The 115,835-nt window shown below is 50.0% G+C and overlaps 3 protein-coding genes across 27 annotated transcripts; 1 reads left to right on the top strand and 2 right to left on the bottom strand.

The window, feature by feature from the left end:
• The first annotated feature begins 4,352 nt into the window (after positions 1-4,352).
• Positions 4,353-44,154, top strand: LOC140504035 (cyclin-dependent kinase 11B). Of its 16 annotated transcripts, none has more exons than XM_072608535.1 (20): positions 4,353-5,018; positions 8,541-8,666; positions 9,709-9,824; positions 11,466-11,593; positions 12,613-12,751; positions 28,112-28,248; positions 30,969-31,091; positions 31,697-31,792; positions 31,889-32,020; positions 34,308-34,373; positions 35,310-35,485; positions 36,320-36,410; positions 38,919-39,040; positions 40,035-40,140; positions 40,307-40,428; positions 41,125-41,232; positions 41,473-41,589; positions 41,990-42,138; positions 42,849-43,038; positions 43,177-44,154. In XM_072608535.1, exons 1-20 carry the CDS (start codon positions 4,926-4,928, stop codon positions 43,267-43,269), a joined length of 2,430 nt encoding a protein of 809 aa, XP_072464636.1. In that variant the 5' UTR covers positions 4,353-4,925; the 3' UTR covers positions 43,270-44,154. The 16 variants fall into 16 exon arrangements, with proteins under 16 accessions (XP_072464636.1, XP_072464637.1, XP_072464634.1 ...); XM_072608536.1 differs by having other exon boundaries at positions 31,886-32,020; positions 35,316-35,485; XM_072608533.1 differs by having other exon boundaries at positions 31,886-32,020.
• A 499-nt stretch (positions 44,155-44,653) lies between these two features.
• MMP23B (matrix metallopeptidase 23B) lies at positions 44,654-54,843 on the bottom strand. Of its 3 annotated transcripts, XM_072608549.1 has the most exons (8): positions 53,866-54,843; positions 53,217-53,356; positions 52,987-53,126; positions 52,088-52,255; positions 49,168-49,332; positions 47,860-47,970; positions 46,456-46,582; positions 44,654-45,748 (listed from the first exon to the last, which is right to left on the bottom strand). In XM_072608549.1, the coding sequence occupies exons 1-8, from the start codon at positions 54,019-54,021 to the stop codon at positions 45,574-45,576; spliced, it is 1,182 nt and encodes a 393-aa protein (XP_072464650.1). In that variant the 5' UTR covers positions 54,022-54,843; the 3' UTR covers positions 44,654-45,573. The 3 variants fall into 3 exon arrangements, with proteins under 3 accessions (XP_072464650.1, XP_072464651.1, XP_072464652.1); XM_072608550.1 differs by lacking the exon at positions 49,168-49,332 and having other exon boundaries at positions 53,866-54,309; XM_072608551.1 differs by lacking the exon at positions 52,088-52,255 and having other exon boundaries at positions 53,866-54,212.
• Positions 54,844-60,796: 5,953 nt separating this feature from the next.
• MIB2 (MIB E3 ubiquitin protein ligase 2) lies at positions 60,797-114,363 on the bottom strand. 8 transcript variants are annotated; one of them, XM_072608522.1, is made up of 22 exons: positions 114,236-114,355; positions 111,723-111,789; positions 108,005-108,099; positions 76,258-76,534; positions 75,646-75,817; positions 68,740-68,846; positions 68,306-68,500; positions 67,707-67,849; positions 67,291-67,398; positions 66,956-67,060; positions 66,564-66,726; positions 66,243-66,376; positions 65,298-65,446; positions 65,050-65,206; positions 64,537-64,691; positions 63,931-64,057; positions 63,347-63,580; positions 63,038-63,082; positions 62,408-62,586; positions 62,104-62,321; positions 61,953-62,018; positions 60,797-61,852 (listed from the first exon to the last, which is right to left on the bottom strand). In XM_072608522.1, exons 4-22 carry the CDS (start codon positions 76,502-76,504, stop codon positions 61,608-61,610), a joined length of 2,949 nt encoding a protein of 982 aa, XP_072464623.1. In that variant the 5' UTR covers positions 76,505-76,534; positions 108,005-108,099; positions 111,723-111,789; positions 114,236-114,355; the 3' UTR covers positions 60,797-61,607. The 8 variants fall into 8 exon arrangements, with proteins under 8 accessions (XP_072464623.1, XP_072464625.1, XP_072464622.1 ...); XM_072608524.1 differs by lacking the exon at positions 114,236-114,355 and adding an exon at positions 112,956-112,985; XM_072608521.1 differs by lacking the exon at positions 111,723-111,789 and having other exon boundaries at positions 114,236-114,363.
• Between the last annotated feature and the right edge of the window lie 1,472 nt (positions 114,364-115,835).

Genomic DNA, 115,835 nt, shown 5'->3' with positions numbered 1-115,835 from the left:
TCATGTATAAAGTGGACATTCCAGATTTGTTTACTCAGACTCCTGAAGAGTTTTTGTCTTCATTGACATCACCTTTCCTTCTTCTCCCTAAAAGAGAGGGTTAAATTGAAGAAAATTCACTTCTCATTGCTGTGTTGTGGGTGTGAGGGCCCTCTGCTGGTCTGTAAAGACCAGCTTCAGATGATGTCTGCAACCCACTGATTCTGCTGCCTTCCACAGACCTCCTCTCTGCATCCTCACTAGCTTTCCTTTCTCTGCCTCTAGGAAATAACACTCAACTGGAGAGGGCTTGGAACTTTGGGGGCTAGTTGTCCAGTTGCAGAGTGTTGACATTTGCAGGATTTGCCATTGGTCAAGAATGACAGATATGGCGGGTCTTGTGCAAGCTTCTTAAGAACTGTGTTTCTTCAGAGAACTAATGAGCGGGCAGCTTCTGAAGCTGCCTGTGATCCAGGTTTAAGAAAAAAGGAAAAGAAAATGCACAACTCTCTTGTAGTATTCAGACCTTCTTGGCTCTAGGAACATGGCCTCTCAAAAAAAGAAACAAACCACAAAAACAAATCAAAACACAGATTAATAATATGAATTCATTGCTGAATCAGTAGAGGAGGCAACAACATTTTATGCAGTTTTTTCTGGAAATCTTTGCCTGTCTTGTGATATAGAATACTTCAGATTTCCTATGTCAAGCCACCAGACCTGGGACCTCACTCTGGATCGACTGACCTTGTTCCACATTGAGCCACCCAGATGCCATTTGTGGCCGTTCTCGGTCCCTTTACATCCAGGGAATGTAAATGTACAGAAATAGTCTATTTTTGTTAACTTTGACTAAGGCATTTTAGTAATAACTCTACTAGAGCCATTGTCAGTGTGTCCATAGGAACAAAGATGTGTTTTGTTGGCATTTCGTGCTGTTAACCTGGTACTGGTTTTCCACCTAGTTTTCATGTTCATTATCTGTGCCATTTGTGAAAGAGAAAATGCTTGAACCAGTTCCTTTGGATTTGGCCCATTTCCTTGGCTGGGATAGAGATGTAATGTGGCTGGAGTGGTGTTTGAATCCTGGCCCTAAGGACACGTAGGTAGGAAGGGCCTTCAAGCCTTGCTTCTGACCCAAGCAAGTCATTAATCTCTCATGATTCCAGGCATCTCTCCAAGGCCTTAAGTTACAGAGGAGCTGCCAACCTACATGGTTGGAAGATGTTTCCCTCCCTTTCTACATGGAGAAAATGTGAGATTTTATTCACAGTTCCAGATTCGTGTGGGGCAGTAGAGGCGCAGAATTAGGCAACGTGGCTGCTGGCCAGTTGTTGAAATATGTTCCCCAATTCAATCCTACAAGCATTTTATTAACCACCTACTAAATATAAGATACTTAGGAATGCAGCTTCAGTACCAGATAAAAAGCAATGTGCCGTAGTAGACAGAGGGCCAATATTGGAATCAGGAAGAGCTGGGTTTAAACCGTGCCTCTGACACTGGCTGTATGACCCTAAACATCTTGGTGCTTCCAGAGGACTCTCTGGGAGTACAGGTTACAAATGAGTAGCCCACCTGCATTGGTGAAAGGAGCTTGCTTACCAAGAGTTGTCTGCCTGATAAAATTTAATCTCTATGCCCCTCCCAACCCTTATCAAGCAAAGAAGCAAGCAGAAAAACTTAACAGGTGTGGAGTTCTATAAAGTTTTTCAGAGTATATGAAGACATTTTCATTCTTATGGCATATAGATTCCAATAGGTGTATCCATGGGCTTCTCAGTGTGGATGTTCACTGCAGTCATTTAGACTACCATCCACACACAGCTTGCCCATATTGTCCAGTGGCCATGACCTCACGTAAAGTTTCAGGAACAGGGGAGTAGCCTGGTGTGCTAGAGACTTTCCTCGAATTTGACTGATGTTGTTGCAGCATCCTTCGCCTCTCACCATAAGACCAGCCCATTTTTTTCCTTTTGCTTTTTCCTCTACCACACTCAGTTGGCATAGAATGTTTTTATTTAAGATCCCAGTGATCATTTTATTCATGATTTCCCATGAACTGTCGTTCCACATGTCTAGAGTTGGAGACCCTCATGTAAATAAATAGCTTTTTGATTTTGAAGACCCCACAACATGGAGGTCAGAACTACGTAAAGAATATATCAAAGAAAGTTGACTTACACTCCTTCTGTCCCCAGCCCACATCAGTTTTGAAAGTTATTTCATGCTGTTGTGTTCTTTCTTCTGCACCCACATTTTGGTATGAGTTGTCCCACAGAAAAATGTTTGGGTCAGCTGTAACGTTAAAAGAAGTACCATGTGGCTTTTGCGTTTGGCAAGTGATGCTGTAGTTCCAGGCCAGCACGTATTTACTTTGTGTCCTCAGGTGGAGAGATGACACAAGGGTATGATTAGGGACCAGAGATCATTTCTTTCTTGCTTTAAGCCAACCCAGAACTAAGGGGTTGATGTTCTCAAGGCTCTCACTGGATACAGTTAGCTGAGCCTCTGAACTCCGGCCTCCCAGGGATGTTTTGGCTTTGCTTATCTTTTTGTTTTTCTCTGTGGCAGTCCAGGGGCAGTGAGTTGAGAGGCTCCAAGCATCTTGGTGCCATGGGTCATGACAGCAGCCTTGCTTCCAGGTGCACCACCCTCTGGCTGCCTGAGAAGTACTGGTTTCTTCCTCACTCGTAGTTAAGAATGGTGAGATGGGTCTTTGGTGCTTTGCCCGGATACCTAAATTTCATCTGGGGAGAAAAAACCCCCAGCAACTCCTGCTCTGTCTTCTAGAACAATTTTTTCTGTTCTCATTTGGGGCACCACAGCCGGCGTTTGATCTGTTACTGTTAAGATGTCCACCCTTTTAGATAGATGTTGGTGAGGTGTGCTGCCACCTAGACATGAGATAAAAAAGTCATTGAGAGAGCCAGTACTCTTCACCAGGGAGGGCACAGAGCCTGCCTCCAGGGTCACAGAGGCCAGGTTAGATGATGAGGGCTATACAGGAAATGAGCCATAGTTTGTGGGTTTGACAATGGGTATTTACATAGCACTTTTAATCACCAGTTTCCATCCCAGACGTGTTGGAGGGCTCTCAAATTCCACAGACAGCCATAAACTAGGGTTTGACCCAGCAAAGCTGCCAACAAACAGCTCACTCAGAATAAGCATCCTTACCTGAATGGGGGCCAGCCAAGAAACAGCTTGGTGGGTTTGTTCATTTGATCCCGGGGCAGCCCACACATATCCCATCCTGGCTGTGTTTGCTAAACCAATACATTTTGGTTTTGTATTCCTGGAGCTGAGTCTTAAGCAAATTAAAACCTTTGCACTTGAGGGATGGTCTGTGGCTTCATCTCAAATCCTAAGTGCTGTATCATGCTTGGCTCCCTTCAGATTGTTACCTGTGAGAGTCAAGCCATGTGCAGTATTCTGCCTGCTTGGTTACTAAGGACTAGAGGGGAAGGCACACTGCAGAGAGGGGAACACTGAAGAATTTGCCTTAAGCAACACTGCTTGCAGAGAGATTCCTAGAAACCAGGGAAGTCACACTGCTCGACATCCACACCACCACTGCGCAGGAGAATCAATGCCAACAATGGAGTTCCAACTTCCAGACTTACCCTCCACCCCCCCCACCCCCCCACGAGTTATCTAAGTATCCCTGTGTACAAATGGAAATTATTTTAAAAATAAAAGTGAGTTTTCCATTTTGAGAAACTTGAAAATAGCAACAGTAACTGCTTCTACACTTGAGCCAAACTGTGTTTGTTAAACCGAACTCAAATGTGTAGGACGAAAACCACACTACATAAGACATTTGGGGGTATTTTGTGCCTCTTTCAGTATTTCTGTAATTTAAGTTTGTTGCTTTCTATAAGATATTTGTCATCTGTGATTTGGTTTATCACTTTAATTCTTTTGTCTGGTAATAGGTTGATAACTGTGTAAAGAATCCTGTGGATGCCTCTTGGCTGTTCCTTTGTTATGAGTAAAACAGACAGTTTCTTTCCATGAGCATTGTTCTGATAAAATCAAATAAAATCAGTATTTGTGCTTCTGGATTTGGTCTTTGGTTTTGTGTTTCACTTGGAGGCCTTCTCTTCTAAAATTATCTAAGTTAATTTCTTGGTGATTTTCCAGTTCCCAAGATGAAAAGGAGCTACCATGCCTGAAAGAATTTAGACTACACTGACAGTCTTTGTAGATAAACATCTTTCCAGATGGGGAAGAAAGACATTACACGCAGACCAAAAAGAAAACTGCTAAATTTTTTCCCTGAGTAAGCACCTATCAACCAATCCCTCAGCCTCTCCCAGTTTGGTACCAAGTTATGTGTGACTTTATTGCGGTCCCCCCCTCCTGGTTTCAATCTTCAGGTAGATGGACCAAGATACTGGGGTGAGAGCTACAGCTGTCCCCGCACCAGCCTTCACCGGAATTAACAAACTTCTGTCCACTTAGGTATCTGTGGATTAGTCTGTCCTCTGCCCTGCTTACTGCACCCTTGGGGTACTATAATTATTCAATTCTGGACACTTTAGTTTCAGGGGGGCATTGACAGTCATCTCTATTTCCAAAGGAGGGTGAGAAAATGGCAAGACGGTACTGGAGGATCCGAAAGAACTGAAGATGTGAAGGAAGAAGGATGGGATCAGTGTTTTAGAATATTTCAAAGGGGGGTGTGTGTGTGTGTGTCCTTCCTGCTGAAGGAAGCCATCCCCAACCCCTCTTCATGCCAGCCTCCTTCCCTGTAATCCTTCCTTCTTTATCCCTTCAATATCTGGGTTGGCCTGTTGTCTCCCCCACTGAACTGCAAGGTGATGCTTCTTGTATCGCCAGCACTCACCACCGTGCCTGGCATACAGAGGGCACTTAAGGAGTGTTTGTTGGGTGATGAACTGCTGTAGCCCAACCCCAGAAAGAACGGAAAACGAGCACTTATGAAGCGCTTTCTGTGCGCGCGAGGCGATCTGCCAAGTGTTTCGCAGCGCTACCGCATTTCTTTCCGGATTACAACCAGCCCCGGCTGGAAGGTAAGTCCTGTCATCGTCTCCGTCTCGCCGCCGAGGGCGCCGGGCAGAGGCTGAGCGACCCCCCGGCCGGAGGCGAGATGCCAGCCGGGCCGTCCGGGGAGCAGGAAGCCCGGCCGCTCCGGGCGCTGCTCCGCCGCACCCGGTCTTGGCGGCCTCCCCGCCCGGTTCTCCCCCGGCTCTCGGGTGGAGCGGCGGGCCTGGGGGGGGTGGAGAGCTGCAGGGGGCCGTCGGGCGCAGCCGCCCCATTTTACGGATGAGGAAACTGAGGCGGGGGGGGTAGATGCCTTCGGGTCGCCAGGGGCAGGGCTGGTTCGGGAAGCCGCGCGGGCTCCCCGCCGCAGGGGGCCGGACGCAGGGCCCTGGGGGCTCGGAGCCCGGGGGCAGCCAGGCTCCAGCCGGATGTTCCCGCAGATTCCGGGCAGCGGCGGCCCCTCCCCTCGGAAAGGGTGATTTTGTTTTTTTCCGGGAGGCTGGGGAAGATAACGCCTCCGACGCGCTGGGGCTTCACGTGCCGTACGCGCGCACCCGCGCCCCGTACGTGGAGGAGACGCTCGTGGCGAAAGTGCGGCTGGCGGCTCGCGGGCTGCCTTCGGGTCCGCTCCCGACCCCGCCCCCTGCCCCGCGCCCTGACGTCAGCCGTCCGCGTCGCCGCCGGAAGTGACGCACTTCTCCCGCGCCCGATGCAGGTTCCCCTTAGTCTCCGGGTCCGGTGGCGGCGGCGGCGGCGGCGGTGGCGGCAGGCGCGGTGGTAAGTGTCTGGGCCCGGGGCTGGTGGGGAGATGCGCGGCCTGGGGTCGAGGTCGCCCAGGGGGCCCTCGGGCCTACCTGCCCACCTCCCTGACCCCGGCTCGGGGAGGGTTCCAGACGTGGGGCCTGTGGCGGGGCCGAGGCCGGGCCCGCCTCCAGACCTCGGTGGCGAAATTCCTCTCTGTCCGCGCCCCGCGTGGGCCCCGAGTCCTCGGGCCAAAAGCGGCCTGGGGGGGCCGCCGAGCTGCCTGTTGTGCAGATGGGGAAACCGAGGCCCGGGCCCGTGGCCGGCCCGCTGGGGAGTCTCGCCGTTTAAGGGCTCAAGAAGGCGAGGGAGGACGGCATGGTCACCGAGGCGCCGGACCTGGGTTCGAATTTTACCTCCTGCGCTTGCTGTGTGACCCTGGGCGAGTGACTCGATCTCTCTGAGGCTGTACAGTGCTTGTTTCCCAGCCTTAGTTTTCCCTCCTGTACAGCGGGCCTCATAACACGCTCGGTCCTGACTTGTGAGGGTGACAGGGAACCAAGTGAGACAATGTATCCCAGGACCCTGCGCCAACCTCTGTCGTTGTCACCGTCGCGCCTCCTCTGGCCTCCCGTCTGAGGGACCATGCCGCTGCCCCTGTCCCACCACCCTCACCCCGAGGTTCCCAGCTATACGATTTCGGAGGGGGTGGGGCACTTAATGACTGCAGAAATCATTTAACCTCCGGGCCTGTTTCCTCCTCTGGCATGTGGGAATGAGAATACAGGTAGCACCTGGTGTGGGAATGAGATAACACTTGGGGAGCACCTTTCATCAGCCTATGAAACTTAGAAAGTTTCTAAGGGCCCTTCCAGATGGGACATTCAATTGAACAATGAAATTTATCCCTCCAGGGCCTCAGTTCAAATATTCAGCAATGAGATACTACTTTGTACAGCCCGGTGCTGGGCTCTGGAAGAAATAGGAAGTTTAGCTATCACACAGCCCCTATCCTTACTGTCAAGTGGGGAAATGAAAGGTAAATACAGATAACTAGACTCTGGAGGTAATAGAGAAGGCCAGGAGGGACTTTAGATGTTATAATGTCCAGTTTCCTAGTTTTACAGATGAGGAAACCAAGGCCCAGTTATGTTGAAGGTCACAAAAGTAATAAGTGGCAGAGCTGGGATTTGAACTTAGCTAGGCCTTCCAACTCTACAGGAATACTTCAAGGGTCTGTGATTTTTGCCTTTCCTTACGGTAATACTGTAATGCTTTTTAAATGCATCTATGGTACTTAGGGTAAATGTTGTTGTGTATTATTAGAGGCAAGGAAACTTCTTTCAATGAGTGAGTACATCTCATTGAAATTTGTGTAAAATTTGGAGTCTAGAAGAGTTGATGAAGCTAAGCTAAACTTACTGAATTGTTGTGGCCCCAAAATTGATCACTCTCCAGCCAACTTTCTCGTTATTGGTGGGTTAGTGTATATTAACATGATAAGATGTGATAAATGTATTAGAGAAACATAAAAGATAATAGCTAGGTTTTTATAGTGGTTCACAGAGCATTTTAGTGTAGATGTATATTCACACACACACACGCACACACACACACACATACACACATATACATACATATATATCCGGTCCTGTAAGGTAGATACTATATTTTTCCCTACAAGTGAGAAACCTGAGGCTCAAAAAAATTAAGTGTCTTGCCTAGGATCACATATCTAGTAAGTGTCTGGGGCAGGATTTCAACTCAGTATTGGAATTTAAGTCCCAGGGAAAATTTGTTACTTTAATAGAAGAAGTAAGATACAGTGGCTTATGTAGCAGGTTTGAAGCCAGAGGTCCAGAGTTTGGATCCCATCTCTGCCACTTAACACAACACTAATGACTGATGTTGACATAGTGCTTACTGTGTGCCCAGCACTGTGCTCTGCGCCGTATGATTATTATCTCATTTAATCCTCACCACAGCCCTGAGAGATGTTGTTATTGTGTGAGGCAGACAGGTTAAGTGACTTGCCCAGGGTCACACAGCTAATAAGTGTTTGAGGCTGAATTTGAACTGAGATCTTACTGCCTAGCATTCTGTCCACTGTAGCAGTTAGCTCCTGTGTGACCTTGGGTAAGTGGCATATCCTCTCTAGGCCTTTGTTTCCTCTGTAAAATGAAGGGAGTTGGACTAGATTGTCTTTAAACTCTTTCAGCTGTACGTCTGTAATCCTGTGATAGGGTTTTCAGGAAAAGCTTCATGGAGAAGGTATTAATGGGACTTGAAGGAAGGATAGGAATTCAGCAAGTAAAGAAGTGGCATGTGGGGGAAACATTCTTGGCATCAAGAATGGTGTCTGCACAGACAGAGAGGCAGGAGAGCCTAGAGCATGTTTAGAGGACAAGTCCAGTTTGTAAAATTTGTAGAGTAAGAGGAAATAAGTGGGTGTCAGAAAGCTCTCTCTTTGGGGGCTGTGAGGAGAGAGACTGAGAAATAGAAATTCTTGCCTAACATTCTTTGGTATTCTCTGCCCTGCATCTAGAAGGGCCATCCCAGCCTGATCCCTCCCCCCTTCCCCCTACTCAGAGAGCTTTGGGCTTTCCCTGAGTGATGGGTCCTCATGGTGCTCGAAGGGGCCTTAGTGAGACCCAGGGCGTGTTCCATGGGTGCAGCCTGTTAAAAGCTCTTCCACCAAAGCCTTCTTGCTGCCCACAAACAGCTGTTTCACCAGGGCAGGAGGTGTCCCCAGCCATGTTGGGCTTGGCTTGGCTCCTCTTTCACATTCTCCAAATTGTTTCTTCTTTCAGTGTGGCTTAACTCCAATGGGTGATGAAAAGGATTCTTGGAAAGTGAAGACTTTAGATGAAATTCTTCAGGAAAAGAAGCGAAGGAAGGAACAAGAAGAGAAGGCAGAGATAAAACGCATAAAAAACGTAAGCTGCTTTTTAAAGTCAGTGCTTTGTAAAAAGGAAGTTTAATGTCTTTGCACTCATTTTCCCATTAGAACCTCGCTTCTTCGCTGAAGTGGTTTTGTACTTCCAAATGTCACAGGTGAGCCAAAGTCTCTTTAAAAAGTTACCAAAACCCCATCTGATTTCTCAGTTTATCTCAGAGATAACAAACTAAAGCTATTTCTAGATCAGGGGTTCTTAACCTGAAGTTCTTGAGCATATTTTTAAGACTTTTATGACTTTCAATATTAATTGTTTTTTTTGTAATCCTGTATATTTTTCACTTTATGCATTTAAAAACGTGATTCTAAGAAAGGATCCATAGTCTTCACAAGAGTGTCAGAGGGGTCCGTGGTGCAGAAAAAGGTTAAGAACCCTTATGCTACATGAAGATTTGTTTGGAGAATAAAGTATTAGGACCTAACATCATTACTGAATATTTCTAAGTGCAGTTGGATAATTGTTTTTCATTCTTTTCATGCTCACACTTACAAATAATACAAATGAAAATAAATATTGATAAAATATTGCTTTGAGAAATTAACATCTGTATTAGTTGGCAAAATAACATGCTCCAAAGAGCTTTTCAGTATGTTGGCGCTATCTGTGGATAGAATACCACCTTCATTTAAGTATCTGTTAAATAGAGCACAGCACTGTGTGCACCAGAGAGCCATCTACATGCTTTAGCTTTCCTCTCTGTTTGCGGGGCGTAGAAATCTCATTGGTAGCTGCAGAAGAAGAGAAACACTGCCCACCAACAATCTGTCTCCCTGACTCTGCCACTAAACATCTGCACCGGCTTCTTAGGACTTACACAGCTTCCTGTGGTACAAGGGTTACAGGCACTAAGCGACATCATATACCCCAATGAAAGAATTTGATTTTTGTATTTTATCGGCCTGTTGAAATTGGTGTAAAATTTTGTGTCTGAGGTCATTGATGAAGCTCACCTGAATGTCACTTTTCAAAAAGTAAAATGGTTGGTTTTTTGTTTTGTTTTGTTTTTCTGGTTTCCTTTTAGTCTGATGATCGGGATTCCAAGCGGGATTCCCTTGAAGAGGGGGAGCTGAGAGATCACCGCATGGAGATAACGATCAGGAATTCACCGTACAGGAGGGAAGATTCTATGGAAGATAGGTAAGTGGGCAGTGCCCTCACAGCCTGTCTGGTGGAGGGACCTTCGTCGCACCAGCTTTTTCAGTCTAGCTGAATTTTCTAAGTATTGTTTTGAAAAGGTCTGTCTGAATTCCATGTTTTGAGCTGAGTCATTGTGTGACTTCTCCCAAATTACCCACCTCTTCTGTGCTTGAAGATCTAAAAATAAAAACAGCAGCCGGCATTTATATGGCGTGTTGAAGCTTATAAAGTTCTCTTCACGTGTGCTTCTTTTCAGCCATAGATTATAGCACAGGTATCTCATCTCCCTTTTACAGGGGAGGTAGGTCACTTAACTGTCTGATACTTAGTGAGGGCAAAGGCAGGCTGTTGACTGATTGTGAAATTATGTGTAGATTAAGCAGTAGCAGTTCTATTTAAAATCTACCATGTTTTGTAATAATGTATTGAATTGCATAGGAAACATGAGAAAGATGCCAACTTGCTATCCTAGCTAGCTTGCTTCGTTGGCAGGCTTTTTTCCCGGTCAGTGCTTCTGGGAATTGAGGAGGTGGATCTGGCCAGCAGAGGAATTTGGGAGCATCGATCCTAGATCCAGAAGACCCTGTTCTTGTTCTTCTACATCTGTTAGCTCATCGCCCATCTCATTCTGGAGAGGTGGGCAATCACGCTCTCTGAACCTCAGTTTCAGTTCTATAAAAGAGACAGAAGCACACTCACATTGCCCCCACACGTGGTTGTTGTTTGAAAAGCATTTTTTAAATCTTAAGCTATGATTTTTCAAGTTTTTCTGGTTCTTGATGTCATAAATATAGTGGGGTGACCAGCAGCCTCAAGGAAAGTAGGATAGCACAGTGCCTGGCACAAAGTAGGCACTCAGTACATGCTCACTGACAAATAATACCTAGCATTTATACACATAGACCTCATTGGAGCCTCACAAGAACCCTGGGACATAAGTGCTGTTATTATTATGCCCATTTTATCTATGAGGAAATTGAGGCAAATTGAGATTAAGTGACTTGCCCAAGGTCTCAGAGCTAGTAAGTGTTTGAGGCTGGACTCCATACTTAGCATTCTGTCCACCATACCACTGAGGTGCCTGTATAGAACTTGACTTTCACAGAGCTGCAGGATTTTTAGAGGCCACATGGGGTCACATAGACTAAACTTTACAACTAAAAAATGAGAAAAGTGAGACCCAGAGAAGTTATGTGCCTCTTTTAAGGTTGTCTGGCTTGTCAGGGCAGCACCAGAACCAGAAGTCTGTTCTCCTGGAGCAGTGTACTTTTCCCTACATTCATCCCCTCCTTAAGCAAGTGGGAAGAAACCTGGATGGCAGGGTAGGAGTCGCTAGGGCTGGAAAGGACTTCCTCAGACCACGCCCCTGCTTGAAAGACTTGGGTTTTGGGAATCCCTCTTGGTGTTGAGGTCCTCATCTGACCTATACCTTACAGAAATGCATTTTTGCTGTGATTTCAGGTTTTACATCCTGACTAATATCTGACCCTCTTCATTCTCACGTGCAGAGGAAGGCCGTGTCTCTTGCTGTCTTTTTATGCAGTTCATGGCCATGCTCATTTTTAAGCTGTTAAGTCTCCAGTGTGTTTTCAGTGCACCTGGTGTGTGTGGAATCATTGCCATTTTGTATTGTGATCCTAGAGGTGAAGAAGATGACTCCTTGGCTATCAAACCACCCCAGCAAATGTCACGTAAAGAGAAAGCTCATCACAGGAAAGATGAGAAGAGGAAAGAGAAACGTCGACATCGCAGTCACTCAGCAGAGGGAGGTACAGAGCTGCTTCCCTTTTCATGCCAAGTCACTTTGAGTTTAGTTTGTTCTTCCCTCGAGCATTCTGGAGAGGTAGCCATTATCCCTTCATGGAGTTTTCCCCTATGATTTTTATATCGCTTTGTTCCTAGGTATGATTTCGTTGGGTAAAATTTATTTGGTTCAGAGTATAGAAGTCCACACCCCGTCTCTGCTACTTAATATTGAGCAGATTTAATGATCATAATTCACATTCCATTTGTTGTCACTTGTTGGTGAGAACAGTGATCTGTCAGATGCATGAACCAGAGACCGGAGTGGACAGCACTGTGCACCCTGTGCCCTCGGAGTCTGCCGGCCAGCCTGGTGGTCAGTCTTATTGCCAGGCAGTGTGTCTTCTATTTATAGAACACTTTACGATTTACAAAGTGTTTCCGTTGTTACATTACATTTCGTTATCTTAATTGATCCTTGAAGCAGGGAGCCAGGATAGGAGTCATTCTGTTTATTCCTGAAAAGGAAACTGAAGGGATTGAAGCAGTTGTGACTTGTCCAGAGTCACACAGGAAGTGACATAGCTAGCACTTGAACCCAGGCCCCATCTCCTGTTCTGTCATTCTCTGTCTTGTGGTGTGCACCAGGTACAGCCGAAAAATTGGGAGAGTGCTGGAGAATCTGGGGAAGGTTGCAAGGCTTTGGTCCCAAACCAAAAGTGATTCTAATAGGGTTGAGTCCAAAAAAAGTGTTGGTCTAAAGAGAAGTTAGGTGTCATTAGTACATGTGTGTGCTCATGTATATGTGTACGCATGTACACACACCCACTGGGATGGGGGGCAGGGCGTTGAAGAACACTTCCTGTGGACTGTAATGAGATGGGATTTATTACCTGGCATTTTGGTTAGAGATGAGTCCAAGTCCCATCAAAGGGAGCTGCTTTCTCATATGCTTTATAGATATTGCTGTAACTTACGTTTTAAGTTAAGTTCCTGGGACTTCACTGTATTTCTCCAAGCGTGACAGGATGTTTCCCCTCATTAGGGAAGCATGCCAGGGTGAAAGAAAAGGAGCGCGAACATGAGCGGCGGAAAAGACATCGGGAGGAGCAGGATAAAGCGCGGCGGGAATGGGAGAGGCAGAAAAGGAGGGAAATGGCACGGGAACATTCCAGGAGGGAGAGGTGAGAGCCTTTAGTTAGTCATCCAGCTTTTAAAGTACTCAACGCAGTGCCTGGCACAGAGGAAGCTCTATAGAAATGTGAGGTGCTGTCATCGTCATCATCATCATCACTCCATTACCTAGAAGATGCAGAACACAGTACTGAACGCTGTCCTAAGAAGTGCAAAAAGAGTAGAAAGATTCCTTCCAGTTAAGGATTGAAAAGACATGATCGTTTAAAAAGCAGTGTATCCATAAGGAGAAAGAGTCCATAAGTGCTAAGTGAAGGGAGAATAAAAGAAGTCAGTGTGGGACAGTGTTAGACAGTGAAAGCTGCCCAGAGAAATAGAACTTTGAACTGAGCTTTATAGACAATGATGGAGATAGTTTGGAGGAGAAAAGGGTGGTCTAGTGTTCTAAATGTAGCCAAAGCCAAGGAGCTGGCTGAGGAATCATGGGAGGTGAGGGAGGGGCCCTGGTGAGTGCTGGCTAATGGGCCTCCCTCAATGCCTGCTTAAAAAGTGGGGATTCCAAGTTCTTGGGTAGAAGAGCCATGGGATTCAAGAACGTCCTTAGCCGAGCCCCGTAGCATCACTCAGGGTAGATTAGAACAGGAAGGAGTTAGAGGCAGAGAGAAGATCTGGCAATGGGGGCTGAGAGAGGGCCTCTAAAACAGCTTGGCTGGCAAAAACTTCATAATGGCACAGACAGCCAGTGTTTCTAGGGCCCTTTACAGGGATCTCATTGGATACCGCCAACAACACTGAGGTAGGGGGCTATCTTTAGTCCCCCTAGATTTCTTAATTAGTGGGCCATGAAGGTAGGAGAGAGAAGTGGAGATCATTGAATTTAGGAAGTTAGCAGAATGATGAGGGAGAACCGCAACCAACCCTGGGCTGTCCCCTCTGGAGCTCATGTTCTAGAAGGGACATGCAATATAAAAACCAACGAGTATGGTACCAGATGGCGGACAGCCAGGTAGTGCAGTGTTTAGAGTGATAGACTTAAGAGTTAGGAAGATCCAAGTTCGAATCCTGCCTCGGACACTTAGTAGCTGGGTGACCCCTGGGCAAGTTGTTTTACCTCTCTCAGCCTCAGTATTATCATGTGTAATATGAGGGCGTTGCATTGGATGGTCTGTAAGGGCTCTTTTAGCTCTAAATCTGTCCACTGCTCTTTAAAGTTATGTTAGGGGAAAAGTGATTACTTTTCTAAGGGAGGGGAGGAACAAACTGGCATCAGGGAAGACTTCATGGGAGAGGTGGTATGAGAGCTGGAAGGGAGAGGGAGTCAGAATTCTAGGCTCGGGGAAGTGTGACCAGAACATGGGGGGAGGGGAGGAAGCAAGGCCGAACCAAATGGTTAGAGCCAAGAAGACATGGAAGGAAGCCTGGAAGGGATGGTGATGCCAAGTTGAGGAGGCCTTGAGTCCCATCCCAAGGTGTCTAAACTATTTGGAAAGTAGTGAGGACATCAAAGGGTTTGAGAGAAGGGGGACATCATTCAATTGTGCATCAGGAAGATGACTTGGCTATTGGTGACAGACGAGAAGGGAGCCCGGAACACCTGTTAGGCTCTTGTGCTCCAAGGGACCAGAGAGGGAGAAGTGGCATAGCATTGTGGAGAGAGGGAAGAGCTGGGACATGAGACAACGCAGGCTGGGCCCATTGCTGGGGGAAGCTCCAAGCAAGATGTCCAACAGGTGCCTGGGCTTCCTAAACAGGCTGTGAAGTCAGGAAGGGGGAATCTTAGTGCAGCCTCAGTGAGTGGTCAGATTGGAAGAGAATGAGAAAGGTGAGGAGGCAGTGGAGACAGGTAGTCCGCCTATAAGGTTTAGGCTTGGAAATGAGAGTCAGAGGCTGGTCATTGGTGTACACCCCACACTATGGGAAGGCTTCCCCCACCCCTAAGAAAAGGAGTTTCATGAACAGGCTTAAACAGAAGGAAATACTCTGGTGGGCTGTGAGAGGTTTGAACTGGCAACAGGAAAAGGATATGGGGGGGACCCTCGGGGATGGAGGGGCACAATGCCAGAATGTCAAAATGGGAACTGGTCCCCCCCCCCGCCATGCATCCCCATGAATTGTTAGCAAACGTTTCCTGACATCAAATCTAAACTTGCCTGTTTGCAGCTTCTACCCACTGCTCTTAGTTGGTCCCCATGGAGACAAGCAAAAATGAGCCCAGCTAGGGCCAGAATTAGTCCAAATAGTGATTCCCCTGATTTGGTTGCATTGTTCAAATTCACACGGCTTATTTCCATTAAATTGGAACCAATGACTGCATTTTACATTCAGATCCATGGGTCTCCTTCAGGGATTCATGATTCACTAATAGGGACCTGAGCATTTGACTAGGGATCGTACGAGGTGGCTGTGTTCAGTCAGGTCTTGTCTTCTACCTGGTAACCTAAAGATATCTGTCTGTTCTCCCCTCCCTGAATCTTCTCAAGACTCACATCTCCATTTCCTCCAACCAGTGTCCATGTGACACAGACTTCAGCTGTTCACCAATACCCTCCCTAAACCATGGTGCCCCACATTGAACTCAGAATTCAGATGGGGTCAAACCAGGGCTGAGGACAGTGAGACTGTCCCTTCCTTGGTCCTGGAAGCTGCTCCTCTCCAGGGAGCCGGAGCTCCTCTCCAGGGAGCCGGAGCTCCCCAGAGCTTTGTCTGTTTCCACATCAGTGCTGACCCATGATACTGGCCGTCCATTAGAACTCCCAGATTTTTTCAAATAACTTACTTCCCCTAGCAAGGAGAAGTTGATTTTTCAAACCCAAGTGTAAGAAATTTCACCTTGATTAGATTCAGCCTAATCCTCTATCCTGCCAAAGCCTTTTGGATCCTGATTCTGTCATCCAGTGCATTATCTCTGCCTCCTAGATTTTTAGCTTCCTCAGATTTCGTAAGACCTTAACTAAACCATTGATAAAAGTGTTACCCATTAGAGAGGCTATGCCTGAATTAATGGGATATGCCACTGAAGACCTCCCCTTAGCCCGCTCTGTAGCATCAAGGACTTGGAATCCATCCATTCAGCCCATGCCCAGTCCATGCAGTTGTACCGTTGTCTAGCTTTCATCAGCTTTTTTTTGTTTTGTCTTTGGAAGTTTTTATGTAGTTTATTTGTGCTCTGATGAAAAATCCATATTGTCTGCACAGATAAACACCCTCCATCATGCTTTTGTTCCTTCTTTTTGCCCTTGCATTTTCCCTGACTTTCTTCATTCTGTTCTTGTGTTCCTTTTGCTGTTTTCCTGATGTCTTTTTTTCTCACGCAGACCATGTCTTGCAAGTCTGTTCTCTGCTTTGGGAATATTTCTTTGCACAGTCAAGCGAGTCGTAAATCAGGCTGGAGCCTCTTGTTTTGCCACCACCAAATTGGCTTCTGAATCCAGAAACAAAAATGACGCTTGGAGTTGTCTTGTGCAACTTGGCCAGTTTTTCTCGAGTTTTAGTCTTGGGCCCTGTGACCTTTGCAGGCTGCCGGCCAACTCCAACTACCTGTTTACTCAGAAGAAGTCTGTCTGTCGTGAGCCTCCTGGTTCTGATGGTGTCAGCCGCCTCCTTGCACAGCGAGGCCTCACCAGCTTTTTGATGCTTAGGCTATATCATCAAATGCCAGGCACGAGGAGGCCCTTCTGGAATCCCTGCTCCTCAGGAGCTCTGAGTCTGTCTGGAGTCCCCAGTAAGTCTGGCAGCCCTGGGAGGAGCTCCCAGGAGCAGGCACCCTAGGCTGGCAAAGGAGGAGGTGCTGGGCCCGCGAGTGCCAGCTGCTCTTCCAGCCTGGGTGACATGGGAAAACTTAGTCCCCTCCCCCTGCCCTGGGACTTTCCTTGACCCCATCTGGAAAAAGAAGCAGCTTGCTGAAGCCATGCTAGTTCTGGCAGCCTCTTCCTTTTCTAGCTGTGCACAAACTTTCTAACAGTGTGTTCTAGAATTTCTGAGGAGTGGAAATAGAGCTCCTTAGCCCATCATTCATTTGCAGAGTCTGTTCTCTTTTTTGAAAACAGGCCGGGATGTTGACCTTCAGTGCTCTAGTACCTGTCCTGTTCTGCCCCATCTTTCCAAGGTCTCTGACAAGGGCTCAGCCTTCAGATCTGCCCATGCTCTGAATTCTTCAAGAGGTGACTCATCAGATCCATGGGGCTTCAATTCATCAGAAGCCGGAAGGTCCTCTTGGACTGTCACCTTTCTTATCTTTGACCGTTAACTCCCTGCTGAGCCATTTTCCGCCCAGAGCTGCTCCTCCTTGGTCAGGAAAGCAGAATTTCAATACAGTAGAGTCCCTCCTTTTCACTGTGGTGAATGATCACTGTCCCAGCCTCCTTGAGCAGTGGTCCCAGCCCTCTTTGAGCAGGCTCTGTTTTTCAGTCTAGCTAAGAAATCTATTTTGTTGTCCTTAGTACTCCTCATCAGTCTCAATCCTTCTGAGTGTTAGCATTTCTGACAGTATTTTTACCAGAAAGCTTTCTAGTGGTAGCTAGCTGCCTTTGCTGTCTTCTTACTTTTTAAAAAAAATGTAATTAATTAATTTAGTTTTAGTTTTTCACCATTCACTTCCATAAGATTTTGAATTTTAAATTTTCTTCCCTTCCCTTTCCTCTGTCCTCCCCAAGATGGTGTGCAATCTGATACAGGCTCTACTTGTACATTCGTATTAAATGTATTTTCACATTAGTCATGAAGAAGAATTAGAACCAATAGGAGAAACCATGAAAAAAAAACACAACAACCAAAGAAAAGGAGAGCAGCTTCCATCTGCATTCAGACTCAGAGTTCTTTTTCTGGATGTGGGCAGCATTTCCCATTATGAGTTTTTTAGAGTTGTCTTAGATCCTTGCATTGCCCTTGGAAGAGCTAAGTCAATTTAAGTCAGTCATCTCACACTGTGGCTGTTTCTGTGTATAATGTTCTCCTGGTTCTGCTCCTTTCACTCAGCATCAGTTCATATAAGTCTTTCCAGGCCTCTCTGAAGGCTTCCTGCTCATCATTTCTTATAGCACAATAGTATTCCATTACATCCTCTACCACAACTTGTGGTACCCCTATTGATGGACATCTCCTCAATTTCCAATTCTTTTCTACCACAAAATGAGCTGCTGTAAGTATTTTTGTACATGTGGGTCCTTTTGGCATTTTTAGGATTTCTTTGGTATACAGACCTACAAGCAATTCTGCTAGGTCAGAGGGCATGCACAGTTTTATAGCCCTTTGGGCATAGTTCCACACTGCTCTCCAGAAGGGTTGGATCAGTTCACAACTCCACCAGCAGTGTCGTAGTGTTCCAATTTTCCCACATCTTCTTCAGTATTTATCATTGGCCTGTTTTGTCATGTTAGCCAATCTGATAGGTGTGATGTGGTACCTTGGAGTTGTTTTGATTTGCATTTTTCTAATCAATAGTGATTTAGAGCATTTTTTCATAGGACTGTATAGATAACTGATTTCTTCCTCTGAAAACTGCCTATTCCTATTCGTTGACCATTTATCAGTTGGGTAGCTGCCTTTGCTTTTGTTCTTCTCTACGTGTGTTCCAAGAATCTTTTTTTTTTTAAAATTTATTTATTTAATTTTTAACATTCATGTTCACAAAATTTTGGGTTCCAAATTTTCTCCCCATTTGTCCCCTCCCCCCACCCCCAAACACCGAGCATTCTAATTGCCCCTATCACCAATCTGCCCTCTCTTCTATCATCCCTCCCTTCCCTTGTCCCCAACCTCTCCCTTGTCCTGTAGGGCCAGATAACTTTCTACACCCCTTTACCCGTACTTCCTATTTCCCAGTAGCAAGAACAGTAATCGACAGTTGTTCCTATAACTTTGAGTTCCAACTTCTCTTCATCCCTCCCTCCCCACCCCTTCCCCTTGGAAGGCAAGCAATTCAGTATAGGCCATATCTGTGTAGTTTTGCAAATGACTTCCATAATAGTCGTGTTGTGTAAGACTAACTATATTTCCCTCCATCCTATCCTGCCCCACATTGCTTCTATTCTCTCTTTTAATCCTGTCCCTCCCCAAGAGTGTTGACTTCAAATTGATCCCTCCTCTCATTGCCCTCCCTTCCATCATCCCCCCCCACCGTGTTTATCCCCTTCTCCCCCACTTTCTTGTATTGTAAGATAGGTTTTCATACCAAAATGAGTGTGCATTTTATTCCTTCCTTTAGTGCAATGTGATGAGAGTAAACTTCATGCTTTTCTCTCACCTCCCCTCTTTATCCCTCCACTAATAAGTCTTTTGCTTGCCTCTTTTATGAGAGATAATTTGCCCCATTCCATTTCTCCCCCCTCCTCCCAATATATTTCTCTCTCATTGCTGAATTTCATTTTTTTTTTTTAAGATATGATCCCATCCTATTCAATTCACTCTCTGTCTCTGTGTGTGTCTGTGTGTCTGTGTGTAATCCCACCAACTACCCAGATACTGAATAGTTTCAAGAGTTACAAATATTGTCTTTCCACATAGGAATGTAAACAGTTCAACTTTAGTAAGTCCCTTATGACTTCTCTTTGCTGTTTACCTTTTCATGCTTCTCTTCATTCTTGTGTTTGAAAGTCAGATTTTCTTTTCAGCTCTGGTCTTTTCATCAAGAATGCTTGAAAGTCCTCTATTTCATTGAAAGACCAATTTTTCCCCTGAAGTAGTATACTCAGTTTTGCTGGGTAGGTGATTCTTGGTTTTAGTCCTAGTTCCTTTGACTTCTGGAATATCCTACTCCATGCCCTTCGATCCCTTAATGTAGAAGCTGCTAGATCTTGTGTTATCCTGATTGTATTTCCACAGTACTTGAATTGTTTCTTTCTAGCTGCTTGCAATATTTTCTCCTTGACCTGGGAATTCTGGAATTTGGCCACAATATTCCTAGGAGTTTCTCTTTTTGGATCTTTTTCAGGTGGTGACCGGTGGATTCTTTCAATATTTATTTTGCCCTCTGGTTCTAGAATCTCAGGGCAGTTTTCCTTGATAATTTCATGAAAGATGATGTCTAGGCTCTTTTTTTGATCATGGCTTTCAGGTAGGCCCATAATTTTTAAATTGTCTCTCCTGGATCTATTTTCCAGGTCAGTTGTTTTTCCAATGAGATATTTCACATTATCTTCCATTTTTCCATTCTTTTGGTTTTGTTTTGTGATTTCTTGGTTTCTCATAAAGTCATTAGCCTCCATCTGCTCCATTCTGATTTTGAAAGAACTATTTTCTTCAGTGAGCTTTTGAATCTCCTTTTCCATTTGGCTAATTCTGCTTTTGAAAGCATTCTTCTCCTCATTGGCTTCTTGAACCTCCTTTGCCAATTGAGTTAGCCTATTTTTCAGGGTGTTATTTTCTTCAGCATTTTTTTGGGTCTCCTTTAGCAGGGTGTTTACTTGTTTTTCATGCTTCGCTTGAATGTCTCTCATTTCTCTTCCCAGTTTTTCCTCCACCTCTCTAACTTGATTTTGAAAATTTTTTGAGCTCTTTATGACCTTTTCCCAGGTCTGATCCCATTGAGTGGGCTGGGATGTAGAAGCACTGACTTCCGTGTCTTCCCCTGATGGTGAGCACCGCTCTTCCTCATCAGAAAGGAGGGGAGGAGAAACCTGCTCACCAAGAAAGTAGCCCTCTATAGTCTTGGTTTTTTCCCTTTTCTGGGCATTTTCCCAGCCAGTGACTTGATCTCTGAATATTCCCCTCACACCCACCTTGCCTCCAGATCCTCCCAGCCAGCACTTGGGGTCTGAGAATCAAATGCTGCTTCCCAGTCTCAGGGCTTTGGGCGGGGGCAGGGCTGCTATTCAGTGTGAGATTAAGTTCAGGTGCTCAGGTCGGGGCAGGGCCGCCTCAAGGGCTCAGTTCCCTCAGGGGGTTTATGCAGAGACCTTCAACAATGGATCCGGGCTCCTGCCTGCTTGGGGAGCCCTGGTCTGCTCCCACCTCCGCTGGTGCCTCCCAAGGGGGCTTGAGTCATGGGGGCTCCCCACTCCCCTCTCGACCTGCTGAAGAGACCCTCGCACTGACCCTTGTCCCCTGGGGGTGGAGGGACCCGCGCGGCTGCTGGAGATTTTGTCCCTGAAGCCTGCTGAGATCTGCCCCTCTCAGTGCCATGCAGCCAAGCCAGGGCTGGGCTCTGCTCCCGGTCTGGTGCACGAGGGACCTTTCGGGTCAGTTTTTCAGGTCTCTCTGGAACAGAAATCTCCTGTGCTCTGTTGTTGTGTGGCTTCTGCTGATCCAAAATTTGTTGGGAGTTCTTCTTTACAGGTATTTTATGGGCTGTGGGTTTGGAGCTAGCATATGTGTATCTTTCTACTCCGCCATCTTGGGGCCCCCACCCCTTCCAAGAATCTTAATGTGATTGGAGAGTTCTCAGTTTTTCTACATGTCCCTTCAGAAGACTCTTTTTCCTCTTCAACAAAAATGTTCCTTTTTGTGACTTTGGAAAAAAATTGTTGTGATTGATGCCTTTTGCCTTGACATCAATCACCTCCCACTTCTACCCTCCTTGAAACATCCTTAGAGACAAATTAGCAAACAGATGGACTCTCAAGACCCTGTCATAGTGGTTTGCCCAGTGTCCTTCCCTGCCTGTGCCCTGGCCTCTGCCGTGATCACAGACAGATCACAGGCCCGATTCCTCCTCTCTTCTCCAAGGCCTGTCACTCAAATGTCCACTTCCTTTCAGTGGTTTGTACATTTACGTTGTTGTAAACGTCATGTATATTGTTATCTTGTTATCTTGCTTTGCATCAGTTTGGATAAATCCTCACACAGTCCTCTACATTCTTCGCCATTTGTCATTTGTGCTGCACAACAATATTCCTTTCTTCACACACCAGTTTTTCAGCCATTCCCCCATCAGTGGTCACCTATGTTGTTTCCAGTTCTTTGGTGTTAAAGAGTGATGCTTTTGATTTAGTGAGCCTGACATCTTTGGGATACACGCCCAGTAGTGTCATTGCCACTGGGTCATTTATCGGGCAGTTATTCATTTTTTCTTGTGGAATTCCAAATTGAAATCCTGACAAGTTGGACTGCTTCCTAGTTCCGTCGTTAGAATACTGGTATGCCTGTCTTCCCGTAGCCTTTTCAGCTTTGATTGTCTCTATCTTTTATCATCTTTCCAATTTATATAGTAGGAGGTAAAACCTCAAGGTTATTTTAATTTACATTTTTCTTACTGTTTTTGTTTTCAAGAGTGCTTTCTTATCACTTATAGTTTGCAACACTTTTGAAAACTATCCATGTCTTTGACAACTTGTCTTTTTGGAGAGTGACTCTTGATGCTGCAGAACTGGGGCCGTTCACACATAGTTTAGATATCCAATCTTTATTGTTGGAATCTGGTGCCAGTATTTTCCCACTCTGGTGTTCTTTATCAGATTGTCTCTTCCTGATTATATTCATGGAAAAGCATTTTAATTTTATGTCGTCAGAATTGTTTCACCTTTTTATTATATCCCCTACATTTGCTTAAGAATTGTACTCGTAGCCGTGATTATGAAAGGTACCAAACTCATTCTCTTCCTGATTTTTGATGGTGTGATTATTTATACTCACGTTATGTTCAAGATAGATATTGGTCTAAACTTGATTTGTGATTAAATACTTTACAGTTTTCCCAGCATTTCTTATCATAAAGAAAGTTCTTCCCCTCTTAATTGATGGCCTAGGATTTATCAGGCGCTGAACTGTTTCCTGCTGTGGATCGCTCATGTTTCTTGCTCACCTCACCTCTTCCAAACGTTGGTCACGCTCTGCTCTCTTCATTTGGGCCTTTTTCATTTTGTCTCTGGAGATTATAGATTTTACCATTCGAATCTCAGTCATTTGATGGGTGTAACACTAACCCTGTGGTTTAATTTAGGCAGCATTGCCAGTTTTATTCTATTGACATTGCCCAACACAGAGTGAATTTCCCTCTGGTTCTTTGTCTCCCTTTATTCTGTAGAATGTTTTGCACTAGGTAGGTGTGTGTTGGTTGGTTAATAACTGTATATCTTATGCATTTTGTAGTAATTTTCAATGCATTTTCTCATGATTTCCTCCTAGTTTTTGTTCATATTACATTTAAAAATTGATTTTGTATCCTATGTTGCTGTAGCTGTTATCTCAGTCAGTTTTTTGGTTGGTTTTGATGACTTTTTCTAAGTAGACTATCATGTCATCTGCAGATAGTGATTGTTTTATCTCATTTTTACTGATGTTTATTGCTTTGATTTTGTTGTCTTTTTTGCTGTGACATTTCTAGAACTTTGTCAGATAAAAGTGGGGGGAGGGGATGTCTTTCTCTGTGTACCTTCAGAATTTCATCCTTGAGAATTTTCCATCCTTCTTGGGCTGACTTCCTTTGGAGAAATTTGGCGCATGATTTTCTTTTCTCTGAATCCTTTGAAATATATTTGTCCTTCCCTTCTCCTCCCAGTCTAGGGTTTATGTTAGACTATGACTGACTTTCCTCTTCTCCCACACAGACTTCTAGGATGGAGGCCATTTCACTCCCCACAGTCAGTTGCTCTCTGTTGGTGAGAATCAGATCCAGAATAGAATTTTGTCTTAGTGATATCCTACGCACCCAAACCCCTGCCTTTGAACAATGCAATTATCCTAGGGATGAGTTAAGAGATCATAAATGCTCTGCTTTTGGTAGAATTCCAGCAGGTGTTTGGGTCATCAGAGCCCACCATCTTTGTTCCGTCATGCCTTTATGCTAGGCTTATGGGTCCCAGACTCATCGTCTAATTCCCCTTTTCTGTTCTAATGGCCTACTGTTGACTCCAGTCACTGACAAAATTGTTTTTGTCTCTCCCTCTGCTCTCTGCCCTGCTTTTCTTGATTCCTTCACATGCAATATTTTATTAGTGTACACTGCTCATCTCCACCTCCCTGTGTCACCTCAGATCTTCACCTGGCAGGGGCACCCCTGCCTGTCCAGACCTGCATATCAGTCATGGGGCTCATCCAACAAAGTCTCAGTGCTTCCTCATAACAGGCACTGGGATCCTACTCTGTCCTGACCTTTATGGGTTTATGTGTGACTGTTTTAGGCATTGAGTTTCTTATTGGCACCTTCCTGGGATTTTTCACCTGTAGCTCATGAGTTCTGCCACCTCTTTTTTCTTAGATTGTAGTTGCTCTAGCCATACTCTAGTACATACCTAGCATCTAGTTTGGTGGGAAAATACCAGCCATTTCCTCCCTCCTCTGTCGTTTTCACTTTAGATTTTTGTTTGAATTTTCAGACCACCAAGCAGTACCATGTTGGCAGATCTTAATAGAGAGCCTGGCATTCTTATACTTTAAATTCACTAAGGTTTAGAAATCCAAACTCCATTCCCAAACACCATCTTCTTGGCCAGCTGTTTACCTCTCTGCTCATTTCTCCAGCATCATCCTTGACTTCAGTGGACACCAGTGAGGAAAATACACTGTGTCCTGTGGTCTTGAGTTACTTACCCAAGACATTTGTAATCTTATAATATTTATAATTATTTATAATATTTAGTCTTTCCTGTAGGGACTTTCCTTTGGGACTGCCTGGAGCAGGAAACAGAAATGGGTGGTCCTTTGGTTGGTAGTTCTCAGGCATGTCTTCATAAGAGACCAGGAGGCCTCATGCCCCTAAATCCCTGGCACTGGGGAGACCTTGCCCTCACTGCTCCCCTGCTCTTCTCCCTTTGGCATCTTGATCGTCCCTCATAGTCCTGGGCTCTGCACTGCCTTTACTCCTTTATAAACTTCTTTCTCGTCACTTGTACACTACAGCCATGGTCCAGGCCTTCCTATGCCCTGCCAAGTTTTGCTCTTCCCCACTCAGGGGACAGCCACTTGATTGCCACTTCTGTGTTGTCATCAGTGAGTAGGACAGTTTAGCCACTTTTTAAATATAATTCCAAATTGCTTTTCAGCTTGGTTGGACTAGGTCATAGCTCTACAAACAAGTTATTTGTGTGGCCATCTTCTCACAGTCCTTCCAATTCTATTTCCATCTTTTCTGAGCTTTGCCAGTTTGCTAGGACTGAGATGAAACTTCAGTCACTTTGATTTGCATTTCTCTCATTAGGGATATGGAGCAGTCATTCCAGGGTTTACTAGTTTACAGTTCTTTTGAGGACATTTTATTCCTGTCTTTTGACCAGCTGGAGAATGGCTCTTCATTTTGAATAGAACCAGTTCTCACTTTACATCGATCCGACTGTAGGTGTGGCTGGGAAGTGGCAGGAGGTCCTGCTCCAGGCACCGAAGCTTCTGACTGGGGGTCTGCGAAACTGCCTGGGAGCCATGGATCTTGGATAGCAGATTTCTTCATGCAAAGATGGTTTTCCCATTCGGCAGTCTCCCTTCTCATGCTGGTTGCATTGTTTTTGTCTGTTCAAAAGCTTTTCTGTTTCATAGAATAGAAACCATCTGTCTCATCTTTTGTGAGCTCTGCTTTCTCCTCTTTGGTTAAGAATTATCCTCCCAGCCAGAGATGGGAAAGGCCCCTGACTTCATGCACTTAACATTTGTATAGTGCTGTGATCTTTTATATTCAGGTCAGGTGTCCATTTTGTGCTTGTTAAGGCGTGTGGGGTAGGATGTTGGTCTGAACGTAATTCTCCAGACTGCTTCCCAGTGTTTTTCTTTGAGTAGGGCATTCTTCCCCAGGAGTTGGGGCCCTCAGGTTTCACAGGGGTCTTTCTTCTCTTCCACCATGTTGGTATGATGCTCCTCCACTTAATCCTGCTGGTCCCTGCTCCCCTCCCACTTGTTCCTGATAAACCTGGGCTTGTGGCAGGCAGCTCCCAGGGACCAGCATTCAACTTGACATTTATCAGAAGTCACGCAGAAGCTGCAGACTGAAAACGTCGACCTGCCTCATGCAGGTCCCTGCAGACCTCTCCATGGCGCTTTCATTTTCAGATTGCTCTCAAATGTCCATCACTAGTTCTTCAGAATGTTTTTAACATGTTTACACCCTTTTGTCACTCCCTTCTGGCCCTTCTGCTACCTCTTACCTTGCTAACCACATCAACTTCTTTTCTTTTTACATTGACTCTAAGTCTGTCCCTTCCCCTTCTGCTCTCTGGGGAGCCAGTCCTCATTATAGAAAAAGAAAAGGAAAGAAGAAAAAAGTCCACAACATGACCCAACACACTGATGTTCTTGCCAACTCTTACTCGGTGTGTGCTCTCCCTGGATGAGAGGCTGGCGTTCTTATACTTTAAACTGACTGTGGATTAGAAATCCAAACGCTGTTTTCTTGGCCAGCTGTCCTCCCAGGTCAGCGGTTCTCTTTGGCCTCATGTCTCACATTCTATGCGTGGTCCACACTCATAGTCTACCCCTCTTGTTTTTAAACTCTTCTCTTGAGCCAAGTATGGACACTATAACATAACTTTGGGTTTTCCCTTTTCTCACTAACGTCTTCTACCTCATATCTTGTCATCTTACCCATTTGTTTCATAATTTGCTTTTTCTTAGTTATATCAGTTTGCCAGCTACCTTCTCCTTGGTTACTCCTCTTCAGTCCTTTCTCTCCTTCATATAAGAAGGGATCCAGAGTATGGATGGAGAAGCTAGCTTTGGATAGAAGGGGGAATCGATTGTCTGAGACAAGAGGGAACCAAGAGGAGAATTCTGCATCCCCCCTGCCCCATCATCCTGCCCTGGGGCTGCAGGGGCAAAGCAGCTGCTTGAGCTAGGTTGTTCACTGTCTGCCCATTGATAGATGGAACTCCCTAAGAGCAGGGGAGGAGGCTAAGTCAATGAAGAGAGAACAGAGCTCCCCTCCTGTCCCACTGGACCCTTCTCCTGACCCTGTTTAAGCAGCTCTTTCCTCCCACTTGTCCCTCATTTCTTTAGTAAATTGGCCCTGTTGTCAGTTGAGCAGATTGAGGGCCTGGGGTCAGCTGTGGGTGGATGTCTGAGGTTCTGTTCAGCTGTGCCCTTGCACTTTTAAAGGCAGAAAGCCCCATGCCCCAGGCCAACTTGGGATGGTGAGGGAGGCACCCATTGGCAGATACTGGCCTCTGGGCAGCCCAGTCCACCCAGAGGTTTCTAGGGAGGGTGAGGGTAGCAGAGGGTGGGCAGATGGCTTCCCTTCACATGGTTGGTCTCAATTTCAACACAATTGGCTCTTTGTGTCACTGGTGTGCAGGAAGGAACCCTGGGGAGACAGATGAACTGATCTTTCCTTGGATTCCCCTCTACCAAGGAGAGTGGTACCCTCTGCATAACATAGTCTCTTCTGGAGGCTCCTGTAGATTGCAGCAAAAGGTGAAGTGACTTGCCCGGAGTTATGTGGCCAGTATGGCTCAGAACTAAGGTCATCTCCCCACCTGCTCTGCCTGCTCCTGCTTCCTACCGGCTTGGGAGCCGCTGGTGCTGGGCTGCTCAGGCATCCTTTGGTGATGGGGTGGATTCTGATGTACTTTTTAGACTTTGTTGTCATGCTAGCAAACACGCTGACTCAGAGTTCCTACAGAAGTGATGCCTTTTAATTCTATTAGGAAGCATCAGAAATCCTCCTCTGTGGCCCCCCAGGTTTTAGCTTTTGACCACCTACAGTTAGATAACAGTAATAACAGAGCAGCTGTTTTGTGGTGTGCAGAATGCCTGGTGTAGGTTTTCTCATCTGGTTCTCCTGACAGTGCTGGGAGGGGAAGTGCTGTTGTTATCCCCATTCTGCAGATGAGTAAACAAGTGAGAGTTTAAATAACTTGCACCAGGTCACAGGGAAAAGTCTGAGGCAGGATCTGAACTCAGGTCTTCTGACTCTATTGGTCACTGTACCACCTATTTTCTAAAGAAGATAACAGTGATGACTCTCATGATATTCAGGAATTTCCTCCTAACTGGTCAATCACTCTATCTGTGGAGTACACTGGTAGATTCTGGGAGGTGTCCTTATGTAGCGGGGTGAGGGTGGAGATGGCCCTGGGGGACGCAGAGTTGGATTGTATTGAATGACGGCTGCTGGAGAAATCAGGCTTAGTTCCTCAGTCCCCTGAGCCATCCCCCTCAGGACTTTCCCAGGAGGGCCCCTGTCTGCGCATAGCTGATGAGATTTTAGTTTTTCAGAGCTGTCTTTAGAACAGGATTGTCATAGATACTTCAGAGGTCTTGGTGATATAGTCTGACAAAACTTGCAGAGAAATAGCGCTAGAACACTCCTGGGCCCTCCCATTTTTCTGTTCTAGCAGAATGATTCAGGGCGTCTTCTGGCAGTCTCGTCACTGAGGACAGTGCTTTGTGCGTGTATTTGTCTGTTTGCTGAAGATCTTTTCTTATATCAGCTGTTTTAATGTAAGTTGTTGAGATTGAACAAGCTGAGAAAAGATCATCTGTAAATGAAAGTGCTGAAAAATACTGGAACCTTCCTATTTGAATTAAAAAAAAAGTAGGCATCTGATTGCTTCTAGGGATCGTCTTGAACAGCTGGAACGAAAGCGAGAACGAGAGCGGAAGATGAGGGAGCAGCAGAAGGAGCAAAGGGAACAGAAGGAGCGGGAGAGACGAGCCGAGGAGCGACGCAAAGAGCGCGAAGCCAGAAGAGAAGGTAACGGGCCTGCCGAGCCAGGTGGCTGGGGCCTCCCAGGACAGAGCCTTCTCTGGAGGAATGCTCGTTTGTGTGCCGAGCTGGGGGAGGGGGGGAGGCATTGTTAAGGGTGAGTTCCACTCCACAAAAGGATTCCCTTAAACAGGCTGAATTGCTTTAAGTATTGATCACAGAAAGGTTGAGCTTGAAGCTACCAGTCATTTCACAGATACGTGATTTATCTGTTGGCCTCCCTATCAAAATAAATGTGCACGTAATGGGAAGGGCCATTGTGAAGAAATCAGTCAGCCTTGACACAAACTTGTAACTTGTAACCCTATTTGTGTGCTGCTCATGTAAGAGAATCCCAGAGTTGGAAAGGACTTTAGGGGCCCTCTAAGCTAAGCACTGCCTGAACAGATAGCTGCTCTACATCATGCCAAGAAGGTGGTCTTCCAGCGTTTGTCTGGAGAGCACTAGGGAGGGGGAACTCCTTCACTTTTGGGACAGTTCTGACCATTAGGTTTCCCCTCTCATCAGACTTAAATGTGCCTCTTTAAATGTTGTCGTCAGGGTAGCCTGGCAAGACCCATTCTCAAGGAATCTGTGCTCACTTTTTATGATCACTGGGTCCTTATTGAGAGGTTTACTAATTATTCTTTGAAAGAGAAGTTCTTTAATTTTGCCAGGAATCAGATCACCTCATTGGCCTTCAGGAGGAGACCCCTTTCTCTTTCCTATTTTGAGCATCAAAACACCCCCTGCCTCTCTCTAGACATGCCCGCAGTCGCTTCAGCCAGTTTGTTCAGTAGTCAGAGATGCAATAACTTCAACTCAGTTAGATAGCCTGCTATCTTCCTAACTATCCTGGGCATCACCTCCGTTGGCCATTTTTGTTCTGTCCTTTACTATTCCAAAGATCTTTATCCTTTATACGCAAAAAAGAAGTAAAATGAAAGTTTAGTCTCTGCCTTTTCTGTTGTCACTGTCCCCTACATCCTGAGCCCTCAGTGTTCTCCCATCTCTGGGCCTCCTCCTGACCCCACTGTAACTCTTAAAAATTCCCTTTTGTGGTCCCTGTAATCCCTTGCCAACTCCTGAGCCTCACTGCGCTTCCAAGGTCATGCTGGGCTTTTGTGCTCACTTGCAGTAATCTGCTCTTGCTTCCATCTAGAAGTGACTTTGTAAAACCTAAGATGGACAATAGCTCCTTGCGCACCCACGTTGTTCTCTTTAGAAAACCTCCCTTCTTCATCCTCATCTGAATTGTTTGTTTTTGTGTCTTCCCCTGTACTAACTTTGACTGGAGAATTCTCATCAGTGGGATCCTTCTCCTTTCTCTGAACCTTTTGAATCTGCTCTCTGCACATCTAGGCTCCTTGTCAGATGGGGACCAGCCTTCCTCTTCTTGCTCCATTGCTCATAAATCCTAAGGTAGAATGGCTCCTTTTCTCCAAAATGGCCATCATTTCCATCCTTGTTGATGACAATCAGATGAAGAGGAGAATTTTTCCTTGTTGATTTCCCCAGCTCTTTGAGAATTACCTTTAGGGAAAACCCAACACCAGGAGATTATGTATGGTGGGGTGGGAGGCAGGCGGGGGGGAGTGTGAGAGTGGTTAGGGGAGAAGGGATGTTGTTTGGGGAGCTTATTTGCTTTTTAAGTCGTGATAGTGGTTTGTTCTGAAACAAGACACAATTTTGGTCTCATTTGTTATCAATGGGAGGAGAATATTGGTAACATGGTGGCCTGAAATCAAGGAGACTGTTTATGGTTCTTGGACAGAAGTTAGTTTTCTCTGGATAGACGTGGTTGGGAATCTCCACTGTGACCCTGGCATCATTCAGTGTCCAAGTATTTATTACTGTGTGCACAGCTCAGGGGGATGAACTGAAGGTGTGTTAGGACATTGTCCCTGCCTTCACGTAACTGAGATGTTGTAGACATGATAAGGCACTCCTCTAATTACTAGGTACTGATTTGTGTATGTGTTCTCCCACCACGTTAGAATGGGAATTCCCTAAGGAAAGGGCGTGTTTTATTTGTTGGCTGTTGTCTGTATTCTCGCTGTCCAGTATAGTGCCTTTAACTTTGGAGGTGATCAAGCGTTTCTTGAGTTGAGAGGTATGGCTTCCAGGCCCACTTCCACACAGAGTATTGGGCACCATTCGGGGGCGGGGAGGGGGGTACCTACACATTTAGAAGAAGGTTATCCAGTTGGAAAGCTTTTAGAGGAAGGCGTCCAGCATGACGAGAGGCCTCCATGAGGTTTGGTTGAAGGACCAGTGGATGTTTAGCCTGGAGAAGCCTTTGTAGGACAGGATAACTGCCTTCCAGGATTTGAGGAGCTGCCATAGGAAAGAGGGGCTCATCTTGTTCTGTTAGATGCCAGAGGGCAGGGCCAGGAGCCACAAAGGGGTGGAAGAACTGTCTACACCTGGGATGGATGATGCTGAGGCCAGCGGCCCCTGTGGCTTCTATTACAGAGTATATTCCTTTTCAGATGCTGCTTGGGCTAGTTAGCTGCTGAGGGCCCTTCCAGCTCTGAGATTCTGTGGTTCTCAATTGAAAATGCCCCATGCAAACCCAGCAGCTCTGATGAGAACTGGGAATGTAAGCGGCCTCCACCCTAGTGTATTACAGCTAGCCTTGTATTTGTGTGTACAAGGAATCTTTGAGGAAAGGGCCTTTGGTTTGAAGCAAGCTGGTGCCAATGCCTTCTTTTTTCTGGGGTTGCCAGTTTCTGCACATCACAGAACAGTGAGAGAAGACTATGGAGACAAAGTAAAAATAAGTCACTGGAGTCGAAGCCCATTGCGCCAGCAGCGAGAGAGATTTGAGCAAGGGGATGGCAGGAAGCCAGGTAAGCCTCTGCCTGGGTGCCGGCCAGGCGCTGCGGTCAGTGCCTCTCAGAACGTGACGCTGGCCGGCTTTGCACCACAATTGAGATGTTGGGATAGTCTTGGGGATGGTGGTATTTCCTCTCAAGAAGCAGGCCATTTATTTCTCTAAAAGCAGAGTTGTTTCTGGAGTAGGATGCAGACTCTTCAGGACGGACAGTCCTGGATGGCTATGGCCTTGCAGTCATGAGTAACACATTCTCAAAGGGGCTCTTGTAACCAGATAGCTTTATTTAGGAGGGAGTTCTGCAAATTCACTATTTCTTTTAATTGAAGTATGCTTCCTCTCCCTCCACGTGCCCCTATTGAACACTGTGCTTCTGTGTCAGGATCAGCCCTCCATTCCCATCCCATGGTGATTCACTGATTCTTCCCCTTGGGGAGCTTCTTAGTCACCCATTCAAAGATGCTTTACTTGAAGGTTGACAGTTTATCTTCTATAGACCCTGTGAAACGAATGAATGAAATGTCTTTTTATGAAAAGTAAATCAAAGTCTTTTCAGATTGTCTTAATGATTGAAAACCTTCTCCCCAAACTTACCTTTGCCACCGTCTGTTTGTTTCCTAGTCAAAGAGGAGAAACTGGAAGAGAGGGACCCCCTTTCTGATTTACAAGATGTCAGCGACAGTGAGAGGAAGACCAGCTCCGCTGAGTCCTCGTCAGGTAGCTGGGGAGCAGCGGCAGATAGACAGACTGAGGCTTCTCCCAGGGAGGCACCGCGCAGACTGAGCCTCTCCTTTCTGCTTTCTTCTCCAGCAGAGTCAGGTTCTGGCTCTGAGGAGGAAGAGGAGGAGAGCAGCAGTGAGGAGTCAGAAGAGGAGGAGGAAGAGGAGGAGGACGAGGAGGAGGAGACAGGCAGCAATTCTGAGGAGGTGTCTGAGCAGTCTGCTGGTAAGGGGGCTGTGCCACCCACACAGCCGCGCCCCAACGCCTCTGACCCCGAGCATGGAGCGGGCAGCGTGACTTCTCGGGGTCCTTCTTCTTTGGGCGCTAGACCAGAGAGAAGGATGGCCAAAGAAAAAGATGGCTAGCTTGAATCCTTAGCTTTTCCCCACAAAAAACCAAATTCCCAGGAAAGGCCACACACTTTCTTCCCTCCCGAGGGTCCCATGAAATGAGCAGCACCAGGTCAGTACTGGGGAGAACTTGTAGAGATGGCATCGGAGCAGAGGCTCCCAGGACTCTTCCAGATCATCTCTTCTCTGCTCCAGCCTCCTACACCAACCTCTCCCGGGTCCTCTCCACTGAGGACTCTGCATCTTACTTTCCTGAGAAAGTCAAAGCTATTCACCACAAGCTCCCTTTTCCCTTTCTCCCTGGCATTGCCCCCACTCTGTCCTCCTCCTTCCTAACCAAGTGGATAAGGCCAGCCCTTACACGTTTCACTTTGATCCTGTCCCTTTTCTGTTTTCTCCAGCAGATTACCCTCTCAGTCACCACTACTCTCTAATCTTCAGTCTTTTCCCTGTCTAGCAGTTCCTTTCTTGCTGCCTTCAAAGATCTCCCCCATCCTTAAGAAATGTTCACTAGACCCAACCATCCCCTCAAGCTACCTTCCTATGTCTCTCCTCCCTTTCTCGAGCAAGTGCCTAGAAAACAACTGTCTACACTCGGTGCCTCCACTTCCTCTCCTCTCACGCACTCCTCAGCCCTATGCAGTCTGTCTTCTGACCTCATCATTCAACTGAAACTGCACTCCGCAAAGTGACTGACCATCTCTTAGGTGCCTAATCTCATGGTCTCTCCCAAGTCATCCTCTAGCTTAACCTGTGTGGCATTTGATACTGCTGACCACCCTTTCCTCTAGGACATTCCTTGTTCTCTGGGTTTTCCTCACAGCGCTCCTCCTGCCTGTGTGCCCCAGCATGCGTGTCATACCCACTAAGCCAGTCTCTGCCAGGCTCTGTCCTAGGCCCTCTTCTCTGTCTGCATGTCTCTGGGTAGCCTCATCAGCGCTCTGGGGTTTGTGTAGATGGCTCAGCCCCAGTCTCTCTGAGCTAGGCCTGCATCACCAGTTGGCCACTGGACATCGTGCATTGGACTATCCCTGGGTATCTCGGAGTCAGCACATCCAAACCAGCACTCACTACCTTTCTCCTCAGACCTGGCCCTTCTCTGAGTGTCCTTCACATACTACTACTGTGCCTTCACTTTCCTTGGGTTGTGAATCCAGACTCCTCCTCTCTCACCCCCAAAGCTCACGCTTTCTTTCTCCATCCTAGTTCTTGCACCTTTCCCTCCCTTGCCACTCCGCAGCTGTCACCTCTCAGATCACTGCAGTCCCTTCCCATTTGTCTCCCTGCCTCACATCTCTCCCATCCATAGCACCCTTCGTGTGGCTGCCACAGTGATTCTCCTTAAGCATAGCTTTCACCTGACCCCACAGTATTCCACTCCTAATGCATCCAAGGGATATGAGCATCAAATATAAAGTAAGGTCCTTCACAACCCAATTCCAGCCAATTTTTCTAATTTCTCACAACTGTAAGGCTCCCCTGCACTGCCCTCTTCTCCATTCCTCACACATGGCCCTCCATCCTGCCTCTCCCAGCCTTTGTGCTGGCTCTCCTCAGGCCTAAAACATCCTCCTGCATGTCCACTCAGACCCCTTTTCGTCTTACAAGAGGTGGCCCAACGATGACCTTCCAAGGCAGGAGTTCTTAACCCTTTTTGTGTTGTGGACCCCCAGCCTCAGAATAATGTTTTTAAATGACTAGAGCAAGTGCTTAGTTTTAGCTAGAGGTTAGTGAAGAAAAGAAAAGAAGCTGTAGCTTGCTTTTTTCTCATCCACAATCACAGACTCCCTGAAGTTTCTCCACAGACCCCTGGTTAAGAACCCCTGTTCTACAGGAAATCCTCCTTGGTCCCCTAACTGTAGTTCTCCCACCCCAGATAGCTTGTATTTGATCTTCTGTGGACTCTGTAGACTTAAACGTGTACATGTTGTCTCTTTCACTACAATGTAAGTTCCTGGAGATCACAGACTGTTGGGGTTTTGTCCTTTTATCTCCAGTGTCTCGTGGCACATAAGAGACACTTAATACATACACGCTTGTTGGTTGACTGATTGACACCATACGTGCCTGAGGCACAGAGGCGCTCTAGTTCAGGAGGAAGGCGTAGTGAGGTTGGGTCGTTCCTCCTCCATCTGAGGGGCTGCCTTTGTTTTGATTTGCAGAAGAGGTGAGTGAAGATGACGTGAGTGAGGAGGACGAGCGAGAGAATGGAAACCACGTTGTAGTTGGTGAGAGGCTGCCACGCAAACGGCACATCTTTTTTTTTCTCATGTCCTTCATGCCTCAGAAAGGGGCTCATTGTGAACTTCCCTGAGACCCCATCCCGAAGTCTAAAGAAAACAAGTTTGGTGGTTATTGTGCCCGGCACACAGGGAGGCCCAGCATGGCTGTCGCTGTGGTCTTTTCCCAGAACCAGAAAGGTTCTGAGGAGGCCAACTGGTTGGTCCTCGAATGTAACCAAAACCACAAGTAGGTATTGATGCCTCCACGAGGTGAGGCAGTGGCCAGGCGTGGAGACTCTGACACCAGCGAGTCTCAGTTTCTTCATTTGTAAAGTGGGGATGATAACTAGTACATTCCCCCATCTCCTTGGGTGGTTGTGAGGCCCAGCGAGATGCTGCACACCCTGGAGTATTCGCTATGTCATCTGTTGGGATTCTGATTTTGATTCCTCCTCCTCCTGTGTGCTAAGCTGTGCTACAGAAATACCCTGTGTTTCCTGCCCTTGCGGAGCTTAACAATGGAGAGGATGTAGGCCCAGGGTGTGAGAGCCAGGCCTGGCCCGGGATTTGGGACGGACTGACAGGCTGCTTTGCCCTTGCCCTCACCAGCCATGGTGCCCAGATATTTCCTGGGCCTCTCTTTCCTACTGTTTGGCTTCTCCTCTGGTGGAACCAGGGAGATCTCTTAGCAGGGCCATGTCAGGTAGGCCCCTTCACATGTGCACCCCAAGGATCCTGTGGATCTGCATGTGCCCTTGAAGTAACATCAGCCATGAAGCAACAGGTGTCATTCTGACCACGTTCTTTCTTGCCACCTTTCTCTGGGGCAGAGACGCGCTCTGCTACCTGCCCCTCTGTGGGGCCTTTCTCTCCTGGTGGCTGGAGGCTTCGCACTGATAGTTGGCAGTTCCCTTGTGCTAGATTTGATTCTAACTTTTAAAGTTACAGAGTCAAGGTTTGACCGAGATTCGGGAGAAAGCGAAGAAGGTGAAGAAGAAGGAGGAGAAGGGACGCCACAATCCAATGCCATGACAGAGGGTGAATACGTCCCTGACTCTCCAGCCTTATCTCCCATCGAGCTGAAGCAGGAGCTTCCCAAATACCTCCCAGCCCTGCAGGTCAGCAGTGTACTCTGGCAAACTCCCCCAACCCTAGGGGGCCGCCTCCCTCCTCATTCTGCCCAGGAGCCTCAGAAGGATCTCAAGGGGCCTTGGGAGGGATGGCAACAAGACCGTGTTTGCCCCAAGTGGCTCCTCCAGAGAATGGACGACACCGCCCATCTGGCTATGCTTGGGGGCTTGCTCAAATGGGAGGTGCGGGTCTTGGGTCCTGCTCACCAGTGCATTGAGCAAGGCTGTTGGGCTGTACCCCGTTGCTCTTTTTTTTTTTCTTTTTTTGAGCTGTGCCCTCTCAAATAGATGCAGGATGGAGCTCTCCTGTTTTCTATGAGAAACTGCCTTTGTAGTAATTGTTTTCTCTGACAGAACAGAAAAGGTACAGGACAGAGATGTCTTGTAATTCCCTGCCTGGTGCCCTGAAGCTCCTGGCTTTGGGCTGTAGAACTGGCTGTTCATCGGCCCTCTGGCTAGTTTTGTTCTCTCTGTGTCCCCAAGCAGACTTTGTTATGTGCCACTGGAGTCAGGGACACTGGGACAGGGAAAGGGGTATCACCACCTCCTCAGTGCCTCAGCCTGTCACAAGGTACTAAGAAGAGCTGGGGCCAGTATCCCTGAGAATCCCAGGGTAGGGTAGAGTGTTGTCTGCAGCAAGGAGCAGAAAATCTTCCCTTTGTCCAGCAGCCAGTGAGCAGGACACTGGGTGTCCTGAGCACCCAAAGGCACAGGCCCAACAGAGCAAGCCTCACTGGGCAGCTGCAGGGTGTCCTTTCCATTCAGGGTCAGAGACTGCTCCTCTAGGATACTGTGCTCACACACTCACCCTTCCCTCCACAGGGTTGTCGGAGTGTGGAGGAATTCCAGTGTCTGAACAGGATCGAAGAAGGCACATATGGGGTGGTATACAGAGCAAAGGACAAAAAGACCGGTCAGTGCACACTGGAAAGTGGGTACACAACAGAGCTGCCCTGGGACCTGGGGGGTGGCGGTGGACTGGGGTGCTTGACTCAAAGTTTAGAGATGACCCCACACCAAGGGTCGTGGGTCTAGAGCTGGAGGGCACCTCAGGACATCTTGTCTAGTTCAGCATCCCCCACCCCAATATTCTAGATGAGGAAACTGAGGCCCAGGGAAGGGGGGTGACTTGGCTGAAGTCCTGCATGTGTATGACTCTAGCCTGAACCACCCCTGGTGTAGTGAAAGGGATGGACGGTCACCTAGGAAACTCCCAAAGACCAGATGACTTGGCCATTTCGGGCAGCTCTTTCACTCTTCATTCTTCCTACCTTCTCTCAGCAAAAGTCCTTTTTCTTACATCACTGCTTATTCCTGTGGTGTACTACTTCGGGTGTGCTAAACATAAATAAAACCTTTGTATCCCAGCACAGTATGTGTGTGCAAGTGCACACGCACACACACAGGCACGTGCACGCGCACTTCTCTTCCTTTCTTGGTTTCTCTTCTCATCATTCCATGTCCACACTCTCCTCAATGGACCGGTTGGTTCGTAGATCAGTCAAGGGGCTTACTCCATGCACTATTCACCATTGGTCATATCTACGCCCACCCTCTTCCCCCCAATATCCCACACCATGCAGCCAATCAGAGACTGTCTGACCAGCAGGTGTCACCACAGACTACTCTTAGGACTGAGAAGATTTCATTTTAAAAAGCAGTTTTGTTGCTAGGGGCAGATGGGTTCTGACCCAGTTGGGCATTTTGGTCACTGATCTCGTACCAGTGAAGCCGCAAAGTTGGGTGTGATTGCTGGACTTTGACAGCAGATTCCATCAGTCTGAGACTTGGGGAGTTTTACACACAGAGAGGTGGGTTTGTCTCCTGCACAGGGGACGTTCTTCTCAGGTCTCCCACATCTCTGGGCCCTTCATCATGCAGAGTTGGTGATGCTCCTTGGAGAGAGAGGGGAGCCAGGGGTCTGGGGCTATCAGATTGGAGACACTGGAGTTGGTATTAATGATGGCCCTCTGAGGACAGAGATCAAATGAAAAGCTGGGTAATTCTGCCCTTGTTGGAAAGAACAGGGCTGCAGTCAGGAGCTCTGTAGTCTAGGCCTGTGACACAACTTCCCCCAGGAACCAGAAGCGAATCCCAGCTTTGTCACTGTGTGCTCTGCTGCAGGCTGTTTGTGGGGGGCGTGAATTGGCCTTTATAAAGTCAGCTTCAGTCCTGAGTCCTTAGCAGTTTGAGATGAGATGAGTGAATGCTTCTGCCAGGAGACTTATCCCAATTTCAGGACCCATCATTCAGTCTACTGCAACCATTTTTTTTAAGTGCCTTTTGTGCCAGACCCCAGACCAAGTGCTAAGGAGACAGTGAGGACAAAGGACCTAGTTAAGAGTATACGGCCTAAGGATAAATTCAATAAATACAGAAGAGCCAAAGACCAGGTAGTTTGAGAAAGTAAGAGAACGAAAGGTTCTTTTTAAAAATGCCTTCCACAGGCAGCTCGGCCTGCAGTCCTTGGTCCAGTTTGTTCTCTCCTATATAAGAAACTTAACTGCATACCACAGAGGTCCCCTTTTTCTGTTCTGTATATACAGAAATGCTCATTTTATTTGTGTTGAGTTCAGGATTTTTTTAATACGAGGTAGCTAGGGACGCATTTTGCTTGCATGGGTATATGGAGTGCTTAACCTGTTAGCTCACTTGCTCTCACCTCTGGTAGGTAGGTGTTGTCATTGCCATTTTACTGGTGGGGAAACTGAGGCAGACAGATGAATGACTTGAAGTCACAAGCAGTTGCGGGAGGGGATGTCAGGAGAGGTTTCATGAGGGTTTTGTGATGGAGCTGCATCTTAAATGAAAAGAGAGTATCTTGGGGGAGGTGAGCAATGAGGCCCTGATCTTTTCTGGCCATCAGCAGGATGTGGAGGACTCCATGGGGGCTGGACTGAGCTGCTGCTTCTGGAGCTTTTAAAGCATGTTTGCATGTCTGCTAGTCTCATGGTCTGTGCCCAGGAGAAGGGCAGCTGGTGTGTCCTGTGGAGAGGCTGACTCGAGGCCGGGTAGCCCATCCCTGCTAGCCAACAAACCAGGGTGCCGCCCTCGGGGCGGGGAGCAAGGAAGCCTTCGTGTCATACAGAGCAGCCGCTTAGGCTTTCTTCTTTCTCTTCATCGAATTCTTACTCTGTTGTATTTCAAACCAAACCATTCTTTAAAGAGAACAAGGATAATGAGCTAATATTTGTCAGGGGCTTTATAGATGGATTTCCAGGAGTCACCACAACCCTGCACGTCTGTTGTGCTGCTCTTGATGAGGGCCCCATTGTACAGGCTGAACTGAGGCAGGAGGTGACCCCGGGGTCTAGACTCCAGCACAGCCTGGTCTCATGTCCTACTGGGAAAAGGTGCCCGCCACAGCCTGCCACCATGCAGAGGCTCCTTAGTTCCTACCTTTAGGATGTTTTCTTTACAGATGAAATTGTGGCTCTGAAACGATTGAAAATGGAAAAGGAGAAAGAAGGATTCCCAATTACCTCCCTCAGGGAAATCAATACCATCCTGAAAGCTCAGCACCCAAACATCGTCACTGTCCGGGTGAGCCTCTGCCCTTCCCCTTCTGCCTTCCCTCCCCCCCTCCACCTGGAAGTCTGTGAGCCTTTGCCAAGGGCCTGCTGCACCCCAGCAGAACGTATTGATTTCTTTTAATTGTAAAATGCAGTTTTGTTATCATCCCTTAAGACTGAAATGGCACATAAAGTGCCACGCAGTGGGGCTCTCCAGCAGACAGAGGCAGGCAAAGTAGAGGACTGTGCATCTTTGCTGGAGTGTTAGGTGGCTCTCAGTCACCCCTTTTGTCTGACCAAATGATGATCCCCAGGGAGCTAGATTGCCCACTCACTCCGCAGAGCTCATGTGGGGGAAATCAGGCCTGCTCAGAAAAACCACCAAGTGCACACTAAAGTCGGGGTCTCTATTGATTTTCTAAAAGGGAAAATAAATGCTCATCATTTTTGACGTTTCATATATCAATTGAAGTGTTGCGACATACTGAACAGTCAGCCCCAGGGCTACTCCTAAAAGCTTGTGGAGGGATTAGATCTAGAATTTCCTGAAGGACCCTCCTTCCTCGCCAAAGCCGCCAGTCATGTTGCTGGGCCTAGGGAGACCATGCAGAGCAGGGGCTGGCTGGGCACAGTGAGTGAGTATCCATGATGACCGCCAGCCCGTCCCCTAAGGAAGTCGCTCTAGCAGTTCAGATGTCAGCTTCAGTCTGTCCCTCCTTTCAGAATGATCCTAAATTCTGAATTAGAGGGATCTGAGTTAATGAGGTCTGTTGGTGGACACACAGAGTTGGGTTCAGACCCTGCCTCAGATGGTTGTTAGTTATGTGACCCTGGGCGAGTCCCTTAACTTCTCTCAGTTTTCTCATGTGTCAAATGAGAGAGTTGAACTTGATGGGCTCAGATCCTCAACCCCTGCCCTGCCCTGGGGCTGTCCAGGCTTCAGCAGACGAGCTCATAGGAATCCTTGGGGTTCATACATGTCTCTTCCCTGCTCCCTGATTAATCCATTGGGGTGTGCTTTAAAGGAAATCGTGGTAGGCAGCAACATGGACAAGATCTACATTGTGATGAATTATGTGGAGCATGACCTCAAGAGTCTCATGGAGACCATGAAGCAGCCCTTCCTGCCAGGTACCTCCCCCCCCCCCCCCGCCCCCCGCCCCCAGCCCCGGGCCCATGCCCACGCCACAGTCCTGGGTGAGGCAGACAAGGGGAGGAGGCTCTTGCTGAGTCACCATGGGGAAGACTTGTCCCCACCCTGTGATGTAGTGATCTCTTGCTTCTGCTCCTACTGCAGGTGAAGTGAAGACGCTGATGATCCAGCTCCTGCGGGGAGTGAAGCATCTTCATGACAACTGGATCCTTCACCGGGACCTGAAGACTTCCAACCTGCTCCTCAGTCATGCAGGCATTTTAAAAGTAGGCAGGCCCAGGAGTCCGGGGACCACAGATGGTGAATCAGGGTGGGGGGTGGGGGGTGGGGAGGTCCACCTCTGCCATACAGTCTTGCAGCCACAAAGCTCAGACACACTGTCCTCAGAAGGCCCCTCACGCCCAGCCCAGAGCCTGCACCTCCCCTGGACGCTGCCCTCTGGGAAAACCCTCCCAGAGGTGGGATTTAGGAGCCTCTTACACTGTTCCCAAGCTGTGACCAGCCAGCCCCTCGTTAGCAAGAAATGTTTGTCACTGTAATAGGCTGTGAGTGTTAGTGGGGTCTGGGGGCAGGAAGACCCAAGTTCAAATGGTAGCCTATTGCCTACCTCCTCTCACCCTGAGCTTCCTCATCTGTAAAATGGGAGGGATAATAACAGCGTCTGAGACCTTCCAGGACAGCTGCGAGGGTCCCCGTGAGATCGCACTGTGCACATGCTAGTGTTGTGATTAACATAAGTGCTATTTTTAGATAAAGTGAATAATATTCCAGTGGGCCTCGAGCTGGGGGGCAAGGAGTCTCTGGCAAGGCTGCACTCCTCTGAAGGCCTCCCCCTTGTTGTTGGTTCGGCTCTGATGCCTTCTGCATCTCCCTCCCCGACAGGCCAGAATCGGGGGAGGGGCGTGATGCTGCTGGAGACTGGGGAAGGGTGAGCCCCGAATCCTTCTCTCTCACGCTTTCAGGTTGGTGACTTTGGGTTGGCCAGAGAGTACGGCTCCCCGTTAAAAGCTTACACGCCAGTGGTGGTGACGCTGTGGTACCGGGCCCCAGAGCTGTTACTAGGAGCGAAGGTACCTGCCCCTTCTTTGAAGAATTGTCATGCCCTCTAGTCTCTGGTCAGTCACTCAGTGTGAGGCCCCCTTGGCCCTGGCAGTTGTGGATGCCTTTGATGGGTCTGTCCCAGGGTTGAGATCTGGTACATCAGTCACAGTCCCAGAAGCTCTGTCCCTCCTCTTCCTCATCATTCTGAGCTCTCCTGGACCCTCACACTGTGCTTTCCTCCTCATTGACTTCTCTGCTTGAATTTTCAGGAATATTCCACTGCGATTGACATGTGGTCAGTGGGCTGTATATTTGGGGAGCTGCTAACTCAGAAGCCCCTGTTTCCAGGGAAATCAGAGATTGACCAGATCAACAAAGTGTTCAAGGTAATGCATTTCTGCGTCTCTGAGCCCTCCCACAGTTCTCTCTTTGGGGATGAGGGGACAGTGGAAGTGACCAGCAGTATGTCTGTGCTCATGGCTTCTGGAAGGTCAGCCTTACCAGCCTGGAGTCTGGAGTCCCCTCCCAAGTGACCATATCACTCCTGCCAGGCCAATCCTTAGAGTAGTTCTGCACAGGTGGGCACCAGTGGGGAAGAGAATGCCTATTTTTCTGACTCTCTGCATCTCTTCCCCCTCCTGTGTTACAAATGAGGAGACTGACCAGATTCAGGGGTGAGGTCACTACCAGACTGTCCTGCCTGGGTGGGCAGATGAGGAGGTGACACCTGGTGGACGTCTGACCCATCCCAGAGCCATCATGACCTGGGGAGCTTTGTCTTGGCAGGACCTGGGGACTCCAAGTGAGAAGATTTGGCCTGGTTACAATGACCTCCCAGCAGTGAAGAAGATGACTTTCACCGAATATCCTTACAATAACTTGCGGAAAAGATTTGGGGCCCTCCTTTCTGACCAGGGCTTCGATCTAATGAACAAGTAAGTAGCTTCAGGAGCCTCTTTCTGAGGCAAGCTCCTTCCTGGGGGGGCCGCTACACTGATGACTGACTGGAAGGATCTTTAGCCTACCACCCATCCTTACCTCAGTGAACCTCTAGTCTGGCAAGGCTGGACCACCCCGAGTCGGCCACTCTGTGTCCTTGTAGCCTGCCTCCTGCCTCTTAGCAGGGCCACTGCCTCTTGGCCTCCCATCCCAGTTGGGTCAGACTGTTCCTTCTCAAAAGGAACCGCTCAGGCCAAACCAGCCAGGCTGGCAGCCGGGCTGGGCAGTGTACGCAGTGCCCCTCCACTCCCCAGTCCTCCTCCATAGTGAAGGCAGGAAGGAAGGCCCCTGGGCCTGGCATGCCTTCACCTTGTCTGCCTCCGACTGTTGCACTCCCTTGTCACACTCCCTCCCCCAAGTCCTCCTGGACTTCTTAGGGCAGTGGCACCCATTTGTTACACGGGCTGTGGCCTCTCCCTGGTCAGTAGGCAGCTCCATTGTTTCCAGTGTGTTCTTCTGGTCCTGCTCCTGGCGCTGATCCCATGACTAGCTGATCCTGGCTGTTGGGAGCTTTTTCCACCACCCACTGGCATCTCCAATCCAGGTTTAAATTCCTGATGGGTGCCAGGAGCCCCAGTGACCCCGAGAATGCCCTGTCTATGTCTGAGACCTGCTCCTTTATTCTGTCCTTCATCTTCATCTGCAGGTTCTTGACCTATTACCCTGGCCGGAGGATCAACGCAGAAGACGGCCTAAAACATGAGTACTTCCGAGAAACCCCTCTTCCCATTGACCCATCCATGTTTCCCACATGGCCGGCCAAGAGCGAGCAGCAGAGGGTTAAGCGCGGCACCAGCCCCCGCCCTCCAGAAGGAGGACTTGGGTACAGCCAGCTGGTAAGTGGTCAGCGCCAGAAGCTGGACGGACCCTTTCCCCGCTCACACTCGCTCGGCCAGGCGACCTGCAGGCCGGCAGGGCTGCCGCCAGCCCCTCTCTCTGCTGCACCGCTCACCCAGCTTCTTGGCTTTTCCCAGGGAGACGATGACCTCAAAGACACCGGCTTCCATCTCACCACCACCAATCAGGGAGCGTCTGCGGCTGGCCCGGGCTTCAGCCTCAAGTTTTAAGCTCCGCCCCAGGCCACAGAGCAAAGGAAACCCTGGCTGAGCCATGGCTTGGACACGCGGGTGCGCAGGGGCTGGGGGTGTGCAGGGGTTGGGGTGGGTCTCTCCCCCACTTGCGTGGAAACACGCAGACAAGGAACGCTGAGCAGATGGGGACGTCTGGAAGAGCTGGGAGTTCATCCTGGGAACTTGTGTGTTTTGTTCTCAGTTTGATTTTTTTACACTTTGTCTTACTTGGGCTTGTAAATTTGTAGAATCCAAAGTCCGGCTTTACTTGGAAAGCTGGCATTTCCTTAGACTGCCTGACCCCCATCAGTCATGGCTCTGTCTGTCAATGGGGCGGCTTGGCCATTCTGAAAGCTGATGACCACGCGGAGGAGCCACTGGTGTGGATGCCTGTCTCGGGGTCTCTTTTCACTGGGACACCCACAAACAAGTAGCTCATTCTCCCTCAGCACTAACCCAGCCATGCTACGGAGAAGCCAGGAGGTCTTGGGGCCACCCTGGGCCCATGGGGATGATGGCTTTGATTTGGAGCCAAAGCTGGTGGTGTTTTCAATGCCTAAAAGTGTAGGTAACGCTTGTTGGGGCCATTCCCTCATCAGCTCCAGGTTTCCCCTGCTCCCCATCAGGGCAGCACCTTCCACGGCATGGCCTCCCATTGCCCCAGCCCAGACATCAGCAGGAAGCCTTCAGGTTTTATACTCTCACGTGTCGGTTTTCTAAGTGAACAACTAGACCCAGTCCCTGGGAGCAGGGCAGGGAGCCTTGGTCTGATTCAGATTATGTACAAAGCTGGACATTCATGCAAACTTAGCCACAGTGAAGTTTTTGTATATTGAGATTGTCATAAATTTTAAAATATAGTAAAATATTCTTGGAGGAAAACACCTGGCATGTCATCTTTTAATGGCTTTGGAGCAGATGGCTGGGGGCCGTCCCGCTGGGCCGAGCCAGCAGTTAGCCTTGCCGGCTCTACAGTGACCGGGCCTGAGCATCTGGAGCCCCAACACACACATACACCTCCACCCCTTCTCCCCAAGAAGAGTACCAGAGGACGAGGTAAGCTGGTAGGTAATGTGGACTCCAATTTTTGGACTCCCCAGCCAGGTAAGGCCTCTCTCAAGGCAGGAGGGAGGGGCCTCAGGTTATTTCTAAGTCCAGGGCAGACTCCCCACCAATACTGGCGGTGGGTCCCCAGAGCTGCTGGACCTTTCCCATGGGCTGGGCCTCCCCCTGGCCCCGTTCTCTCCCCTGGCCCTGTTCTCTTCCCCTACCCCCCCATGGCACAGCCCTCCCCCTGCCCCACAATTGTCTTCCTGTAGATTGGTTTGGGAGGCCTGTCTCAGATGGAAGCCTAGGAAAATAACGCCCAGGAAGCCAGGAGTTGTTGATAAAAGCCAGATGTTTTTAGTAAAACCCACTTAAGGCCTTGCTATGATGAGAATGTCTGGCCAGCGCCAGTGCTCACCAAGAATGTTCTGGGAGTCTCCAGAGGGCCCCAGCAAGTCCCCCACCCACAGCAGCCCTTCAATGCCTCCACGTGGCATTGCATCTGCTGACCTCTGACGGGGGCTGGGGGAGTGGCTTTCCTTGGAAGGCCCTCCCATCCCCAGACGGGAAGAGTCCAGCTTGTCTTATTGGGAAAGTGAAGGGAGTGCCACTTGGTGAGGGAGCCTGGCTGTGCAGAGCTGGCCCTCTCCACCCCCACAGGCCTGGTCGAGGTGTGTCAGAGCTGGGAGAGCCAGGGGCAGGAGCTGGAGGGAGTGTGACCTCCCAGGCATGGCAGCAGGGTTTCCCTAGTAGACAGCTTCACTCTGGAGCTTTGCCTTTGCTTTGGCCTCCTGCAGCAGCAGCAGGCAGTCTGTGGGTGACCCTGCAGTCATCCCCAGCCTTCAGCCCTCATGGTCCTCCATCACCCTCCATGCCCCATCTCCACAGCTTGTTGGACTTGACTTCTGCAGTCTTGCAGCTGTCCCGTCTTCCCAATTTTAGCTTTGACCAGGCTGGTAGAGCCGGCCCTGTGACACGTCTGCCCAGCAGACATGGGCCTCAGGGACCACCCAGGGTGTCCCTGTCTCAGCCTCAGAAAGGGGAGGCAGGATGCTGCACACAGGTAAAATGCTTTATCAGCTGGATTCCAAACCCTCGGCCCCTCACCCTGGGAGAGGAAGTGAAGGGCAGAGAAAGCAGACCTTTCAGACCCCGGCCCAGGGTCCTTCCCCATTCCCCTCCCCCCATCTCAAAGTCCCTTCCCAGGACACGGGGCAGGGCAGGTCCGCCCCCCGGCCTCCTCATCCTGGGCCGTCAGTAATTCACCCGGATGCGCCAGGAGTAGGTGGTGAGGATCCTCTCTCTCTTCTTGACGATGCACGTGTAGGTGCCTTCGTTGATGGCATTGACGATGATGCTCATGTGGCCTTCATTCAGGTCCAGGTAGCCAGGGTACGAGTACTCCAAGAGTTCCCGGTCCTTGTACCAGCTTGAGGGACAAAAGGGGCAGTTGTCAGAGCAAGGCTGCACGATTCACCCAGAAGTAGGGGCTCGGAGCTGGCCCAGCCTCCAGTGTCAGGAAGGACCCTGTGCCCTGGAGTGTTCCCTTTGTGAATGTGATCTGCCCACTCATCCCAGTTATGCCTCGGCCCCATGCCTTCCCCCAGCATTTACCTGGGATTCAACCAGTCTCCTTCCCTTCCTGTGAAGGGCAGGTCTATCAAGTGATTTGTCCAGGGATGTGAAGTCCAGCACGTGCCAAATAGGCTCAGGTCTTTCTGACTAGTCTCAAAACCATGCTGTAACTAAGTACCTACTGTGTGCTGGCCCCCACAGTAGGCCCAGGACATAGAGTCCTTGAAACACTTGTTACATTCTGTTGGAGGAGAGAGGTCAAAAACCTCCCCAGCAAGATGTTTGACATTCATAAATTCCCTTAACATTCACTGTACCCTTTTGAGTGAGCATTGGGGTCATTATTTTGATTTTATAGAAACCAGGGCTCATCACAGGGAGGGATTTGACCAACATCCCCCCAGGGCCTTTGGCCAGAGGCAGAACTAGAACCTTGAACCTTGCCCTCTGTCTAGGACTGTTTGGGTCCATCTGTGTCCTGAATATGATCCAACCCTAGGACAGCATGGCCCCCTGGATCTGCCCATGCCCTCCACCCCGGCCTGCCCCACAATCACTCACTAGACTTTGCCTTTCTTGTGAACTATCTTCTGGCCACAGCGGAAGGTGACGTTTCTGCCTTCAGCCACCAGCTTGGTTTTGGTCCTGGGAGGTGGGGGGGTGGCCGCCATGGTGGGGAAGGGGAACTCTGCCCAGAGGACGAGAGATGTAGATGTTCAGAAACCAAGGTCTCTGGGAGCTTGTCCTTTGGGTCCTTTGAGGTCCAGGACTCCTCCAGGAAATCCTCTGGGATTACACTGCCCAGCAGGCCTCCAGCTTCAGGTCCCTTCCTTGCCCCACCCAGAACCACTTAGGAGGTTATTGGTTCAGTACCCAGTATCCAAGAGGATTTCTTGCACCCTGGGAATATTCAGTTGGAGACTAGGGAGGCACGGTCCCAGCCCCTGCTGGCACCTCTGAATTCAGTGCAGGGTTACTTAGCTACCCCACACACCAACTGGTTGAGATGGCCAAGAATGGCCAATGACCCCTGACTTTCTGGTCTCCAGAGTGAGGATGGGAGGGGGGTAATGTGGCAAGGAGAAGCCTTGGGCATGGGAAGGCAAGCCCAGGAAGTGGGTTGGCACACTGCACAAGCCAGGAGAAGCTACCAAGGCCCTGCAGGAAGGAAACCCTGCGGCCCCCAGTCAGGGCAGCCCTGAGGGCATTCTCTCTAGGGGAGGCTGGGGGTGCAAGGGATAGAGCTCCAAGTCTAGAGTCAGAAATAATTGCGTTGGAAAACGACCTCAGACATTTAATAACTGTGTGACCCTGGGCAAGTGTTTTAACTGCGGTCTGCCTCAGTTTCCTTAATTATCAGGTCTGGATAATTATTTATTATTAGTAGTAATTATTTCTCAGAGTTGTGAGGACCAAATGAGATAATATTTATAAAGTGCTTAGAAGAGTGCCCAACACATAGCAGGTACTTAATGTTTATTTCCTTCCTCTGCTACTACCTCTCTCCCTTTTTCCTTCCCCCTGCCTTCTATCCTTTCTTCCTTCCTTCTTCCCTCCTTTCCTTTTCTCTCTTTTCCTTCCTCCCTTCTTTCCACCCTCTCCCTTCCTCTCTTCCCTGCTTCCTTCCTCTGTCTACACTATTATGACACACCCAAGTGCTGGGAGGCGCACCTCTCCAGAGCCCCGCTAGGATTTATCCAACATCATCATTTTACAGTTAAGGAAACTGAGGGAGGTTCAGGGAAAATACCCAGGACTGTATGTATCTGAAGCAGGATTTGGACACAGGTTCCCTGACTTCAGAGCTAACTCTCTTTTCCTGTTTTTCTGCTGCCTCCGGGGTTCAGAAACGTGTCACAAATTTTTTTTTCCCCTAAGCCCCACACGTATCCCCCACCTCTTTGGGGTCCCCTGCCTGACAGGAGGCACCAGGCTGGGGTCCATCCCTCGCTCAACCAGGGTTACCGTAGCAGAAGTCACAGCTGTGGGGGCAGAGCTTCTTCATGAACTTCTGGCGGGTGTCACAGAAGCCCCTCCGTGCCCAGGGCGGGCACAAGGACAGTCTGTCCTGGCAGCCTGGGGGAAAGGAGAGCAGCCAACTCAGGGGCAGGGGCCCCTGTGTGTGTGTGTGTGTCTGTGTGTCTGTGTGTGGGTGTGTAGGGCCTGGGGATGCAGAGGCCCCAGGGATGCTGGTGAAATGAGCCAACGTCAGGGGAGAAGCAGAGGGAAGGAGGAGAGCAACCGGGGACGAGGCACAGCACAGGTCTGGGGGTGCAGTCAGAAATCAATCCATCGATCAATTAGCATTTATTAAGCACCTGCTAGGAACTGGGTTGGGCTCTGGCATTCAGAGACAAAGAATGAACCATGCGCTATCCACAAGGGGCTTACATTCTGATGGGCGGGCACAAGAACATGCAAAAACCTATGCAGTATAAATGTAAGGTGAGTAAATACATGTGGGTGTGCAGTTCAATATGAAGCAATTTGGGAGAGGACTGCCCTGACAGCCGAGGGCTTCAGGAAAGAGTTCATGCACAAAATGACCCTGGAGATGCATCCTAAAGAGAAGACTCCAATGATGTGAGGCAAGGGGGTGCATTCCAAGCAGGGGGACCAGCCAGAGCAAAGACTAGAAGGTGGGGAAGTGGAGTCTTACTGGATCACAGTGAGGAAGGAAGTAATGAATGGGAGCTAGGTAAAGCCAAGGCTGAGACCACAGACCTAGGCACCTAGGGGCCTGGCAAAGCACAGAGCTGGGCATGAGCTGCCCAGAGCCGTTACTGGGGACACAGCTGAGGAGGCAGGGACCCAACGAGCTAAAACCAAACACAGAAGTGGCCCCAGAGGGGACTGAGAATGCAGGGTTGAGGACTGAGGGTCAGGAGCGCCAGGTCAGGCATGCACAGGGATAAAGGCACCAGACTCTCAGTCAGGGTTTTAGACTTTCGTCCTTTTCTTGTGAAATAATAGCGGATCCCTCAATTCCGTGAAGGAGGGGCATCTCTAAGCCCCTCAACTCTCCACAGAGTGGGAACATCTTGCCTCTACCAGGACTCAGGAGCGTGACGACCAAAGGGCCAGGTGCCCAGGGGAGATGGAGCTAGGAAGTCAGAGGAACAGGAAATGTGGCCAGAAAAGGCCTAGAGCGGCTGGACCTCGCTGCCCCCTGAGTCCTGGATCACTGGGCTCTCCCTCCTCCCCTGACCCAGGAGGAAATGAAGGCCCAGAAAAGCGAAGAGACCAAGTCACCTAATAGGCTGCTGTACCCACCGTAGAGTCGGTGGATGCCCCACATCTCATCCTGGGAGATGGTCTTCTTCCCCGTCAGGGTGGCATTGATGTGCATCAAGGCATTAGGGTTCAGGGAGTGCATGAGGCCAAGGGCATGGCCAATCTCATGGGCAGCAATGTGGACCAGGTTGGTGAGCCAGACGCCTGTGAGCGGCATAGGATGGGACCAGAACCCTCAGAAGCTAAAGAACCTCGTTCCAGTCCAGGCCCTGCTGACTCTGTCTGGAGAGGCATTCTCTGGGCCCAGGGACACCAGACCATAAGAAAGAAAAGCTTATTGAACTCTCCCATCATCCCCACATCAGCCTTCGAAAGCCACCCTGCTCATCTTCATGAAGACTTTGACCCTTTCTCACCTCAGAACTTGCCATGGTTCCCCAGTGCTCAGGCTCAGATAGGTATTAAACCCCCTCTACAGCCTGACTCCAACCTAACTTCAAAACCTGATTTCTTCCTCTTTCTTTCTAATACATTCTGCTTTCAATCTAGGTCAGATTTCTTACGTTCTCTGGAATATGTACTTTCCCACCTGCACACCTTTGCTTATATCATTCCCCTGGCTTGGAATGCCCTCCCCAGCTCTACCTACTTATCCTTCAAAGTCAGAGGAGAAGAAAAATCCCTGGATTTGAAATAAGAAGAAACCAGTCTGCCTCCTGGTTCTTCTACTTACAATCTATGTGATCTTGGGCGAGTCATGTTTCTCAGTTTCCTCCTTTGTAAAATGAGGGAGTTGAATTTGATCAAGGGTTCTTAACCTGGACTCTATAAGCTTTTTTTGAAAAGTATATTTCAATATCATTAGGAACCTTTGTAATCCTATGTATTTTATCTTGTGCATTTAAAAATGTTTCATAGGGCTCCCCAGACTGTCAAAGGCTCCATGATGGATAATAAGGCTAAGAATCTCTACACTTAATGATCCCAATCCTTCCTTAATCTGCTCCCCCCACCCATGTCACCTCCATCCCATATCTCCTCCACCTGAGATCCCACAATATTGGCTTTTTGGTACATATCTTGGGCTCCTAGTAGGTAGGGACTCATCTTTTTAGCCTGTATTCCCAGTAATGACCACAGTGCTGAGAACACAGTAGGCACTTAATTAATGGTTCTTGAATCCTGCCTTTTATTGTGAACAACTGTATCTGTGTTTCAGTTACTTAAGAGACTGCAGGCTCTCTGAGGGTAAGGACTATGGCTTAGCTACACTTTGTGTTACCCCGAATGCGTAGCATGGAATTCTGCACTAAGAAGACATTTAATGAATGCTAAGTAAATGAATGGATGGATGGATGGATGGATGGATGGATGGATGGATGGATGGATGGACAGATGAATGGATGGATGGATATATGGGTGAATATATGGAGGAATGGATAGATGGAGGAATGGATGGATGGATGGATGGATGAACATCCATCACGAATGAATATCTGCCTGACTAGATGAACAGATGGGGATGGATGAAGGGATGGATAGATGGGTGGATGAGTGGATAGACAGATGGTGAATGTCTGCCCAACTGGATGGATGGAAGGAAAAAAGAATGAGAAGCAGCATGATATTTCCATCCCTCTTAGGTTCCTGCTCAAAGATCCCTGGAAGAAGGGGTTCTTAAGGTTCTTAACCTGTTTATGTCATGAACCCTTTTGTCAATGAAGCTTATGGACCCCCTCCCTTCTCAAAGTAATGTTTTTAAATGCATAAAATAAAATATATAGCGTTACAAAGGAAACCAATTATATTCAAATACAGTTATTGAAATTTTTTTTACAAAACTGCACAGACCCAGGTTAAGTTCTAGCCATCCTCACTCTTTCCCAGCTGTCACCTCCCCTACTGACAGCCACCTTCCTGGTCCTGCCCACCTCCCCTTTAAGGTTGATAATACCCCTGGTCTAGCACCCACTGGGTGATCAATCCTTCTTCCCTCCAACAGTCTCTGGGAACCCTTTTTCCTGCTGAATCCTTCCCCCCTCCCAGCCCCTCTGCTCCCCTGCCTCCTGGGGGTTCCCTCTCCTGCAGTAAATCCTATCCTTCCATTCCGGTTCTTCTTTATTTCCCTTCTGTCGTCTGACCTGGATGTATGTATCTTGTGAGCATGTCCTGAGCATGCACATCTCTCCTTGCCTATATGTGTCCTGTTCATGTCTGTCCTAGACACATGCATCTGACCTGTACGTATTTGCTGACCTGAACACGTCTGTTCCATATGCATGCTTGTTCCATACATGTTTGCTGTTCCACATGCATGCTTGACTTGTATGTTTGCATATATGTCTGTTCTGTACGTGTCTTACCCGAACAGCTGTTTGTTTTGAGCACCTCAGAAAAGGTCCAGGTGAAGTACAGGATGAGGACTTTTAAGGGGAGTTCCCGGCAAAGCCCAAGCTCCTTGTTAGCTCTGCAGAGAGGTCTTCAGCTACCTCAGATCATCAGGCCCCTTGCTCCTGACCACAATCTTCCCCTGCTCCAACCCCTAATCCTGGTACTCCCCCGGACAGTGGCCCCAGGGCTGGAGAAAGGGCTGGTCCCAGCTCTGAGAAGTCTGTGGTGATAAACTGGCCAGTCTGAGGCGTCAGAGAGCCAGCCCTGGCTGAGGCAGGGGCAGGGGGTGGGGGTGGGGGAGGCCTGAGAAGGCAGAACTTTGCTTCTCTCCCCCGCTGATTTTGGCCTGACCACAGGGAAGCTGATAGTGTGTTCCCGGTAACCGAGGCGGTGACATCGGCTCCTAGGAATGTGAGCCCTAGCTGGGAGGCTGGGGTGGAGGTAAGGGACCCAGGAGTGGAGAGATGGATAATGAGAGAACGAGGGATGGAGGAGGGAGGGTCAGGGAATCGGGCACCGGAGAGATGCAGTTGGCAAGAGGAGGACAAACAGGGGTCTCTCCCCTTACCTTTTTTCCAGCTGAAGCGGGTCTCGCCCACAATCCAGTATTCGCTGTCGTCAAAGTGGATCTCCCCATTGGGGGGGAAGAAGGCGTGGGCCAGCTCACCAGTGGTCCCGTCAAAGCATCTGTGCACCAGTGAGCGCAGACAGTCCGTGTGGTTGATGGGATAGAAACCTGAGGACCAGGGGCCAGCCAAGGCTAGGAGGATTGTAGGACCCAGGCGTCCCCGAGGGGAGGAGCTCTGCCTCCCTCTCTGACCTCCCCTCCCTCCGGGGCCTCAGTTTCCTCCAGGGAACCTCTCCTAGCCTAGGATCTTGGGATCTTGAAACCACGGTGATAGGAACAGCTTCCCAATCCTTTTACTCAGTTACAAAGAGAATCATTTTGTGCAACAGTCTAAGTATAGGAGAACCATAGAAGGGCCATCGGCAGCTGGTTCGAGAGCCATTTCTAGCTGAATGGTATTGAGAGAAAATAATGATCACTGAACAGCTGAAATTCCTGTAGCATTTCAGAGCCGCGAAGCACCCTTACAGGCATGGTCTCATTGGAGCCCCACGATGGCCCTGTGAAGCGGATGGTACCAGCAGTGTCACCCCCACTTTACAGATGAGGAAACCGAGGCACAGAGAGATGAAGGGAACTTTCCCAAGATCACACAGTTAATAATGGAGACGAGATTCAAACCCAAGTCCTGCTGACTCCAAACCCAGTGTCCTCTCCTCTGTATTATAGTTTTATATTTCTAAGCAAGCGGGGACATCGCTGTGCTCTCCCTCCCTCCCTCCCTCCCTCTCTCTCTCTCTCTCTCCTCTCTCTCTCACACACACACACACACACACACACACACACACACACACACACGGTCCTCAAAAACTGGCATACCCACGGTCCCAGATGCTCACCTATCTTCAGGTCACTGGGCAGGTCTGGGGCTACCTCCCTGAAGGTGAAGGGGGACACATCACTCCACATTCGGAAAGCAGCAACCAGACCCCTTCGGGTCTCACTCCGATTGATGAGGTTTCGGGGATAGGACAAGATCCTGGGGTGCGTAGGGAGAAGGAGCTCAAGGGGCGTCTTCTTTCCTGGCCCATCCCTTATTCCGACCCCCTTCCCGACCCTCAGACCGTACTTGTAGGTGAGGTTGAAGTGGTCCCAGTGAAGCCGGGATGGGGTGATGGTGTAGCGTTTTGTGCGGGTTTTAGGGGATGAGCGTTCTAGGGGGGCCTGGGGACCGCTGAGGCTGAGGGGCCCAGGCAAGCTGACATCTTCCTTAAAGAGAACAGTCAGAAGAGGCAGCCCTGGGTTGGTCCCCAGGGAGCCTGGGGACATTCTTCTCCCCTGGAATCACCAACACCCTCCCTCGTCCCCTCCCCCACTAGCCAGCAATCTAGGCGCCTCATGGGCTGAGCGGAGCCAAGCCGCCAGACTGAACCAGCCAGGTCAAACAAAAAGATTCAGGGGAAGGACAGACAGATGGAGAAAGGACCCCAGGACAGAGGCAGAGACAGAGACTGGAGTAGTTGAGACATGGGGAGGGGTGGGGTGAGGGAAGGGAACACACATTATTATGCACCTACTATGTGCCGGGCCCTAAATGCTTTACAAAGATTATTTCATTTGAATTCACAGGACACTGGGCTGGACAAACAGCCTGGCCGCCAAGACAGACAGAACACACACATTCAGACTGAGATCGCTCTCAGAGAGAACAAGTCCAAGACAGAGATGGAGAGACTGGACAGCGGGGCGAAAGGCGGGGTGGTGTGCTCCATTCTCACCTGAGTCGCTCTCACGCTGGGGTCAGCCGTGTCTTTCAGGGTCACCAGCAGAGCCAGGGCAGGAAGGAGGCAGAGAAGGCCTAGGAGGATTCTGTAGGGGGTCATCCTGGCTGTCCCCTCTGGGGGCTCTGCTGGGGGGCTCACACCAGGCCCCATGGCTATCTCGGGCCCAAAGTTGGGGCGAAGGTCTCACACAGGTTGCATGGGCAGGATTGGAGCCAGGCTGGGCCAGGCCAGGATGGGGGAACGGGCTTGGGGGGAGCGGTGGCCCCTGCCGTCCAAGCCCGGGCAGCCGAGGCTCGAGCCTCACGAGCTCCTGCTCTGAACAGACTTGAGTGTGCACAGCCAAAAGCAAGATCACGTTACTTGGCCAGGCCAGGCAGGAGCTGGGGTTGGAGCCTGGAGGAGGGAGAAGGGGCTGGAGAAGGAGGCTGCTAAGGAGAAACAGCTGGGCTCAGGGTCAGCTCCTCCTGCTCAGCAGCTGTGGGGACGGGCTGAGGAAAGAGGGAAGGCTGGGGGTGGGGAGTGGGGGGATATTTGTACAAAAGTCTTTCCCTTAAGCCCTCAGCATCCTCTTCCCCAAACACCAGAGTTTCTGAACTAATCTGTTCAGAAACCCCACTCACTATAAAAACAAAGTCCCAACTTTTCATCCTGGCATTCAGTGCCCTCCAGAGTCTGGCCCCAACCTTCCCTGCCAGTCTTATAGGTGATGGCAATATTTAGAGTATGAAGGCAAGATCGTCTGATCCAAACCCCTCGCTTCTTAAAATTAAATTTCATTTTCAAACAAAGATTAGCTTTCTCTCCCTCCTACTTCCTTTACCCCGCCTACCATTAAGAAAGCAAGAAAGACAAAACCCGATACAAGCAAGTATAGTCCTGCAAAATCAATTCCTACGTTGTCCGTGTCCAAAAAGAAAGAATGGCTCAATCTACCCTCCAAGTCCATCTCCCCTCTGTTAGGAAGCGGACAGCATGTTTCATCAGGAGTCTTGGGGAATTGTGGCTGCTCATTGTGTTAATCAGAATTCCTGTCTTTCAAAGTTAATGATCTTTACAATATAAATTGTGCTCTTGGTTCCACGCACTTCACTTTGCATCAGTGCATCTGAGGCTTTCCAGGTTTCTCTGAAACATCCCCTTCACCATTTCTTATAGCATAATATTACTCCATCACAATAATATGCCATAACTTGTTCAGCTATCCCCAGCCATCCTCATTTTCCATTTTTTTTTTTTTGCCACTACAAAAAGAGCTGCTATAAATATTCTAGTGTGTACGGGTCTGCTTCCTCTGTCTTTCTTTGATCTTTTTGAGGATAAAGACCTAGTCATGATATCACTGGGTCAGAGTGTTTGCATGGTTTAATAACTTTCAGGGCATAGTTCCAAATTGCTTTCAAAATGACTGGACCATGTGTTTTCTTTTGCAACATGACTAATATGGAAATGTGCTTTGCATGATTACACATGTATAATCCATATCAAATTGCTTGCCTTCTCAATTTGGAACTCAAAATTTAAAAAAATCCCTAATGTTAAAATTGTTTTAACATGTAGTTGGAAAAAATATGATATAAAAATTTTTATGAATTTCCCTCTTGGCTTTCTGGTTACAAGCTTCAAGGAAAAAAACAAGAAAAAACAAAATGACTGGACCAGTTCATAGCTCTCCCAACAATGCAGTAATGTACCTGTTTTCCCACATCCCTCCCAGCATTTGTCATTTTTCTTTCTTGCCCACTTTGCCAATCTAATGGGTGTGAGGTGGAACGTCAGAGTTGTTTTCATTTGAATTTTTCTAATTATTAGTATGAATGAGACTTTTCATATGGCTATTGATAGCTTGGATTTCTGTCTCTAAAAACCACCTGTATTTTTTGATCATTTATTAGTTGGGAAATGGCTTTTATTTGTATAAATTTGAATCAGTTTCTTCTATATGTTAGAAACAAGAACTTTATCACAGAAAATCGCTGCAAAGATTCCTCCCCTCCCCCCTTTACCTGATTCCCTTCTAATTTTGAAAATTTTAAGTAATCAAAATTTTTATCTCCCATGACCCTCTCTTTTCCTTGTTTGGGCACAGATTCTCCCCCCAGCCATAGATCGGACAGGTAATTTCTTCCTTGCTCATCCGCTTCATTTATGATGTCATCCTTTACAGTTAAGTCACTTAGATGTTAACTTTCTCATTTTACGGAGGTGGAAATGAAAGTCCAAAAAGGGACTTGTCCAAGGTCACCTAGTGAATTAGTAGCAAGGCTAAAATTCAAACCCAGGCCTTCATAGCCAATTGTTCCCATCTTTGTGGGTAGAGTGCTGGCCCTGGAGTCAAGAAGTCCCAAATTCAAATCCAACCTCAGATACTTACTAGAAGCACGACCCTTGGACAAATCACATAACCTCCACTTATTCAACTGTAAAAATAAGTAGCCTTTTCTTTGCAGGGCTGTTGTGAGGATCCAATGAGATTTGTAAAAGCCCTTAGCACAGTGCCTGATACACATTAGGGAGGTTATATAAATGCTTTCTCTTCCCTTTCTTTCCCTTTTCTCTATCCAGGGCCAGTCTCCATGTCACATTCACCCCTGATTCTGGGCTCTGCTCCCCATGGAAATGTCCAACTTATCACCTCTCCCAATCTACCCCACCCAAACCCAGTTCTACCTCCTCCAGGAAACCTCCCTGGATCTCTCCACCCCATAACACTCTCTCTAATTGACCATAAGCTTAGTGTTGTATTTATCACACCTAGGGCTTGTCATGGAGGTGATCCCTAGTCACCTTGCGCATCCGGGTAATGCTGTCTCACAACACAGCTTGGGTCTTCCTTGGAGCAAGGAAGCACAGTCCCACACCCACCCAGCAGATAGAATGAGATCTCCTCGTCTTCATCTCCCCAGCACTCACCACGGTACTCAGCACATAATAGGTGCTTAATGAATCCTCGTTGAATGAATGTTCAATAATAAATGTTCAAACCAATGAAGCAGATGGGTGAATGTGTTTGTAGCCACTTAGCTACTGTGCGGGAATTTATTGTGACTGAACGATGGATGGGGTAGTGAAAGACTGAATTTGCAAATGAATGTGTATAAGAAGTGAATATGTGAAGGAATGGCTATGTGTGAGTTATGGATGAAACCCAATGGGAAATCAGTGCCCACCCCTTCTTGTGTCCCAAGAGACTAGGAAGGACTTGGAAGGGCCTGGAGTGACCTTCTTGGCTGCCCCCTGCTTTCCCACCAAAAGGACGATCAGCATGGCAGTGAGGAGAGATGATACCGAGACAGTAGCAGCTGGGGTGGGGGGGATGGAGTATAGTACCCCTAGATCAGCCCTTTAGGGCCTTCTGTTGGAGAAACTCAGCCCTAAAGAAGTCATCCCTGCCTTCATTTCACTTGTCTATATGCAGGCCAGGACAGGGCTGGGGAAGGTGGGGGCTGGGGGAACAGCCCATCCATCTGAAGCAAAAAGGCCAGCTAGAGATTCTTGGAAAGTGTGCTGCTTTCCCTGCCTCCAGTCACCGCCCCGCACTCTTGGCTGGGTCAGACTCCCCTGGACCTGGTCCCTCCTTCCCTTTCCAAGACCAAATATTTGCTCAGGATGTGGCTTCTGAGGCCAGAGTAGACTGTTACCAAGACACATGGCTCCCCCAGCCTGCTTGTGGTGTGGGAGGAGGGGAGGATGGACCTTGCCTCAGGGATGCATCCTGAAGAGTGAGGTTGAGCTTCCCCAGGGGAACTGGGGGGCTTCTGGAATCAGTGGCTCTGGACTGGGCAGAGATCCAGTCTGGCCATCTGGCCCACCCCGACGTAGCTGCTCCCTAGACGAATCGTGGGTATGGGAGGAGGGGCCAAGCGGCTACTTTAGCATAGGGGTTCTGAGGCTGGGGTCTGGGAGTTTTCAGGTCTATGATGTTGAATGGGAGAAAATGACATCTTTACTTTCACAAACTTCTGAGAGCCAGCATTTCTTTCACTTATTTTAAAGCGTTGTTCAGAGGGGTCCACCCACTGTCTTCACTAGCTGCCAGAGGGGTCCCCACCCCCCAAAAGATCCTGAACATCTGCCTTAGCAGGACACAGGGGTGAGGTGAGGTGGAGAAGGGAGGGGTGACCAAGAGGGAGAGTGAAGACAAGGACGAAGTCCTGAGGAGAGAGGAAAGCCTTGGACTTTAATTCCCTCTTTCCCTTGCTCGGTTTTTCCAGGGTCAAGGAAAAAAGGAGGTATGAATGTGGAGAGGAGAGGGAGAGGAGGAGACAGACAGAGGAGAATGGGTTATGATCTAAGCCTAGCCTAGAGGACAGAATTCTGGACTCTGAGTCAGGACAAAGGACACTCACTAGCTTGGTGATCCTGGGCCTGTGTTCTCATCTGTGAAATGGGGACTGTTGTCCTTCAATCTCAAAGAGGACCATTACATCAAGGAGGTGATGCCGTGACATAAGAATGAATAAGATTTAAGGAGGGAGAGCTGTGCAATCACCAGCCTCATTCTCTCCTCTGAAGTCAGCTGGGTCCAGTGGCCAGGTATGAATCAGGATGATTGGAGATGGCTCTGGATGCAGTGGGAGACCTTGGCCTTTTTAAGCTATGACTTTTAACACGTCTCAGTTTGACTGAGGCAGCGTCCATTCAGTGATTAAGGCTTAATAAGAATTCAGGCAGGAAATGGCCTTTTTACCTATTAAAAAATTAAAAATAATTTTTAAAAAATAGATCTGAGAGGGTAAAACCCCAGAGTTTCTGACCAAAACAGAAACAACTGCTATTTACATTCCGAGCCATTCAGGGCCCAAACAACAAAGTTGGGCTTGGCATGAAAATTTCAATCCCTGAAAATGGGGATATAACAAGCTACAATACAGGGCTATTGTAAAGACCAAATGAGACAGTGTGCCACAAGATTAGCTGTTCAGACACAGTTTAGGAAAAAGTTGCCAACGTCCAGCAAGAAAACACAAGGGATATAGAAGACCCGAGTTCAAATCCAACCTCAGAGTCACTAGTTATGTGATATTGGGTAACTGCTGCCCACCTCAGTTTCCTCACCTGCAAAATAGGTGTAACATCTGCCTGCCAGAGCTGTTCTAAGGATAACAAAGGAAAAGCTGCTTAGTACAAGCTTAGTAAATAGTTGACAGCATATAAAATGATTCTTCCCTTACCCTCTTCAGTTTTCTGACTCTTCATAACTCCATTTAGGACTTTCTTGGCAGAGAGACAAGTGGTTTGCCATTTCCTTCTCCAGCTCATTGTATAGATGAAGAAACTGAGGCAAACAGGGTTAAGGGACTTGCCCAGGATCACACAGCTAGTGTCTCAAGATGGATTCAAACTCGGGTTTTCCTGACTCCAGGCCTGGAGCTCCATCCACTGTACCACCTAGCTGCCCCATCCCTTAAGTGACTGACCAAGATCATAGTGGGAATGAGCAGCAACCAGACTTTGAATCCAAGACTCCAGTGCCAGAGTCCTTTCCACTCCACAAGACTGCCTCTGGAGGTGAGGACCCTTTTACCCATCTGTTTCCCTTCAGGATAACCCAGCCTGGACTACATCTCCTCTGTCTCCATTTCCTAGGATTACAGGCTTCCATCAAGATTTGGCTCTGGGCCTCTACCGGAAATCTTCCTTGATTCCACCTCTCCCCTCTGAGCTGCTAATGTTCTCTCCTTCCTCAAATCACGCTGGTTTTCGTGTGTTTGGAGCCCTTGGTCCTAAGGCCTGCTCTATGCCAATGCAGACCTGAGCCTGAACTTAGCTTAGTCACAGTCAGAACACGTCTGCCCCAACTAGAGACAGGGTCTAGAACCCAGCACCTGTCTCTGGGTTTGGCTCTTACCAGGGATGAGGATCATCCTCCCCTCCTCTCACTAGAATGGAAGATGCTTGAGGGCAGGGTACCACACAGTAAGGCCAGATTTTGAGTGGGGGGATGGGACTCGAGATGGGGACAGAGGAGCTGCTGAGGGGCAGGTCTCCCAGGTTCCCCCCAACCCCCCAGCCATGGGAGACTGCTGACCACACAGCCATCCCCATGCCCTGGGATTTCAAATCCAGGTCCTCATGCTCCAAACCTGGCTGCTTCCCCGGTAAACCGTCTTATGGGAAAGAAACCCCATGAATCCACACCAGGAGACTGAGATCTTAAGATCATCTGTAGACGTGTGCGCATAACAGGAATGCTTGGGGACACAGGTCTGGGGGAATGACATTGGAGGGGGGCCTGGAGTTTGAAGGCCCCACCTAAGGCCTCAGAAGCAGACCATGGAGAAGCTGGCCCTTCCAGCTCAGGAATCCTGTGCCATCTTCCTCGAGGGGCCAGATTCAGGAGCCGTCTTCCAGGCCAAGACACAGGGCCTAGGCATGGGCAAGGGTCAGCTGGGGAAGCGAGGCTGGGCACAGACCCTGGAAGGCCCCAAACGTCCAGCTGAAGGGGTTAGACTAACTGGTCTAGGAGGGACAACTGAGGTATGACAAAAGGGAAAAGGAAGCAGCAGTCGGTGAAAGAATAAAAGCTTTGACTAGGAGGTCAGGCCTGCTACAGACAGAGCAGGACATTTCCCACAGAGGCCCAGGCCCCCAAACCAAGGCATCGAGAGCGAGCAAGCCAGGGCCTGGGAGCTGGCGACTTCAGTGGGGCCAAGTAAGGCCAGGGAACTGGAGGGATTCCCAAAGCTGTCAGTGGCCAAACCAAACACAGCCCCAGGGGAAGCCAAGGCCCTCAGGGCTATGCTGGTTAAAGCAGAATGCAGGGGCAGGGAGAGTCAGCCTCTGCCCCGATCACTGGGGAGGGGACAGCCAGGAAACCTGCTCTGCCCTGAGGGATCTGAAGCTCTGTACCAAGGCCCACCAAGATTCCCCCAACCAGGCCAGCAGCCCCAATGCCCCCCTCCCAAGAACAGGCAGACACCAGAAGGACAAAATTCATTTTTCCTTTTATAAAATATATGTGTGTGTTTGCACGCATGTGTGTGTGTGTGTGTGTGTGTGTGTGTCTCTGTGTGTGTGTGTGTGTGTGCGTGTACGTGTGTCTGTGTGTGTGTGTTTTAGGGGAGTTTTTGCAAAGGCAGATACTGGAAAAATGGCTCTTGTGTAACAGGCCCCAGCTGGTACCTGGGCCGGGGGCGATCAGACAGCCAACAGGGAGATGCGGGGAATCACAACACGCAGGCCACACACCAAGCGCTCATGGGGCAGGACAGGAAGCGCTATGTCCCCTGGGCACAGATGACTGCTGGCCTTGCTTGCCGTGGGCTGGATAGGCCAGAAAGAGGCTGAGGGGACTTCTTCCAGGCTGCTGAACAGAAGACTGGTCCCCCTCCCACGAGGCCCAAGCCCTGGCCCCCAGACCAGTTCCCAGTCTGCCTGAACCAAGAAGTAGGGGCAGGAGTGGCCCTTGGTGTGGCATGGCACCAACAGCCCAGAGGGGCTGCAGGTAGGCAGCTGGTATCCAGCCAAGCGCCCTCTTCAGCCTGTCCACTGGGCTGTGCCCCCTCCATGTAAAGTGCAAAATCCCTGGATGCCACCCTGCAGTCCCCTCCCTGACCACCCTGGGTCTCCCTGGGTGATGAGAGAGGGGTCCACAGACACATTGGAGCACGTGTGCCCAGCAGAGACAGGCTGCCCACTGCCTTCCTGATGCTGCAGGAGCTTGGCGCTGGTGCCCAGTAGGGGCCCCGGGCCCCTCGCCAGGCCAGGCGGCCTCTGCCCAAGTCCTCACGCAGCTCTCAAACAAAGATGTGGATGCGGTCACGGATGGCCTGGCGGCAAATGGGGCAGATGCGGAGCGCTGCACTACACTCGAGGCAGGAGCCATGACCACACTGGAACACCAGACGGATGTGGCTGTCGATGCAGATGGGGCAGGTGATGCGTTCCTCCATCTGCCGGTAGCGGTTCTGTAGCTCCTCCACCAGCTGCCGCTGGCCTGCACACTCCAGGCCCGAGCCACTGCTCTCCACCTCGGTGCTGTCTGGGGGGCCATGTCAGGGCAGAAGGAGGTCATGGGGGCTCCCCCAGGTCCCCCTACATCTCCCTCCCCACCCCCCCCACATACCCCACTTTCTCCCCACCTTGCCGAAGCTTCCTGCTGATTGTCACTTGGCACTGGATACATTTCTTCATCCTGCGGGAACACTCTAAGGGCAGAGTAGAAAGGGCACGGGCTAGAGGCTGGGCCAGAACCTCTCCCTCCCCTGGACTCCCTCTCCAAAGCCCCCTTACCTTCACACACGATGCTGTGCTGGCAGGGCAGAAAGCGCACCAGTAGGGCCAGGTCAGAGCAGACAAGGCACTCAGAAGGCCCGGCCCCCGCCCCGCCGCTGTCCTGCCTGCTGCCGCCCGCCCCGCCCACGCTCAGGTTGGTCATGGTGTTAGGCGTGCTATGCATCCTGCGCAGCCCGCGGCTCTTCCCCACGGTGCCCACAGAACCCTGCTGCTCCCTGCCAGGGATGGAAAGGGAGAGAAGGGTCAGTAGCTGTGGCAGTGGGGGCTCAGGCTCCACCCAGCCCTCCAGCCCCAATCCTACCTGAACCTCTGGGCAAAGCTGCGGATGGCCTGAGCCCCCCGTCCATCCGTGACCACATCCAGGGGGCACTTGCCACGGTGGTTGGCGTAGTTCACATCCGCACCCTCTTGGGCCAAGAAACAGGCAATGGCGATGCCCACGGTCAGTTCTGTGCTGCCCAGGAAGCTGGAGGCCTGGAGCTGGGAGAGGAGGGGCTGGGTAGCATAGAGCCCCTGGGGGGCCTGGTCCACAGGCCTGTATCAGCCAAAGGACCTGGGTGATTCGGGCACAGCCAAGCTCCCCAGAAACAATGTGTAGCTGAGTGTGAGCTGTGAGCACCCGCCCCAGGACTAATGCCAGCCTGCTTGGCACAGTTCATTAGTTTTTCTAATTAGACCTGGCCCAAAGCCTCAATGGGTAGGGGCTCCCCATGGGCAGGCTGTGGATAGCAGCAGAGGGAGACAAAGCTAGTCAGTCACTCCAGTGCACAGGGGTTGGTGCTCAGGGCTGAGGGGGTGAGGGATCCTTCTTTACCACAGACCCTGACAGTGCCCCTGTCCGGGGTCTACTGGCTGTTCCCCAAAAGGTGGTGGCTGAGCTGGTAATGAGGGCCAAAGAGGGGCCCATGGAGGGTGGCTGGCACTCAGTTACCTGTCTGGAGGCCTTTCTCCTGAGCTTCGAATACAGGGCCTTTTCCTAAGCCAGGAATTTTATTTGGGGGGGGGGGGGGGGAGAAAAGGAAAAACAGCTGGCACAAGGAAAAAGGTTCCTTGTGTAGCCCAGGGCTGTGAGCTGTGCTGGGGGTGTGTGCAAGGGAGCAGAGAACATAGGCCTGGTCAGGCAGCGTCACAGGACCAAACATGGGGCTAGCAATGAACTAACTGGTGTATTCTCATTTACAGAGGGGAGACTGAGGCCAGAGAGGGGTTCTTGGTCCCAATGCTCTGTCCCATGTCCTACCCTGGAGAAGAGCGAGGTCCCTTCACCAGCACCGCTGGCCTCGGCTGGGGGAGGTGCCAGCAGCTGGTGCTTCTCCAGGGCAATGTGCATGGCGGTGTCCCCGGCCTCATCCTCAGCATTCACGTCACTGCCAGCACTCACCAGCAGGAGCAGCAGTGCCACATGGGCCTGGGTCACTGCCAGGTGCAGCGGCAGCTGGTGGCGATTGTTGCGGATGTTCACATCACAGCGGCCCTGCAGGCAGAGGTGGCCCAGAGCATCAGGTTCCCTCCTGGCACCCCACCCGTCCAGGACTGCTGGGCTCAGGAGCAGGGCCCACAATGAGCTCCAGCTGAATCAGAGTACCCCTCCTCAGCTGGTCAGTTGGCGCAGCCGCCTATGACCCAGAGGCCTCCAAAGATCACGCATCCCACCTTTCAATGCTGGCAGCTCTCCTGTCCATCTGCAGGCCAAAGTGACCCACCCATGCTTCCATGGCTCAGAAAGGGGGTAGTGCCTGGCTCAGGGTCACACAGCTGGTGGGGGGCACAGCTTGGACTCAGTTTTGCCCAAGGACCCCTGCCCCACTGCCCACCAGCACTCACCTCTTTGATGAGGATCTCGGCCACCTCCCGGTGGTTATTGAGCGCTGCAAGGTGGAGGGCCGTGAAGCCGTCATCCTTTTTGGTATCTACTAGCTGCCGGGCCCGGGCCAGGATTCTCTTGACAGCTCTGCTGAGAGGAAAGGGGCTTGTTCGTGGGGGTCCTCAAAGCAGGACCCTGGCATGGGCAGGGACTGCAGGGCATCAAAGCTGCTTGCCCAGAGGCACAGAGTAGGCAGCATGAGACACAGAATCTGAGCCCTGGACTGGGCTCGGCCCAGTAAGGCAGAGGGAGCCCTGAGCCAGGGTAGGGAAAGTCTTCTGTTTTTCTGCGCTTCATCACCATGGACACTCAGAAACTCTCCTTGTTGGAGCCTACCCTGCTCACACCCAAAAAGCTGGCGTGTAGCCTGAGGCTGTAGGGGTGGGAGGGGTCCTCATCCATTTACCCACTCACCCCTTGGGAAGATGAGGCCCCTGGCCAGCCATCCCCTTCGCACCCCAGCCTGCCCTCCGTGGGAATCAGGGGCTGAGGCCTTGTTCTGGGTCCAGCCCCGGGTCCCTGGGTGGGCATTGCCTCCTCCCGTGCTCCTTCCCAGCCCCACTCACAGCACATTGCCCTTGAGCGCTGCATAGTGGAGGAGGTTGAAGCCTTGGCAATTGGAGGCGGTGAAGTCGATGGTGGGCACCTCAGTGAGAATCCCAATGATGCCCTTGGCATCTGCAGAGATGGCACGGTGCAAGGGGGTATCTCCACACATGTCCTATGGGAGCCAAAGACTCAGCAAACTGTCCACAGGGTGCAGGGCAAGGCAGAACCAAACCCAAGCTCTTACAAGCTGGAGGGGCCATCCACACCCCCAGGGTGGCCCCTTCCTGAGGTGTGGTCCCCTAGGATTTATAGAAGGGAATATGCTCCAGAACATGGCCCTGAAACCATGTATATGAGCCCATTTGTCAATGTAATGGTGACCAAATGAGGCTGAGAAGGGGTGCATGGGCCAGGAGAGATGGGGGGAGCAGGGGAGATGAGGGGAGAGCAGAGGAGACAGGGGGTAGGGCTGGGGAGATGAGGGGAGCTTGAGGGGCAGGGGACCCAAGGGAGACCAGAGTACAACATACAGGAATATTGACATCACAGCCTTGATCACACAGGGCCTGCACCACCTCCGGGAAGCCCATGTGGACAGCCACATGCAGGGCAGTGCACTTGGAATTATTGATCAGGTTGGCACTTGCCCCCCGGCTCAGCAGCACCCGGGTCACCTCAGCCTGGTTGCTGGATGAGAAGAGACACAGGAAGCATTGCCGAGTGGGCACCCACTCAACGAGGCCTGCCTGCGTATCCACCACCCTCCTGGGCACCTTACCCGAAGGCTGTGTAGTGCAACGCGGTATCCCCTTCGTCATCTCGCACATCTACACCCGCGTGGGCCTGGAGCAGAAGTCTCACCAGCTCCACTTGGCCCAGGTGGGCAGCTACCTGAAGGGCAGTGCGGCCCTGGTTCCTGACATCCACCTGCAGGGTGGGGCTGGGGTTAGGGCATGGCCACAGGGCCCCAGAGCTGTGTTAGACTAACTTTATGGCTTTTTTGTTGTCCTGTGACCACTCCTCCCCAGAGCCATCCCTTGTAACAAATAATGAAAAAGGAAAAGGGAAAAACCATGGCTGAGTGCCCACCAAGGGAGACCTGAGGCATCTGGAGACTGGCTGGGGCAGGTGTGGGGTGCGGCCTGAGGGCATTTGTGTTAGGTGAGAAGGTTCAGTGTGTTTGCGTATGTGTGCATGTGCGTGTGTGTGCGTGCTCCCACATGTGTCTGGGCAGAGAGAGCGTTGATAAAAATGAACAAACTCCCCAAATAGCCAAGTCTCCTCCCATCCTAGGGCCTGCCTGGTCCCAGCTGCTTCCCAGTGACTCTGGGCAAACCCTTTCATTTTCAGCAGGCTCTTTTCTCACCTGTTACTCACAAGTCTAGCTGGGAAGACTCAAGTTCAAATTTAGTCTCAGACATTTACTAGCTAGGTGGTCCCAGATATATCACTCAAATCTCTGTTTGCCTCAATTTCCTTAACTGTAAAATGGGCTAACAACAGCCCCTATCTCCCAGGGCAGCTGTGAGGGCTGAATGAGATATTTGTCAAGGGCTTGCTTGTCAGCACAGTGCCTAGCACACAGGAGGTGCTATGTAAAGGTTAACTACGATAAGAATAATTATCACCACTGTGGCCTACGGCCTTCCTCTGGGAGGATTCTTCCTTCCCTGGACTCCTCTCAGGGCCCCATCCTGGAGTGTGCCCTCCTGGGGGCTCTTGCCTTGTCCGGATGCCTCTTCACCAGCTCCAGCACCCTGGCGACATTGCCATGAGCCACCTCGGTCACCAGCCGGCTTGGCTGCTCGGGGTCAGTCTTCTGGGTGAGCAGCTTCTCTAGGGCAGTGCCCAAGGAGCCTGGGGGAGCCCAAAGCCTCAGTGAGTCAGGGGAACCCCTGACCAACCCTCTGCCCACCTGAGGGGCTGGGGATGCAGGAGGATCCACCATACTCTTGCCCCTGGTCTGGGAGGATGCTGGCCTCAGCCCCCATGCTATGGGCCATGGAGGGAGGGCCTTGCCTGCAGGTGCCCACTGCTTCCTTACTCTTCGGCTCCTTGGTGTTCTCTGCTGCGTTCAGGTTGGCATCTGCCTCCAGGTGGTACACCGTCAGGCAGGCGGGGTTGAAAGTCCAGGACAGACTGCCGACAGACACCCTCAAATCTCCATTCTCAAAAACCTTTATCACTTTTCCAACGTGCCCCAGAGCCTGTGAAAGGGAAGGGGAAGTCAGGAGATTCTGAATGGAGGGAGCGGAGGAGGCTGGGACAGGCTTGGGGTGGGGGGTGGGGGTGGGGAAAGGAAGGCCCCCACCCCCACCCCCACCCCCCCTGGGAGGCCCAGCACTAAGCTCCCTGCGCTGTCCAGGACTCTGGCCCTTCTAGCTGGGATGAAGACTGTGATGATATTAAATCTAGGATGTGGCAGGGGACACTCACCAGGGCCATATCATCCGTCCACTCCCCGTGTCCAGCCTGTAGTCGCTTCACCGTTTCCAGATCCTCAATGACCCGGACCATATCACCAACCCAAAATGTGTTGTGCTAAAGAAGAAAATCAGGGACTGGACTGGGGCCAGAGGCAGGACCTGGACCCTAACCCCAAATGCCAGCAGTCTGAGGAGGACAAGGGGTGAGTGAGTCAGCCGGCCTAAACATTGAGGATTAAGGGTCGCCTTGGCCAAGCCCCTCCCCCCCAGGCCTCAGTTCCTTCATCTGTCAAATGAGACTCTCCTCACTCCAGAGCTCAGGATGCCCACCTCTCCCGCACTCACTTTGGTCAGGGCACCGGGATGGAAGGTCCAGCGGGCATCACTACTGAATTGGACCCGTACGTCGCCACGGTCAGTGATGCGGTGGACTGTGCCTGTCTGACCAATGAACTGTACCCACGGCAAGAAAAGGGCAGGAGGGAAGAGAAAAAAAAACAGAAGAAGAGAATTTTCACAGGAGTTAGTATCTCCCCACCTCCTAATGCTGGGCAGGCAGGCAGAGACTGGAGTCAAGCTGGGCACCAAGAACCACCTTGCTGAAGAGCAATCCAACCAGGCTTGCTCTCCCCAAGGCGCCCCCCCATCTCAGACTACCCATGAGTACCCTGCTCCCTAGAAGAGACTTGTATGGACAGGGCTGTGGTTTTGGGGCGTTGCCTGGGGGGTACAGTCAGGGGCAGTGCTCAGGCTGACCTCACCTCGGCCATTTTGGGATTCCAGCCTCCATGGCCCTCCTGCATCTCCCGGAGAATATCCATGGCCAGCAGACATTTGACCTTGTCTCCATGCTGGAAGGGCGGGCTCTCGGCACTCACCTTCCGCTGCAGCTCAGCGGGCTTGCCTGGAGTTGGGGTGTATTGGGGGGTCAGGGATCAGCCTCCACAGGACTATGGGGCAAACCACTGATAAAGGCTGGTTTGGGAAACTTTCATAGGTCTCCCTCTCCCTACTGGGATGTTCAGGACAGACAACCAGGATCCACATCGTCCCAAACCACGGACAAGGCGGCATTCAGCTCTGGAAGGGAGCCCACCTTAGAACACCTGGGCTCCTCAGAAAGGACAGTTAGCCCTTCCACCTCCCCACTGAGGTTTCCACATAGTGCAGGTCAGCATAAGAAATTAAAAAGGAACTTTTGGAGTTTTGTGGACATTGAAGATGACATACTAAGGTCAGCAGAGAACACAAAAATACTTAACCCAGATTTGACAATAAGGTGTAAATATCCCACAGAAGAAAAAAAAATTGAGATTTCTTCTGCTGCAGAAGGGCTAAACATATTTTCTGAAGGCCATACCTAGCCTCGGGAGGTGTTCTTTGTAATAGAAGCCTCCTGGCGCCTCCACTACGCACTTGAGGTCCACCTTGCCCTTGTGCCCCACACGATAGACGTTGGTGGTGCCGTCAGCCCAGGTCACACTAGCCACGCTGCGGCCCGTCTCCACATCCCATCCGCGGATGTCCATCACACGCCCTGGCTTCCCCTCGCCCCCTGGGAAGACAATGCCAGGTGTTGCTCCTCCCAGTGAATGTCAGTTACCCAAGCCTCTCTCTCTTTCTCAGTTCCCCAGGGCCCAGCTCTGCCACCAGGGACCTGCTCTTCCCACCTTGTGCAGGAACAGATTATAAGCTTTGCTGGTGCCTGTGGGCACAGGTGAGTACAAGGGCCCTATCACTGTAAGTGGAAAGCAGTGTTCTAGGCCCACCCCAAACTGCTCTCTCTCCACTCACCATCCTGATTGCCCCATTCCCAGTCTGGGCCCCGGAGGACCTTGGCGCCTTGGAAGATGCCCCGCAGGGTGATTCGAGGCAGGTTGTGGCGGGCACTCACGGTGACTCTGCAAGAGAACATGGCACTGAACCCTCCCCCAGAGCTAAGGCTAAGCTAAGTCCTCTCAACCCAAGAGGAGGTCCCCAGGGCAATGGTATCTTTCTTCTTAGCCAAGTGGTGCAGGAGATAGAGCACTGGGTCTGGAGCCAGGAACACCAGAACTCAAATCTGGCCTCAGACCCCCAACTAGCTAGGTTACCCTGGGCAACTTCTGTTTGCCTCCATTTTCTCATCTGTAAAATGGGGATGATGGCAGCTACCTCCCAGGATTGTTGTGGGGATCAAAGGAGACACTAATTGTAAAGTGCTAAGCACAGTACTTGGCACACAGTAGGCCCTTAATACCTATTCCCTTGCTTTCCTCTCTCCCCCACCTCTCTAGGTTGTCCTTCCCCCTAATATCAATGAGAACATACTGCTCTCTCCAGGCAGAGGAAAAGGCAGCCCAGAGTGGGTGGGAGGAGAAGCTTTGACCTCAGTGCAACCCAGGGGAAGAGGATGGTCCTTACCAGAAACCTCCCCCCTCCTGCAGCCCAGTGCCTCTGCCCAACCAAGAATCCAGCATCATGCCATTACTGGCACTTAATCAATGCTTGCTGGTGCACTGCAACCTTGAGAAGAAGGGAATGTGCCATTTTAGAGATCGTGACAGATGAGGGGGGAGAAGGCCAGACCCAAATGGACATATGCCACTGACTTTGACGGAGAGTCCATCTCAAGGAGTGGATGTAGCTGCAGGGGGACTGGCTCCTGAGTTTTCCTCCGATGGGACCTTGGGAAACATTAACTCCCCTTCACCTCAGTTTCTTTGTCTGTAAAATGAGGGGGTTGGTCTGGATACCTCCCACCCAAGCTGGGGTCCCTCCCACCTTTAATTCTAAGGTCCTACAAGAGAGCACAAAGGCTGCTCAGGAAGCTCCACAACAGACCAAGTCTTGAAAGTCAATGGAGAAGAGAAGAAAGCAAAGGCCGTAAACCAAGAGCTGGGTGCCAGCGGACAGAGGCTAGGGGTCAGAAACAAGCAAAAATGTGCAGATTTTGAGAACTATGAGGCAAGAGGATCTGCTGCCAGTTCCTAGAGAACATTCAAAACTACGTTAAAAGGCGGCTTTGTGAAAGGGAGGAGGGAGCCACCATGAACTGGTGCTGGCTCAGTAATAACTCATATGGGGAGAATCTCATTTCTTCTTTTTATGAAAGAACGGCACAGACACGGTATATGTGGATTCCAGCAAGGCACCTGCCAGTCTGTCACTAATGTCAAGTAATGGGCAGGATACTACTGTGCAATAAAAATGATGAACAGGCAGATTTCAGAAAAATCTGAAAAGACTTGTGTGAGCTGATGCAAAGTGAAATGAGCAGAACCAGGAGAACACTGCACACAGTAACAGCGACATGGCGTGATGGCCAGCTATGACAAACTCAACTCTTCTCAGGGTCACCCAGCTAGTAAGGGTCAAGTGTCTGAGGCCACATTTGAACTCAGCTCCTCCTCACTCTATCCGTTGCACCACTTAGCTGCCCCTCTAAAATACTATTTTAAAAAGAATAATTTATTTTTAGTTTCCAACTTTCACTTTTATAAGATTTTGAGTTCCAAATTTCCCACCCTCCCCAAAATGGCAAACAATCTGATATAGGCTATATGTGTACAATCATGTTAAGCATATTTCCACATTAGTCGTGTTGTGAAAAAAAGAATCAGAACAAAAGGGAAAAACCATGAGAAAGAAGAAAAAGATAGAAAAGAGTATGCTTTAATCTGCATAGATGTCATAGTTCCTTCTCTGGATGTGGACAACATTTTCCATCCTGAGACTTCTGAAGTTGTCTTAGATCCATCCTTGCATCGCTGAAAAGAGCTAAGGCTGTCAGACATAGCACAGCGTGGCTGTGACTGTGTACAGTGTTCTCCTGGTTCTGCTCATTTCACTCGGCATCAGTTCGTACAAGTCTTTCCAGGTTTTTCTGCAGTCTGCCTGCTCATCATTTCTTACAGTACAACAGTATTCCACTGCATTCACCTACCACAACTAATTCTGCCATTCCCCAAGTGATGGGCATTCCCCTCAATTCCCAATTTTTTGCTACCACAAAAAGAGCTGTTATAAATGAAAAAAAATACTATTAAAAAAATAAAGCCCATCATGCAGAGCAGCAGCTGCTGCCCTGCCGTTCCTCAAGGGAGCATGCTCACAGGGTCGTGGTCAACCCAAGGCAATGTCTCTAGTTTCGTGCCACAGGGCTCAGTCCTTTTAATCTGTCCTGGGTTCCCATTCTGACCAACAATGCCTACAAAAGCAAAGACAGCTTTATTCCCAATTGGGAAATGACTGCATTCTCCAAAGTCCTCGAGCTGGCTCTGGGGACCCAAACGAAGGAAAGTTAACTGGAAGAATTTAAAGTTCTCATTGGCAATTCCAAGTCAATTATGCTAGTAGAGGCTGGGGGTGCCAGCCCAGCAGGCAAGCGTGACCTTGGTTGGGGTCATCTACCTACAGAAGCTAAAGGGACAGAGAAGTTGGTCAGGGGGTGGTCGGGCCACACATTGGGAACACCACATCCAGAACTAGACACCTGTAAGCTCCCTGAGGGAAAGGGCAGCTAGAATATATCTCCAGCATGAGGAAGGGCTTAAGAACTGCAGACCAATTGTCTTGGAATAGAAACCTGGGTCAGCGGGAGAAGGCCATGAGTGAATGACCAGCTCAACCTGAGGAAATGCTTCAGGCTGCCTAACAGCTGAGGGAGACTGAAAGAGGGGGAAGGGGTAGGTCAACAAACAGAAACTCCCTGGAACGTGGGTCAGGCCATTGAGCTGCGACTCTCTACCAGAACTGTGACAATCCAATATCCTATGTAGGCCAAGTTCCTTCTGCTCAGTCCCAGGCACTCCAAAGGGAAGGTGGTGGCAGAAGAAGCCCTTGGCCAGGGAGTGGAGACTTGTCTTGAGATCCCAAGGTCTTGTATCCCTTGATTCTGCCCACAGTGTTGCAGACCCACTCAAGCCAGGCCCCCTGCTCTGACCATGAGCGCTAGTCTGGCTAGGTCTTCTCAGCAAGGAAGAGACTAGAGAGCCAGCCACTAAGCCAGCCAGACCCCAGCAACTCATAGCCTGGTGTGGCTTTGAACCACTGGTTTTTTCTCAAGATCTGGTGGACAGCTCAGGCAGTCACACAGTTAAAAACTCAAACCTAGTTTCTGGCCAGGGATTGTGCTAATCTGACCCCTGCTGCCAGCCCTTCATACATCACAGACTATTTAGAGCCACACTCCCCTCCCCCTTGTAACACCTCAGGGACAGCGTTGGGACCTCCCTCCACCCCTCACCCTGTCTCCTCTGCAATGCCACCATTCCAACGAGCTTTTATTAAGCACCTACTATGTACCAAAATGGGGAAGAGGACAACATGCACTCAGCTAAGTTAATACCCAATCAACACATAATAGTGGGATGAGGCACAGTGACCAGACTGCACTTTGGCTGAGGTGGGGAGCTAGAGAGGCAGCAGGCCTAGTGGACAGATAGCCACCCTCATGGCCACACCACTCTGGGCAAGTTCCTTAACCTCTGAGCACTGTGGGCAGCTCAGACAGAGTAGGCACAGGTCTGCATTGGGAGACGGTGAAGCTCCTGGGCCTAAACATAGGGATGATGAAAAGGGGGATTGTTTTCCACAGCCCTGGCAAAGGCACAGAGGCTAGAGATGATGGCGCGCCATGTGCTGGGAACAGGAAGTCTGCTGGCTGGGCTGTTCTCTGTTCTACCTGGAGAGGGCCAGCCTCACTGCTGGGCTCTACGGGAGCCTGGCCTCCCCACCCAGCCTGAGGAGCTCAGCCAAGACCAGGTTCTCTTTCCCATTCAGACTGGCCCTGAATATACAAATGGGAGAGAGATGCACAGGCTGAGCCCCCAGGCTGGGGGATGGCTGACAGGGCACTTTTCCTGGACTCACTTCTTTCTGGCCCTGTACTGACATCACTGGCACAAGGGTCTATCCCTCCCAGGACCCCCGCTGCTGCAGCCCTGGCTAATCCAGCTCCCCCCCCCCCCCCCCCAGCTTTGGGGGCTCTACCTCACTAGTGATAGCACCTTGGACAAGTCATGCACTCGAGGGGCTAGAAAATGAAGAGACTGGGGCTACATGCCAAGGTCTTACAGGCTGAGCTGGCACACTGTGAGCAAACTGATTGCCGCTACCACATTCAGTGAGTATCCAGGAGCCTCTAAATGAGGGAGGACATGAGGCAGCCCATAACATGCTGTGGGCCACCACAGACACGGAGAGACTTTGAACCTGGGCCTGAAGGGGAGAGCTGATATTGCTCAAGGGGGTGGGGGAGTGGGGGTCAGGGAAGCAAGCTGCAGTTCCTGGGTCTCAAGATGATTATGGGGTCTCCAAATGAGACCACCCAGGCTCCCTAAGCAGTCTCTGCCTGTGAAGGAGGCAATTCTCCATATTCCTGACCTTCCCAACTGTTCCTGGTGAAAAACTGGAAAGAGGTGAGATAGGCCAAGTCTGAAGATGGCAGGGCCTGACCTAGTGGATATACCACAGGCTTGAAGACCTGAGTTCAAATCCTGCCTCAGATACTTACTAGCTATGTGACCCTAGGCAAGCCACTTAACCTGTTTGCCTCAGTTTCTCCAACTGTAAAAGGAAGAGGTTGGACTTGCTGGCCTCAGCTCCAAATCTATGACCTTGTCACCTTCAAGTTGTTCTAGAGCACCCAGGCCTGAGAGTCTGAAGACACAGGCTCTTGGTTGGCTCTGCCACTGACCCTGGGCCAGTCACCAGCCTGCCTGGTCAGTGTGCCCCACAAGGGGGAAGCTTCCTTCTAACTTGGACATTCTGGGTTTACAAAACTGGATTGGTGGAGTCACCAGGCTGAGGAGACCAACTCCCACCCTGATATGAGCAGGAGGCTGAGGCTCTGGGGGCTCCCTGCCAGCCTGAGGGCCCTTCGGCCTAGGGCCAGCTCCTGTTCAACAATGGCTGCTTCTGGAATTCCTCACTAGCAATCCCAGCAGGGCTGTGTCCAGGCCTCACTCCACATGTGGTGCTCTTTTCAGGTCCCCAGCTAAACGGCCACAGAATAGTCTAGAAGCAAGAAGCCAGAGGGGATCTGGGCAAACTTGGCATCTGACCCCAAGGGCAGCAGTGGCCTTCGGCTGGGAGGGAAGAGAAGACCTCAAACACACAGCCCCTTGTGCTCCCAAAGAAAATCCCCCGCCTTGAGGGAGCTGCCAGCAGGTGCCCTCCCTGGGGGACTTCCTTTCTTAGGGCTGTACTCCCTAGACTTAAGGGTGGAAGAGGAGAACTTAAGAGTCCTCTGGTCCAATGTCCTCATTGGCGTTCCCCTAAGAGGGAAACTGAGGCCAAGAGACAGCAAGTGTCTCACTCAAAATCACTCTAGAGCTGGGCTTCACCTCACATCCACATGCTGGGATGGAGAAAACAGGCCGAGTGAGGCCTGGGGGCTTCCCCTGCTGCTCCCCAAGGGACTGAGGAGAACGAGGCAACGTTTATAAGAAGCCAGCCAGACCTGGGTTCAACCCCCACCCCGATACTTAGCGCTGTGGGACCATGGACAAATCACTTAATCTCTGGGGGCCTCAGTTTTCTCATCTGTAAAATGGGGACAATCCTCACTCCACTACCTCACTAGTGAGGCTCAAAAGCAACAGTTACTGAAGCCTTCTCGAGGATGGGGTCTGGGAACTTTTGCTCCCAGGTTCTGGCCTCCCAGGCAAGGCCTTGACTAAACCCACTTCTCAGCCTCTGTCAGTGGGAGGCTTGTGCGGAGGAGACTTACCCTTCCTAATTCCATTTCCTAAGGATTCAGCTGTCTCGGGCTGGATTTGGTTAATCTCAACGTGGTGATTTACTATGCCCAAAGTATCCAGGTCAACAAGCCCAAGACACAGAACCAGGTATCTCTCCCAGGTCCAGGTCAATCCCACCCCTTGGGACTGACTCCAAGCCCCAGGAAACAGGAAGCAGGATGACTGAGCAGGTCTGGGAGAGACCAGGTTGCCACTGTCCTGGGAATGTGCCAGGGATGGCCCAGCCAAACTCGGGGCTGGAGGGGCTAGCCTGGGCATTCCTATTGGCAGGCAGGTCAGCCCAGCAGCATCCCCCTCCCCCTGTCACAGGGCAGCTCCACCCCTGAGGGGTCCTCCAGAAGCAGATCTGGGGCCCCAAGTGGATTCATGTGCCCTGGGGGTGGAGGGCTGGAAGAATGGCCCAGCTGGAACGGAGCTAGGCTCCTACTCTCCTGGTTCTGGAGAGAAGGGCACCCTTGCAGCCAGAGCAAAGCTAAAGGGCTGGGGTAAGAGAAAGGGAGAGAGGGTCCCCATGGTCTCAGGTAGCCTGGGCAGCCTTTCCCTCAGCCTCTCTTGGGCCCAGGGGGTAGTATGTGGCATCCCCCTGTTGGAGGAGTCTCACCGTGGGGAGCTCAGCACTGGGCTGGCCCCTTCGCTCCCCCAAGCTCCCGTTTTCACCTGTGCCAACACCGCTGCTCACATGGCCCTCATCACCTCTCACCTAATTCACCTCCTGCCCCAAGCCTCTCCTCATTCCAGTACATCTCACACGCTGCTCTCAAATCACCTTCCTTTAGCCAAGACTTGACCACAGGACACCCCATACTCAGCCAAAGCTAGTTTCTTCCTCCTGCCTCTCTGACAAAACCTCGGTTTAGCCCTTGAAGCCTCACCCAACTGGGCCCTGACCTAGGCATTCTCACCCCTGCCCCCGGCCAGCACCCTCACACAGGTGGGGAGGGGGGGCTGTACTCACGGGCGCGAGTGCGCGGTCTCGTAGCGTTCGAAGGCGTGGCCCAGATCGTGCTTGTTGTTCATGTAGCACTGGGTGCAGAGGTCGTAGTCGAAGCAGACCTTGCATTTCCAGCGCATGCCCCGCAGCCCGTGCTTCTTGCAGCAGTCACAGATGATGTTGGGGTGACGGACACCTGCGGGGGTAGCTCCTGCTCACCCGCCACCCTAGAGACGGGCATGTGTGGGCAACCCCCTCCCTCCATGGCCTTGGAAAGAGGGGAACCAGCGGTGAGGAAACCCTGAGCCTGGCCCCTGCCATGCCTGACTCCGGGGGCATGAAAGAGATTCAGCATCTTTGAGTCAATGGATGAAGCAGGAAGACCCGAGTTCAAATCCAGCCTCTGACACTAATTTGCTGTATGACCCGACTCAAGTCATTTAACCTCTGTCCACCTCAGTCTCCTTATCTGTAAAGTGAGGATAATACCAGCACCCACGTCCCAGGGTTGTGGTAACGCTCTAATGAGATAATGCACATAGAGCGCTCTGCAAACCTTAATAAGCCAATCAATATTAGCCATCATTATTATGAATTTCCCTTCTCTCTGCCTCTCCCCACCAGGCCTCACTTTACCTATCTGGGCATTGTCATAGAGGAGAAGGTCAAAGGCGCCCTGAAAGCCAGTCCGGTAATTAGTCCTGGTGCCCTGATCCCACTGGACCACCACCGTCCGGTCAGGCGTCGTAGGGCTGCCCTGCCGGCCGATCTCCACCACGGTGCCGACGTTCCCTTCGCCGTTGTCCTGGTTGCCCCACTTCCAGTCTACCCCTCGCACCACACGCATGCCCACCTGCATGCTGGCATAGGAATCCGGGTCCATGGCAGTCAGCACAGCTGCTCACCAAAGTTCCTGAGGGCAAAGAACACAAGGAGGAGGGTCAGAGGAGGCCTCTGTCCTCACCGGCTGCTGCCATAGCCAGCCCTGCTAAAGAGCTGAAAGACGAATCATCGCCCTCTGGGGAGCCTCCAGCACCATGTGTCCTGGGACAGCTCACTGAGGAGGCCCAGCCTCCCAAGGTCTCCTCCAATTCTGACCTTTTAGCATCAAAGGACAATGTCAACATTTCCGCCCAACTGCTCTCCTCCCCCAGTTCTGTTTGTTACCTCCTGCTCCCTCAATTCCCCTCTCTCCTACACACACACACACACACATGCACATGCATGCACACACACATGCACAGGCACACACACTCAGGAATCCCGTTCAATTATCTGTTGCTGCTGCCTACAAGAGGCCACAGAGACAGAGCTTGGTAGGAAAGCCACCCAAGTCAGGCACAAGGCTGCCCACCAGCGTGGCTTTTGTTCTGCACACACAGAGAGTACAGCAGATTGATTTCTGGAGGTGAGAGTAAGGAGCACAGTCATCACCAGTCCTGCTCGCTTCACCCAGCTAGAGGGTAGAGAGTTAGCCCTGGAAACAGGAAGACCCGAATTCAAATCTAGCCCCTGCCACTTCCAAGTTCTGTGACTGGGTAAGTCACTTAACCTGTCTGCTTCAGTTTCTTCCACTATAATGTGTGTATAATAAAAGCATTAATCTCCCTGGATTATTGTTGTTAGGATCAAACAAGATATTTGTAAAGCCCTTAGCACTGTTTCTGGCACATAGTAGGTACCATATAAATGCTCATTCCCTTCTCCTTCCTTTTCCACTGAAATCATAACCAGCATCTTGAGAGTGAAAAACTCAAATATAATTTTTGACTGGGCAAAAGACAGATTTAAATATCTAAGGACTTTTCCAGGTAGCTGACTAGATGAGGCAGGCTGGGATCTAGATCTCTAAGGACCTCCAAAAGAGCTGCAGGCCATGTGCTTCCCAGAGCGGACATCTTCACAGCAGCAGCACTGAACTGCAAATCAAGGCCAGTAGATGGCTGTAGAGAGCAGCAGCCGCCCCAGGGGGAAAGTCCCTGAGCAGCCAAAGCCATCCAGGGCTCCTGCACCTGAGGCCAGGAGCTCCCCAGCCAGCCCCCGTGCATTTGCTACTCATGTGCAGTTCCCTGCGGGGCACTGTCCATCCTTGTTCTTTCACTCCCTGGCCATGTGGGTATCCCCTAGCACCCCCAAATGCAGAGGGGATCTTGGTCCCCTTTTGTGCTCTAGAGTTGGATGGCACTGCTTTGCTCTGAACTAGTAAAAGAAATAAAGTGGTTTTGAATAGAAGCTGACTCCCAAACTATTTCTAATTTAAAGTAGCTTGGGGGCGGGTCCATTTGTGAGAGGGTCTCAGGTGCTTTCATCTGAAAAATACACAAAATTATTCAAAAGAGATAAGATGTGAACCCAAATCTATAGCTTCACAAAAAGCAGACAGGAACAAAGCCACCTCCCCAACTCCAATGAGTAGGGCACCTGCCTCCTAGGGATGGGAAAATATGGGTGTAGGGCCCAGGAAAACCAGTCCCCCTAACTGGGAAACAGCAGAAATGGAAAGCAGCAAAGGTGCCCTTGGAAATGGCAAAAGCAGAGAAATAAGCACCAGGCAAAGCCCTGCTGTTCTTTTGTTGGTCTGTTATGTTCATAACTGTTTTTAAGTTTTTTAAAAACATTTTTAACTTATTTAAAAGCATTTTAAACTTATTAGGACAGAAAACAAATCCCACTAGCTCTCCTCTGGAGTCATTTCTGTGCCAGAGGACTGATAACAGGTGCCACTGACAGAGGTTTTTTGGATAAACAAAGCCCATTCTTCACCACAATCCTGTGAGGCGGGGAGTGTCAACATTGGACCTATTTTACAGATGAACACACTCAAGTTCCAAATGGTTTTCAAAACAAGAGTTACAAGCACTCAACAACCATGAAAGAAATCCTCCAAATCACTGATAAAAACAACTCTGAGCCTTTACCTCGCACTCAGCAAGCCGCCAAAGAACATTACAAGTGGAAGTAGTTCAGTGCGGCCCAAGTCCCCTGCGCACCAGACACCCCCATCGTGTCACCCTCCCAGTCACGTTCCGTCTAGCGCCACTCATCAATCCAAAGACTTTCCAGGTTGGTGTGAGTGTGTTGGGGGTGGGGGGATAAACCCCACAGCCGCCACCGCTGCCACCACAAATCAAAATACCCACAATTCCCCTTTAGGTATTTCCCCCAAAGAGCACATAAAACATGGAGAGCAGAGCCAACTGCCTTTGGTATTGTACATCCCCAGAGTTCAGTAAGAAGGTCTGGGGCTTAGGAAAAGCTTAGTCAAGGTTTTCCTTTCATTCACTCACTATTAGAGAGTCTGTGAAGAGACAGCCAAGCTCATGTGCACCTGGCTGACGGGGGAACTCATCCACCCTTCTAGAAAACCACTGGGAATGCAGCAAGAAACCCTAAAAGCCAGGCTGGCGAAATGAGGCCCATGGTTTGAAGCTTTCTGTAACCAATGAGCTAAGGATCCCTATTAGTGTTTAAGGAAAGTTTTATTTTATTTAAAAATGTGAAAATCATTCTTTGCTGGCCAGCAGCACCCAAACAGGTGGTGGACCAGGCAGTAGTGTGCCAACCCCTGCACTCGGCTGTTTATACCAGGGGCCACACCTGAGGACCTAGAGGGCCACAGGTTCCCTAACCCTGGATTATACTCTTCAACCAAGAGGTCACATGTCCTTAGGAGGCCAAAGATGGAAAGAAAGGCCCCACATTACCAAAATATTCCCAGAAGTGCTTTTTGGGGTGGCAAAGAATTCTAAACAAAGGGGGTGCCCATCCATCAATTAGAGAAGGGCTGAAAAACTGTGCTATTGCTATGTCAATGGCGTAAGAAATAACCTGCCTGGGGATGCCCACAGAGTAGGGATCCAGATCTACTCCTGCCAAGGCCAGTCAGAAGCTGACAGGACGCTGACCTGTGTTAGGAGAGGGAATTTCCTCTACTAATCAAGTCATTGGTTCAGTTTTTTTTAAATGACAATTATGAGGAATTCCAAGCAGTACATTAGTAAAATTCAGAGAAAGAAGGCCACAAGGACTGTGCTACTGAATGGCAGCCATTTTCGGATGCACTAGAAAAGACAACCAGAGGTGGGGGCCTACAGCAGTCAAGTGTCAAATCCAATGTTGACTGGTTCTCTTGAACAATCTCCTGTTTTAATGGAATGGACAATTCTGAGAAGCTACCTGATCGTCCCAGTGTGACCAGGACTATTGCTGCACTCGGGGCCGGGACTCCTAGAGTTCTGATCATTCCAGACTCCCTGCCACCTCTCTGACAAGAGCTCCCCTAAGGCTGTGACCAGTGCAGGTTCCATGTCCTGGGCAATAGCACTTTTTCTGCTACACTAGGAAGACCCTTTGGGCAGTAACATACTAGATTCCAATCTCTTCCTCCCTTGGGAAAGAGATTCTGGTGGGGTCTGTCTGTATGAGGGACCTGGGAATGACCAGAGGAGAAGGAATGCCTACCGAAGCCTCCTGGTTCCTTCAACAATTCTCCTTCTTCATCAGAAAGACGGGGCTGGGGGATTGATAGCCCCAAAGTTGCTTCTCCTCTGCACAAAGGAAGAGCTGCCCCAGAGCAGGATAAGCAATGGCCTCCCAACTCAGAGGATGAAGGGAAACCCTGAAGGCTGAGGGCCTGGGGCCCATGCCAGAAAATAGCAGCTTGGCCACCCCCCACCCCCCCACCCCCTCCAGGTCTGACTCTCCCTGCACACAGGGCAGCCTTGTTGCTGGGGTGTGGTACCTTCCCATCTCAAACTCCAAGAATTGTTTGAGGCCTTCCATTAGCCAGCATCAGCTACCTCTGCCAAGTTTATCATCTTCCACTGCCATATACCCTCTTTGCTGGGGGTAGGCCCTTTAACATGCCATCCATACACTTTTGCTCACACCACTTCCTTTACCTGAAAGGCCCTCCTTCCTCTCCATCTGCTGCCACCTCTTCCCAGAAGCCTTCCCTGATTGGTGGCCAAACAGTGCATTTTCTCCTTCTCAATTCCTACAGTGCCTTCTGCCCGCATCCTTAACTTGTCAGGATAGCCCCTGAGTCACAGATCCTGTGGATCAGAACCTGGGCTGTCTTATCTTCCCCTCAGAGGCATGTCTCTAACTCTGTGCTTAACCCAAAGCCTTGCCTGTAGCTTACGCTGCTGACCTGTTTGTAGAATGAAAAAAGGGGAAGAGATGTTAAAAATTCCCAAACCAATTCCAGTTCCTCAGAGTTCAGCCTCTCTTGTGTTTATGTTTAGTGGCAGGCACTCGGCTGGGACCAGCTGGTGGTACCTTCTGAAGCGCCCAGCTGATGAAGCCAAGCTACACAGCAGCAATTCGGAAACTCTCCTGTGTCCTAGGCCCCTGTGACAGTCTGGGAAAGCTGAGGAAGCCCTTCTTAGAATCAGAATTTAAATGCATAACATAAAATCCATAGGACTGCAAAAGGAGGAACACAAGGGAATAAGCCTACTATGTGCCAGACACTGTGCTAGGCAAATATGACTCCATCTGAGCTTCACTACAACCCTGTCAAGCAGGTGCTATTTTTAATCCTCATTTTACAGCTGAAGAAACTGAGGCAGGCAGAGGTGAAGGGACTTGTCCAGGGTCACCTTGCTATGATGCGTCTGAGGTCACATTTGAACTCAGCCTTCTATGCACTGGGGCACCCCCAGTCACCTCCAATTATACTGAACTATTAAAATGAAGTCAATTATAATAAAAAATACAGTTATTCAAACATTTTTTAAAAACCAAGTTTGTGGACCTCAGCTTAAGAATCCCTGCTAGAGATTCAGCTAACTTTCATCTTTCAGAACTACCCAGAATGCCTTCTGCCCTTTCTCCAGGCCTAAAAGCTGCCAACAGAAAGCACTGCCCACCAGGTCCATCTCCTGTATGATCCCAAAGTTTGCCCATGGGCACATATGCACACACGAACCTCCTATCACGATGGAGAGGACAATCTTTAAGAAAGAAGGGCTGATTTGTGGTGGCCAGGAACTGGAAATTGGGGCAATGCCCACCAATTGGGGAATGTCTGAATAAGTTGTGGTATATGAATATAACGGAAAACTATTGTGCTATAAGAACTGATGAGGGGGATGTTTTCTGAAAAACCTGGAAAGACTGACATGAACTGATGCAAAGTGAAATGATCAGCAGCAAGAGAACACTGTGCACAGATCAGCTGTGAACGACTCGGCTCTTCTCAGCAGTACAATAATTCAAGACAATTTATCTGATTTTTCCTCAGGAGTCCTTTAAAGAACTGATGGAGTGTGAAGGCAGGCTGGCACAGTTTTTAAACTCTATCTTTCTTGTTTTACTTGCTTTTTTTTTTTACTGTGTTTTCCTTTGCAACATGGCTAATATGGAAATATGTTTTGCATGAATGTACATGTATAAAATCGATATTCAATGGCTTGCCTTCTCAGGGAATGCAGAGGGGCAGGAGGGAGGGAAGGAATTTAAAACTCTAAAAAAAAAAAAAGGTTGTTAAATTTTTTACATGTAATTGGGAAATATTTAATGAAATAAAATAAAAATATATTTTTAAAATGAATAAATACATAAATTCCTTGGGGGAGGAGAAGGAAGAAAGAATCTCTAGGTCTGTGGGGGCACCTGGGGCCTTGGAAAGTCCTAGACAGAGCAGATTGACCCACTCTTTCCAAGCTCAGGCTTTCTTGCAGACAGGATTCCCCTTCTCCAAGGGCCACATTCAGTTTTGACAAAAAGAAGAGATGAAGCCGCCTCCGCAGCTGCTCCTGGTGACTAGCCGTGCATGGATCAGGCCGGGCTGTGCGGCTGCGTTGGGGGCATTGCCAAGCTTGAACACACACAACCTGGGCTCCCTTTGCTTCTTCACTTGTGGGTTCTGGTCACTCGAGGTGAACAGCGGCTTGCTGCTGACCCTTCCCACACCATCAGCATGCACAGAGTCAGGAAGCTCCCGCATGCTCCCCTCTGATGGAAGGAGCAGGACCCCCTGACCAGAGGCCCAAGCAGGGACACAGTGGCACTGGGGGCTAACAGTGACCTGACATTCTAACATGCTAGGCACACGTGGCACTGAGGGGTGGAGTGGGGAGAGGGTGATGGGCTCCAACCTGGGGGTGCTTCCTGGAAGCTCCTGGAATTAAAGGGGAGGGGGCCTCAGAAAAGCCCCATTCTCAGCCATCCTCCCCTCTACCTGCCCAAGTATGTAGAGGGGAGGGAGTTCCTGTAGACCCTCTCATTCCTGCTTCCTTCTTGTCCTGGCTGACTCTCAAGCGCTAAACAGTAAAAGAATTGTCCAGGTCACAGATCCCACCCCCAAGCCAGGCAGCTGCCCCATCAGGGATCCTGCTCTTCCCTCTCTTATGTCCACATGCATGTGGGGCAAGCAGCCTTTTCATATGAGGAATAAGAAGAGGACCGGGCCTCCTGGTGCCCTTGGCCAGGAGCAGTAGCAACACCTCATCTGGCTAGCCAGGCATGTCTAGTCCTGCATGAACAAAGTGTCAGCGCCGGCTAACAGCTGGCCCGCTCCAAAAGGGGACAATGATGCCATAGGAATCTCCCCCTTTCTATTTCTGGCCCACTTTACAAAAGACCTCAGATACTTGGAATGCATCCTTCTCTCAAACTTCCCAGGCCAAATATGTATTTCTGTACATCTTTCTGGACTCCCCAAGCCCACTGCCCGCCAGCTTATGCCAGGCCTGGAGGGGACCATGGAGGAGATATATGAAGGGGTCATAGGTTTAAAGCCACAAGTATTTTACAGATGAAGAAACAGAGATGCTAGGTAACTTGTCCAGGGTCACACAGCTGATGTCAGATGCTGGATTTGAACCGAGATAATCTCGACTCTAAGGCTAGCGCTCTATCCACGATGCACTGCTTTTCTCCTGGGAGACAAAGATGAAGGAACATCATGTCCTCCCCTCTGCACATTTGGACAGGTAGAGGGGAGGATGGCTGAGAATGGGGTTTTCCTGAGGTCTCCTCCCCTTTAATTCCAGGAGCTGCCAGGAAGCACCCCCAGGTCAGAGTCCATCACCCTCTCCCCACTCCACCCCCAGTGCCACATCTGCCTAGCATGTTAGAATGTCAGGCCACTGTTAGCCCCTAGTGCCACTGTGTTCCTCCTTGGGCCTCTCATCAGGTGGTCAGAGGGGAGCATGCAGGAGCCTCCTGACTCTATGCATGCTGACTGTGTGGGAAGGGTCAGCCTTCATCAGAGTCCAGTGATGGAGCCAGACAGTCACTCTGAGTAGGATGTTCTCAGAGTCACAAGCAATGTGCAATACGGTGAGAGCTGAGCTATTAGTGAAGCCTTCATGGAGAAGACAACATTGAAGCTGGGCCCAGTCAGCACAATGGACTAGCCAGTGGCTCTACTCCAAGCCTGGCCCCACCCCCAGCTTAGTACCCAGCCTGCACCCAACCCCCTGCCCTGCTTGGGCCATGCCAACCTGCCAGGATTGCAATTCATGCCCATGATCATACCCCCAATGAGAGCTCACAGACCAAATCTCAGGCAGCTCTGACCTCCCAGCTCTCCTGCTGCTCAAATATCCTTATGCCAAGTTGCTCTGAGCCTCTCTCCCCCGCCAAATAAAAATAACCAACCCAAACCCCTAATGCTTGTCTGAAGGTCACCTGAATGCTCTACAGTCATAAGCCATTCCTCCCACATAAATATCACTGGAAACTGAATTGGGAGAGAAATCACCAAGTGAGAGACGTTTGTACCCAGAGCCACCACCAAGCAGTCTGATCTCCCACTCCTGGAGCCGACGGACCCAAGTCTGGCACCAAAGGCATTCCTTATCAGCCAAAGGGTCAAAGGAGGCAAACCAGTCTTTAAGTCAGAACTATGAACTCTAAATGGCCGCACACCAATATGGTACAAATAAATCCCTATTAGTAAGAAACAAGTGATGATTCTCATCCCCCACAGTGAAAACCGACAGAGACCACAACAAAAAGGAACACCTCACAGCAGAGAGATTGTGGACCAGAGGGCAGAATATCACATACACAGATCGATGTTCCCATCCTGAACTGGACATTTCTGCTTTAGACCCCCATCACAAGGGCTGGTTCACAATCTGGGGGCAGGCAGAGGAGGGGGCAGGGTTGAGATGACAGACACTAAAGCCAGAAATTTAAGAGACAAACCTCAAAGGCCCTGGGACCACAGACTAAAATTTAGACATCAGGTTATGGGTCCTCAGAGGTGGCGTGGGGTGCTGAGATTACTGTTCTGGTCTGTAGGCTGAGGGGGGAGTCTTCCCAAGCTTTTGTATGAGGGGAGGCAGAGTCAGATAAGCCCAGTCTGGCTAGGCATGGAGGAAGCTGGATAAAGCCTGCCTCAGACACTTCAGGGACTGTACTCTCACAGGCTTCTGAGGCACTGGTTGCACCTTGCCTTCAGCATATGGGGCTAAGCAGTCCTCCATCTTAAGCTCCCAAATAGATAAAAGCAAGGACCAGCCTCTGTGTCAGATCACTGGTAACCTCTAAAGTCATTTGGAGAAGCCTCTCCCCAACCCACCCCAGGGACACCCCCAGAGAGCTGCCCCAATTGGATCTTCTGGTTCTGACTCTTCTCTCACCTTTTCCATGCAGGTCAGATCACACCAATAACCCCTCTATAAGGCTTTCGGATGGTCCCTTCAGTCTACGTGCCTACTGCCCTAGCCAGGCCCACATCACTTCTAGCCCAGATCAGCATCACAGATCATCACCACGGAGTTACTGCTGTGCTGCTACATCTGCACGCTCCAATCAGCTGCGAAGTTCATCAGGGGATTCCCTCTACGATGCAGTAGAACAAGGCAGCTGTCCACATGGCCCGGTTGTGGCTGAGAAGCTCAATGCTCAGGGCCAAGCCAATCATCAGTCTCCAGCTAAGTGGATAGACCCAAAGCCTTCCTAGCTGCCAGGATAAGCAACTTCAAGCCCTCCTGTTTTACAGATAAGGAAACTGAGGCTCAGAAATATCGAAGAACTAGCCCACAGTCCTAGTACCTCTGCCCCCAGGTTCTTGGCCTCCAAAGGCAGCTCTCTTTTCAAAGTACTATGCCCGGCTAGCACAGGGTCACCAGGGTGCCAAGAGGAGGTACATTATAACAAGAACATAATGGTGACAGCCCATATCTGCATGGTGTTTTATAGACAGTAAAGTGCTTTATGTAAAGTACCACCTCTGCTTGACTTAGGCTTGACTTTGCCTGCCTGTGTCCTCATATACCCACCTTTTCTCCCAAACCCTCTTCAATGCCTATGAGCGGCCCACCTCATGAAGTTCTAGCCCCAGCAGGCCCCTTTGATGCCTCCACTTAGACAAGAGGGCCTTTTCAAGAAATGGCTTTGGGAAGGAACCCCACTGTCTCCCCCCATGTTTGGTTGTCAGCTTGAAGTTGAATATAAGACTTGGCACTTGAGATGGTGCTGAGAATCCGGCCGCCAAGTGAGCCAATGGCTATCCCCAGTCCCAGAGAACCCTGGATTCTGCCCTTTACCCTCCAGCACCAGGACTTGTCAAAGGAAAAGGCAAGAACTAGCCCAGAAGTCAGCCCAGCAGAAAGAAGCTCTCTCTCTCTCTCATTTCTCAGCACAAGGCTCAGTGGGGACTCATCCCCCATGTCAGGATTCCCAGAAGGCTTCTGGCTGGGTGCTCTGTACAGCGCTCAGGTCTGACCCAGGCCTCACTGAGCAAGAACGATCTTGGAGTGAATCTCTGCAGTCCCTGACAGGCCCCTGATTCTCCTGCCTGCCTAGGACAGCTGGTACAGAGCACTATTACTCTCCGGCTGACAATGGGACTGTGGAAAAATGCAACAAATCCAATCCTCCTACAGGACAACAAAGGGGGCCACTACCTTCTACCAACTCCTCCCCCACCTCCACAACAGGATCAGGACAAAGTTCTATGGGATTAGCTCATCCCACTGACACATGGTCAGGTCAGCCCAGGAAACAGCAACCCTCCTCAACTGCTTTGGCCTGGGGCACAAGTATTAGACTGTGTAGATGGGGGACAGGTAGGGAGAGGAAAGTGGAGGTCCCACAGCCAAGGCTGATGGTGCCATATGTGACACACTTCATCAAGCCTTCTGCGATGAAAACCTGAGTGGCGAGAGGGGAGTCACTGTAACCCAGGAAGATCGTGACTCTTCTAGGACACATGCTAAATGTTCTTTATAAGAGAAAAGCCCTCCCCTGACCCGGGTGCAGGTCACCAAATTCTTCCATATGGTCACTGTCTTTAAACCTCACTTCCTGGGCTACTCTAGAAATGCCTCTGGTTAGCCCAAGCCAAGACCAATGGGGCTGGGGTGACTGGAGTCCCATCAGCTCAAGGTCTGCCTCTGGAAAGCAGGGTCACTGGGGTGAGAAAGCCTCTAGGCTGCAGATGTCACAGGAACCCCCGGGTCACAGATTACTAGTGCCCTAAGGCAGCATCAGTCAGCAAACCCCAAAGCTGACTTCAGAGCAGGTCCTAAAAGGCATGTCTATAGGCCATCACTAATGTCACAAAACTAGTTTAGGCAGAAGCAGAATGGTCCTTTATCCCCACCCTCTCCCGTCAAGTCTCCAGCCCTGCCCCCTGGGCACTAAGCCCCTAAACTCCCCACCCCAGAAGGGAAAGTGGGCATCTCCTCCATACCAAGGTCATCTGAGACTGCACATATGGTGATTGAGCCCTTGTATGGCTAGTTTGAAGGGGGTCTGCTTTTCTGGAGAGAGGTCTCAGTGGCCCACATTCCCAGTATGCTAATGTGCATGAGAATGAGCGTGGGTCTGAACTAGGACCAGGGACCTGCTCTTCCTGCTCAGGAAAAGGTCTGACTACAGCAGCTTCATCCATCCAATCAGGGCTTGCAGAAGTAAACTGAATGGAATCCACCTGGCCAATAGCTACCTGCAGGCTCTGTCTCCATGGAGATCCACAGTCTCTTCCTCTCATTCTTGCAGCCAATTGCTGGGATGTTGGTTGGCTGCTCTATCTCTCCACAGCTGACCTTGCATCTCTCTCCCTGCCCTGTTACTTCCTGGGGCAGTGGATCCTGGCCTGCCTGACTGGCGGCCCCCTCACATCAGCCTTCTGTCTGGCCCAGGACACTGAAGCACACAGAAATCCCCCAGAGGCAGCCAAGGTCCAGCCTCCCTGAGCCCTGACTCAGTTTTTCCCCACTTGGGGCAGCAGCCAAAGTGTACTGTTTGGACCTTACAAGGCTACCATTTTAGGGTGAGAGCGAATCCAATTTAATTCACTAAATGTTAATTAAGCACATTCTAGGTGCAAGGCATCTCCAAAGGAGGGAAGTCACTAGAATCCAGACAGCCTAGCCCAGGGGCCCATCTCTGGCCTTATTCATCCCTCCCTAAGCCTTAAGGTCAGAAGGAGAAGAGAAAGGGTCAAGATGCTCATGCAGAAGCCAGGGTAGCTGTATGTGGCAGTCTGTATCCCAGGAAAGCTCAGCCTGCAGAGCTCCCTTACCTATCAGAAGCCAGGTGGCTGCATATTCCCAGAGGCCCTGGACAGGCAGTAGTCAGCTGGGGAGCACCCAAGCCTCAGGTTTCCAGGTGGCAAACAGGACCCTTCTCCAGGAAACACTTTATCCCACTTTATCAGAAGACCAGCCAAAGGATCAAGGAATCTGCTTGCCTCTCCCTTAGGAGCTGCCACAGCAAAACCTGCCCAGACACTAATTCAGCATCCCTCATCTTGGGTCTTGCCAGGGAACAAAACACAATGAAGTTGGGGGAGGGTCAAGATTCTGTTCCCAGGGTCGGCATCGACCCCACCCAGGGTTCACTACCACCACCCACTTCTGGGCAGACGGTGGCAGATGGGAGGCTGAGGGAGGAGAAGGATTCAGCTCTGGGGGTCTGGCTCCAAGAGCCCACCTGCCCCAATGCACAGGACAAAGGAAGCAGGTGGGTACCCCCCAGGCCAACCCGGGCTCCTGGGAGGCGTGCCCCCCTTCTTGGCAGGAAAGCAATCCCAGGAAAGAGGCCAGCCCTTTGCCCCCACACATTTCCTAGACAAGGTAGGGCAGGGCAGCCAGCCCCTTTTCCAATGCCCATCAGTGCCCAGACCAAGTCCCATCTGCAACCTCGCCCCCCAGACAGGGTGCTGGCAGTGCTGACCAGCCCACACAGATGCAGTCCATGAAGGGCCAAGAACAGAGCTGAGCTGTGCCTGCAGGCAGGCACAGATCCAGTCCTGCTCATGCCTCCCCTTTCTTTCTCCCCACCCTCTCCAGCTGTCACTTAGTACAGCCAGAGAAAACAGGCACTGGTATTTAAAGTGACAGGCACCCCAACAGGCTCTCCCCAGAGCCATCGGGACCAAGCATGATTGATGTGAAGAACCCGGGAGAGAAAGATCAAAGGGGCTAGGCAAGAGGTGGTGTAGGAAATCTGGGTCTCCAGGCCACAAAAGCTGGCCTGGCCAGCAAAGATACCCATACGAGGCCCTTAGGGAGAGCTCCTGGGCATTATAAGACCCCTGCCTGTCCAGGCCTCCACCTGAATCTCTACAAAGAACAGTCTTATCGAAGCAGGTTCAAGCTATGCCTTCCAGCCATCTGCCAAGTGGGCCAAACTTGGCAACTCATACTCATCTGGTCCTTAATTCCACAGGAAAGAAAAGGATTTCCTACTTGTATGGTGACAATCACCTCCCCAAGGACCTGCACAGTCCCCACCTGAAGTCAGGAGCCCAAACTGGGTTCTTGTCTGCCCCTACTCCCCTCCCTTCCAGCCTCAAGGAACCACTTTGACCCTTGGCTCACTCAGTCTCCTTTGGCCCAGGACTCATTGGGGTGAATCCTGGAACTTGCCTACAAGGCAGGGCTCAATAAAGTCAGGCTTGCAGGTTGTAGTCAGTGCAGAGGAGCAGCCTGACCCAAATGGAAGGGTCAGATATACGTAAAGTAGCCAATTGGGGCCTTCAAAGCACATGCAGACAAAGCAAGGGGAGTTGGTATCAATGGAATTCCAAAACAAGGAAGAGGGAGAAGACAGGGAAAGGCTAGACCAGGAGTGGGAGAGGCTGACTGCAGGGATACAAGGCCAGTGTGCTCATCTACCAGGCCAGAAGTTAGGAAGTTGAGGAGACAAGGGTTGAGCTGAAGTGGAGAAAAACAGCTGGAAGTTCTCCTGGGCATGGCAGCTCTGCTGGCAGGGACTCCCCCAGTGAAGTACCACCTTTCAGTAGCTGGCTTGGCATTTTTCAAGCAGCCCGGCTTGGGTGTGGGGTTGACTTGCCTTAGATGGAACCTGGCTGGCTACCTGAGAGGCAAGAGAGGACAGTAGTGTTCTTAGAGCTGTGTCTTAGCAAGCCTGCACTGGGCTCAAGAAGCAATCTGATAACCCGAGGGAAGTCTCCCCAGTGGCCCTGCTGAAATTAAGCCAGGGTAGATGAAGGAGGGAGTTGATAGCTGGCCCCTCCAAGTCGGGGCCTGAGCCAATGGTCATCCCAGGTGGCTACCAAGCCATGGTACCCAGTGTAGGCCTCAGGCCGGCCCTAAAGCCAGAGAATCAGGGAAAACCATGAGCTACCAACCCCAAACACTCGACCTACAAGAAAAGGACCTCTGGGTGAGTCTCCCCAGGGGAATCAGCCCTTCTCCAAGTGGCTGTCAGAATCAGCTGGGGCCCTGCTTGCTTTTCTTGAGCTGGAAAGGAAGAGACATTCTGTCTTTTCTCTTTATAGCTGAGAAACCCACACAAACTAGACAAAGCTGAGAGGGCCTCCCATTACACAGGTCTCAATGGCTCTGTCTGGTTGGAGTTTCCCCTTTCAATCTCCTTGGAGCCTGGCTTCAATGAACAAAGTCATTAAATATTTAAAAGGAAGAACCTTCCTGACCTGCTCCCTAATTAGGAAACTCTCCAAACTGGCCGCATTTTTGCCTAGGTGGCAAAAAAAAAAAAAAAAAAAAAAAGGTCCACTGTGGTTGGTAATTATCCCAATCTCTCTCTCTCAGCATCTCCAGCATTTCTTGAGGTTAAATGAGCTCTTAGAAGTAACTCAGCTAATGAAAGCAACCAACCCTGAGAAGCCCAGCTTCCTCCTTGTCTCCTCTGCTGGTGCTGGCCCTGGCCAAAGAAGCCTGGAACTCTACCTGGGGACAGGGCACAGCAGAGCAGGGGCACTGGGGCACAGCTGGGTGTGGGGACAGTGGATCGGGACACAGCTGGGTATGGGGACAGGGGTCCAGTTTGGTCTGGGGACCAAGGCACAGCTGAGTGCAGGGACAGGGGCACAGTAGAGCATGGGGACAAGGGTCCAGCTCAGCCTGGGAATCGGAAAGCAGCTGGGTACAGAGACAGGGGGCAGGGGTGCAGCTCGGGCCTGGGGACCAGGGACAGAGGGGCACAGCTCAGTTATCCTCTTCCTACTGTCTACCCTTCTCTCTGACTGGCTCCTCCACCTTCCACCCCATCCCTCCAAACAGTGACTAGCCTGAAGCATCATAGGCCCTGAAGGTAACAGGAAATTGTCTTAATCTATAGTCCAATTAGGTTCAGATTTTGCCTGACTTCTCTAAGGTCATAGGAACATAATCTTTGAATGAATAAAAAGTATGGTATTAAGTGTTTGATTTACTATGTGTTAATATTATTATGATTATAACTAACATTATATAACAATTCCTATGTGCCAGGAACTGTGCTAAGCACTTTAAAACTGTTAACTCATTTGAGCCTCACAACCATGGAAGGTAGGTGTTAAATTCCCATTATTTATCCCCATTTTACAGTTGAGGAAACTGAGGCTGTTCTCCCAGAATTCTAGTCTTCTCCCAGCCCACCACTCTATCCACTGCTCCATCCAGCTGCCTCTAAAATATAAACTTTAGCTACTATTATTGATTACTACAACGAAGGGTCAACCCAGAAACAAGTTCAGTGCCTGACCCCTCCATCCCCAAGGTCTGCCACTTCCTGGCACTGCCCTCTTTGTCAGACGTGGCATCTCAGGTTTTCCCTATGCACTCAGCTCAGCCATCACCTACGTGCCCTGGTCCCTAAGCAGGACTTTCCCCATACTAGAATGCCAGCGGCGTGAGAAGAGGCAATAAGGCCTGCATCTGCTGAGTTGGCACAGTACTCCAAAAAGCTGAGCCAGGATGCTGGGTCTCAGTGACCCCACCATGCTCCATGGGCACCCTGGCCTGGGCCTAAGATATTTCTGCAGTTCTCTCCAGATGACTGGGTCAGGCCTGACAGAGCCAGAAGCGTTGGATGACCTCAGTCAGGAGTCTCCCAACCCAATTCCCATCTGAAAGAGAATGCCCAATCCAACCTGCTGGACAGGGAACCATCCAGCCTCTGCTCCAGTAATGAAAGCTGTGACAACACTTCCCAAGGCAGCCCAGCTCCCCCTGTCAAGTCTGGCCTCCTATCCAGCCTTTACCTGGGCACCGTCCCCCACTCTGCTCCTCCATCTAACCAATGAGGGAAAGCTGGACAAGGTCAGGCCCTCACATCCCTCTTCAGCCTAAACAAGCCCCATTCCTTCTGTTCTTCCAGTGACATGGATTCTCTCACTCTGATTGGGGAGAGCTCAGCCCAAGCTACCCAGCCATAGTGGCTCAATTTTCCTGATAAGCTTATGTGTGTAATCCTGCCCTCCCATTGGCACTACCACTGTGTCCAGAAAGGGCAGCTCAACTGAGTGCCCTATGACCCTACGTGCCATCCCTGGAACTTCCCAGATCAAACCCCCCACCCCAAGATGCTGTCTCCTCCACTACAACATAAGCACCCAGAGTTCAAGACCTGTCTTTTATGCTTGTAGGCCCAGTGTTAAGCACAGCGTCAGCCACAAGATAAGCTTCAGTACCTTTTTGCTCCTCTGCTCACTCATCATCCTGAGGCCCTCTTTAGTTTACTCCCATGGTGGTTTTCCTAGGTCACAGTAGAGCAGAATTATCTCCTCCTTCCTCCTGGAAGCTTTGCCTCTCAGTGTAGCCCAGGAAGCTATTAGCTTTTTGGGCTGCCAAGTCACAGTGATAACATCTACTCAGTTGGCAGGCCACTAGCACCCCCCAGATGTCTTTCAGGACCCGTGGGCTCTAGTCTCAGGTCAGCCACTGAGTGGCTGCAGGACACTCCCTCTCATTCATAAGGGAATGAGCTCTAGCTCTGATGTTCTACGATTCTAGATGGGGTTGTTCCCTGTCCTTGCCCAGGCCACAAAGGAGATGGGGGGGGGGGTAGTAGGAATCTGGGAGAGAGGTGCTCCCAGGCTGGCCACCCAGGAAAGATAGGTACCTTTCCCTGGCCCTCCTCAGATAAGACTACTGGGCAAACTTCCCAACCTGAACTCAGGGCCCTGGGAAGGAAGGGGTCCAAAGCTAAGAACAGCCTCAAAGCCGATCCATAGTACCCAGATGTAGACAGTGGCAGAAAAGACTGGCATAAGAGCTCATGGAAAAAAAGGCAGATGAGGAACATGGCCAAGTCATGAGGGTAGAATGCAGCAAAGGAAGAGTCCACAAAAAGGGGGTACTGACCCTGGGCAGACATGGCCTGGGAAACCCATGCTGACCTTCCATGCCTAATATGACTATGACAAGCATCCCATCATGCTGCTGCGGGGAACACCTTTGCAAGTAGGGTATGTAATGGCAACTTCCTAAAGTCTTGCCACAGGCCCCTCTACCCAGTGGCCACAAAGCTGTTTCTCTTTAAGAGTTCAACTTACACCCAACGGATCTGCATGATGATAGAGCCCAAGTAATCAGGCTGGCTCTCTGCAGCCAGTTCTGCCCTCCAGGGCCAAGCAGACCATAGCTCATGCCTCTTATTTCACAGCCCTTCTGACCCCAAGAAAATGATTGCATCATGTGCCCCAAGTCTGCTCTCTTTCAGAATAGACATCTTCTGTTTCTTCAACTAACCCATACGTGTCACGAACTCAAGGTCCTTCATCACCATCAATGTCTTTACTCTTGGAGTCTCTAATGGTAGCCCAAGATGGCATTCGCTGTTCTGGTGGCCTCATCATACTGCTGACTCACTGAATTTGTGGTCTGCTAAAACCCCCAAATCTTCTTTACACAAACCGCTAATTAGGCCTGCCCCGTACTGTACCTGTGAAACTGATTTCTGTATCCAAGCAAAAGACTACATATCTCCCTAGTGAATTCTTCTTAGATTTAACCCAATGCCAAGGATCTTTAACCAGCCCTCTGAGCTCTGTGCCATCTGCATATTTGAGGAGCATGCCTCTTCTGTAATATCTGTAATAATTTTACTCTGTAATAGTTGAGGATATTTGTAAGTCACTGAAGCACAGATCCCTGTGGTCCTTCCCTGGAGACTTCCTGCCACGTTGACCTTGAAACATTTAACAACAAAGAGTGTCTGGCCGTCCAACTAGTCCTGAATCTATCAAAAACACTCTTTCATCCACCTCTCTACTCATCTGCTCCATAAGAGGTTCTAGGCATGTCATAAAAATCCTTCCAAAAACCTAAGCCACCAAGATGTACGGCATTCCCCCACCTATGCATTGAAAAGCTCTGTCACAAGTAGTAATAAGGGTTCTCCAGCATGATGTGCTACTGATGAAGCCCAGTTACCTCTGTAATCACCACTTCCCTCTCCATATGAGGCCACCCACGTCTTTACAGATCTTCACCAAATTTAAGTTTACTGCCCTAAACTTTCTACACTCTGTTCTCTCCCGTTTTGAGGTTTGGGACATTGTCTTTTTCCAGACTTGTGGTTGCTTCCCCATTCTTTCCATGACCTTTCCAAGATCGTGGTCAGTGGCCCAGTCATCCCATCTGCCAGCTCCTGCCCACCTGGGCCAGGTGAACAGCTCCAGCTGTCAACAGCCCACCAGCCATTTTGGTCCTGCCCCTTACAGGGAAAAGGTCCTTCTCCTTCTTAGAAGGGAGGAAAACAAATTAAGAATCAAGCCATTCTATCTTCTCTTGGTCATCCCATCCAACCGAAGGAAGGTCCCAGCCCTTCTCCGATCCTTTTCCCTCTCCATAGGACTAACCTCCTCACACTTGTTGTCCTCAGCTCACCTTCCCCAATCCCATCTTCCTTTAAGATGCTGCGTCCCTGATGCTCTTTACAGGACCAGACCAGGCTCAGGTTCGTCCTCTTGTTACCTGGCCTTGGTTCCAGTTCTAGGCTTTCAGAAAATCTGCATCCACACAATCTGAATGACTGAGCAAATGTTTGTAAAGCACTTAGCTTTTCTCCCATTCAAAGAAAGCCCAACGTTCTTCTATCTGAATTATTTCTCTTCATCTTCAGAACTCCATTCGTAAGCATCTCCCAACAATTCTGCAGAATTTTAGTCCCAGGGATCAACCCCTTTGGAATTTGCTTATCCCCCAAATTGAGGGCACAAGACAGGGAAGAAAGTGTCAGACCAAGAGAAGGCAAAATACCCAGAGGGAGAAAACAAGAAACAGTGGCAAGCACAGACCCCCAACTGGGCTCCCCAACACCATCTGTGAGCCCGATGGATTAGAGCAGGCTGATCAGACCGGCTTGGAAGCTTCTGGGAGACATCCAAGGATGTAGTGGTACAAGAGGTAATACAGTGGAAAATGATGCCAGGCTGTTACCATGATAAACTGCTGGGTGATGTGTGGCTGGATTGCCAGCGTCTGGGCTCAAATCTTAGTGTTGTGGCCATCTGCGTGACCAACACCAGCCTGGCTGTGCTGGAACATGGCTATCATGGTATTTAGCTCTAGATTCAAGTCTTATTCATTCTTCTAATTTGACATTTTAATTTTCTGGAGCAGCTAAGTGGATAGAGCACCGGCCCTGGAGTCAGGAGGACCCAAGTTCCAGTCTGGGCTCAAACACTTGACACTTATTAGCTGTGTGACCTTGGGCATGTCATTTCATCCCAACTGCCTTGCCTTCCTACCTCCAAAACAAAACTTTTTTAATTTCCTAATTTTAAAATGTTTAACTTTACAAAGGAGAAAAATGAAGACCAAATATCAGAGTCAGAGCTCTACAGCTGGAAGGAACACCGGCAGCGATCTAACTGAACACCTTTCTTTTATCTGTTTGCTTTTTAATTTTTTTCAATTTTGCACTTTAAATGCATACTTCACACACAAAGTAGAACAGAAAAAAGAGGACTACACAAGAAATTGCATATCTCAATCATGCCCAACTTGCTTTAAAAAAAAGTACAGAGTAAATGCAACCTGTCACTCTCACAGCTGTCCGGCTTGTCCGTGTTCCCTTCTGCTCTTCTCTGTGCACTCTCTTTTAAATGCTTCAGTGACCTTCTTTCTTCCCTCCCCATCAAATGTGGTGAGTTCCCTCTTTCTCACCCTACTTTTAAAGAAAAAGAAAAAAAAGAAAGGAAAACCCAAGTCCTTGTAACGAGCTTAGTCAAATAAACAAGGCCACACACTAGCCATGTCCAGAAATGTGCATTTCCTTCTGCACCTTTAAGCCCCCGCCTCAGTCAGGGGTTTGCTTCACCAGTCCTCTGGAGCTGTGCAACTTCCTTTTCTAAAAGGGAACACTGAGGCTCAGGAAAGAGAAACGATTTTTCCAAGGTCTTCCAGATCATACATGTCGAGGAGAGATGATAGTCCAAAGCCCAGGAGAAACTGATCCAAGGTCCCACAGCTAGGAGTGGCAGATGCAGGATCTGAGACCCAGTCCTAGCCCTCCAGACCCCACACTCTGCCCACTGCAGGGGCTGTCCCCAACCTGGATGGCTGGCAAGTTGGTGTCTCAGGTACAATCCATCTCCTCTAATCTCTCCTGCAGCCAGATGGAATGAGAGAGCCTCATGCAAAGTTTTCATCATGCCACTCCTCTACTCAAAAAAAATGGTCTTTGGGATGGCCTGCTTCCTATGGCATGAAACTCACTCTCTTTTGCTTGGCACTGGAGCAGACTCCATCTCCCTGCTCCAGCAGAGGCTGTCTACTCTCTTTCCACGGCCAGGCCTTTGCTTATGCTGTGTTCCCTGCCTGGCAGGCCCTCTCCCCTGGGCTTCACCAGATCTTCCTCTTTCTCCACATGCTGGCTCAGGGTCAGTCCACCTCACCCAGAATTCTCTGCTGCCCACTCACTCTCTCCTTTAAGTGTCTATTGCATCAAACAGTTTAGCAATTTCTTTTCCATCTCCTTAGACACAGCTAGACTGTAAAGTCTCTGAAAGCAGGGCCATATCTTCTTTTACAGGTATCTTACCCACAGCACCTTGGCACAGGCTAAGGCCCACAGGAAATGACTGAGAAAGACCTCATCTGCTGTGTGAGACTGGCAGACATGTGCCAGAAAAGACATTTATACTTGAGGAGTCCTGGGGTGTTATGGTGGGGTGGAGCTGATTTGACAGGCTGCCCTTCTCTCTGCCTCCAATCTCTCTTGGGGGGCCGGTGGGGCACCAGCATCCAGAGGGCACCTGAGGGCTTTGCCAACGCTTCATATTTGTGCATCTGCTACAACCCTTCAGGGAGGAGAGGACTGAGGCATTACTATCCTCTGTTTTCAGATGGGGACACTGAGGTTCAGAGATGAAGTGGTAAAGTCCCAGGGCCAGAGCCAGTGAGCATCTGAAGGGAGATTGTAGCACAGGCCTCCCCCTGCTCCCAGGCCAAGACTCTGCCATCTTCCCCAGCTGCCTCCACTGAAAACTACAGAGCCGTTCACTTAGGGGGACACGAGATACCCCAGAGAACTCAATATCACAGGCACTTGGCTGGGCAAACATTTTCTTCCCTTACTACATATACCCAGGGGTCAATCTCTGGCACACATCATGAAGTACTTATCTAGGCCAAGACTAAGCCCCTGGGCTCACTGTTTCCCTGAGACTGAGCGGGAGAGAGCTCCCTCTTCCTGGCTCTCCCCCTAACATCTGGGAACTAGTCAGGGGTAACAGAGTCTGGGGTTCGGGCCCTCTGCAGCAGCACCATCGCCTTCCTGAGTGGCCTAGGAGCCAAGTGGCAGGGCTTTGCCATCCTTTCTAGGATTGAGAGAAACCACTCTGTCACTTCCATATCTGGCTCTCCTTCCCCAGTGGCCCAGCAGGTTAATCTCTGCAGACCCACAGCTGTGCATCTGTCCTTGCAGTTCCTCTGCTCACCCCATGCCATCCCTGACAAAAGGCATGCCATCCATTGGTTTGCTCTGACTCAGCTTTCCCATTCATCTTCAGCAATGCTGAGCAGCTCTGCAGGGCAGAGATCATGCCCAGTGATTTATGACCTTTGCCTTATCATCTTCTGGGACCTGAAGTCTAGCACAGAGTCTAGCCTTTAAGGGGCAGGTAAGGGAGAGGAAAACCTTCTCCTAGTTCTGAAAGGAGTAGGGCTGAAGTTCCTACAAACTACAAAAATCCCAAAGACCAGAGCCAGGGCCATCCATGCCATCTGGGGAAGCACAGAAGGGTGAAGGATCAGAAGAGGAACTTAGGAGGAAAGCTAAGACACTAATGGAGAATGGAAAGGTGCTTCTGGATAGCATGGCTGTCACAAGTCGAGAACCCAGGATCTCTAGCTCAGGCCCTTGGTCCTCAGTGGTAGGCCCCCGCAGGCAGAGACTCTGAGCTAAGATAAGCAGCCCCTAGCCAGGGACCCTTGCAACTCAAGGCCTCCCAGAACCTAGGTAACTTGGACCTGCCCTCTGTTTGTAGAGAAACACCAAATATTCTGAGCAAGCCAGCCTTCTAAACAAAACCAGACAAGAAGATGACAATGACAGGTAATCTGAGGAAACCTTGCCTCTTGTGTCATCCCTTCATCCTGATGTCTCAAATGGGAGACAAACACAATCTTCAAGGAGTGTGCCCTCACCCTAGCCCAGCCAAAACTGAACTCTGGTTTCTGTTAATAGTTTCTCCCAAATCTGGTCCCAGTTAAAGTTGGCGAAATAGAGGCTTAAGGGGCAGTATCTACCTCGTTCAGTTCTGCCAGTCTTCCCCATGTGCTAAAGGTAGGGTCAAAGCTGACCGGGCTCTGACCCTTGCTGGGGATCAGGTATCTGCAGATTTCAGCCCAAATGAGAACCAACAGTTGCCTTCTTCTCAGGCACAGATAATTAAGCTTTGATTACAACCAGGCTGCTGGGCTATTTCCCAGTGCCCATTTAGACTGCTCAGTCATTCTCATAGCACCAGATGGTGGCCAAGTCACAGCCTAGGCCTGAGAAAAGGTCTGGCAAGTGAGGCCAGAAAGAGAGCCCTGATGCCTTACTGCCAGTGCCGTGGGCCTGCCTTTCGGTGTAATGCTTGGCTTGTTTATGCTCATCAAGATGGCTTCAATTAAAGGTCTGAAAATAAAATATTCCCCTTCTCCCCTATCTTACTCCACCCCCACCCCCCAAAAAAATCCATGCTCAGATGCCAGAGAGGGAACCCCTCTGCCATCTCATCGGCCCAGGACAGGCCAAGATAATAAGGTGGGAAGTTCGTGGGAGGCAGGCAGGTGGGTGGGCAGGGTGAGCCACAGGTGCCAGAGGGTGGATACCAGAGGACAAAGGCAGTTGGTACTTAAGCAAGGGACTGATTGTGTAAGCAAGGGTCAAGGCAGGAAGGCAGAAGAACAAATGTGAGGTGGGCTGGGGCAGAGCAGACCATTCATCCCCAATAACAGCTGGAAACATGTCCTGGGCCAGAGGGAGGCCTGGGGTACCAGGAATCTGACAACAATCTAGCAACTTCTGAGGTGTCAACAATTTATTTTAATCAAAGCACATAGATCATTCACTTAGTTCAGGGGAAAAAGTCAGCACCCTGAACTTCAGAGAAAACACAAACAGAGAAAAACGATCAGCAGGCAGGGCTTCCAATTGTCTGTTCATAAGCAATACATAATCACAGATCAACAGACAGATGCAACTGTCTGACCATTACCTAGATACATAGTGATAATGTTTAATATAAAATTTTGGAATAATCTCTTTGTTCTCTCTGAAGCAAACTCAGAGAATGCCTCTTCCTATGTCAGCAAAAGCCAGCCAAGGCTGACTCTACACTCCTTAAGGAGACCTTTAACCTAAGACACTATCTTGAATAATGAGACTTTCCTTTATATCTTATTATCTATAGATATATACTATGTTATGGCATATTAGTGGTAAAGAAAATATAGACATCTTAGGTTGTAATTTCTATTGAACACTGTTTACCCTTTCCTATGTCAGTTATCTGATTAGGGCAGGAAGCCTGCCACTTACTAGTGGTGGGATTTCCTTATCACCGAGACATATGTTTACCCAGCCTGGAATCCCAAGGCCTGACCAACATTACTTTGTTAATTGTCTTGTCTTACTAAATTTATGATTTGTTCAACTAGGAGAGTTCCTTTCTCACAGCAAAATGTATATAAGCCAGAAGATTTCTGCACTGGGTAGCCAGAACATTTCTGGCTCCATAATGCATTATGTAACTGTTTTCTTTATGGGGAATTGATCAATTAATTAATTAAATCATAAAATGTATGCATTTAGTCTGTTCTTTAGTCTTTTAGTCTTTTCTTTAACCAAGTTTTCAGGTCAACAATAGTTATCAGAGAGAGAAGCAACAACCCAACATCTGGGTTTTCAAAGCTGGGGGGCTCCTTAGCAGCTTCCCAGAGTATGCTTTGGCCAGACACTTCTAGTGAATAAGCCCCAAAACAAAACCTCACCTCAGAGTATATATACATTTTTCAGAGCCAGAGCACATCACAATCCTTGAGAACCAGAGCATTAGAAATTAACAAAAGGTATGAGCCTTCCTACAAAACACATCTCCCCTAATTAAACTTCCCTTAAAGGGCAGGCCCATTAATGGGTGGGGAAGATCTTTAACTCTCATTAACATAATTAACATTACACCTGCTCTGTCCTAATGGTCAGGGGGCTCAAACTATGGAGGCAGGCAAGGGCAGGGCTTGGGGTTGGAGGATCTTCAGGATGGCCAGAGAATGTCCACCCCCCCAGACCACAAGGAAGATACAGCACCCTGCCACTCTCTGGATTGGGATTCCCAACCCTCTGGTTGGAGTGAGTGTCTAAACTCCCTGAGAGCAGGGCCTGTTCACTTTGGGAGTCCCAGTACACAGCATATAGTAGTAGGTGCTTAATGAATGTTTGCTGGTTGACTGAGTGGAGAATTTCCCAGAGCAGAGCTTTGAAGGGGATGTGGGGCCAGCTTCCCTGCTGAACTGAATAAAGTTCTCATTGGTGTTCCAAGGCTCTGGACAAGGCTGCTTACAAGGCTACATGATCACAGTTAAAGAATCATAACTACCATTTCTCTAGCTTTAAGTTTTGTGACACACTTTACAAATATTATCTCATTTGATCCTCATAACAACTCTGAAAGGTAAGGGCTAGTATTAACCCCATTATACAGGGGAGGAAACTGAAGCAGGCAGAGGTTAAGTGACTTGCCCAGAGTCACCCAACTACTAAATATCTGAAGCTGGCTTTGAACTCAAGTCTTCCAGAATCCAGTCCTAGCTCTCTGTTCACCCCAATGCAAACACTAGGCCATGACGTAAGAACAGGGAATCACATAAGCAATAGTTAGGGACAGGGCTAGCAGGCCGTGATCCCTCGAGGTCTCTGGGTGTCAAGTACTTGTAGAGTTCTCCCTGCCCACACCTTGAACAAAGCTTGGTGGCTCTGACTGCTGGGACCCTCACCTGGCCCTCCTGGAGGAGGCAGCCCAAGGCCCAGGAGAGGTTCAGTTCCTAAGGAACATCTTAAGGCAACTTAGAAGGAAGCTCTGGTCAGACAAGTGTTTGACCCTCTCCCCCTATGTCATGCTCAGCCTCATGGGAGGGTTTTAGCTTTATAGCTAGGACACATCAGTAAGCACATGTCCTCCTCCAAAGGGACAGAAACATCACCAATCACACTGGGACCCTCCATCATGCACAGCTTCTCTCTTCAAAGATTATATGAAAGTTATCACAGTAGTTCTACACTGTTTGGCATCTCTATAGCCTCCTAAATTATCTAAAGCTCTCTTCTGTGTATGAAGGGGGGCAGGGTTCTCCATCACTAACCACTTCTTCTAGTGTAGGCAAGCAGAGCAGGGCCAGGCATTGGCCACATTTGAAAACACTGGCCTTTCTGCATCTCCCATATGCTCTTTGACCTACTTATGGCCCCTGAACTGGGCAGATCCCAGAGACAGCAGCCAGAGACATTCGAGCAGAGGCATGGCAGATCTTGAAGGGACCCACTGCTCACCCACTCATTTGATTTCCCCATTTTATGATGGGGAAATTGAGGTTGAGAGGAAATCGCTTGCTTGAGATGTCTGAGCTAGTACCAGATGCCAAATCTCCTGGCTCCGTGCCCCTTTCCTTCTATCACACTTCCAGGCGACCAGGGGAGAGGGCCCCCAACATGCCACTGGGGAGGGGAGGCAGAATGGATAGTCTAACAGAAAAGAATGGCACATCCACAACAAATCCAAATTATAAGCCAATCTGGAAGAGCAGGGCATGATACCCACAAGCCCAGTTCAAAGGCCAGAAGCCTGGCCTGAGTCAGCAAATGCTTTGTGGAAAGAAGTAGCTCCAGCCTAGTTCTGAAGGAGATAAGATAAGAAGGGGATAAGCAGAAAGGAGGGAGGGAAGGCACTGCGGGCACAAAGGATAACACAGCCTGAGCTGAGCCCAGAGGGCAGAGAAAGGGAGATAAGGTTGGGGAGGTAAGCTGGGGACAGCCCTGAATGTCAGGCTGACAAATCTGGGTTTGATCTAAGAAGCAAAAGGAATCCATAAATCCTTTAGTAAGAAAGTGATCAGATCAGATGTCCTTTAGGGGGATTAATCCTGCATCTTGGGCATGAGACCGGAGACAAAGAGCACAGATAAGCTGCTGCCTCCGCTAACACAGAAGCAGGGGTAGGGCAGTGGCTGTGGGGATGTAGAGACATCTAAGACATTAGGAAGGAAGAGGGGGCAGAATCTGGTGACTGATCAGATCGAGGTAATACAGACAGGCTGAATTGGTGGTGATGGCCTATATGCAGCTGGAGGAGAGGCTGGGAGGAAGTCAGAGCTGGTGATTTTGAATCAGAAGCCACCTTTACAGAGGAGACAGTTTAAGCTGCAAATAAGGACCAAAGGGACATGGACTGGATGGGGGAAATTTACAGGTAGGGACGTGGGGAAACGCAAGGGCATCAGAAAGGTCAGAAGATCAGCTGAGGCCACATGCTGGAAGCCAAGGGAAAAGGGAGGCTGAGCTCCAGGAGCTCTCTATGGCTGCAGACAGATGAAGTCTGAGCCCTTCTCCCCTCCCCTCCTAGGCCTCATCCTCAGCACAGATCATAGGGTATGTCTGCTGTAGGCATGACAGGCTAGTCAGTAGGTCAGGAGCCAGGCCGGAGGGCAGGAATCCAAAAGCAGAAGAATCAAAGTTCAGGGAGAACCAGGGCAGGTCAGGCAGTGAGCAGGGACAGGAGTCAGAGGAAAACCACAAACCCTGAGGGTCTTCCCCTCCCAGAGCCATTTTTTTTTTTTAATTTTAAAGAGGCCATTCTTTGCTTCATTTCTTACCTAAGCTTAATCACTGAATGGGCAAACTAAGACCTGTTTAAAGACCTTAGCTTGAAAAGGCCAAGGTCTCCCACTGCCTACTGGGCCATGTCCAGTCGTCCTTACTCATATCTGGCCACTAGACCCAGATGGCTCTGGAGGAAAAAATGAGGCTGGTGACCATGCACAGCCCTGCCTCACTTCAACCCAATTCACTTCCATGTCATGACACCTTCCCTGATGTGGGGTCCTCTTCGAGAATGAAGGACAAACAGCAACAGGTACAAAAGCACTGAAGGGCAAAGCAGACAGGCTGGAAGGTTAAGTCTGGCCGGGCTTGGCCCATGGTCTGGCACACAGTAGGTACTTAATAAATGCTGGCTGATTGACAGGTCATCAGGAGTTGGGTATGATGGGGTGCATTTTCTATCAAGAGAGCCTCCTTGAGCTTCCCTTCAATCTTCCCACTTAATCTGGCCTTTCTTACTCAAATCTAATCTTACCATTTGTTCCAGCAGTCTCAGGAAGCCCATGGGCTTTTCATTATCATTTCAGGTCTTTTGCACTCCCCACCCTTGATCCCATCAAAACCCCATGCCCCAGGCTGCCAACCACTGCCATCAAGATCTGTATCTATTTCCATACTGCCCCTATCAAGATCTCCGGATTTCCCCATCTGCTTCCCACCTAGGTGCCCCCTAGTCTGCCCCCTAGTCTGTCCCCTAGTCTGCCCCTTAGTCTGCCCCCTAGTCTGCCCCCTAGTCTGCCCCCTAGTCTGCCCCCTAGTCTGTCTCGTGATAGCCTCCAGGTGTTTCCAGTCTTTGACCCTCCTGGGACTTCTCCTCAAGACCCTTCCTAAACCCCTCCTCCCATCACCCTGGACTACCAGACCACCCCCCCACCCCCTCCTATACTCTTCTTTTTTAAGTTCCATCTTGCCTCCATGAAGGCACTCAGATTCAATCCAGCTCAGACTCTGTCTAGCTGGGATTCTATCTGGCCTGCTTGTGAATACAAGCGTTACAAATGCTTAGGCTCCTTAAGAGGCAACACAATTTGGCAAATCTTTAATAAACTTTGTTTTCTTTGGCTTTAAGAAGGCTTGAGTCGAATTCATTCGGGCACGACCCGGACTGTCGGTATTTTGGGGTCCCCCTCCACCCCTGAACCTCATCAGGTAGAGCAGGTGAGGCAAGAGAATGGAGGGTCAATAACCAAGGGGTAATAGGGGCAGCCAGCTGTTGCAGTGGATAGAGCACCGATCCTGAAGTCAAAAGGACTTGAGCTCAAATCCATCCTTAGACACTTACCAGCTGTGTGACTTTGGGCAAGTCACTTAACCCAGATTGCCTCAAAAAAACAAAACAAAACAAAAAAAAAAGGGTTCATGATGCCCAACCAGCATCCACTTACATATTTCCCTCTTGGAGGAAGGACCAATTTTCATGCCTGGGCAACTTGGAGTTCACAGTGGAGAACAAGGGGGATAATCAGGGCAGATACCAGCATCTCTGGGGAAGGAGAGAGGGGACAGCCCACTTTTTCCTCAACAGCTGGCATTTTTTTTAAATTTTAATTTATTTACTTTTAGTTTTCAACATTCATTTCCACAAGCTTTTAAGTCTTAAATTTTCTCCACTTCTCTCCCTGAGACAGCATGCAATCTGATATAGGCTCTACATATACATTTATATTAAATATATTTTCACATTAATCATGTTGTAAAGAATTAGAACCAATGCGATGAACCATGAGAAATAAGAAGCAAACAAACCAAAGAGAGAGAGCCAAGAGTATGTTTCAATCTGCATTCAGACTGCAGCTTTTTCTCTGGACATGGACAGCATTTTCTATCAAGAGAGTTTTGGAGCTGTCTTCAATCATTACTGCACTGCTGAGAAGAGCCGAGTCTATCAAAGTCAGTCACTGCACACTATGGCTGTTACTGTGTACAATGTTCTCCTGGTTCTGCTCCTCTCACTCAGCATCAGTTCACATAAGTAAGTCCTCCCAGTCCTCTCTGAAGTCTTCCCGCTCATCATTTCTTATAGCACAACAGTATTGCACTACATTCATATACTACAACTTGGTGAGCCATTCCCCAGTTGATAGGCATCCCCTCAATTTCCAATTCTTTAAATGGCTGGCATTTCTACAGGGCAACTTTTAACATTTTAGAACTCATCATACATTGGTTCCATGTGCTTTTCCTACCAATGTGCCAAGACCCTAGAAAGGTCTTATCTCCTATAGCTTTTGCTGTGGTCCAAGCAGGGTCCAGGTGAGAAGTCACCACTATTCTACAAGGAAAGCTGCTTCTTAGGGTTCACAAATGAGGACCTTTGCAAGGAAACCCAGGGCAAAGTATGTCTCCTCCAAGAAAGCTGTCCTCCAAGTCTGGAAGACCCAGAGTCAATAACACAAACTGGCTACATGACCTTGGCAAGCCCCTTAACCTCTCAGTGCCTGAACCACTGTCTATGACTAGGAGCTGCAGGAAGGGCACTGAACTGCCCTGGCAGTGGGCACTCTTGGAGCTCCCTCCATGGAGTCATAGGTTCAGGAAAACAAACAAATAAACAGGGGAGGGAAATGAGGAGGCTCAGGTCTAAAGCAAGTCTCCTAATTAATACCTGCCTTGTCCTCAGCTTTGTACTTGCTATATCCCCATAGAGGATACAGAAAAGTAGACCAGGTCGAGGGGCTTAAAGTCCCATTGGGAGACTAAGACTATTACACATGAAACATAATGAATAACAGACACCAAGTTGTGTGGCACAGACAGTAAATGCCAGCAAGGCTCTCCAATGTCAGGATGGCTTATGGATGTACTCATCAAGGTCAACCCCTTGATCTCATCCCTTTCCACCTCCTTCAGCAGACTGCCCCCACTATCATCCTCTTCTCTAATTTTCAGTCTCTCCAAGAAATCTTTGCTTCTTTTCCAGGATTCAGATTCTCTCCAGTCTTAAAAAAGAAAATCCCTCTGACCCTGCCATTCCCTCAGAATGTCATCCTAAATCTTTTCTTCCTTTCCTAGTCAAACTCCTAGAGGAAGCCATCTACACTCATGGCCCCTTTCACTCATTCCTCAACTTCTTGCAATCCAGCTTCCCACCCAGCCACTCAATTAAAACTTTAACTGATAAATGCAGTGGTCTTTTGTCAGTTGACCTCTCTGTAGAACATAACACTGCTGACGACCTCTTGGATACTCCCACTTCCTGGGTTTTCCTGAATTATGCCCTACATCCTTCTCTGTGTGTGTATATACCCCAAGATTCTGTTCTGGGACCTCTTCTCACTAGGGGCCCTTTCTCAATGATCTCTTCGGTTCCTATCTCTCTGCAGATGATGCCCACATGTACAGAGGCAGTCCTAATCTCACTCTCTCTCTAACATCCATTCAATGAACAGCCTATGGGCACCTCAAATTAAACTTATGGCCAAACAGAGCTCCCTATCTTTCCCACCCAAATCCTACTCCTCTTCCCCACTTCCCTTAGAACACCTGCCCTTCCTTCCTGCCAGATGTGAAAGCTTGGATATTCACTCTTCTCTCCCCCTTTCCTCCCACCTGGTCACCTTCTCTCCACTTACACTGCATGTGCTGATTGAGGCCCTCATCCCTTCTCACCTGGATCATGCAAAAGCCCCCCCAGCAGGCAACCCACCTCAAGTTTCTCCCCTGGCCAATCCATTCTCTACATACAACCAACTACAAAGAGCACAGATGTGAATACAATACTCTCCTACCCAAAAAGATCTAGTAATTCTTAGATAAAACACAAACTCCTCAGCCTGGCATTTAAAACCCAGGCTGGCTCTGCATTACCTTTCCAGGCTTATTATACACACTTCCCGTTCATATACTCTAGGTTCGAATCAAATTGGCTGACTTGCTACCTTTTTTTTTTTTTTAAACTCTTCTCAAGCTTAGCTTGTTTTGGGTTTTTTTTTGCCTAGCTGTCTCTCTCTCCTGCCCCACTTCATGGCCTCTTAGAAGCCTTGGTCCCTTCAAAGTTTGGCTCAAGGACTATATCCAGGTTCTTATTTATTCCACCTCCCCCATCCCAGCTACTAGTAGAACCCCACAACAAAGTACCACTTACTTGGATAGCTGGGTATTATTCCCTGCTGCCCTCCCCCCCCCCCCAGCAGAATGGAAGCACCTCAGGGGCTTATATACTCTCAGTGCCTAACCCAGCTCCTGGAACACAATACAGTAGGGGCTTAATAAATGCTTGACTGTTGATTGATGTAGCATTTTTATGGCCCACAAAGCAGTTTCTTCACAATAATTCGAAGGGAGTGGATTTAAGTATAGAATTCTTATTTTAACAAGGACAAAATTGAGGCCTGGGGAACTTAAGTGACTTGGTTACAGAGCTAGCATGTGCAAGGGGATTCTGAGGCAGGCCTCCCAACTCCAGGGCCAGGGTTTTGTCCACTTCTCCAAACAGGGTCTCTCAGCCAAAGTAGTTTCAGAATCACTTGGCAGATGTAAATATACAAGTAATTATGCTCATCCAGTTAAAGCCCCATTTTCAAAGCTACAAAGGAAACTAACTGCCAACGTGGCACTTCCTAATTATCTTTCCTGTAAATAGAGAGCCCAGCTCCTCAAACTGCAATACGGATTGCTTCACAGGCATGGCACTGTTACAATCACCAACTCACAAATAAATCACCAAGCTTTTTTTTTTTAATCATCACAGATGCTTTGAGTTATCATGATGCCCAGCAGCTAATGGTTCACAGAAGTAGCCATCTGGAACGCTCTGCTCCTGGCCATTCTGGACTCAAAGTCACAACTTCCAGGGTGGGGAGTGGGGGAGAAAGGAACAGTAGCTTGGTGAGGCACACAGGTAAGCAGGACTTACCTTAACTTCATTCAATGCAACTTCTCCTCAGGATTCTACCCCCAGGGCTTCCTTCTGCTTCTAGGCTCACCAGGCAGGTCAGCATACAAGCCTTCCTAAGGGATCGGCAGCCAATGCAAACAAAGACAGCCAGGGATCAGTCCAACTGAGGAGCAGGAAAGTCAGAGCTGCTGCTGGGTACACACCCAAGGCTCAATGGCCAGCAGCAATCACTTACTCTCCCTCCCTCTTATAAACTGTTCTCAGGTCCCAGTACTTGACATTGGCTTCTCTAACTTCACTGGGAACTCCTGGGAGGCAAGGTCTGGGTCCCATAAGAGAGTCGTAATCACTCTCCTCCATCACCACCCCAGGGAAGAGTTCAAGGGACACAGGTGTTTATAATAAATTATTTTAGAATTGAATGTGTGTGTTTAAAGCAAAGGCCAGGAGGTGGTGTATGGTGCATACCCTGGAGTGGAAGACTTAATCTTCCCAAGTTCAAATCAAGCCTCAGACACCAAGCTGTGTGATCCTTGGCAAGTCATTTAACTCCGTTTGCCTCAATTTCCTCATTTGTAAAATGAGTTGGAGAAGGAAATGGCAAACCACTCTGGTAGCTTTGCCAAGAAAACCCCAAATGGGGTCATGAGGAGTTGGATGTGACTGCACACCAACACAAAATTTTGAAGTAAATTAAATCAGGGGAATGACTCTACTGGATGCTAAAAGTCAATAGAGGCCAAAATCTTGGACATGGACAAGAGCACAGAACACTCAGAAAGTGGTCTCCCCAAAGCATCTGACCCTAGAAGGAAGGGCCAGATGAAGTAATGGGCTATTTAAAATGATTCCCTTCCTGTGGAAGGTTTTCCGAGACAAAGTTGCGTTACAGGAAGCCTCACCCTCCAGATGCAGAGGGCAAGAACAATTCTCATGAACCCCTATCAGCATGAGCCGGAACATCAAGAATGAACAGTAAGGCAAGAGGCTCGATTCCGGTCAAGAAGATAAGATCTCACAACAACTACTGGGTGCTCAGTCACAGTGGGGAGATCAGGAATGAGGGGAATGCACTTCCTTCTGGCTTAGGTCCTTCAAGGCTCAGGGCAGGGGCTTCCTCCCCATTCTCTCAGGCTCTCTCCCTCCTCCAAAGATTTTCTATTGCCTTATCTGTAAGGAGCAGCAGCTGGATAGAGAACGCCTGCCTTTGGTCTGACCCAAAGTGACTGTGAGACCCTGGACAAGTCTGACAAGCACTCAAGATGCAGACAGTGCTGAGCTGCATGGGGAGATACTCACTGGATACTTCCCTATACCAACAAAATTACAGATTCAGCCTGCTCCCCCTCTGGCTCAGCAGTATACACTAGCTGTATCATTACCCCCTAGGAGAACAGAGGGGGTCTAAACAGTCCCCCTCTGAGCACTTCTAGGCCAATCCCTCTTTCCCTCAGAATGGAGGGAGTGGAAGGTGGGCAGCAGACAGCTCCTCTCAGAGTCTCCCATAGAACGCTGCCCAAGGCAGTCAGTTTATCCTTTCCCTAGACTCCTCTGGATTTCATCAGGACCTCTCCCCCCAGATTCCTTCCTGGCATTCTCTTCCCCCACTAGACAGTGAGCTCTTTGAGGGCAGGGACTGTCTTCTGCCTTTGCCTCCCCAGTGCTTAGCACAGAGGCCTGCACATAGGAGGTGCTTAATCAATGCTGGCCAACTGACTCAGATATGCTCATTTTTACTGAGTTTTTAACTGCTACCAAAAAGGGGTCAGTATGGAAGGGTGAGAAGGTATTTCCAGAAATGACTTCAATGTTCATGTCAATAACACATCTGGAATTGGGGGAGGGGAAGGCGCAAGTTTCTTGAGGGTAGAACTGCTTCTCCTGTGCTTGTAGCCCCTGTTGATGCTGACTTGCCTGGAACCCAGGACTGCTTTGTTCTGTGGCTAGGCCAGAGTCCCACAGAGGGTCTCTGACCCTCATTTCCACCATCACTCTCTTAGCCAGTCACTGGCCAGAATGCCTCACATGAGGCTGGGAAAAGGATTCTAAAGTTTGCAGAGAGCCTGAAGTGGGAAAGGTTCCAGGTGTGCATGCTGCCCAGCAGAGTAGTTTCCCCACCTGCCAGGTAGCCCTGGCTCCCAAGAGCTCTGGCTCAGGGCCTGCCTTTTTCCATAAGGGTGAGGGGCCAGCTCTGTGCAGTCCCACTCCTTAGCTCTCAGGGTGCTCCAGATGCCCCAGTAGGTCCTACCCCTCCTCCCCTGGGGCATGGGCGTTCTTGGGTAGAATACTCCACACAAAGCAATCATGGCCCATCAAGAACTGAGGACCCACAGGCCTTTGGGGAAGGGGCATCTACTAGGAACTGCTTTACCAAGCCCAAACCAGACGGGAAGAGGACAAGAGGCACAGGGAACAGATACAGCTCCCTAGTCAGGCAACAAGTATTTGTGATGACGTGTGTCCATACAAAATACAGACAGAGTAGAGGAAGGAAAGGCAGCACTGGTAGCTGGGGGGCAGGAGGGTTAGAAAGGCCTCCTGCAGAAGGTGGAGGCTAAGCTGAGTCTTGGAGGAAGCAGGGATTTGATGAGGCCGAGATGAACAAAGGAGGGCATTCCAGGCATGGTGACTGGGCAAGGCAAAGTCATGGAGATCAAGTGGGGCATACGAGAACATTCAATGTGGTTGAATCAGAGAATGCAGGAGAAGGGCAAGGTTGTGAAGGGCTTAAAAGCCAAACAGAAGAGACTGTTGTTGGCTGGTTTGTTTCCATATTGGATCCCCAGAGGTGACAGGGAGCCACTGAAGTTCACTGAAGGAGGGCAGGGGGAGCAGAGGTCATGCGGAATAAATGAAGTGATCTGCTATGTGTCCAGCCATGGGCTTGGCACCAGGGAGACCAACAAGGGCAAAAGACAGCTTTTAAGGAGCTCGTGGTCTGAGGGAGGAGACAACAAGACAACCACTCTGTACAAACAAGAGATGTGATGAGATAAATTGGAGACAGTCTCAGAGAGATTAAGATAAAGGAGAATCAGAAAATGTTTCTTGCAGAAGGCAGGATATTGAGCTTTGAAGGAAGCCAAGGAAGACAGCAGAGAGAGAGTCCCAGGCATGGGGCACAGCCAGGGTAAATACCTGGAGGTAGGACAACCAGGGGATCAGTCACTAGATCCTAGAGGATGTGGAAGGAAGGAAGGAAGGTGTAGAAAGGGGCCAGGTCATGAAAAGCTTTTAAAGCCAAATAGGATTAAATTTTGCCCTTGGAGGTAACAGGAAGCAGGTGACACTTGCTGGGCAGGGGAAGAGGAGGGGACACAGCATGGTCACTGAGGCTGACTGAGGAGGGGTGTGATGTGGTCAGACCTGCTTTGCTAGCAGTAGCAGGTGTGAGTGTGTGCACCAGGCTGGTTGCAATATCACAAGGCAGAGGGGGCTTATGGGAGATATTGTGAAGGCAGAACCACAGGGCTTGGTGATGACTGGCCATGGGAGGTGAGAGAGGGTGATGCCATGGGGGCTGGGAGCCTGAGCCACCAGGAAAGTGATTATGCCCTCAACACTAACAGGAAAATCAGGAAGATGGAAGGGCTCAGGAGGAAAAAAGAATGAGTTCTGGGGTGGCAAGATTGAGTTTGAGATGCCTAGAGAACATCTACATGGGCAGCTAGAGGGCACCATCGTGCATAAAGACCCTGGCAGGTCAACAAGGCTCATTCCTAGGTTCAAATCTGACCTCAGATACTTCGAAGCTGGATGACCCTGGGCAAGTCACTTCATCCTGTCTTTCTCAGTTTCCTCATCTGTAAAACGAGATGGAGAAGGAAATGGCAAACCACTCCAGTGTCTTTGCCAAGAAAACCCGAAATGGGATCATGGAGATTCAGACACGACTGAAAATGACTGAACAGTAACAACAAATGAGACACTTGGTTCAGAATGTCCAAGAGGCAGTTGGTGATAGAGACGGGAGCTCAGAAGAGAGACCAGGGCTGGCTACAGAGATCGGGAGTCATCTGCAGAGGTAAAAACTGAACCCTGGGGAGCTGATAAGATCACCAGGGGAAATAGTGTAGAGTGACACAGAACAGAGCGTAGGGGGACACCCACAGCTAGTGGGCATGACCTAGACCTGAGCAGTCAAACCAAACTGAGAAAGGCAGGCAGGCAGAACTGAAAGAGAGAGAGAGATGGATAGACACAGAGAAAGGGAGAGAGAGACAGAGAGAAAGCGAGACAGAGGGTAAGACAGAAAGACAGAGAGACAGATACCGAGAGAGACCAAGAGAAAGACAAACACCAAGAGAGAGACAGAGAGACAGACAGACACTGAGAGACAGAGGGAAAGAGAGAAACAGAGAGACAGAGACAGACAGACACCAAGAGATGGAGAGAATGAGAGAATGTGAGAGAGAGACAAAGACACAAAGGGACTGAGAGAGACACCAAGACAAAGACTGAGAGAGAGAGAGAGAGAGAGAGAGAGAGACAGACAGACAGACAGACAGACAGACAGACAGACAGACGAGAAAGACAGAGAGCACAGTGTCACAACAATTTAGACAGGATATATCCTGTATGCAGGAGGAAATGTTCAGTAGCATGAAATGATTAAGAGATAAAGGAAAATTAAGAGAATTGTTGGAGATTAAGAAGAGTGAGGACAGAGAGAAGGCCCAGCGGCTAAGGCTGCCCCCTCCCTCTCCAGCTCCTCCACAGCTCTGGATCCCTCTGTTCCAAATGGCTCCTTTTGGTCTCCCCTCCCAAACAGGCCTATCCCCATTTTCCTTTGCCCAAATCCCTCGACAGGCTCCTCTTCCCTCTGTGATCCCTGAGAGAGCACTCAAGTCAAGGGCCCCGGATCCAATTTCCATCCCTGACTCTAAATGTATGACCCTAGGTAAGTCACTAACTTCTGTGCCTCACTTCCACATTGGGGAAAATGGGGAAATGAGGCTTTAGGACCCACCTCACAGTGACCAGGAGGCCAACACTTTGTAAACCTCAAAGCCTGATGCAAATGTGAACTATCATTCCCCATAACCCTCCTCCTCATCCTGGAATCTGGTTTGGAAGGGACCTCAGACCCAAATCTGAACATCCCAGAGGTCTGCTGGAAGCAGCAAAGCCAGACCCCCCAGGGGGAGGAAGCTCCATCCCAGCCCCATTCCAGGCCTCCTCTCCTTGCTCCCCAGCCCATCCCTCAATGGTCCCCTGCCCCTACTCCACCCACCCCTTCAGATCCAGCCCCGGTGGATCCCCCCTTTCACCCTGGGCCATCTCTGTGGTCCTCCCTCCCTCCTTCCCCTTCCCCATACCTCATGCCTCTGTGGTCCCCCTTATTCCCCTCCCCATCTCACTCTGTACTCCCCATATCTCTCCCCCTTCTCCTCCTTACTCTCCCCCTCCCCCAGCTCTCTGACCCCCTCCCCATATCTCTCCCCCTCCCCCAGCTCTCTGACCCCCTCCCCATCTCTCCCCCTTCCCCTCATTACTCCCTCCCTCCCCCTCATTACTCTCCCCCTCCCCCAGCTTTCTGACTCCCTCCCCATATCTCTCCCCCTTCCCCTCCTTACTCTCCCCCTCCCCCAGCTCTCTGACCCCCTCCCCATATCTCTCCCCATTCCCCTCATTACTCTCCCCCTCCCCCAGCTCTCTGACCCCCTCCCCATCTCTCCCCCTTCCCCAGCTCTCTGACCCCCCCTCCCCATATCTCTCCCCATTCCCCTCATTACTCTCCCCCTCCCCCAGCTTTCTGACTCCCTCCCCATATCTCTCCCCCTTCCCCTCCTTACTCTCCCCCTCCCCCAGCTTTCTGACTCCCTCCCCATATCTCTCCCCCTTCCCCTCCTTACTCTCCCCCTCCCCCAGCTCTCTGACCCCCCTCCCCATCTCTCCCCCTCCCCCAGCTCTCTGACCCCCTCCCCATATCTCTCCCCATTCCCCTCATTACTCTCCCCCTCCCCCAGCTCTCTGACCCCCTCCCCATATCTCTCCCCCTCCCCCATCTCTCTGACCCCTCCCCCCATCACTGTAGCCATCTCGTCTCTCCCCCTCCCCAATCCCTCGGCCCTCCCTCGCCCCCTACCGCAGCCCTCTCCGGCCTCCCCTCGCTCGCCCCTCCCCCTCCCTTGGTGGCTCCCTTCCCCCGCCGTGGCCCCGCCCCCGCCCTGGCCTCGCCCCGCCCCAAAGTTTCGGTTCGCGGCCGCCCCGCCCGCCTGGCCGGAGGAGCGGCTCTGAGGCTCTGACCTGTGCTCGGTCCCGGGCGGGGGCCCTTCCCGGAGCCCGGCTCGGCTCGGCGGTTGGCCCGCCCGCCGGGCTCGCTCCGAGGCTCCGTCGCAGAGCAGCTCTGCCGGTCCGTGCGTCCGTCCGTACGTCCGTCGGTCAGGGCCAGCGGGGTCGCTGCCCGCCCGCAGCCGCCTGCCAGCGCCGCCCCGACGGGCAGCTTCAGTTTTCAGGGTCCGCCGCGGGGGCTGCCGGGAGCCGTAGTGCGCGCTAGAGTAGCGCGCAATCCCAGGGGCTGGGAGCTGGACCACAACTCCCAGGAGGCCCCGCGGGAACCGGGAGCCAGGCCCCCTCGGGCGCTGCTGCCTGCGAGGCTAGAGGCTGGGCCGCGGCGACCGCCGCGGAGGCGGGGCCGGGGGCGGGGGCGGGGCTCAGAGTCCGGCACCCTGGCGCCCCCTGGCGGTGCAAGGAGGAAGAGTCGCCGCGCCTGAGCCCCAGGGAATGGCCAAGACCTTTCCATCAATCTGCAAGCCTTCTTAACGCCTCTGTGTACCTGGTGCTAGGCTGCAAAGGCAAAGAATGAAACATTGTCTACTAGCGAGGAGTTACAGTAACCATTTTACAGATGGGACTTCTGAGGCCCTGAGGAGCGTTCTAGAGCTCATTCTGCTACACGAAATAATGAATGTGTGTGTTCCTCCTTCGTTGCCGAAGAAGACCATGCTGCCAGAGAAATGACGACATGACTTGCACTTGACTTTGTTGTGAGTGAGGGAGGGCTGTGCAGGTCACCAGCCTCACTTCTCCTCCAGAGCCATCTGAATCCAGCGACCAGATATTCATCAGGATGACTGGAGATGGCCCAGGATGAGGCAGTTGGGGTGAAGTGACTTAATAGGTGATGCCTCAAGGAGCATGAGGACTCGTAGCCTCCTATGACTCGGTTCAACAAGCAAGCGCCTACTGTGTGCTGCCAGGCATTGTGCCAAGTGCTAGAGGTACAAAGAAAGGCAAAAAACCTGTCCCTGATCTCAAGGAGTTCATGATCCAAGCAAGCAAAAGTGCACGTATGTGCAAACTCCAGGTAGACAGGATGAAGCAGAGATAATCTCTGACTAGCGTTAAGGGGGATGAGAAAAAAAGGCTTCCTGTAGGGGGTGAGATTTTCAGGCATGAGGCAGAGTCAGTGAAAATGCACACACAGTCTGGGGAGATGAGGCCCATGTCACTGGTTCAGAGAGGGAGTAGGGGGAGACCATGGAGTCAAATGACTCTAAAATCAAATCTAACCCCCTTAAACTAGCAGCGTGACCTTGACCGAGTCACCCAACCTCTCTGGGCCTCAGTTTCCTCATCTGTAAAATGAGGGAGTTGAATTCATGAGCTCTAAGGCCCCTTCTAGCTCTAAATATGTAATCCTAACTGTATGACCTTGGGCAAGTCACTTCCTCCTCAGTAAAATGATAATCATGTGTAGGGCCTTCTTCACTAAGGATCAATATATGTAAACCCTTAAACCTTAAAATATTATATATAAATGTAAGCCATTAGTGTTATTGTGGCCAGAAGAATTAATCACCCTGTAACCAATGTGCTACTGTGCCTCTCTGAACTTGGCCATGTG

This window comes from Notamacropus eugenii, chromosome 5 (genome assembly GCF_028372415.1).
Source record: "Notamacropus eugenii isolate mMacEug1 chromosome 5, mMacEug1.pri_v2, whole genome shotgun sequence".
Lineage (NCBI taxonomy): Eukaryota > Metazoa > Chordata > Mammalia > Diprotodontia > Macropodidae > Notamacropus > Notamacropus eugenii.
Note: the sequence above shows the minus strand (reverse complement) of the source record. Positions and strands in the feature narration are given on the sequence as shown.

What these genes read in the sequence shown, in the direction of transcription:
- LOC140504035 (XM_072608530.1), top strand. Translation starts at nt 4,926, where the DNA reads ATGAAGCGCTTTCTGTGCGCGCGAGGCGATCTGCCAAGTGTTTCGCAG. An exon ending in CAAACATCGTCACTGTCCGG is followed by an intron (nt 39,041 to 40,034) that starts GTGAGCCTCTGC and finishes TGTGCTTTAAAG; the next exon opens with GAAATCGTGGTAGGCAGCAA. An exon ending in GACTTGGGTACAGCCAGCTG is followed by an intron (nt 43,039 to 43,176) that starts GTAAGTGGTCAG and finishes GGCTTTTCCCAG; the next exon opens with GGAGACGATGACCTCAAAGA.
- MMP23B (XM_072608549.1), bottom strand. Translation starts at nt 54,021, where the DNA reads ATGGGGCCTGGTGTGAGCCCCCCAGCAGAGCCCCCAGAGGGGACAGCC. An exon ending in CCGCTTCAGCTGGAAAAAAG is followed by an intron (nt 49,333 to 52,087) that starts GTAAGGGGAGAG and finishes TGCCGCTCACAG; the next exon opens with GCGTCTGGCTCACCAACCTG. An exon ending in CAGCTGTGACTTCTGCTACG is followed by an intron (nt 46,583 to 47,859) that starts GTAACCCTGGTT and finishes TCCTCTGGGCAG; the next exon opens with AGTTCCCCTTCCCCACCATG.
- MIB2 (XM_072608521.1), bottom strand. Translation starts at nt 76,504, where the DNA reads ATGGACCCGGATTCCTATGCCAGCATGCAGGTGGGCATGCGTGTGGTG. An exon ending in CTATGACAATGCCCAGATAG is followed by an intron (nt 75,818 to 76,257) that starts GTAAAGTGAGGC and finishes CTACCCCCGCAG; the next exon opens with GTGTCCGTCACCCCAACATC. An exon ending in ATCCCGGTGCCCTGACCAAA is followed by an intron (nt 67,061 to 67,290) that starts GTGAGTGCGGGA and finishes TTTCTTCTTTAG; the next exon opens with CACAACACATTTTGGGTTGG.